Below are 102,042 nucleotides of genomic sequence, written 5' to 3' on the forward strand. Positions count from 1 at the left end.
TATTTGACGGGGTTGCCCCTCTTTCCTCTTTATAAGCGGCTGGTCCTGTCCAGAGGCAAGATTCAGCTATAGGATATTGTCCTTTAGCAGAGCATACTAGTTAAAGGGAAACAAAAAACACTACGGCATGCTTTCTTCACGATGTGCTTAACGAAGAAACATACAGTAGCATTACACATTATCCAGCCACTTGGTGTTAATTACATATTACAATTACTGCCGTCTCCCTATCATCTTGTCTTAAACTTTCAGAAAGCTACATAGCGAAACAAGGATATAACTTTTTGAACCAGCTCTACCAACAGCCTTTATATTAGGCTAACAAGAGAAAGAAAAACGTGCTTACTAGTGGTTTTACACAATAGGAGGCAGGAAAAGGAAAGGATAATAATAACAATTTTATTAGTTGGCTTATCATGTTTAATCACTCATTCATTGAAGTGTCTGTTACTTCAATTTCCTCTTTAATGATTTGTATACAACAATTACTACCTTCCTTCGATTTGTCCACTTTATTTTCCCTTTTATCCACTGTGGTCCTTGATTCAGTCTCACCATCCCCGAACAAAGCAACAAACTGTTTATGTTGTTCATGCATATGATCATTATAATCTGAAACGCTTGTAGAAGAAAACGAACAAAAATAACAATTGAACTTTTCGCTTCTGATACGTTTTACACGAGACTTCTTGGCACTTGCTGCATCTTTTGGAAGTATCCTTGGAAGAGGACGAAATGTATGAGAGTTCAACATGTTAAGAGGTGTCAATGTCCCTAGAGGTACCAACCCACCTGGACTGACGATCAAAATAGGTTGCTGCACATTATTTAGACCTGAAGAATTTGCGTTTGTACTGCTTGCCGAACTTGGAATTTCCCCTTGATTCACAACTGAGATTTGTGGGCTGGTGTTTGCTCCAGCGAAGATTTGTGGAATCTGTGGCTGATTTAGTACAACAGTAGAATTAATGGAGCCGTCCTTACTTGTATTGTCAATTACATTGCTACTAACACCTGTTGATTGCTGAATATTAATTTCCTGATTTATACTTTTAAAAAGCTCACTATCTTTGCTGATGGTTTTTACTGAGGTTATTCTTGGAGTAAATTCTGATGTGTCCATGTCTGGAGTTTGTTTTGAAGTATCCATCGTTGTCTTCGCTTGTAATTCCGAGACCTGAAAGAGAAGAGATATTTTACACCTATACCTAGGTACTTACACAGCCTTCTTTTAAACTACAAACAAGGAACAGAAGCCTTTTACCAGGGGTTTCAACAGTGTAGGTCGCATTAACAATTTCAAAACGATCGTGGGCCAATAAGCTATACTGCGAAATGTATTACTAATTTAAATCGAGGTTTCATGTTGAGTGTTCACTTTTTGAAAAGAGTCACGACAAAGAGCTCTGCAGTACACCTGTGACCCCTGGGCCATGCGTTGAAGACTCCTGCCTTATATACTTAAGAACAGAAAATAAATAAATAAAATAAGACCGGATCCAAGGTCTTATTATTGTTAAGTATTTAATTCAAATTAATAAACTTGTAATCAAACTATAAAGAAGATTTGCAGTACACTTAAATTCTTCTGTATATTTATTCTATATTTGTGCCTTTCTGTAATACAACTCTCTATACCAGTGTTTCTCAAAATATGGGTCGCGGACCATTTTTAGTGGGTCGCGAGTTTTCCTTTTAATTGTGAAAATTTTATTTTAACGTAGAATCATGTGTACTATTCAGAAAATGAAAATGGAAGCGTTTGTTAATGAGGTGACGAGTAAGTGGTTACTCAGAGCCCTGCCCTGTTTCAGTCAATAGAGATGCTGGGTTAGAATGGAGAGAGAGTGGGTGAGTCAAAATTTGTCACGGGATAGGGCACTGGTCGGGAGTAGTGTTAGCTTTATGTTACCTTTCTGTGGAAAAACTTTAACCCTCTTTGGGCATGCGTACAATTTCATATGATACAGTTACTGAGAAAGAAATTTATATTTCACTTGCTCGGTTGTCACAAATATTCTCGTGTTGACAGGGCCACTATATCCATAAATTTGCATTACAATTTAGTTTGAAAGTGAGATATTTACGATAGACAAAAGAAACCAACTAAATTTTGATTTATTACTTTGCAACATTCTGGTCGCTCGGGGTGTTCACAACATCCAAAATAAATGACATGTTAATTACTCATACGAACTGTCATGGAACGAACTGAAATTAGAGATACCATTTTAAAAAAAATTGCTTTGAAATATGCCAGCGTTATATAGAATGTCAATGTGTATTTGAATTAAAGTAGGTGCGCCACGAAATACTTTTTATTATTTAATGTGGGTCGCGGTAACAAGTTTGAGAATCACTGCTCTATACCAATCGTACTCCCCAATTACACTAATCTGGGTATACATAACAATCTGTATCTTCATAACCTATCTTTATAATCTATATCTTCATAATCTCTACCATTATAAGTTAGCTTCCATCATAATCTAACTTCCATTATATACTAACTTTATTTGCACATGCTATATCTGTTAACTACATAACGGTCTATGTCTTCTTTGTAAGCACTTTGTGCCCTGTTCCCATATCCTACTATTATAATAGACAACATGATTATTATATTTTTCATAATAGTTACATAAAATTTAGTTTGACTTACGGACCTCTGACTTAAGGTCCAAGGACTTCCAGGGGTCCACTGACCACAGTTTAAGAATCGCTGCACAAATCTATGAATTTGGGCAACCCTTTAAAAGTATTTCATAATGATCTAATTCTTAATTCGTTCTGAGCTAGCCGCGAATAATTTATTAATTATGTATTAGAATATCATTAATTGCTACATTATGACAGATATGTTAGCAGAGATCTATAATGCATGGAAGTTTCTTGATTTACAGCAAAAGAGCATCTAAAGATATTAGAATACTTATGACCATGAAAAATATCATCCATAGATTCAACACTATTCATAATGAATTTTAATAACAAATTATCTTATACTACTTTACGGAAAGTTTAAGATTTTGCCCTGTAGGAAAGAGTAAAAAGAAAATAAGGTGCAACGATATGTATCATTAACTTATCTAACCAGATGACTTTTTTTTTTTTTTTTTTAAGTAACTTAATTTTTCTTTACGTTGTGTTTTAGATTTCATTTATCGTGAAATAATGCGTTCATTTTTCGCATCTCTGGGATGTTCCTTCATTTTCCCATTTATATTTCTTTCTGTATTACAGTGAGATCTCTCAATTACAGACCGCTACGAGACATGATTATTTACCCGTTATGGAGAGGTTACCCAAATTGAGATTCTTCAAACTTCATGTGGTAATCGTATGCAAATATAGAGTACATACATTGATTATAATTGCGAATACAGAGTAACAGTGTTCGAATTACTGGGGAATGAGTGGGAAATACCCACCTGTAAAGAAACAAAAGGATCGCTGGAAGATACGTTTATATGGGCGTGTACTGCAAAATGCTTTATGTCATAATTTACGTCTCAAGTACAATCAACCTCTACAAAAGTTCCTCGATTCGTTTATTGACTGTTTATTAAAAGTGAAAGTAATCCAATAAAAAACATGCAACATTATTATTAAACATTGAAAATATAGATTGAACCAACCAACCATGACACACAAACTTCTTTCAATAAAATAGCTTTCTACAGTATAATTATGCGGACTTGTTTCTGATCGGACTTGGTTTATAATTGATGGATCAGTTGAAGACTTCAAACTGCAGAAAGTATTTTCTATGCTATGTACTTATGAACTGAGAATAATTCCTGTTTGTTATGAAGAGACTGCTAAAACGCTAGGGTAAAACAAAGACTGTCCGTGGCAATACAAAAAATATGACCGTATTATGGACGTATCCCTTAAGGGAGGTTTCGCTGAGTAAGAACGCAAACCTTATACACTCCATTGTTGCGTGAAAAATTATTTTATTAAACTGTTACGCAGTTTTTCAATATGACTGCCTGATTTATAACTACGTTAGTGTTCTATACAATGTAGTTTTTCCTGAATGATTTTAAGACGGTAATGTTATATAATACACAGTTCTTTAAAATGATTTTTAAGTTGACGATGAGTAAATTTCATTACACAGGTCAAAACTGTCCCTCGTGTTCTTCCAGGATACAATGACAATTGACAACACAAGTTATTGACACTGCAACATCAATAACAACTTAAGTTACTAAGGCTGAATCGTAATGAGAACGTACGTTACCCACATTGCAAATGAAATTAATTTATTCTGAAACACACCTTGCAGAAATGTAAACCAACGAACACAGCTGTAATCACTATAAAGCTTAAAATACTCTACTGAGCTCCCTAATGGCTAAGAGATTATTGTACGCGCCTATGGCGTGGGAGACCTTGGTTCGATTCCTGGCGGGAGCTCATGTGGTTCAGATCTCACTTTAAGTTGTAAGTCCATGTCTCATTTAGCTTCGCTACTGAAAGGGATGTTAAACTGAAAAGCAAACAAAAAAACAAATACTCTATTAACTTTTGAACAAAATATTAAATGTGCAACTGTAGGCCACAACATTATATATATATATATATATATATATATATATATATATATAAACAACACAACGACGTTCAAAAGCACTAAAATACAAACCTTGCTTTGTGGAATAGGAATAGACGTAGAATTTCTTGGGCCATTGCTGAAGAATTCGTCACCTGAAATTAAGAAATTTCATTGTTATCACAACGAATACCAAGGACGGGCAGTAATGCCTAACACACATGATGCCTGCTACGTTTTACAACATAATAGTATTAAGTGTGTGCTTATGTGCAACGACAAACCCAAGGGTATAAATCGGCCACCTAAAGGGGTAGAATAGGAATTATGGAGGGAGTTAACATCCTGTTTCCATGTACAATGTATTATAGTATACAGTTATCCCAGCTGGAGGGCAAAAGTTAATCTGGGGAGGGAAATTCCCTCTCGTCCCTCTGTACGCCATTAATCATGCTGATGTTTATGTGATCTTAATCCATTACCACTTAGTCCCCTTAATGTGTCAGTCTGTCACGTCCGTACATATGGACTCTGGTAATCCTGTCATAACCTTGGGAGTTCTATCGCCCTACCTAGACACCTTAAGATATGACTTCCTTTACATATTAAGGATATCTTCCACTTGCTCCCTTTCCTTTGTCCGCTATGAGGTCTCAGATGTAATTCCAGAATTTGCGATAGCTTGTAACTCAGAAAAGAAGTCAAATTCAATTATTTATTCCATACACATTTTTTTCCCATGTATGGACTCTCCTCACAAACATTGTAACATATATTCAATTACACCTTGTATATACAGAGTGTTTCAGAAGTAAAGAATTATACTGGGATAAGAATGTTCTTGTATCGGAGTCTTATTGTTTGTTAAAGTTTAGTGTAGACATGGACCTACATTAAGGTGGAATCCGCAGCGTTATAATGTGCTCTTCCCGCGGGAAACGAACCCGAGATCACGTGTACTAAAGGCACGCGCGTAAGCCACTAGACTAGAAAGAAGGGCTATGTCTGAATTTTAATGTGCAATATATTTTATTGGTGTTGTGTGCATTAAGTTAGTTATTAGTGTCGTGTACTGCACTGCAGTGTGACTGACAAATACTTTATGAGTGATATACTGATATTGTAAGAATAATTGCGATTTCCTTTCGGAACTCATTGGATCAGTGCGTAATTTTACTTAAATATGTAGTCTGTTTTGAGGATTAGAACAGAACGGAGAATAAGAGTGAAAAGTATCGTCTGTACGAAGATCAGCTGCACGTAACAATGAAAAGACACTGTTGATAGTCTAATAAATTTTAAAGTACTGGACCAATGCACGATCTTCAAAGATAGGGAAGATTAAGGAGCTAGAAAACAAACAACATATCGAGAATGCTTTCATGGACAGTCCAAAAAGAAAAAAAGAAAAAAGTCCATCGGAAAAGCGTCAAGAACTCGACACGTCAAGACCATCACTTTATAGGATATTGCATACTGTCTCAGAGGATGATTCAGATGGAAAAGTTCAATTTTGAGGTTTACTGGAAAATGTGAAGACGAAGATGGTACTTTTCCATACATATTTTGAACTGATGAGGAGACCTTCAAAGCAAACTGACATGCGTATTCACTGGGTACATTCTAATCCTGATGAGATTACTGACAAGAAATGAACACTCCTTGCGTTTATATGTCGGTTACAATTTGTGCAAGCGCTGGCTGGCTTTTATTATTTTTACTATTACTATTATTGCGAATTGAAATGTCCATTCTTCATAGAGAAGAATAGGCTTAAGTAAAATATATGAGAGTCAATTTCCCTTAGAATATGCATTTCAATGGAAGTGTCATGATAAAATCCATAATATATTCTACTTTTAACATAAACTTTGAAACACCCTATCTCCCTAAATAAAGCCCATTAATCAAAGTACCATTATAAACTTCCAGCTTGAGATGGATAATAACTATCACTAACCATGGTCATTTTGGACATTTTATTTTCAAGCCTTCGCACCCCCGTCCCGGTAAGGACTGAACTTTGACCTAAACAGCATAATGTCACTATTCATCTCAACGATCCGGAAAACTATAGACTTGGCACTAATATCGGGCATTTTCAATTATTTTTACATGTCACCCTTTTCCACCCAACCTCTAGGGGTGCTAGGATGTATTACTCCAGGCTTAAATGTCACCGGAACATATCAAGCGGCTTAGGGACTCCGAAAACTTTGGACTAGACACTAATATCGGTCGTTTTCGATTATTTCTATATGTTACTCCTTTTTAGCCCTTAAGGGGCGCCAGGGGGTGTCTTATCACACAGTATTTTTTTTTAAAACTGTAAGTTACATGTGTACCAAGTTTAGTTGAAATTAATCCGGGCGTCCCAATAATATGCTGGAATATATCATATTCATCCATCCACACATATTATACTATATATATATATATATATATATATATACAGATGGTGATCAGAAAAATGAAAACACCTGAACGAAATTGCAACTTACCATATTAATATGGTGTCGGACACCTTTCGCCTTCAGAACAGCCTTGATGCGACGTGGGATGGAGGCATAGAGGTCGTGAATGGTAGCAAGTGGAATTTTACACCATTCCTCGTGCAGGGCATCGGCCAGTTCTGTGAGAGAAGATGGAGGTGGAAATCATCGCCTGAGTCGTGTTTCCAAGACGGACCACAGATGTTCAATTATGTTGAGATCTGGGGATTGGGCGGGCCAGGGGAGGTGTTGAACTTCATCCCGATGTTCCTCAAACCACGCTGCAACAACGCCAGCTGTGTGAATGGGTGCATTATCATCCTGGAAGATGGCGTCATTGTCCGGGAACAACATCCGGACCATAGGATACAAGTGGTCTTCTAAAATTGCGACATAACCGTTGGCAGTGATTCGTCCGCTAAGTGTGACCACAGGACCTAATGAAAACCATGATATGGCGGCCCACAGCATCACCGAGCCGCCGCCATGTTTCACACTTGGGCGGAGACACTGCAGATCATAAGCTTCTTTGGGTGTTCTCCACACATACACACGGCCTGTGGTTGGGAATAGGGTGAAGGATGACTCATCCGACCATATCACACGTTTCCAGTCCTCAACGGTCCAAGTTGCATGGTCTCGGCATAATTTGCGGTGTGCGAAAGCGTTATGGTCCCTGATGAGCGGTTTGGCCCGTGCAACACGACCCCGTAAGTTCATGTCATGTAATTCGCGGCGGACTGTGATTGTCGAAACAGGGTGGGGGAGGTGCAGGGAGTTCCTCCGTCACTTGCTCCGCAGTGGCACGACGGTTCTGTGTGACAATGTGTAACTCACCTGCTCTCAGAGTAATGTTACTTTGTACATTTAATGTATATTCGTATTGTGAGGTTCGTGTACTGATGGAGAAACTCCCACAATGAAGAACGTCTGACTAGTAATACTCAAGCTGTGCATTAAACTCTATGAAAATGTCGACCAGATTATGCAGCATTAAGAAAACATATATATTTATATCATATTTTAATTAAGATCAATTCTGAAATCTTTCCACAGCTTTGACATATTATAAAGTATTCGTTATATATATTATAATCTTCTTTATATTTATACACGATTCTCATACTTTATCGTATTATTAAAATCCTCTACTTCTTCATCGAATTCAGTAAATGGCTGTTTTTAAGACTAGAATTAGATTCTCAATGTATATATGCGTATAGACATTATCAAAAGTACTAATTGATTATAAATCACTATGTTTCTGTAAAACTGCAAATCATTGATAGAATATGGACATAATTGCAACAGCTCGATCTAATTTTAACTATTTACTTTTATCTGGTTATTGTTTTTAGATCTAAGCAAAAATGTAATTTTACAGTTGGTTTTAGCACTAGACATTTTGATCCGAGGCTCTACACATTTACATGTTCATATTTCCAAACTAAATTACCAGTTAACAATCACAAAATTTCATCTACACTATATGTGATTTTCAGGCCATCTTTCTTTTTTTAATAGTTTGTTTACGAGTTTCGATGCGAAAAAGTTGAAGATTTAAATTAGATTTTAAATTTTTGAATCATCGGATACAGATCGGTATCTTTCAAAATACTTCCAAAATGTTATGTAATGCGACGGTACAGCTATATCATAGCGGCGCATTACAAATGCGCTTTAATACCCGGCGTGACCTGTCACTCATTATTTTCTTCCCCCCACTGTTCCGCTTCCCCGATGTGGTTTTCCTATGTGTTGTGTAGGCCGTCATCACCTTCGACACTGTCCCACGCGACACACCTAACACAGTAGCCACTACCGTCACACTCACTCCACATATCCGCGCACCAACAATTTGCCCTCTTTTAAAATCTGAGAGGTCTCCCATTTTACACTACCTCCGTCTGCTGCAGCCACTGGACACTGCTGTTCCACTGTGCCTGACGTAGTAAGGAGACCGACCTAACACACCACCACCAGCGGTCCGGTTCTGCGGGCACCACGACACTACTGCCAACCCATACATCTGACGTGTTGCCAACTACAGGTGTTTCCATTTTTCTGATCACCATCTGTATATATATATATATATATATATATATATATATATATATATATATATATATACATATATACATATACACAATATATACGATGCGTGTTTTTAAAGTAAGGTCCGTTTGAACATAAGTACACCCTTTACTCTATTTTTCGACATAGTTGCCAAGTTTGTTGAAACACTTATCATATTCAACCAATTTCAAAATACCCTCTTCATAAAAACTTGCCGCCTGCTCGATGACCAAGAGTTCACTGCCGTTTTCACATCGTCGTCATCATTGTAACGGTTGCCACTGAGGTGTTGTTTGAGGTGAAGGAACAGATAGTAATCGCTCGGCGCAAGAGCAGGACTGTAGGGTGGGTGGTCTAAAACTTCCCAGCCAAAACTGTCCAACAAATCGCGGGTCTGACCTGCAGTGTGAGGTTTTGCATTGGCATGGAGAAGGACAATGCCCTTTGTCAGCATGCCGCGTCGTTTGTTTTGAATCGCTCTGCGTAGCTTTCTCAGGGTTTGGCAGTATGCTTCTGCATTGATAGTGTTTCCTTGTTGCATGAAGTCGACCAACAAAACACCATGCCTATCCCAAAACATCGACGCCATGATTTTGCGCTGAGACAGAGTTTGTTTGGCCTTCACCTTTACAGGCGAGTGTGTGTGTCTCCATTCCATGCTCTGTTGGGGCGTGATAACTAGTTACGAACTTCATCACACACTCAAATCTTTGGTTTTTGTGGTTTTCTGTTAGAGCTTCGGGGACCAAAGGGAGCACAGTTTCCTAAACTTTAAGTGTTCAGAAACAATTTCGTTTGAGAGACCTGTTATTGTGAAGCGCCTGTTCTCACGAACCCTCGCTTCAACTGAAGCCACCAAATCGTCTGTAATCGAAGAAGGGCGACCGGAGCGGTCCTCATCATGGACGTTGTCACGGACATTTTTGAATTATCGTACCCACTTACGCACTTTGCTTGCACTCATAACAGTATCACCGTACACTTCGCAAATCTGTCGATGAATTTCTGCAGCAGACAGGTTTCTTCCTGACAAAAACAGTATCACTGAGCGAACCTCACACAACCGTACCGGTCAGTTATAGAGCTGAAACTGAGCACAGTTGTTCCCGATGCATGCCGGTACACGACGCACACGCTCGTTGCGGCATGCGCGCACGCCTCATATACATATATATATATATATATATATATATATATATATATATATATATATATATATATATATATAATATGTGTGTGGATGGATGAATATGATATATTCCAGCACATCATTGGGACGCCCGGATTATTTTCCCCGTAAAATAAACCTTCACTGAGGAATATACTGCGGTTATAAAATGTCATTTTTTAAGATATTATGATTCTATCTTGTCCAAAAGGCGGAACATATGTAATTATTTTGTATTGGTAAACCTATTCTTAATTTGCTCGCAGAGGTATCTTGTTGTAGATAAATGTATAAAGTTTTGTGAATTGAAATACTCATTTTTGATTCTAGAGTATATAACTCATTAATTGCTTACAAGCGGGCTGTGTTGAAAAAAGAAAAAAAGAAAAACTGTCCTACTTTTTCTATTGCTCACTCAACGAGTGGACACCACGATGCAAGAAATCTGCAGTCTAAGAAAAACACGGAAGTCCTCAACCGCATATTGGACCTCTCGCTCATCAGGAAATTCTTCAACGCCAAGAAGTGATCGAGATGCCGGGAGTGGTGGTAGGAATGTCAGGAGAATATAGTGGGTGAGGAAGGATTTCACACTGAAACTCAAGGAGAGTCTGCATCGTTGCTGGAGCAACAGTAATATGAATTCTTACGCAAAACGAGACTGCCATGCGTGTTGACCATTGCTGCATGACTGCGGGCAAACTGGAAGTGCATTTCATGGACTTCAATATTGTCATGATAAATAGTGATGGTTTCGCCTAGACGAAATGCCCCATTTGAACTCATAAATGAAAATAACAACAATTGTTTGTTTCTCCATGCTGAACGTTCACACGATAATCTTCAACAATATGCCACCATCTAACTGACTGGGCACTCCAGCCTGTTTTCTGCACATCTACGGAGTTTGTGATGTCGTACGCGTGATCACAATCCATCTATTAGTTGTGTTGCAGAGGATGGTTTCCCATCACAGGCAAAATCAGACATTCCAATCGTACTAACCCAATATATTCATACGATATTCTTCGTTTAACTTATAATACACATTCCTAAGATTAACAACTAAAAAATATTTCAGAGTGAAAATCTTTAGAGACGAACTTTCTTGAATTAATGTCTGGCAGGGGATGGCAACATCGTAGGCTTGGTATTAAGTTGCTCATATATTATCAAGAAATTAATAATGAGAATAAGAATTAAAAGCACGTAAAAAAAAAAAAAAAAAAAAAGTTAGTGGTTGTCAACCTTGCTGACTACACTTTCACAAAAATTTTGATATGAACTAAAAATATGATGTTAATGGTTGAACTAATTACCTGATGAGGAATTTGGCTCAACAGTTGAATTCAGATTGGATGTACTGGAGTCGGATTTTTTCCTTTTATCAAGATGTCCGAGTGATTTAATTTTTTTCACTACACAATTCACAATTGATTTCTTCAGCATACTCAACTCAACTTCCATTTGGTCTATCAGATTTATTAGTTTTGAACATCGTGTGCACAGTACCTCTGTCTCTGCAGTTATAATCAACACGTCTTCCAAGATTTTATCAAGTTTTTTATTTAAAGCGACTTTCGTAGTATCACTTAGAGCCAATACTGAAACTGCTGTGGCTTCATCAACGGCCTTGTTGCACACAAAACAATACTGTTGATCTTCATGTTCGCTGTCTGACATGTTCACATGCACTATTTCAGCAGCAATATTACTATCTTCATAGTCCTCGTCACTGGTGTAATCCCCAGATTCAATCTGTAGAAAAGAAATATACATATATAATGACAGAGATTCAAAAATAATTTTAAAAATACGGAACTTCTAATTTTATGTCCAAAGGGTAAAGGAAACGGATGACCAATGAAAGTGAATTGATTCTGAACTGGTGGAATGATAATGTAGAGGGAAAGAGAATCCCGAGGAAACACAAGGACAGGATGCTGTTCACCACAACCTCACGTGGCCGGGAATTGAATCAGGGACATCTCGCACCAGAGATGAGCGCTCTAGAATGTGAAGTTTAGAACAACTACCAGCAATCCAAATATTGTCGAATTCAGACTGACTGCTTTTTTCGGAACATTAGAATATGCTAACCAGCTTGACTGAATTTTTAATTTATTTATTATCGAGTTCAGTAGATTATCACTACTTTTACATATGAAATGAATACACAGACAACCACTAGAGTTTTTTTTTTTTTTTTTTTTTTTTTTTGATTATTATAACTTCTACATCAAATCAGGCTAGAACCATTTTAAAAAAACAATCTTAAACATTTTCGGAGAACTATGTGAACAGAAAACTTACCCTTACAAGTCAACTACTCCTTGTGGATTTTTTAACGATAGATCACTTAGCGATATTTGAGAGCTATTATGAAATATCAATAAAATCACATGTCTCGTATCTGAGGAAACTCTCAAAGAAAACCAATTCACCCCAAACAGTAAACTACACTTAGAGGATATTTCAATGAGAAGTGATTTACGCAACATTATAAAGCAGAGATGTTCACCCTCGCGAGGGTGGCCCTCTCGAGGGCATCCTCACCCTCAAGTTCCCTCGCCCACAGTGACGCGAGGGAGCGCGAGGGCGAGGACAAGCTTCGATAGCGAGGGTAAGGGTGCGCGAGGGCGAGGACAAGCTTCGATGGCGAGGGTGAGGGTGCGCGAGGGCGAGGACAAGCTTCGATGGCGAGGGTGAGGGTGCGCGAGGGCGAGGAAAAGCTTCGACGAAGAGGGCGAGGGTGCGCGAGGGCGAGGACAAGTTTCGGCAGCGAGGGTGAGGATGCGCGAGGGAGAGGACAAGTTTCGGCAGCGAGGGTGAGGATGGGCGAGAACAAGCTTCGATGGCGGGGGTGAGGGTGCGCGAGGGCGAGGAAAAGCTTCGACGAAGAGGGCGAGGGTGAACGAGGGTGAGGGCCAAGTGTTACTGCAGGAGCGAGGGACTCGGGATTTTCCCGTTTCCTCATTCCACCTATTCTTTCATCATCATTCACTTGCAATTCCATCAGTCTCCTTTAGCCATCGATGGCATAACCGTTGGATTTTAAACTAAAGATTTATTTTTTTTATTTTATTTTATTTTATTTATTTATTTTTTTTAAGATTGGTATCTTTGAAAGCGTTTTTAATATAGTGTAAGAATATGCAGCGCACAGTCTTGAAAAGGGAGACTATTTTGGGCGTCCAGTAGGCTTCTTTCTGTGATCTGTTACCGTTCATTATCAACGTTTTTATTATTATTTTTTTTTTTTCGCTAAATAGGATATTAAAATAGAATGATTTGGTTCTATATCGCAAGTTTTAAAGCTCTCTGACAACTGATATTTAGTCAGCAAAGCATAGGAAAACTTAGAAATAAAGAAGCAAAACAACCTGAAGTATTCGGCTATGGTTCATCTAATCATGGGCGTCGTAATGAGGGGCTTGGGTGGTCGCGTTCCTCCCAGATTTTCGTCACACGTATGTAAGCAAACTAAGAAAATAAAAGCATATATTCAGGGGTGTAGTCGAGAGTATACGAAGGTGTATTGCTCAATCTTAGTCATTTGCGCATACTTTCTGCTTCAAGCCGTGTAGTACTATATTCAAAACTAGCATATATAACCTATGAAATTTTTAAGACTACCGTATATTCTGTGAAAATTTTAAGACTATGGTGTACGCCGTGTGAAATTTTAGGACTTGAGCAGGAAGTTTTTGATAGTCTATTATTGCAACACAGCCCCTGCCCGCTGCAGCCCCTAGTTATTCGCCTCTACTTTCTAAACATTTTCTATATATTTTACATCCCTGGAGTTGGTGGCCTCGCATCGTGGAGGTTTAGGGGACATTATCTAAGCCTTTGGTCAAGTGACCTTACATTTGGACCTGTCAAGTGACCTTACATTTACATAGATTACTATTGAGATAAGTGGGTAAAACTGCATTCAAGTTTACACCTATAATTTCATGATTCTTAGTGTTCATCCCCCCGAAGGGGAACTTTCGAAGATGTCCTCAATTCTAACTATAGAGAAACGTTCTCACACAACAGAATAAACATAATTTCAAACCGTTCATGATCTATATTTAGAAAAAAAAAATAGCACTCTACTAACGTAATTTGCTGTTTTGGAAAATATAAGTTTTACTTATGAATATCTGGGAATCAGTCGATCTGTCTGTATTCTGACGTATTAGAGTTAATGTCCCTTTATAATTCATCACCGATGCCGATGCTAAATGGTACGTGAATCTATAGTTTATGGTAGGATCCGAACCACCATAATGCTCAAGGGAATCGAACCTGAGACTTGCTGCAAAGCACACATGCTTGCTAGACACTATACTAACTTCCTTTGTATATTTCAATATCATTAACTTTCAGTAATCACCGGTAATCGACCTATAACCAGAGTCGAAGTCTAAGAGGGAGTTATTGAAAATGTTTAATTATCCTAATTTTTATGTAAATATTTCACTTTAGAATATTAGCGTTTAAATACTCCTCTCCCCCATACAACCATTACACACGCTAATACTATGTAACAAGCAGTAACGACTACATATTATCAGGTAAAACATTTAATCAATCAACATATAACATATACAGCTTATAAAATTTTAATTAGTCAGCTGGATTACATCTTATGAAAAAAGTTGAATAATTTCCACCTTATATGTTAGTTGTTTTGCGTAACGTAAGCATGAAGGTAAGCTTAGATCTTTGTTCGAAATTCACATTGAAATGATGTTCGCAAAGAATCTTCAGTGGGCTGAATCTCTTTCGTTCCAGGTTGGCTACAAGACTGCGATAATCGTAGGACGTAAAAATGAAGATTTTATTCCCCAGTCAGAATTTTTAAACTATCCTATCTCTTCAAGTCAATAATTGTCTGTTTTGCATTATTACTTTTCAACCACAGAGCAAAATAATTCAGTCACTCTACTCCTGTTTTAATGATGTATGGCAGCGTGTAACAAATTGTTGCGAGGTCCTGGGCAAGAAAAGTTTGTGATCGCCCTTTCAGTTTTTAATTGCTAATTATAATAAAATTTCTGGAAATCAATTAATCTAAAGAAAATAAAGGTTTGTTCTCTTACTTTCCCGTTCCACCATTTCTTTCATCATCATTCACTTGCAATTTCATCCATCTCCTTTAGCAGTTACATAACTCTGGGGCGCTAAACTAAAGATTTCATCTTTTCTTTCATTACTACAATCTTCAAGTTTGCACGTATTAAAGTTTGCACGACATTATTAATTGTTGAATTGGTGGATTTATAAAAGTCAGTGCTAAATCATTTTAGGCTCGATAATCTTTCTAAGGCCCCTGGAGGCGCTAAGCTCTGAGGAACGGTGGCTCAGCGATAGAGAAATTACCTTTGTTCGAAGAGTTGCATGTTCGATTCCCGTCTAAGTAAGTTCGTGGTGGAGGACTTCGTGTTCGTGGGTTTCTTGGGGATTCTCCAGTTTCCTACCACATTCTCATTCAACTATTTCTTTCATCATTCACTTCTGTCTCCTTTAGCATTTAGCTTGCATAATCGTGGGATCTTAAACTAAAGATTTCATTTTTCATTTGCCTTTACGTATTTGTATACTAAACGCAATGTTAACTTGAGAGCCGCATCACAAGCGCATTAATACGTCGGCGCGCGAACCTTTTCACAGGGAAGCCTTTGTATATATATATATATATATATATATATATATATATATATATATATATATATATATGTGTGTGTGTGTGTGTGTGTGTGTGTGTGTGTGTGTGTGTGTGTGTGTGTGTGTGTGTGTGTGTGTGTGTGTGTGCGCGCGTTGGTGAACCCGCCAATCTTTGTAGGTCGATCGGCTACAGAGCAGCACTCTGAGCAATTTTTGCAAAGCGAGCATTTTTTAGTGGTTGCTCGAAAAGTTTTTTACTTTTAACGCGTGCAGGACCATTATAGGGGCCCCCCCGCGAGTTCTTTTGCCTCCGCTCGTTTATACGGATACAGCCGGTTTGTGTGTGTAAAGTGTGTGCTCAGACTGAAAAATTTCGTTTCTCGATCGGTGTGTATTCCGACGCAGTGCCATCTACGTGTGTATTCCAAGCAGGAACTAGAGCAATTCAAACTCCCAACGGCTGCTTTCACCATTGTTGCCAATCAAGTATTTGTTGAAACGTTAAAGAAAAATAGCAACTATAGCAAGGAATTTTTCATAGTAAGAACTCGGATATGAATATTACGTAAAAATAACCCTATGTCTAAAATGAGAGGGAGAGGGGAGCTGAGGAGAGCTGAGGAGAGGGAGAGGGGAGGGAGACGTGTGTATATAAAAATATATCTATATATATATATATAAAATTGAAAATCACTATGTTTATGACTTTAAATCTGCTGAACCGCTTGATCGATCTCGATCAAATTTGTAACATGGATGAGGTTCAAGGCCGGGCTGGTTTTAGGCTATTCACTTGGATGGTAAAAGTGAGGGGGGAGGGGGAATGGGTATAAAAATAAATAAAACTTAATAACTCCCGAACCACTCAACCGATCTTGATCAAATTTTCAACATAGATTAGGTTTAGGCCTGGGATTTTTTCTATAATTTTAAATTGACTGAGCAACGTATGGGAGGAGGGGGAGGTATATAAAAATCAATTTATATAAGACTGAAAGTGACTATTTTTGTAACTTAATAAATCTTGAACTATCCGACCGATCTCATTCAGAGTTTCAACATACATGAGATTCGGATCTGGAAATATTTTTGTAATTTCACTTTAACGGTAGATTCTAGGGAAGGGGGTGGGGAGGGGGACATGAATAAAAATTAATAAAACTAATAACTTTTGAACCACACAACCAATCTCGATCAAATTTTCAACATGTATGAGGGTCGGGCCTTGGGTGCTTTTTATCGTTTCACTATGACGAGCCAGTATAGAGGAGGGGGAGGGGGAGATATATGTAAAAAAAATAAAAATGACTGTCTTTGTGACTTCATCACTCTTGAATCACCCGACCAATCTCAATCAAATTTTCAACATGCGTAAGGTTCGGATGTGGAAACATTTTTGTAATTTCACTTTAACGGTAGATCCTAGGGAAGGGGGTTGGGAGGGGGACATGAATAAAAACTAATAACTTTTGAACCACCCAACCAATCTCGATCAAATTTTCAACATGTATGAGGGTCGAGCCTTGGGTGCTTTTTATCGTTTCACTATGACGAGCAAGTATAGAGGAGGGGAAGGGGGAGATATATGTAAAAAAAATGACTGTCTTTGTGACTTCATCACTCTTGAACCACCCGACCAATCTAAATGAAATTTTCAACATGCATAAGGTTCGGATGTGGAAACATTTTTGTAATTTCACTTTAACGGTAGATCCTAGGGTAGAGAGAAAGGAGGGGAACGTATGAATAAAAACTAATAAAACTAATAACTTTTGAACCACCCAACCAATCTCGATCAAATTTTCAACATGTATCAGGGTCAGACCTTGGGTGTTTTTTTATCGTTTCACTATGACGAGCCACCATAGGGGAGAGGGAGGGGGAGATATATGTAAAAAATAAAAATGACTGCCTTTGTGACTTTATCATTCTTGAACCATCCGACCGATCTCAATCAAATTTTCAACATACATGAGTTTTCGGGCAGGGATTAAGGATACTCACTTTGACGATGCAACGTAGGGGAGGAGGAAGGAGAAATTTAAAAATGATCAAACTGACCAATATTAGTGTTGAATCCATAGTTTTCGGGATCGATGAGAGAAACAGTGACACTTCTGATGCTGTAACAATCCAAGTTCAGCCCTGATAGTTGAGGAGGGGGAAGTTGCAACGTAGGGGAGGGGAATAAACATTAAAAATGATCGGAAATGGCCAATATTAGTGTCGAATCCATAGTTTTAGGATTTGCTGAGATTAACAGTGACAATTTTGACGCCGTGTGCCGCAGCACGGTTGAGGGGAGGAGGAGTTGTATATAATAATGATTGAAAATGACCAATATTAGTGTCTAATCCATAGTTTTCGGGATCATTATGATGAACAGAGACATTTCCGATCCGGTTTAAATCCAAAATCAGCTCCACAAGTTGAAGAAGGGGGAGAAAGAGATATATTAAAAATGGTCGAATATGTCCACTATCAGTAGAATTTATAGTTTTCTGGGTCGCTTAGATGAGCAGTGATACTTTCGATCCCGTTTAAATTGAGATTCAAACCTTCAACTTGGTTGAGGGGGAGTAAAACGTTTAAAAATGGTCGAAAATGACATATATTAGTGCTCAATCCACATTTTTGGGGTCGCTCAGATGGACAGTGATACTTCCGATGACATAGGCCGCAACAAGGGGGAGGGGGATATAATGATTCGAAATTAGTGTTGAATATAGTTTCTGGGATCGCCGAGATGAACCATGACACTTCGTATGGTGTTAATTCCAAATTCAGCCGCGCGTCTTCTGAGAGGGGGAGAGGGAAATAAAAAATAACTCATATTAGTGTCGAATCCATAGTTTCCTGGGTCACTGAGATGACCGGTAACACATCCAATGCCGTGCCGCACAACATGAAAGAAGAGAAGGGGGGTATATATATATATATATATATATATATATATATATATATATATATATATATATATATATATATAATGTTCAAAATTATCCGACACTAGTGTCTGATCAGTAGTTTTTAGGGTCGCTGAGATGAAGAATGACACTTCCGATCCCGTTTGAAACCAAACTCAGCCCCGTAGCTTGGGAGATAATGAAATGATTGAAAATGATTAATATTAGCGTCGAATACGTGGTATTCGGGATCGCCGAGGTGATCAATAATCTTTCCGATGCCGTTTAATTCGATGCCATTAAAAACGAAAACAGCATATTTCACGGGTACAGAACACATGAGACACGGAATTGTGCATTTAAATTTTCATTTCACCCAGCGAAGCGGGTATATACTAGTAAAACCTCATAACTTTGGAATCACCAAACCGATCTCATTCAAATTTTCAACATTGATGAAGTTCGGACCTGGGATGACTTTTATCATTTTAGTTTGACGGTCCAATGTAGGGAGGGGAAGAGGGTGTATCAGACCACCAGTCTTAGACATTTTTCTCAGCTTCTAGTGCACGTAGACGCTGGAAACAAAAAATGAATGACCAAATGGTACATGAAGAATCAAATGGTGATACTTCCATATCCAGTGGCGTAGCGGGAATACACCAAGGGGGTCAACACCAAAATTTTTAATGGAAAATGGTATCAATTTCGATTTTTTAGAAGTAATATTGAAAAAGAATTAACTTTTACGGGAAACACTTTTCGTTAAATTCTACGGTTTCGGATCTACGTCTATTATTTGTTGTATTGCTACTATCAGACAACCCGGTAAACTCATTTTTCTGTTCATAGTGCACGGAGACACTTCAAACAGAAAATGAATGACTAAATCGTATCTGAATAATAAAATGGTGATACTCCCATATCCAGTGGCGTAGCGGGAATGCATCAAAGGGATTAACTCCAAAATTTTTAATGGAAACTGGTATCAATTTCGACTTCTTTGAAAGTATTACTGATAAAGAAACAACTTTTACGGGAAACACTTTTCGTCATATTCTATGGTTTGGTATCTACTTATGTTATTTGTTGAATTGCCACTTCAGACCAATTGCCATCTCAGTCATTTTCCTCTGTTCGTAGTACACGCAGACACTTCAAACAACAAAAAACTGAATGACCAAATCGTACGTGAAGAATCAATGGTGATGCTTCTATATCAATTGGCGTAGCGGGGATACATCCACGGTGGTCAACTCCAAAATTTCAAATGGAAATTGGTATCAATTTCGATTTCTTTGGAAGTATTATTGAAATAGAAACAACTTTAACGGGAAACACTTATCGTTAAATTCTGCGGTTTGGGATCTACGTCTGTTATTTGAAGTTGAATTGCTACTATCAGTCCACCGGCACAGGCATTTTTCTCTGTTCGTAGTGCACGTAGACACTTCAAAAAAAGGATTCAAACTGGACCAGTAGTGTGCGTTGTGTATGCTGACATCTCCATTACTCTTGAAGGTTGCTACATCCGTCCACAGAATGTCCCGGTGGAAACATGGGTTTCCTGGCACTCATCCACTGACAAAACTAGACGGATATGTAAATCTTGTTCTCGGAGTTCCTGATTCAGATGAACATGGTCAAAATGGAGCACGTTGTTGAGCAGAATCCTCCAAACCGTCATGTTGCTTATCGCAGCATCCCTGGCGAATCGTGTTTTCGAGATTTGGGGAACCACATGGACTGCAGCAAGGATGCCGGGAGACCGTTTATCCTAAACACGGCGCCTGATCTGCTGACGTCTTTTGTGTTGACAAGGGACATGCCCAGTCCTCTGCACACCAACTGCAAGACGAAACGCTTTCCTCGACTGCCCAGCACGATTGAGAAACCGTTGATCATATAGCCGCGCAGCCTCGCGATAATTCTCCCGACTTCACTCAATACTATTAACATATCAAAAGCTACGATATTCGAAAACATCGTTTGAGTTCCCACAAGCACACGAAATAATAGGCAATAGGAGCCGAAATCAACAAACATTCAACACTTTATCTTTCAACTACAAACAACAAATATTCAACTGTTTTATATCAGATCTTTTTTTTCGTTTTCTTCTCTTCTTCTACTTTGTCAGATGGCACTTCATTAATGTATTTTTCGCTACTAATAACCATCATACAAAAATTTCTCCCTTTTCACTCCTTTTGCAGCTTCTTTCCCTCCTAACCCCCGTCTTCACCTGTATCTCATTCTTATGTGCAGGTGTAGCTTTGGCGCACGACACTTTGAACTATTTACATGTAAAATTCAATTCTTTGTATGGATAGGCATGTTTATAAGGAACAAATGGCGACAGAATGAAATACAAAGTAATACTCTGTATTATAGGTTTACAAGTGTAGTGTTCTAGTATAAAATGATCACAAGTGATTTACGCCGGATATAATAAGTGAGTGTATATAAAAGATGGCACTATTAGATGTTATTTTCCACTGGCAGCATATTTTTGCACAATGTAAAAAACCTGTATTTTATATGTTCAAGTGCAACGTTACTGGAAAAAAAATTACAAGTGCTATTGAAATTCGTACCGTTGACAAAACCCATTCCTTTTCATCTTGGCTTGCGCACATATCCCCGACTGCTGACAGACTTGTTCTTTTCGGACGCACTCCCGCGCTAGCGTACGGACCCACCAGCTTTATTCTTCCCTGACCTGAGTGGATAGCATTCGTGTTTTAATGGCCACCTAAGGCAGGTTGGTTTGAGTTTTTGCACTATAATATTTAATTATTCATCCCTGTATTTTATCTATGCCAAGTGAGACATTTTCATGTCGCCAAGGGAAACCTTTTAGGGGATAATAAGAAGGAAATTAGTAAAAGAATTATAAGTTTTAACAATTGTTTCTAGTGGTGCGCCAAAAGTAAATTTGTACGCATTCCTTTTCTCTCTGACTCTCTTTTTCACCTGTGTCTCAACGGTTTGCTTTAATTCTTCAGACTTCCATCCATCATCTTTTTGTATCATTTCTTTATACTTATCCTCTACATCTTTTTTCTTGACTAATCCCTTTATATCTTCGCCTTCTCTTTTATTTTTACACATTCTTATTATTTTACTATCTACATTTCTGTATTGTTTTCTTCTGTTTCTTTCTTTCGTAACTTTATTTTCTGTTCTCACCTGTTTACCATATTTGTTTTGGACTTCTATTATTTGTATTCTTTCCTTCTATTATTGTTGACCTTGTACGTATTCCCTGACTCATACTAAGGTATTCCATTTCTACTACCTGTTTGTCGGTGTGTCTACAGACCTGATTCCTCTGTTATCGATTTTCTGGTTCTAGATTCTCGTGTTTAACCTCTGAATTTCGTTTTACCAATTAAATTCGATTAATTACTAGTGAACATATTTTCTTCTCTGTATTGGCTACCTGAATGGAGCTTAACATAAAATCTCCACTGAACTAAAATTTCGTTCATCTTCTACATTCGTATTTGCTTCTGTCATCTAATTCTTCTGTAATTCAGTAAGGATGAAGATCTTGTCTTCCTTCTGAATATCTTCATCAGGCAACTCATTGATTCTTCTTATGTACCTATTTGTATACCTTTTGGATAATATTGTGCAAAATGATTATATTCGTTGCAATTTCTACATTGTGCGCTCCTAGCTGAACATTGATATTCAAAATGTTTCCACATATTAGTCAACCATATTGATAACATCCATATTTTCCTGTGATTGTTTCAGAACGAAACCTATTGATTTTATGTAGTTTGTCTTGGTAGATTTTTGTACCTTTCGTTGATCTGTTGCGGCATTCAGTTGTAGCGAAAAAAAATGCTTTTGTACACTGATTTAACAATGCACATCGCATAGATATAGCAAATCATGTAGCATTGCTGGAAAGGGAAGTAACCTTGTTTTGTGAATTTTATCCAAGAGTAGAAAAAATGAATCTAGCTGCTCTCACTCTATTATTGATCTTCATTTGGGCCTAATTATCTGTTCTATACAAGCAGCCTGTGTTAAATGGATACAAAATCTTTGAAAACATGGTCGTCCCTGCATCAGGAATCATAAAATTCGTAGTGGCGTAACAAGACGGAAGAGTGATGTAAGGGAGCACTGCCTCCTCCAATTTCAAGAGGGGAGTTGACTGGTGTCCAACTTTTTGTTTTGCACAAATGAGTACCTAACTCAAGAGTGCTAAGCATTTTCTGAAAGTAAACCTGGCAAGATAAACATGTATTAGTTTACATTTTTATGGGAAAGGAGGTAGCCCCAGACATTTTAACACATTGAAGTGCCTCTTGGTAAAAAGATATAAAATTCCCACGAAATAACCCTGAAATGTGGAATGTGAACTTTATTAACAAACTGAAGATATCGACATAAATGCCAAAATAATGAAATAAACAAATGACAACACAGATCGCTAAATTTAACATATTTGGAATATTGGCGAGCACTAACGAACACGTAAGATAATTGAAAAACATCATATTCTACACATAGAAGGAACAATAAGAAAACCTACCCACGAAGCTAACAATGGTAACGTGTGTAATGATATCTGTTGATTTAATTGAGGTGCCGTTTCATGTACCCAGCCATCGCAGAATTCACACTACACCCAGCCTTCATTGAACGTTTCACCACAAATTATGAATTCAGTGATGCTTTCCTGTTAATATTTTCTCGTAGTCCGTGTGGTGGTTCATTAGCTTCTTGTTACGTTACTTTGCCACTTCGTTTGCTGAAGTCACTTTTTCTTTCAATTTGCCTCATATGGTATCGAAATTACCCAGTTCTGGTGCGTGACGCTAAATGCCTCTTGCGATTTACCGGCAATAATTATAACTGTTCACTAATGGAGAGCACTTTACTAGTTGATGAACGATAAGATTCTGATTTCTCGGGCATATATGGAGAACATAGATTCCCTGCAGACGATAAACAAGAAGTACCCCCTTTTCCTCAACCCCTACCGAAGTTGAACATTGTGGGTGTTCACAGGTAGGTCTAGTGTATCACCTTACGACACGAATCAAGTTTCTGGACAGATAGTTGTGTCTGTAAATATCTGAGGGTTAAGTAAATATATTCCGGTGCACGCAAATCTATTGAGAGCAGTGTCCATGCGACCCACGTTTCAATATGCCTCTGAAACAAGTTTAAAGCCGTAAATTAGTTTGAAATATAAATAAATAATTGCTAGCTTATTCTCAGATCAGTGCTATGGTTGCAACGAAAGTAATGTTTTTGCCTCTACCGAAATCGATGGTGATAAGTAGCTTAAGATTAAAAGATAAAATCTTCTATCCCACAACGGCCTAGGGTGGTGATTTAAAGGATATCTTTCTTACTCATCGTAGTTTCAGGAGATAGTGTAGTTGTATCTCTTTGTTTATTGCAGCCTCTAGGGTAGGTAGTTAAAGAAATACTTCTTTCCTATTACGGCTTCAGAAGTTGGATTTGAGGAAATCTCCGAAACACAAAACGATCTCGGGAATAGTTTAAGAAGATTAGCGACAAGCACTGGAATTTATTCTTCTGTCCATTTGAGATCTTCTTTTATGGCTGTCCTCTGAAGGGGAAGTTCGTGAGGAGAGGGTTGACCATCTTCGATTTCCATCGGAACAACTTCGCGTCTTTCTTGTATCCTCTTTCCACCGTCTGTTGGTGATTATGTTTTCAACAGGAAACACGTGCTCGTTAATGAAGCATGCTTTATGGTAGTTGCCTACACCTGAGGCACGGAACCTTACAGCTCCAACACCAGGAACAGAATCCATAAGATCATTTGAAAAATACAAATATTGCTATGGAAACATTTGTTAAAAAAATTCTATTTTCATGGCAAAATCCTTATGTGCCAGTAAGTAGGAGCATAAGCCCGTAAAACTTTGCAAAATTCTCTTTTGGTGGAATCTTGAATGCTGTTTTTTGGTTTCTTGGAGAGATTTTAATAGAATTGCCTGATACTAAATATCCGAGAGCATTCAGCTCTGACTAAAATAAATTTGTCTTAAGTGAAGCACAAATATTTCTTAATTTTTAAAATAAAATTCCGATAGCTATTGTTGAAAACTGTAGCCTCTTAGCACGATGTTATCGACAACAAGATCTTATTCGTTAATCAACGTAAAATCATCCTAGTTGCAATTAAGAGAACTTGCGTGCTAGTTTTATGACCCATCACACATATGAGAGTTTTGTAAGATTTTCTTGTGTGATTGACCTCGAAGGTCATGTATCAGGGGCTTTTCGGATGGAGCAAGATTTGGTGGTAGCTCGAGGAGAGATCTAAGGTCGTTATGTGTTTTTGCCTTTCAAAGTGTTTAACACATATTCAGTTTGGCATGGCACCCATAGATATGTATGTTTTACGCTGCTGTAAATTCAAAAAAATTCTAAAGGCGTTCGTATTTAGTTTCTTGAAAATATTCTGTGGCGAGGTGAAGTTATTATCAACTGTGGTTCGTATAATTCTAGTATTAATGAGTTCTTGAATTTGTCTGCCTGATCTCGAACATGCATTGGAACATGGAGATTTGTTCTGGAACACTGCCGATTTAGGAATTCTTATTTTGTGATTGTAGCCCCTGTAATATCCAATGCCGTTCGGAGTGTATAAAATATTTTTATATTTGTATAATAACTCGTGAATGGCCTTTTTCTGCGACTCTTCTAAATTAGGATATCAAAAACACCAATTTAATTTTTTATCTATACTTCAAAGAATTGTCAACCTCCTCTTTTTCTGTACATTTATCCTTCTATAGAACTCGCTTCCATTGTTGCAAAATATTAGTCCTGACATGCCACAAGATCCACCATTGCCGTACTTTTCCTCCTGTAATTATTCAAGAGACTGAGCTAATATATTTATGTATACACAAGTACAGTGCGACAATAATATACGGAATTGAAGTTTTTGCAAAAGAGAAATGAAAACTGCACCGAAAGCAAATATGTCTATGAGTTTCTTCGTGGCTAAGCGGTTATTGCGCGCGCCTTGGAGTTGGAGACCCGGGTCCGATTCCCGGCAGGAGAACATGTGGTTCGGATTCCACGTTAAGCAGTAGGTTCCGTCTCATATATCCTCGCTGCTGAACTCTAAATCAACTCAAATGAAAGTAAATGTCTATCAAGTGCATAGCGCAAATGTCAGTGGTCGAGCAGTAACAGAGTTACACATTATTATTATTATCATTATTATTATTATCATTATTATTATCATTATTATTATTATTATTATTATTATTATTATTATTATTATTATTATTATTATTATTATTATTGAATAGAATGTTACAGTTAGGTTTTGTTCTCTGAAGTTGGGAAAGTCAACTACGAAATTTCATAGGTAGTTATATAATGCTTATATGAAGCATTGTGTAGCATTTGAGTTCCGCAATACCTGGTAAGGTCAGTGATTGTTTGAAGCATGCCGGTAAGACAGAAAACCGAGAGAAGAATGGTGCACACGTAGAAGGCACGGATAAAGTTCTGTTAGTCACTAATTTTGGATTCAAATCGTCCCGCTATTCTCTCATTAAATTAACAGTTGAATCCTTTGGGAGCAAATGTATGGATTTTATGGAGAGATCGAAGTAGAAAAAATTCTGTAAGAGTACTGTAAGTATGTCAAGACAAACGGATGAAAAAGTTATCAAAAAAGTGAAAGCACAGATTATTGCTATCCATTCGCATTAAAATTGACAACATTGCATATTAGTATAAGCTATGGTTTGTTTCATAGTTACTACGGCTAAAACAGTAAAATAGATAAATTGATTGGATTAGTCAAATATGTTATAATATTTCAGAGAAACAGAAATTTTAAGTGATACAAGATTACGACGTTCAATAGTATATTAGTCATAGTATATGAACTAATAGTATATTAGTTCAATAGTATAATAGTATATTTGTGTGTTGTTGCTAAGTGTTAACGCAAGTAACATGATAATGTCTTAACCTTTTAAAATCCTTTCCTTGACAATTTTAAACTTACTGCCTTTTATTGTTTTATATTTTATCTTGTTGTGCAGTATTCTTGTCGTTTAGTACTTCATTTTCCACGTTATAACAAAAATATTAAATTCGATGGTACGAATAATTGAGTTGAATTTGAATTTAACGTCCCTTTCAGCAGCAAGGCTATATGAGACTTGACCTACTCATTAACATTGAATCCAAATCACATGAGCTCCCGCCGGGAATTAAATCCGGGTCTCCCACCTGGTATGAAGAATGTATCTTGTTTCGTGTTTCTTTAGGCATATAATATTGTTCTCCCGCTGGTCTTGTAGCTAGCATGACCTTCTTTGGTCACATAGTCTCATGGTAGCATTAATAAAATATGAACTATTATTGTGGTTCTGATTCCACCTTCACCTATAAGTCTTCGTCTATTACAGCCTCGGTGCTGAAAAGAAACACTAACTTTCAGCGAACAAACAAACAAATATAACCCTACTTTAGTCTCGCCATTCCATTTCAAAATGAAATGAAATCTTACAGTTTAACGTCCCACGTTATGCCGTTAGGTTAAAGGAGGCGGTGATTAAGATAAGTGAATGACGATGGAAGAATTAGTGGAATGAGAATGTGGAAGGAAATGGGAGTACTCCGAGAAAACCCATGGAAACGATGTTGTCCACCACAAACTAACTTCTCCGGGGATTGAATCAATGTGCTATTTCATTTGAAATCAAATGAAATTTCTAGTTTTATATCCCTTGATTATACTTTATAGCTAATAACAGACGGGTGATTAATGAGAGTGAATGATTATGAAATAATTGGTGGAAAGGAAATGTGGAAAGAAACTGGAAGACCCAAGAAAGTCAACAGCATTAATCCATGTGTTTCATTTGCTACAAAGTTAACTAGTGTTTAAAGCAATTGCTCTGATCGCACTGCTCACGTTTACTCACTGAACTCACATTTTACACATTTTACACACATTATCTTTGTTTGTTTGTTAGTGTCTTCGTTTGTTACAGTTACTCGTTTTGCAAATACCCAGTTGGTTTGGGTGCTCATTTGTACGCATCCAGTCATGGACGAGATATTGCATTCTGATGCCTCTGGGAACGTAGCTCTATTGCCGACGCAACTTTTGGAAACGTATCAGGAAAGTAGCTTCAATACTAAAGTAGATATGAATGCATTCTCGGTTTTCCTATGGCCCAGCTCGCATACGCCTTTTGTAGGGTAGACAAACAGGGGTGTGTGTGTGTGTGTGTGTGTGTGTGTGTGTGTGTGTGTGTGTGTGTGTGTGTGTGTGCGTTGGTGAACCCGCCAATCTTTGTAGGTCGATCGGCTACAGAGCAGCACTCTGAGCAATTTTTGCAAAGCGAGCATTTTTTAGTGGTTGCTCGAAAAGTTTTTTACTTTTAACGCGTGCAGGACCATTATAGGGGTCCCCCCGCGAGTTCTTTTGACTCCGCTCGTTTATACGGATACAGCCGGTTTGTGTGTGTAAAGTGTGTGCTCAGACTGAAAAATTTCGTTTCTCGATCGGTGTGTATTCCGACGCAGTGCCATCTACGTGTGTATTCCAAGCAGGAACTAGAGCAATTCAAACTCCCAACGGCTGCGTTCACCATTGTTGCCAATCAAGTATTTGTTGAAACGTTAAAGAAAAATAGCAACTATAGCAAGGAATTTTTCACAGTAAGAACTCGGATATGAATATTACGTAAAAATAACCCTATGCCTAAAATGCTTTTTTTACTAGAGCTGAGGAGAGGGAGAGGGGGGGAGACGTGTGTATATAAAAATATATCTATATATATAAAATTGAAAATCACTATGTTTATGACTTTAAATCTGCTGAACCGCTTGATCGATCTCGATCAAATTTGTAACATGGATGAGGTTCAAGGCCGGGCTGGTTTTAGGCTATTCACTTGGATGGTAAAAGTGAGGGGGGAGGGGGAATGGGTATAAAAATAAATAAAACTTAATAACTCCCGAACCACTCAACCGATCTTGATCAAATTTTCAACATAGATGAGGTTTAGGCTTGGGATTGTTTCTATAATTTTAAATTGACTGAGCAACGTATGGGAGGAGAAGGAGGGGGAGGTATAAAAAAATCAATTTATATAAGACTGAAAGTGACTATTTTTGTAACTTAATAAATCTTGAACTATCCGACCGATCTCATTCAGAGTTTCAACATACATGAGATTAGGATCTGGAAATATTTTTGTAATTTCACTTTAACGGTAGATTCTAGGGAAGGGGGTGGGGAGGGGGACATGAATAAAAATTAATAAAACTAATAACTTTTGAACCACACAACCAATCTCGATCAAATTTTCAACATGTATGAAGGTCGGGCCTTGGGTGTTTTTTATCGTTTCACTATGACGAGCCAGTATAGAGGAGGGGGAGGGGGAGATATATGTAAAAAAAAATAAAAATGACTGTCTTTGTGACTTCATCACTCTTGAATCACCCGACCAATCTCAATCAAATTTTCAACATGCATAAGGTTCGGATGTGGAAACATTTTTGTAATTTCACTTTAACGGTAGATCCTAGGGAAGGGGGTTGGGAGGGGGACATGAATAAAAACTAATAACTTTTGAACCACCCAACCAATCTTGATCAAATTTTCAACATGTATGAGGGTCGGGCCTTGGGTGCTTTTTATCGTTTCACTATGACGAGCAAGTATAGAGGAGGGGAAGGGGGAGATATATGTAAAAAAAAATAAAAATGACTGTCTTTGTGACTTCATCACTCCTTAACCACCCGACCAATCTAAATCAAATTTTCAACATGCATAAGGTTCGGATGTGGAAACATTTTTGTAATTTCACTTTAACGGTAGATCCTAGGGAAGGGGGTTGGGAGGGGGACATGAATAAAAACTAATAACTTTTGAACCACCCAACCAATCTTGATCAAATTTTCAACATGTATGAGGGTCGGGCCTTGGGTGCTTTTTATCGTTTCACTATGACGAGCAAGTAAAGAGGAGGGGAAGGGGGAGATATATGTAAAAAAAAATAAAAATGACTGTCTTTGTGACTTCATCACTCCTTAACCACCCGACCAATCTAAATCAAATTTTCAACATGCATAAGGTTCGGATCTGGAAACATTTTTGTAATTTCACTTTAACGGTAGATCTTAGAGAAGAGGGAAAGGAGGGGAACGTATGAATAAAAACTAATAAAGCTAATAACTTTTGAACCACACATCCAATCTCGATCAAATTTTCAACATGTATCAGGGTCAGACCTTGGGTGTTTTTTATCGTTTCACTATGACGAGCCACCATAGGGAAGAGGGAGGGGGAGATATATGTAGGGAGGGGAAGAGGGTGTATCAGACCACCAGTCTTAGACATTTTTCTCAGCTTCTAGTGCACGTAGAGGCTGGACACAAAAAATGAATGACCAAATGGTATATGAAGAATCAAATGGTGATACTTCCATATCCAGTGGCGTAGCGGGAATACACCAAGGGGGTCAACACCAAAATTTTTAATGGAAAATGGTATCAATTTCGATTTTTTAGAAGTAACATTGAAAAAGAATTAACTTTTACGGGAAACACTTTTCGTTAAATTCTACGGTTTCGGATCTACGTCTATTATTTGTTGTATTGCTACTATCAGACTCATTTTTCTGTTCATAGTGCACGGAGACACTTCAAACAGAAAATGAATTACTAAATCGTATCTGAAGAATAAAATGGTGATACTCCCATATCCAGTGGCGTAGCGGGAATGCATCAAAGGGATTAACTCCAAAATTTTTAATGGAAACTGGTATCAATTTCGACTTCTTTGAAAGTATTACTGATAAAGAAACAACTTTTACGGGAAACACTTTTTGTCATATTCTACGGTTTGGTATCTACTTATGTTATTTGTTGAATTGCCACTTCAGACCAATTGCCATCTCAGTCATTTTCCTCTGTTCGTAGTACACGCAGACACTTCAAACAACAACAAAAAACTGAATGAACAAATCGTACGTGAAGAATCAATGGTGATGCTTCTATATCAATTGGCGTAGCGGGGATACATCCACGGTGGTCAACTCCAAAATTTCAAATGGAAATTGGTATCAATTTCGATTTCTTTGGAAGTATTATTGAAATAGAAACAACTTTAATGGAAAACACTTATCGTTAAATTCTGCGGTTTGGGATCTACGTCTGTTATTTGAAGTTGAATTGCTACTATCAGTCCACCGGCACAGGCATTTTTCTCTGTTCGTAGTGCACGTAGACACTTCAAAAAAAAGGATTCAAACTGGACCAGTAGTGTGCGTTGTGTATGCTGACATCTCCATTACTCTTGAAGGTAGCTACATCCGTCCACAGAATGTCCCGGTGGAAACATGGGTTTCCTGGCACTCGTCCACTGACAAAACTAGATATGTAAATCTTGTTCTCGGAGTTCCTGATTCAGATGAACATGGTCAAAATGGAGCACGTTGTTGAGCAGAATCCTCCAAACCGTCATGTTGCTTATCGCAGCATCCCTGGCGAATCGTGTTTTCGAGATTTGGGGAACCACATGGACTGCAGCAAGGATGCCGGGAGACCGTATATCCTAAACACGGCGCCTGATCTGCTGACGTCTTTTGTGTTGAGAAGGGACATGCCCAGTCCTCTGCACACCAAGTGCAAGACGAAACGCTTTCCTCGACTGCCCAGCACGATTGAGAAACCGTTGATCATATAGCCGCGCAGCCTCGCGATAATTCTCCCGACTTCACTCAATACTATTAACATATCAAAAGCTACGATATTCGAAAACATCGTTTGAGTTCCCTCAAGCACACGAAATAATAGGCAATAGGAGCCGAAATCAACAAACATTCAACACTTTATCTTTCAACTACAAACAACAAATATTCAATTGTTTTATATCAGAACTTTTTTTCCGTTTTCTTCTCTTCTTCTACTTTGTCAGATGGCACTTCATTAATGTATTTTTCGCTACTAATAACCATCATACAAAAATTTCTCCCTTTTCACTCCTTTTTGCAGCTTCTTTCCCTCTTAACCCCCGTCTTCACCTGTATCTCATTCTTATGTGCAGGTGTAGCTTTGGCGCACGACACTTTGAACTATTTACATGTAAAATTCAATTCTTTGTATGGATAGGCATGTTTATAAGGAACAAATGGCGACAGAATGAAATACAAAGTAATACTCTGTATTATAGGTTTACAAGTGTAGTGTTCTAGTATAAAATGATCACAAGTGATTTACGCCGGATATAATAAGTGAGTGTATATAAAAGATGGCACTATTAGATGTTATTTTCCACTGGCAGCATATTTTTGCACAATGTAAAAAACCTGTATTTTATATGTTCCAGTGCAACGTTACTGGAAAAAAATTACAAGTGCTATTGAAATTCGTACCATTGACAAAACCCATTCCTTTTCATCTTGGCTTGCGCACATATCCCCGACTGCTGACAGACTTGTTCCTTTCGGACGCACTCCCGCGCTAGCGTACGGACCCACCAGCTTTATTCTTCCCTGACCCGAGTGAATAGCATTCGTGTTTTAATGGCCACCTGAGGCAGGTTGGTTTGAGTTTTTGCACTATAATATTTAATTATTCATCCCTGTATTTTATCTATGCCAAGTGAGACATTTTCATGTCGCCAAGGGAAACCTTTTAGCGGATACTAAGAAGGAAATTAGTAAAAGAATTATAAGTTTTAACAATTGTTTCTAGTGGTGCGCCAAAAGTAAACTTGTACGCATTCCTTTTCTCTCTGACTCTCTTTTTCACCTGTGTCTCAAGGGTTTGCTTTAATTCTTCAGACTTCCATCCATCATCTTTTTGTATCATTTCTTTATACTTATCCTCTACATTTTTTTTCTTGACTAATCCCTTTATATCTTCGCCTTCTCTTTTATTTTTACACATTCTTATTATTTTACTATCTACATTTCTGTATTGTTTTCTTCTGTTTCTTTCTTTCGTAACTTTATTTTCTGTTCTCACCTGTTTACCATATTTGTTTTGGACTTCTATTATTTGTATTCTTTCCTTCTATTATTGTTGACCTTGTAGGTATTCCCTGACTCATACTAAGGTATTCCATTTCTACTACCTGTTTGTCGGTGTGTCGGTGTGTCTACAGACCTGATTCCTCTGTTATCGATTTTCTGGTTCAAGATTCTCGTGTTTAACCTCTGAATTTCGTTTTACCAATTAAATTCGATTAATTACTAGTGAACATATTTTCTTCTCTGTATTGGCTACCTGAATGGAGCTTAAGAGCCTGCCTTACTAAAAATAATACAAAATTTACCATTTTTCTTTTGCTTGTTTATTCATCAGTGAAAGGAAATAATGAAATGCAACTTACCACAATCATAGATAATGTTATTCTACAACAGAAAATATGAACCTGAAGAATGTTCAGTGTTGCAATCCATAGAAATTACAGTGTTGCCAGAAAAACAATTTCCCTAAAATCTAAGTTAAGGCAGCGAGTAGAGGAACAAACTCAACTCCATTTGGTTATATATCATATTGTTTTGGTTTCCTGTGAACTACTTTTTAAATAATAGTTGTCTTTAGTTTGTAATAAACAAAATAGTTTTAACATACAGTTATTAAAACTAAATAATAATGTTAATTAAAAAGTAGATCACAAGAAACCAAAACAATATGATATATAACCAAATGGAGTTGAGTTTGTTCCTCTACTCGCTGCCTTAACTTAGATTTTAGGGAAATTGTTTTTCTGGCAACACTGTAATTTCTATGGATTGCAACACTGAACATTCTTCAGATTCATATTTTCTGTTGTAGAATAGCATTATCAATGATTGTGGTGACTTGCATTTCATTATCTCCTTTCATTGATGAATAATCAAGCAAAAGAAAAATGGTAAATTTTGTATTATTTTTAGTAAGGCAGGCTCTTAACATAAAATCACCACTGAACTAAAATTTCGTTCATCTTCTACATTCGTATTTGCTTCTGTCATCTAATTCTTCTGTAATTCAGTAAGGATGAAGATCTTGTCTTCCTTCTGAATATCTTCATCAGGCAACTCATTGATTCTTCTTATGTACCTATTTGTATACCTTTTGGACAATAGTGTGCAAAATGATAATATTCGTTGCAATCCCTACATTGTGCGCTCCTAGCTGAACATTGATATCTAAAATGTTTTCCACATGCTAAACAACCATATTGATAACATCCATATTTTCCTGTGATTGTTTCAGAACGAAATCTATTGATTTTATATAGTTTGTCCTGGTAGATATTTGTATCTTTGGTTGGTCTTTTGCGACATTCACTTGTAGCGAGAAAAAATGCTTTTGTACACTGATTTAACAATGCACATCGCATAGATATACCATATCATGTAGCAATACTGCAAAGGGAAGTAACCATGTTTTGTGAATTTTATTCAAGAGTGGAAGAAGTGAATCTAGCTGCTCTCACTGTATTATTGATCTTCATTTGGGCCTAATTATCTGTTCTATACTAGCAACCTGTGCTGAATGGATACAAAATCATTGAAAACATGGTCGTCCCTGCATCAGGATTCATAAAACTCGTAGTGCCGTAACAAGGCGGAAGGGTGGTGTAAGGGAGCACTGCCTCCGCCAATTTCAGGAGGGGACTTGACTGGTGTCCAACTTTTTGTTTTGCACAAATTAGTACCTAACTCAAGAGTGCTAAGCATTTTCCGAAAGTAAACCTGGAAATATAAACATGTGAATATTAGTTCACATCTTTAGGGGAAAGGAGGTAGCCCCGGGTATTTTAAAACATTGAACTGCCTCTTGGTAAAAAGATGTAAAATTACCTCGAAATAAACCTGAAATATGGAATGTGAACTTTATTAACAAACTGAACATATTGACATAAATGCTAAAATAATGAAATAAACAAATGGCAATACAGATCGCTAAATTTCACATATTTGGAATATTTGCGAGCACTAACGAATACGTAGGATGTTTGAAAAACATGATATTTACACCTAGAAGGAACAACAAGAAATCCTACCCACGAAGCTAACAGTGGTAACATGTGTAATGGATATCCGTTGATTCAATTGAGGTGGTTTCATGAACCCAGTCATCGCAGGATTCACACTACACCCAGCCTTCATTGAACGTTTCACCACAAATTATACATTTAATGGGGCTTTGCTGTTAATATTTTCTGGTTGTCTGTGTGGTGGTTCATTAGCTTCTTGTTACTTTACTATTTCGTTTGCTGAAGTCACTTTTTCTTTCAATTTGCCTCTTATATGGTATCGAACTCTACCCAGGCCGAACGCTAAACGCCACTTGCGATTTTCTGTCAATGATTATAACTGTTCACTAATGGAGAGCTCTTTACTAGTTAATGGACGAGAAGATTCCGATTTCTCGGTCATATGTGGAGAACATGGATTCGCTGCAGACGAAAAACAAGAAGTATCCCCCTTTTTCCTCCACCCCTAATGAAGTTGAACATTGTGGGTCTTCACAGGTAGGTCTAGTGTATCATCTTGCAACACGAATCAAGTTTGCGAACAGATAGTCGGGTTTGTAAATATCTGATGGTTCAGGTAATATATTCCGGTGCACGCAAGCCTCTGGAACAAGTTTAAAGCCGTAAATTAGTTTGAAATAAATAATTGCTAGCTTATTTTCAGATCGGTGTTATGGTTATAACGACAGTAGCAACACCATGCGGCTTAGCTGTAATGCTTTTGCCTCTACCGAAGTCGATGGTGATAAGTAGCTTAAGATTAAAAGGTAAAATCTTCTATCCTACAGCGGCCTAGGGTGGTGATTTAAAAGATATCTTTCTTACCTATCGTAGTTTTAGAAGATAGTATAGTTGTATCTCTCTGTTTATACGTGCTCCGGTGCAGGTAGTTATAGAAATATTCCTTTGCCTATTACGGCTTCAGAAGTTGGATTTAGGGAAATCTCCTTAACACAAAACGATTTCAGGAATAGTTTAGGAAGGTTAGCGATCAGCACTGGAACTTCTTCTTCTCTCCACTTGAGGTCTTCTTTTATGGCTGTCCTCTGAAAGAAAGTTCGTGAGGAGAGGGTTGGCCATCTTCGATTCCCTTCGGAACCAACTTTGCGTCTTTCTGGTATCCTCCTTCCACCGTCTGTTGGTGATTATGTTTTGAATAGAAAACACGTGCTCGTTAATGAAGCATGCTTTATAGTATTTGCTTACACCTGAGGTACGGAACCTTACAGCCTCCACACCAGGAACATAATCCACAAGATTATTTGAAAAGAACAAATATTGTTGTGGAAACATTTGTTAAAAAGGTTCTATTTTCATGGCAAAATCCTTGATACGTGCCAGTAAGTAGGAACATAAACCCGTAAACCTTTGCAAAATTCACTTTTGGTGGAATCCTGAATTCTGTATTTTTGGCTTTCTTGCAAAGATTTTAATAGAATTGCCTGATACTAAATATCCGAAAGCATTCAGCTCTGAGTAAAATAAATTTGTCTTAGGTGAAGCACAAAACTTTTTTAATTTTTAAAATAAAATTCCGATAGCTATTGTTGAAGACTGTAACCTCCCAGCACCATGTCATCGGCAAAAGATCTTATTCGTTAATCAATGTAAAATCATCCTAGTTGCAATTAAGAGAGCTTGCGTGGTAGTTTAATGACCCATCACGCATATGAGAATTTTGTAAGATTTTCTTGTGTGACTGACCTTGAAGATCATGTATCAGCGGTTTTTCGGATGGAGCAAGATTTGGAGAACACTGCCGATTTAGGGATTCTTATTTTGTGATTATAGCCCCTATAATGTCCAATTCCGTCCAGAGTGTATAAAAACATTTTTATATTTGTATAATAACTTATGAATGGCCTGTTTCTGCGACTGGTCTAGATTACGATTAATATCAAAAACATAAATTTTGAAAAATTTTATCTATTCTTCAAAGAAATGACAACCTCCTCTTTTCCTGTACAATTTTTATTTTCTTCTATTTTGTACGCTTTCATTGCTGGAAAAGATTAATCCTGGCATGCCACAAGGTCCACCACTGACGTATTTTTCCTTAAAGTTACAGGATAATTATTTGGATTGGAAATTAAGTCATGTTGTTTACCTTGTCAAGGAAGTCGTAGAAAAACGATACAAAGAAAGATGAATAATCTTCAATCTGTCTTTTTTGCTATTACCGGAATAAATGCGTGGAAAAGTTTAACTAACGTAATGCGTTTGTCGATAAAAGAGCAAGCTTGTCTTTGTCTAAGTATATGAGTGGTGTGTTGTGATAAAATGTTTTCCTGGTTCTTTTCTGGTAATGTTGGCTTCTTATGATTTTTAAATAGAGATATAAGATTCTTTGTTAAATCGATTGTAAGATAAGCGTTTAAGCAAGTCTAAACTAAAAATAACTGGAATACATGATTTCTTCCTCATACGAAAGTGATGAATGTCGTTTCCTAACTTTGAATGATACCATTGCTACATATTTCAAGGTAATGATTTTATTTCATATCCCTTTAACCGCTGTTTTATGTGGTATTAATTGAACATCAGGAAGTAAATATTCGAAAGGCCAGATGAAAATGTGGGATCCGGTTTCCAATAGCACTGTTCCTCTGTGTAATTTAGTGACTATTTATAGGCTTTGTTCTGTCATTAGAATTGCTTGATCTTTGACTCCTGAACAACGCTTGGCCCTATTCGCTTTTTGGACGTTTAAAATAGGTAGAATCACAGTACCTACGCTTTCTGCATATTGCGAAGTCCAGTATTTGATCTTCTGTTGTGGATTTTGTTGGAGGTTTCGTGGTGTCTTCTGTTTTCCTCTATACTTCACCCCGTTCTAATAGTTTTTTGTTTCGTCACTTATTTCCTTAATTGCTCTTTCTATTTTGGTTATACGAACTGGTTTCTGCAACTATTAAATAGGGCTCTGCCATTTTATTGGTCAGGGAAGAAAAATAGTTTTAAACAGGAATTTTCTGCTGGTGTGGAGATTCTACGACGTTGAGGTTAGACTTCTGATCTTTCTCTAGTTGTGGTGGTGACATTGAAGTATGTAATGGCGGAGCAGGAGGATTATATTGAAAAAATAGGATTTTGTCTAGGTACTATAAATTTCACATTAATTTTATCCTGTAATGATGCAAGAGACTGAGGTAGTACATTTATGTATATACAAATACAGTGCGCCAATATATAACGAATTGAGTTATTTTGCAATAGAGAAATGAAATCTACACCGAAAGCAAATATGTCTATGAGCTTCTTCGTGGCTAAGCGGTTATCGTGCTCGCCTTTGGAGTGGGTGACCCGGGTTCGATTCTCGGCGGGAGCTCATGTTGTTCGGATTCGACGTTAATCAGTAGGTTCCGTTTCATATAGCTTCGCTGCTTAAAGGGATGTTAAACTCAAAATCAACTTAACTGAAAGTATATGTCTATCAAGTGGCTAGCGCAAATGTCAGTAGTTGAGCAGTAACAGACTTACACATTAATATTATTATTATTACTGTTACTATTATAATAATAATAATTATTAATGAATAGAATGTTGCAATTAGGTTTTGTTCCCTGAAGTTGGGAAGTCAACTACGAAATCTCATAGATAGTTATATAATGCTTATATGAATCATTTAGTAGCATTTGAGTTTCGCAATAGTTCGTAAGGGCAGTGAGTCTTTGAAGCAAGCCGGTAGGACAGAAAGCCGAGAGAACAATGGTGCACATGTAAAAGCCAGGGATCAAGTTTTGTTGGTCACTAATTTTGGATTCCAATGATCTCGCTATTTTCTCATTAAATTAACAGTTGAATCCCATGGGAGCAAATATATGGAATTCATGGAGAGATCGAAGTAAAAAAAATCTGTAAGAGTACTGTAAATATGTGAAGACAGACGGATAAAAAAAAAAGTTGTCAAAAAAAGTGAAGGCACAGATTATTGCTAATCATTCGCGTTAAAATTGAAAACACTGCTTATTAGCATAAGCCATTGTTTGTTTCATAGTTACTACGGATAAAATAGTAAAATAGATAAATTGATTCTATTAGACATATATATTATAATATTCCAGAGCAACAGAAACTTTAAGTGATACAAGATTACGACGTTCAATAGTATATTAGTCATAGTATATGAACTAATAGTATATTAGTTCAATAGTATAATAGTATATTTGTGTGTTGTTGCTAAGTGTTAGTGCAAGTAACATGATAATGTCTTAACATTTTAAAATCCCTCCCTTGTCAATTTTAAACTTACTGCCTGTTTCGTTTTAGTGTTTTATATTCTATCTTGTTTTCCAGTATTCTTGCCGCTTAGTACTTCATTTTCCACGTTATAACAAAAATATTAAATTCGATGGTAAGAATAGTTGAGTGAAGTTGATTTTTCGTTTAACGTCCCTATCGGCAGCGAGGCTATATGAGACGGGACCTACTGATTAAAATGGAATCCGAATCACATGAGCTCCCGCCGGGAACCCGGGTCTCCCACCTGGTATGAATAATGTATCTTGTTTCGGTGTTTCTTGTCGGCATACAATATTGTTCTCCCGCTGGCTTTGTAGCTGGCACGTGCCTCTTTGGTCACATTGTCTCATGGAAGCAATTATAAAATCTGAACTATTATAGTGGTTCGGGTTCCACCTTGAACTATAGGTCTCCGTCTCATACAGCCTCGGTGCAGAAAGAAACAATAACCTTCATCAAACACACAAACAGATGTAACCCTACTTTAGTCTCGCCATTCCATTTCAAAATGAAATAAAATCTTACAGTTTAACATCCCACGATTGTGACCGTTAGGTTAAGGGAGACGATGACTAAGGCAAGTGAATGATGATGGAAGAATTAGTGGAATGAGAATGTGGAAGGAAATGGGAGTACTCCGAGAAAACCCATGGAAACGATGTTGTCCACCACAAACTAACTTTTCCGGGGGATAGAATCGATGCGCTATTCCATTCGAAATGAAATGAAATTTCTAGTTTTACATCCCTTGGTTATACTCTATAGCTTATAATAGACGTGTGATTAATGAGAGTGAATGATCATGAAATAATTGGTGGAAGGGAAATGTGGAAGGAAATTGGAGGACCCAAGAAAGTCAACAGCATTAATCCATGTGTTTCATTTGTTACAAAGTTAACTAGTGTTTAAAGGAATTGCTCTAATTGCATTGCTCAAATTTACTCACTGAACTCGCATTTCACACATTTTACACACAATATCTTTGTTTGTTTGTTAGTGTCTTCATTTGTTACATTTACTCGTTTTGCAAATGCCCAGTTGGTTTGGGTGCTCACTTGTACGTAACCAGTCATGGTCGAGATACTGCATTCTGGTGCTTCTGGAAATGTAGCTTTATCGATGACGCAACTTTTGGGAGCGTATCATGAAAATAGCTCCATTAATAAAGCAGATATGAGTGCATACTCGGTTTTCCTATGGCCCAGCTCGCATACGCCTTTTGTAGGGTAGACAAACAGGGGTGTGTGTGTGTGTGTGTGTGTGTTTGTTTTTTGGTTTGGCTCTCAATCGCCAGGGTTTCAACTGGCGCTGTTCTGAGTTTCAGCTGATATGCGCGGAGCAATGATTTCTCGTCCTTTTCCTGCCGCTTACGAAAAATATGTTTCTTGGTTTATTTCTTTTAATAATTCATGAAGACACGACAATACTAATAAATGTATTGGAAATTCGCACGTCATGTATTTGCAATCCTCACAATTAAAACCCAAGAGCATGAAAACTATTTTGCTTATTCATTTCAATTGATTAAGGTAAGAAAGGATAAGAAATGAAGTTATTCTCATATATCTACCTGGAAAAGATCAATCATAAACAGAAACATACGAGCAGCCACCCTCCCACACAATAAATTAAAAATACGATTTTTTTTTTCTAAAAGCACAGCAACTCTACATTGACACTGAGTAAACCACAGCGAACCGGCAACAATCATATTAACAATTTCTTCAATAGTTGTGTCTGCATATTTTTCTCTTAGTCGAGCGTACAAATTGTTGGCAATTTACTTTGCTTGACTTTAAAGAGGTTTCCCTTCCTCGTGTTTGCGATAATACTGAGAAGACTATAATTCGGATTCATTCATAATTTCAATTTCGCGCTTAATACTGTCCATGGTTTCAGTTTCATTACACCCACGTACCCACACTAACGCACGCACGAAGACGACATTTGGCAGAGCAGTGTTACTCTCTGCACAAAAGTTACAGAAGTTACATGTGAGTCCCGTTCTTTGTTTTGTTTCATTTATCAGCAGGCATAGAAGTTCCTTACGGGGTAGCAACTCTAATTCATATATCATATAAAAATATTAAGCCATTTCCTATCCATTGTGGACGATTTCTAACATTGATCAATTAACTAATTTTACTGGTCCTCTGCTTTTGTTATAAGATTTTTCAAGTTTATAATCTTGCAACACTTGCAAGAGACTCGCATCTTAGCTGCCGGCTTTTCACTCCTTTCTTTCCTTCTCTCTTTCCGATTCTGAGTCGTGACGTCATTTTCACAACCCTTTACTAATAAATGTAGTATCATTTATTTTAAATATTGTTTCTGTATTGACATTTTTATATACTTGAACTCAATTAGCTCTTTGAATTGATCTCCTAAGTAATGTTTTACTTGTGTAACGGGAGGAACTATGTAATGTGCGCGGAGTCGCCTGAATTGAAGCTGCGTATCTCGGCTATCAGGATAAGGTCGTGGCAAGTATAGTGTAAGGAATCCTTGAGACAACGTTTGAAAGATATCATTTCATAATTGTGGGAATTACTGAAAATAAACTTTCCAACAATGATAGCTGCCAAAAATGAACCAAGACCAAAGTGATAAAGTGCACAAATTGGCCCCTAGGGTAGTTTCTTAAGACAAGGTTTCATATTTATGGCAATTATTGAAAAAAAAAATTAAAAATTTTAACATTGTTAAGGTAAGACAAATGTATCTCTATTAGTGGTGAACATTAACAATATTTGAGCATCGAAATTAACCTTCCAAGCACATTGACACATTTCAGTTTATATTCTAAAATACCAATTAACTTAGATTCACATTCAAATCAATGAAGTCATTCATGTTATAGGTTAGAGTGGGTATACATTTCCGAGTGATAATTCAACAATAATGTTCTGAAGTATTTTATTTGTTTGCTGACGGAGTTTCAAAATTAAGCTCTTTAGATCTTTCCCTTTGAATTTGTTCAAATTCCTCAGTTATGCTACATACATCAGGGATGGCCAACGTGTTGACTGTCAAATTCTGACAGACAGTCCGCGGCAGTCACTCTACCGCCACTCATCAAACCTTGATTTCACCCTCACCCTCATGAGAGCCGCCCTTGTGTGGCTGAATACTTATGCTTGCATCGTAGTTCAAGGAAAGGAACATTTTGAAGTAAAGGCATTGGATACTGTTGATAAATGATGTAAACGTCACTATCGACCGAGATCTCCATTGTAACAGTTGTTCCATTTTAGGTGTTCCACAGTAAGTTATACGATGATATGTTTAGTTTCCTTTCTTTAGGACGTATGTTAAGCAAGGGCGGATCCAGGACGGACTTCTGGTGAGGGTGGTGGGTTGTAATACTGCTACTTAGAGCTACTTTTAAGAGCTCCAAACTCTGGGATGCGTTTTATTTGTATATATAAAATAAAGAAGTTTCCTCTTCTGGGGGAAGCGATCGCCCCGATCCCCCCCTGGATCCGCCACTGACGATAAGGAAATAATTCAACAAATAGGTTGAATAATTGATGCTCTGATTCTCACGAAGGAGGCCCTCTCGAGGCCTCCTCACCCTCAATTACCCTCGCCCTCAATGATATGAGAGCGAGGGTGCGCGAGGGCGAGGAAAAATTTTGAGCACGAAGGCGAGGGCGAGCAAGGATAATGGACAACTCCTATCGCGAGGGCGAGGGTGCGCAAGGGCGAGGACAAGCTTCGATGGCGAGGGTGAGGGTGCGAGAGGGCGAGGTCAAGCTTCGATGGCGAGAGTGAGGGTGCGCGAGGGCGAGGACAAGCTTCGACGGCGAGGGCGAGGGTGCGCGAGGGCGAGGACAAGTTTTGGCCGCGAGGGCGAGGACAAGCTTCGACGGCGAAGGCGAGGACAAGTTTCGACAGCGAGGGTGAGGGCGCGCGAGGGCGATGAACAATTCCATTCGCGAGGGCGAGGGTGAACGAGGGAGAGGGTGAGTGAGGTCGAAGTAAAATGAACATCTATGTTATAAAGACCATTAATGAAATATTATCTACGAAATACGATGACAATAGCCTCCGTCTTTTTTTGAGAAAATACTCACACTACATTGTAAAATTCTTGAAGATGTTATGTATGAAATATAAAGAAATTTTCTTTTTAAAAATTACCTGATTTGCTTTTTCAGAAAATGGTTTTAAAAAAAAGCGTAAACTACCTCTTGTTGATGTTTTCATGACAAAAGAACTTACTTCATATTGTTGGATTATTAATGAAACATTAATAAAATTACCTAAACGCCTTTGAAAATGAAATGAAAGTTTTACGACCCATGGTTATTCCGGTTAGGCTAAAGGAGACGGTGATGATGAGAAATGAATGAAATGGTGGAATAAGAAAGTGGGAGGAAACGGGGGTCCAGAGAAAACCCACACACACGGTGTTTGTCCGCTTCAAGGTTCATTTGGCGCGAGCTGGAATCGAACCAAGGACCCCATGCACCAGAGATGAATGATCTACCACTGAGCCAGTGCGGCTCTCCGAACGTCTTTGAGAAAATCATCTGGAAAGAACTCACCTCAAGAGTATACTACCTCATCTAGATTTATCCTAGAGAAATTAGGGTTGTATATAGAAAAAATGAAATGAAATCTTTGAGTTTTACGTCCCACGATTATGCCAGTTAGGCTAAAGGAGACGGTGATTATGAAAAATGAATGAAATGGTGGAATGAAGAAAGTGGGAGGAAACGGGAGAACCCCGAGAAAACCCGCGCACACGGTGTTTGTCCACCACAAAGTTCACTTGGCGGGAGCAGGGTTTGAACCCGGGAGCCCCAGAGGTGAACGCTCTACCACTAAGCCACCGCGGCCCTAGGGTTGTATATAGAATATTGATATATGAAATATAAACGAAATCGTTGCGGTGATTTTCGAGGAAATTATCCTTTGTGATTTAACCCTCCAGTGAACTATCTTTACTTTGAAGGAAGAAACTTCGAATCCTTCCCCTTGGGGAACCTTAAGTTTAAAATTTAGTGCGGATACGTTGAACGGTACGCCTATAAGCAATGGTACACACATGGGGGCGAACGAACGAATTCAAAAATTTAAAAATAAGTTTTTAGCATCTAGGGACCATGTAAATCAGCTGAAATCTCTAATTTGATTTTCTTTTTTAAATCACCGTACTTTCTTATCGTCACTCGAATGTAAAACTTTTAACTTCATGATTAAATTCCTGATCTACATTTTAGTCACTATGGTCAACAAGCAGACAGAGCTCTCACTACTTCTGTGGAGTACATGGACTAACGTTCTATTTTAAGAATCCTTGAAGACCTGTCCTAGTATGAAAAATACTAATCAGAAATCATTTCATTACTTACCTCTTGAACATTAGCAATATTGTCAATTTCCAAAAGATCTTTGTTTTCTATTGTTTGCTTCGAGCTTCTTTCAGAAACACTGGAATATAAAAATGATGAGTATAATTAGGGATTTTGAAATAAGGTAGTAATAGACATTTTCAGATTATTATCTCCACTAAATTCCAATCATTCTTTGCTATTATTGTTAGTAGTAGTAGTACTATAACGCTCATATTTGTCATTTTGTTAAAATCAAGACCAAAGATAGTTACTGTATTTCTGAAATGAAATTTCTAGTTATATATCCCACGATTATACCCTCTCGACTAAAGGGAACGGATGAAAAATAAATGTAAATGGTTATAAAATACTGTAATTGGTGGAATAAAAATGTGGGAAGCTTGAGCAAACCCACGGACGCCTGGCAGAGGTGTGTATTCTACTATCTATCGTTCTTGCATGCCCCCCCCCCCCCCAACTTCATAAGAAAAAGCAAATTGACGCACAGCACGGTGCGGGAAAAAATGGCCCCACTTAATTTTCATGTCACGACCTACATTAAATAGTTCGGATTCTTTGCATTACCTGTGTTCGCTTTCTACTGTAACCACAGCGCGGCGGTGCTGATCATCCTCTACGAATAACCGAACCAAATACGGTGTTTCTTCGTCATTTCCTCCTCAATGTTCATTTTACATCAGTGTCTGTAAATCCCTTGCCAAAGATGTCACGATCGTAACTGCCCAAATTTTATATTACTTACGAAATAAATGTTGACTTCATCCAATATGACAATTGTCTTCTATTTTGATCCTGTCAAGTATATTTCGTAGAGTTTGTGGGAATTTGTCTTGCGTTCAGAAATATGGCGTGAAGGAGGCTGTGAATCAGTCTTATGTCCGACTGCACGCTAAGATGGCGACGAAGTTCGCGACTAACAGTGGACCGCACCAATTTAATTTTGAACCGTGTCATGTTGGGGTGGTAGATTCTCTGCCTTGTCAGTCGACGAATTTTACGGAGCATCTCATGCGACACTTTCGCTGATAACCTCGAATGAGCCTCTTTTGTTCGGAAATGTTTCTGCATGGGCCCCATGTTTGCCTAACCACAATATATACTATAGTTGTGGTCAATTCAACGGTAAAACATTAATTCACATTGTAAGAAAAATGTGCGAGGAAAAAAGTCATTATGTGTTCTTTCCAATAACGGTTGACTTTCGGCGGCATTTCAGTAGTACCAACATTACATTCCGGCACCACACTAGTAACGACGTTGGTTTCATGATTTTGACAATTACACATGTAACAGCAAGATTACTAAATCGGTCGGATAAAAACAATCGACCTCCTGCATTTGTTGAGAACGACCACCTATTCGATATTATCCATGGTTGCCAAACATACACGTGGCAAATCAATGTAATCTACGACCCAGACGAAGATGCAGTTATTACAGTGGTAAAAACACCATCTCTCCCACGAAACAAGTCGCGCCTCAATTGTGACGACCAAACTCTGGAAGATTTGACAACCAACCTTACACCAATGATTCCAACAACAGTAGGATCATAAAATGTACACTGATAATATATTCTTTGATCAGATTTAAGTGTGCGAGAGTCTCGCTACTTTGAAGATTATTGCATTGCCGTATGTTGTATCATTACAGTGTGCTATGTCAATTTCGAAAATTATTTGATTTTTTACCATACGATGATGAACCAATATCACCATTACGTTGGTTTTGGTTTGTTGGTTTAGCCCATTCAGCAGCGAGGATATATAAGATATGGACCAACAGCTTAAAGTCGGATACGTACAACATGAGTTCTGCACGGAATCGAACCCGGGTCTCCCGCGACGCGTACGCTGGATACGAGGGAACTCTATGATCAAGTTGAAATTATGTAAGTGAACTGTCAAAATTATAGCTTCTCTGGTATTCGCAACTGAGTACCCTATTGGAAACTGGATATCATACCCAGTAACTATTACAATAATAATACATTGATTTTGACTTTATTCGCAAAAATATCTCTAAATAAGAAGAAAGAAATAAGGTGTTCTTTATAGGCCTGGACAATGCTCACTGCTATTTTCGTTATTCTATAACCAAATCCTAAGCGCGTTAACCACAACGGGAAAGTGTAAAAATATATTTTCTTCAAATTCAGCTAAAGAGTATTGATCAGAACATGCCAAATGAGTTCCTTCATATGAAACAATGTTGGATTTTGAATTTAAATTACTTTCATTCCGAACTTTGACTTTATATTTTGTGAATATCCAATTCCAGAACACTGCGTTTTCTGCATGATACATCTTTCTAACGCCGATGTTATAAAATTGTACTGTAAAATTTAGGATATATATATATATATATATATATATATATATATATATATATATATTAGATAGATAGATAGATAGATACAGTGCGTCCCACTAGCTTTCGAACCCGAAAAAAACTTTATAATTTCCGAACAAATATACATAGGAAAATGAAATTCACAATACACGTACCTTTTTTCAGGCTGAATAAATGACCGTCACAGTAGGTGCTGAAAGTGTCCTCCCTGGACGTCAAGACATGTTTGTACACGGCGTTCCATATTGTGAAAAGTCCGATGTAGAGTCTCCGGTGTGATCTCATGAATCGCATTCTCAATGTTGTTTCGCAACTCTTGCAGTGACTGTGGGTTGTTTCTGTACACACAGCCTTTAAGAAAACCTCATAAGAAGAAATCAAGGTGGTGTCAAATCCGCGACGCAGTTCTTGTTCGTCCAGATGATTCACAAATTCACTGAAGATGTGTAAGTAAACTTGTGTGTTTACTGTATCTTCAAAGAAGATGGGTCCAATGATACGCTGTCGGGAAATTGCACACCAAACTCCCACCTTCAAGGGATGAAGTGGAATCTCATGGTACACATGCGGATTTTCGGCGGCCCACACCCGAGTATTCTGCGAGTTCACATAACCGGAGAGATGGAACCAAGCTTCATCTGTGAACCAAGTATAGTCTAGGATTCCTGGATTGTCATGCAACAAAGCTTGCAACCAACGACAATATATCACGCGCTTTTCCCAATCTGTAGTCTTCAACTCCTGGACGACTGAACGCGATATTGAAACAGCTTGGCTCTTTTGGCGGCTTTTTGCACAGTTGACTTTGACATCCCTACTTCTTGTGATAATCGACGCAGGCTCTTCTTAGGGAACTGCAAAAGACGTTGCCACACATTCTGTACTGTCTCCTCGGACATCCGTGGACGCGCGCCTCCATGTCCCGTAAGCAACATTCCTGTTGTTTCGAACTTGTTCACCAAATGATATATTGATGAGTTCGATGGTTCTTTACGGCATCCAAATTCACGGCAAAATTCACGTTGAACGGTCTGATACGATCCCGATATCCAATATTTTTTAACAATGAACACACGTTCCTGTACGGTGTACAGAACCATCCTCGCGATGCAGCGACTCGAGTCACACTAACGCACCCGCACCACGCCATGCAGCACTTCCCCTGGCGCCACCTATCGTCTTTGTTGCGCTTCTGTTCAACCCTTTCTCGTGTTTAGCATGAAACAAGGTACATGTATTATGAATTTCATTTTCTTATGTACATTTGTTCGGAAATTATAACGTTTTTTTTTTTGGGTTCGAAAGCTAGTGTGACGCACTGTATATATATATATATATATATATATATATATATATATATATATATATATATATATATATATATATATATATATATATATATAGAGAGAGAGAGAGAGAGAGAGAGAGAGAGAGAGAGAGAGAGAGACGAATTCGAAGTAACAGCACGCGTGAACACGTCGAAGAAGTTATTGTGGATAGCACGAAAGTGATATATGTTGACTTGCAAGGTGGACGGCTGTTCTGTATAATGTGGCCACATGGTACAGTTATAGCCAAGTAATCAGGTATGAAAAAAGTCTCCGTGCAAAAAGAAAGAAGTCAATGCTGTTGAATCGCAACAAAACTGGTCTCACTGTCGCTCGGCTCTCCAATCAAAGACTGGGGCTTAACCCCGATGTAGTGCATTTCTTGGTGCAACGTGAGAACCTACAGTCGCAAAGGGTAATAGAAGGCCAGTATAACGTTCCATCGTGACAACAAATCGCATAATTGTGCACGATTTACATCTGATAAAGGAACCATAAGGCTCGAGTTTATATGCTCTGTTTCTCATATATTGTGAAGAGGAAGACGAACAGTCAAAAGCTATACGAAAGCAATCTTCCAGTGTGTGTATGCGTTTTCGGCGCGGGAGACCCAGGTTCAATTCCTGGCGGGAGTTCACGAGGATCAATTTGATTTTATGAGACGTGGACCTACAGCTTAATGTAGAATCCGAACCAAATGAGCTCCTGCTGGGATTCGAACCGAGTATCCCATGCCAAAGTCGCGTACGCTAACCGCTTAGACACACGGGAGATCCTCATGCGGTTCGGATCCTACGAAGGCTGTAGATCCATGTTTCAGTCTCGCTGCTGAAAGACACTCTAAATTCTAATTCATTTTGCAGGAACAGGTGGAAGTTTGTTGTGACTCTAGAGGAGGCATGGGTGTATCTGTTAGAATGTAATAGAAAGGGAGCTATCTTCTACAAGGTTTGAAAAAACTCGTTTAAAAAAAAGCCCAATCCACCTGGGATTTTTCGCGTTTAATTGGGTTTTTTCGAAATATTTCAATGTCTTTGGGTTAAAGTGTTAAAATGTGATTTATATTTCAAGACTGTCATTGTCATAAATTGCAACCATTTTCTATTCACTGCTGTTTTGAAAAATGACCGCTATCTTGAAATTTTACATTGGATCGCCGAGAAAATCTAAACGGCAAATTTAGAATGTCGCGTGCTTCTGCCTTCAAAATTTCAACTTAGAAGTCGAAAATTACACTTTGTAGCGTGGATACCCGCTATTTTGAAAAAAAAAAAAAAAAAAAATGGCCACCATTTTGAAATTTTACGTTGGAATCCCGCCAAAATCTATATAGTGTCTCACAAAGTGCAAGATGAAAATTTAATCTTAAGGGACTTCACTACAACGAAATTGAACTTCAGCTAATTTTAGAGTTTTTTTCTGTAATATCTTCAAAACAAATAAAAATATTCGAAAAGTAGAAACGTAGTGAACTAGACAATACGATTTTGCATGTGATACCTTTACCACAATTCACCTATCTGCTTTTGGTATGTCGCTATTTACAGAACCCACAAAAACTGCTAAATCTATCTACAGTTGCAAATCGAAAGCAGGTAGGTAAGTTGTGATAACGGTATCACATGCTAAATAATATTGTCTAGTTTACTACGTTTTTGCTTTTCGAATATTTTTATTTGTTTTGAAGATATTACAGAAAAACTCTTAAAATTAGCGGTAGTTTAATTTCGCTGTAGTGAAGACCCTTAAAAGACCGAAAGTTGTAACCTGTAATGTGTGTGTGTACAAGCAGACAAACCAAATGTAGATCGAGTCATCCCAAGAGCCTCAGTGACGTTCGACAAATATGAATACCAAATATATTAATGTAAAACAAAGATATAAAATAAATGTTTCAAAATGTCTTATATGAAATAAATATATTCCAGAGTAAAATAAATGGTTTTATTGTGTAAGTTCACTTCCGATATATTGTGCGTTCAATTACGGAAATTTCCCGAGCACTTGTTGCAAGACGGTTCTTCCCCGAAAATGAATTTAAAACAATTAACAAAGATATAATTAATATTTTATAAAGTAAATCTTTGAAAATGTCTTAAATAAAATTAAATATCTTCCAGCATAAAATAAATCGTTTTATTGAAGTATTCACTTCTGATACTTTGTGAGGTTCAATTGCAGGTTTTTCCAGAAAATGAGCCTTTATTTACTGTACATCGAAACTTCCACTAATACGGAAGTTTGAATTCAGCACCTGAAATAGTAAGCGATATGTAGTCTCCGGAACTCCGAGCATTAAGCTCCTTAAATTTCACAAGAAATTATACGCTACTGCTGGTGTTGATTATACAGAATGATTTGAAGAGTAGCAATAAATGACTGAATTAAAGTGTTCTTGTTGGAAAACCAAATTTTACTGAAGAATACTTTTGTAACCATCAAAGGTAAGAAATAATACTAATAGTTTTACTAATATTTTACATATTTACTAGTAGTATCGGTACCTATGGCCTTAAACCTGTCAAAAGTGTGAGGGATAACGTCCTTCAACGTCGCCGAGTAGGCGAGTACACTATTCACGGAAAGTATTTTCTAAAATATAAAATTCCATATTTCACTTCAAATAGGATATAAGCATAATCCATACATTAATTTGTTCTATAATTATCTCAAGCTAAGTTATTTTATTCATTAAGTGCATTCAGAACTTTATAAAGGTCTTATACTGAATTAATGATACGGGATGAATTAATTGAATATCCAAAACAGCATATCTCAACGTTAAAGTAACAATGGAAATTGAAAATGAAGGGAAGATACCTTTTCTGGATATATTGAGTATGAGGAAAACTTGGGAAAATTAGGTCATAGCGTATATAGAAAACCCATTCATATTCATCTCTACTTAAGAGCTGACTCCTATCATCATCCACCCCAGAAGAATGCAATAATATATATATATGTTATTACACAGAGCAAAGACAATATCAGATAAAGATCACGTACAAGAAGAAATAAGTCATCTACAACATGTATTTCTACAAAATGGTTACAACAAAAGAGATATCAGCAAGGCAAGAACAAAAAGCTAAAAATGTAACAAGGTCCAGAATCAGGATTTCAGATGAAGAGATACCTATGTTAGCATTCATATCTTTCATCGTTCATAATATCTTTAATGAAATAAGTCGTTTATTAAATAAATATTAAATAAGAACAACTCATATCCCACCGTTAAAGATCAGACCAGGGTAGAAAAAATCATGATTTTTTAAAAAAATAATTTTTGTTAATTTTTTTATTTAAATAGATTTTTTGATTTAAATCAAATTCTTCTCGTATAATACAAGGCGCGAACTAGAGAAAAAAAAAAAAACATCAGGAATTACGGTAGTATTAAATGTTAATTTAATGAAAGTGTTGGTGTTGAATTTTGAATTAATCCCCAATCGTTAACCTATTTCAATCCTAAACAATGTTTGTTAAGCATTAGGGAAAAAGTACAGCAATGTTTATCAACATGACACTTTTTTTCCCAAAAGTTACTGATATTTGGCAGGGGTATAGTTTTAAAAAATCGGAACTAGCCTGCGACACGAAATACATAAACTTCGCCTAAAGTTATAAAATCTAAAAGTTTTTTTTTTAAATTTCGGAGAGGGGATCAAAACCCTCTACATACAACACTATTATCTGGAAATAAAAAAAAATCAAGTGATTTAAATCAGACTGATTTAAATCAATCCACTCTGGATCAGACAAATACTACGTTCCGTGAAAGATTAAAAACTATTAAACTCACGATACTCGTATTTATTCAATCCCTTGTGAATGTTGCCTAACATATATCAGACAAACGGGATGTACAATTAAGACTAAATACGAGAAGTAAGAAATATAAAAGATATATATGGTTAAACCAATCAGAAAAGTCAACAGCATATGTCCCAGAAGAAAAATCATAAAATCTTGTTAGCAAATACGTCAGTTATTAGCAAAATCGCGAATGGATATAAAAGGTTGTTAAGAGAAGCAATGGAAATAAAACTAAAGGCTAACACTATGAATAGAGAAGGCTTAAAATTAAATTAAATTTGGAACATTTTATCACAACAGTGTTAATAGTAACAACAATAATCAAAAGTGAAAAAAATATAAATTTAAAATAAAACAAAGTTTTTACAATATTTGATTCTTACAAATCGAAAAATAAAATTAATTATATATATATATATATATATATATATACTTTTGTTGATAGAGGCAGTCAGATCTCTCTATATGTTAATTCTAATACAATAAAACACGGATACAATATCTAAAGTCTTATTCGTTGAAGCTTACGACTTTTTTTCTGGAATATTCTTAAAATTTCTTTATCACATCATGATAGATACCAGCGACGTCAGAAGTCTCAAATTTCGGAAATAGCGGCTTTGGCGTGGGGGACCCGGGTTCGGTTCCCAGCGGGACCTCATGTGATTCGGATTCTACCATCAAGCTATAGGTCCACGTCTCGTATAGCCTCATGCTGAAAGGGACGCTAAACTGAAAATCGAATCAAATTCTGGGAACAGCAAAAAATTATACAAATCTAAGTCCAGTGAATAAGCAGGAATGATATATATATATAGAAACTTCTAATGAATGTAACATGGATCTGGTCACGAGTTCGTTGGAATATGTTAAAACAGGATTACTCATATGATTTCAACTGAATCATCTCAAGGGTTACATTACATTGTAGCTCAAAATAATAAATCGGCATACTTCCTACACTTACCTATTATCACCTGTCTCTACATCTAGGCGTTTATTCTTCGCAACGGGCTCCACACCTTCATCACTAGAAGAGAATTTTCTTTTCGCAAAAGTTCGGAATATAGTTGGCACAGCAGTATTGTAAAGTCTCTTCTTTTGCGCGGGATTAGTAAACATCGACGTTTCGAAGTGAGCTGTACACATGTAGTATTTGTCATATCGATCACTGGGAGCTACCTTTAATAGGTCTTCCCGTCCTGCATTAATCAGCCACTTATCGGATCTATAAAATAAGAAAACTCTCAAATAGATTTATACCTAACACTTGCAGAATTCTTCACTGAGACATAGTTAATGGTTTTATCGAACTACTAATTTTTTATTTTATTTTATTTTATCAAATGCAAGAAATATACGTTGGTTTTCTGAAGTATAAGTATCTACATAGATTATGCTTACAAATATCATTATCAATAAATCTGGTTACTATTACCACGAACAAAATCCTAGTCTGTTGACATATCTGCAGAGTTAAATTGTGGAAGCAGTCTCCAAATGTCTTCTCGCATACATTCGGAGATCTTTATCCTCCAGGTCTTTATCAAAATATTACCTTCCTGTTATATAGAGAGATGGTTACCACAAAATAATGTTCAACAAGTGAAAGAACATACAAAGGGTATACAAATAATTATTTCTAGATATAGTAAAATCATTCTTAAAGAAGGGAAAGAATATTTGGGGAAAGTATTGATAAGAGGGTTCAAACATAACGAAAGTGATTTCTTTTCAGAAGCCACACTGACAACAACTTTATTTCATAAAGAAATCGACTATAACATTTACATCTTTGAAATAAGCATTTTATATAAGTTTTCCGCAGTTGTCTGTTACTTTGCTCACAACACAAAATAACTGTACTTTGATCTGTAAACGTACTCTTTGTATTTACTGCGTCTCATATTTAATAAACATTAACCGTATTGTTCCGGTATTCCCTGACACATTCCTCAGCAGATCTCGCCAACTCACGTGCAACGCATGTCACTTCTTAGAATTTTATCTTGCACTATATCCTGTGCACGGGTTAAGTTTTGATCTCGTGAAAAACAAATATAGTAGATTTTGTGTTAGTTTGTAGAAATATTAGTCACTTCTAAAAGGCACGTTGTGAAGATGCTACTATAGTCTTAAATCTATGAACAAACATTAATTGTACGCTAACTTTGATGACTTCAAACTTCTTTAAATAATAAATGCAGTAAATAAGATTACGTTTACAGATTATTATAAACATGCGTGAATTCATACTAAATAATTCCATTTTACTATGATGCTTCGTGTCTCTATATACCGAGGTCATAATAGTGGAATCCAGACTAACATTTTCTAAACTGAGAAATATATTTCCAATAGTTCAAACCTGTGAATATGCATACTAGCAGCAAGCAAGCTACCTATTAGGCTATACGGACGCCCTACTACATTTTTGTACGACTCCAAATGTTCATTTCATCAGACAGAGACTTTAAACTCAGGTCAAATGAAAATAGTACCTTGGTTAAATTACATTAACTTATTGAACATTTACTCACGCTTATTTCACACTTTCACTCACTTTAAGGGAAGAAAAAAGAAAAAACGAACGAATTTTACTGTGTTCACGAAGTAAAATAGAAATCTAATTTACGGTTGTGTACTTTACTCTAAAGGTCCGTGATAAAATGCAAATGAAAGAAAGAAAAACCGGTGAAATAAGGTGGACAGAAAAGAAAAATGACGAAGAAAACCCTGAATACAACGTTCTCCATAACAAACTGACATTACTTAGAATCAAGACAGAAACCTTTCGTATTGACCACTGTGACACCCCCATTCAGTGCTTAGGGCGATCATATGATAAATTATCACCATACCCCTCAAATATATAGAACTTGTTTCCAAAGCGTGAGAAACTTTGTACAGCAACAACATTTAATATCAAACTACCTAAAGTTTCCTTTCGGTAATAACATTAATATACCACATATAGAATCCCTTGGATTTTAGCTTACGAAATACATTATCGGGAGTTCAAATTCACTGGTGTCCTGAATTTTCCTTCCCTCTCCGTTTCAATACGAAATTACTCCTAAATAAATACTCCGAATAGATGTGGTTAAATAGCTATCTCACATATGGAAACATTAGCTTTTTCCTTACGCAAAAGTGTTAAGCCACCTCGAAATGAATTTTCCATGACTGTCCTAAATCATTTCCTCAAACCTGAAAACAATATGCCTGATTTCAGGGTGACGATTTTTCACAGTGGCCGGAAGACAACCTTACTGACAAGTCCCAACGAGCACTAAATAGACTGTCACTCAGAATAGCCACGCGACTGCTGTACAAGTGACGAAGGAACTAAAATACCTCCCACAGCCTATATTGACAGTCAGAGTCTGCCGGGAGTTACATGACATCTACATATGTGGTCGAGTTGCATGAATGGAACCGTTGATAAGGGACCATAACGCTTTAGGAAGGCGAAACTGGTTCCGCGAACATACACCATGGACCGCTGATGACTTGAAACTACATGGCCCAATGAGTTGTTGATTACCTTATTTGACACAAGGGTCTGTATTTCTGTGTGCGGATGCCCAAATAATTCGCAGTTTCTTTGTCCACTGTGAAATATGGCAGAAGTTCCATGATTCTGTTGGCCGAAGTATCCTAATGTTTATCGGCCCCGTCACCACCTGTGATTACGTCACCATTTTAGGGAACAATGTGCATCCTTTGTCAAGATGCTGTTTCAATATTCCAGGTTGATAATGACCCATTAACACAGCTGTAGCTCTTATGGCGTGGTTTGAGGAACATCGGAATGAAATTGAAGACCCATCCAATCTCCGGACCTGAATATAATTGTCCAGTTTAGAGACACGGATCCGGCGCAAATTTCTGCCTCAATGCTCTCTCACGGAACTGAGTGAAGCGCTGCACGCGAAACCGTGTAATATTCTACCTGCTATCATTTACTACCTCTGTGACTCCATTTTACGTTGCATCAGAGCTGTTCTGAAGGTGAACGTTTGTCCAATACCATATTAATCTGGTAAATTGCACTTTTTTCAAGTGTTTCTATTTTCTTGATAACCATCTGTGCATTTGCTAACCATGCACAGTACGTCCTTACAATGAACTTAGGTTAATCAGTACTTCACTACTCACGGAAGCTTTTCCATAAAATCGCATCTCTCAATGTACGTATTATAATCATGTATCTTACATTCAAAATATCTGATGTTGCATTTAAGTTTGTTTGTCTTTTGTTTTTTGTTCTTTCTGTTGTATGTTTAAAAATTGGAACGGAATACGGAAATGAGAACGAAAGGGAATATTACTGGGAAAAATCATAACTAATCTTTTTCGTGTCCCAAAAACTTATTGTTAACAGAGAAGTCAAAAATGTATGCCGTGGACCGCGGTGGCTCAGTAATAAAGTTCACATCTGGTGCGTGGGGTTCCTGATCGTCCCAGTTGAACATTCTCAGGTATTTATATCGTTTTGTTTTATTTTTATTGTATGTTACTGTATTCTTTAAGGTATAGTATACATTTGCATTACTAATAACAATCGTTAATCGTAAGTATTATCATCAAATGGTTAATGGATACTGCCATGAATGTAAGGTAATACACACATATATATTTTAAATGTGTACCATTACAATTTTATGTTTTGAACTTCTGATTTTCTTTTTATTTATTTATTTATTTTAATTTTATTAAAAACTTTGTCTCTCTTCATTAATTTTAGCACACTTAAACACTAATATCCTTCTTTTTTGGCTAAAGGAACACACTGCATAAATACATCCGATTGATTCCGTTTAAAACAAAACCTTTCATACCGCATATGAAACGTACCTTGGTTGATCCTTCGGAATTCTAACAAAACTACCATCGAATATCTTCTTGTTATTCCCACAGTGCTTAGCAATGCAGTAGCGGTTTGTTCTGGAAATAAAATTTTACATCAGACAAAGTGAACTAATCCACAGAGACTGATTAGTATATGCCACGACCATACCCTATTGAACGAAAATAACTTGTCAAAATAACACGGTGGTACACAAAATGTGGCAACATTTACTTATATGGCCGGGGCTCGAAAAATTAGGTCAACATGTTTCGGTCTTAAATAATAGTTACTGGCAGAAAAAGTACAAGCCTGCCTCGGCCTACAGGCTTTCCCTCAAAGATAACAGCAACTGAACGTAATGTAAGTAAAGTTTTACAAAGCAATAATGCGTGTTTTATGTCCATATACATAACTTGTAGTTTGGGTACTGAAATGCTATAAGCCCATTGTCCTAGATGGATAAAAATCTTTTAATAGGCCGTAATTAACATTAAATTTATTAAGGCTGTTTAAATCCATTGATAACCTCAAATTGTTCCAATCCACTTATGTATACAAAAATCAAAACTATTGACAAATAAAAAACGATAATACTTATGTTAAAGAAGATGGACTCCAGATTCGTATCCGCAGTCCCCATGGTGACTTGGCGCCCGGAATTTTTCGAGCCCTGGTTATCGCATTATAATGGTTATTTTGCAAACATTATCATGTAACAATAAAACGGATAAACTTTCAATTATTTCGCTAAACACTTTATCAGTTGAGGAATGAAAGAAAACAAGCATTTGCATTTATTTTTTTCTATCACAATTTTCGCATTTATTTTTTAAATGTAACACTTTTTTTTTTTTTTTTTTTAATATGGAACTTGCAAAGTATATTCTTGGTAGTAAGGTGTATATCTAATACAAAAATGAGGATATATCTTGATTAGGCGCACATTCTAACTAATATATTCACTGAAATATAGAAATTAATGCAAAAAATTAAACACTTCCTCTAACGTTATCCTTAGTTAAAAACTCGGCGGTGGACAACTCGAGAATGGCAACCATATTGAACGTAACGAGCTGACAGCAAAAGACATAAGGTTAACTTGTAAATTGTTTACCAATGATACAATGTCAACTTCCTCATCCTCACTGTTGGAGAACTTCAATAACCTTACTTTTAAATTCACGGCAAGCAACCAACAGATCATGAACATTTTCACCACAAAACACAGTCAAGGAGTTAAACAATAGTTTAGTTTTGTTGATGTATACATCTTTATGAAGTAAAACAGTTTCTGGATCAAATAACTCGCAGAGCTTTTTCGTAAATGCAACTTTAAAAAAAAAAAAGTTAAATGATATTGGAAATGAGCTTTTTACTTATTATTAGCAATAATTAACAAGAATTCCACTCTTTCGTTTTCACCCGCATTTATCGCAAGTGATGCCGAATTTCGCAAAAAATCGCGATAATATAAATGTGATTTTTGGCTCTGAAACGAAAAGTTTGAGGTTTTCTGAAACACATACGCAATTTTTTAACGTTTCGCACACATCGCATTAACGAAAAAGTTTCGTCTCTATCAATATGGTATTCACTTAGTTCACTGGTACTTGTTTGTTCTTCAGTTCGTCTTTTGCTTTCTCCCTAATTTTCCACGCTCTATCTTAAGCGTTTAGCAGACTTTACAGAATAAGCAGAGAACTACCTTTGTCAAATTCAATGGAACGGCCATATTTGAACTTACATCTGTTTCACAGTGATGTTCGTGAATTGAAATGTTTGTAAACTGGAATTTATTTCCCAGTGAAATTAATATCATCATCATCATAGGTATTCTGCCCTTACTGGCAGGTCACTTGCCGCAGCTGAGAAGCTTCCATGCTTCACGGTCCTCCGCTAACCTCTTCGTCTTCACGTATGATCTTTCTGTTTTTATATCATCCATTAATTGTAGTCTCCTTCACCTCCTCCCCGCCATCACACCCTCTAGGACGTCCCTCAAGATACAATTTCTTCTTAGGCAATGTCCCAACCAGTTTCTGTTCCTCTTTTCAGTAATATCTAGAAGTGTTATTTTCTCCCCACCATTTCTAACACACACTCATTCGTTTTCCGCAAGACCTAACTAATTCTTTCCATGCTTCTCCACACCTACATTTCGAATGCTTCCAGTCGTTTTTCATCACTTTTACGTAATGTCCACGTTTCCGCCCCATACAGTACACCACTCCACGAAGCATTTTATGAGTCTTTTCTCAACTCTCTATTCAAGGTCCCACAAAACAGACTTTGTTTTTCCTCCTAAAGGCTTCTTTCGCCATTCCTATCCTTGTTTTTATTTCACATTCGCACTTCATGTCATTACTAAGAATACTACCCAGATATCGAAAACTATTCACTTATTCTATTTGCTCCCCTCCCACTTTTACATTTGACACAGACCTCTACGTTCCAATTACCATGGTTTTTGCCTTTCTAACATTTATTTTCATCCTATATCCTTTCAAGCCCATCCTCAGGTTTACTAACATTTTATTGATTTCCTTTTCAGATTCTGCAACAAGCGCCATATCGTCTGCAAATCTTATGCATCTAATCATTCTACCTCCTACCGAAATGCCGTCATCATCATGTAAACTCTTTTTCACTATATCTTCTAGATAGACATTAAATAGTGTTGGCGAGAGGCAGCATACTTGTCGAACTCCCCTTCTAATTGCACTCTCTTCCGTCAGTTCTTCCCCTATCCTAACACTTACTTGTTGGTTCATGTATAACTTTCTTATGAGTCTTCGATCTTTCCATTCCAACCCTATCTTCTTTAGAACTCCCAACAACAATTCCCAATTCACGCGGTCAAAAGCGTTTTCTAGATCGATAAATACAACATACACCTCTTTCCCTTTTTCTATAAATCTTTCACCAATCGCCCTTAATAATCCAATAGCATCTCTTGTGCTCTTACCTCTTCTGAACCCGAACTGCTCCTCCTGAACTTCTTCATTTGTTCTTCCATATAACCTTCTGTTCAGTATTCAGAGCAAAATTTTAGCTGCATGAGATATGAGACTAATAGTTCTATAATCCTCACATTTCTTTGGGTTCGATTTCTTAGCCATCGGTATCATGTTCGTCTTCAGAAGTCTTTTGGCCACTCCCCTGTCTCATTTATTTCATTGCATAGTCGGAACAATTCTTTCTTTCCCTTGTCAACCATTTTTTTAATGAATTCGATTGGTATACTATCTAACCTGGTTGCCTTTCCATTCCTAATCTCGGACATAGCCTTTTCAAACTCATCCCGAAGAATACTAAATCCTTTATCATCCACGCCTACTTCATTTTCTAAATCAACATTTAGGCTACACGGTCTCTCCCTACTCTCATATAAGTCTTCCACGTATTCTTTCCATCTTTCTATGACCTCATTTCTGTCGCTGACTACCTTCCCATTTTTATTTTCTACTGTCATCGTAATAAACCCTTGTTTCCTCCGAAATTCCACAGATTTCACCTCCTTATACATTTTCTCATATTTCCCAACTCTTCCTAATTCTTCTATGTCCTCGCATTTTCTTTTGTAAAACTCTTCCCTCGCTCTGTCTGTTTCTCTCCGTAACTCATTATTCAACTTTCTGTACATCTTTCTGCCTTCTTCTGTATCAACCTGTTTCCACGTCTTCCTTTTCCTCATTTTCTGCAACATTTGCTCTATAACCCATGGTTTCTTAGACGTTTTGTGTTCATGGTAACCTACTGCTTCTTCTGCAGCATGCTGTAAGCAAAGTATGTTTTCCCACTGTGCGTTACTATCCGTGCCTATTCTTTTCTGGTTTGAATATTTTTCTTCGAATTTTTCAACGAAAAGTTTTGTTTTTCCTCGGTTTTCAACTTTTCAGTATTCAACACTTTGTTACCTACTTTTCTTCTGTCTACATTTTTCAGTTGAATATCTACTTCCGCCAGCACAAGATTATGATCAGAGAAAATATCAGCCCCAGGAAGGGTCTTCGCGTTTTTTAAGCTATTCCGGTACCTGTCCTGAATAGTCTATTTGATATCTTCCACCGTCTATTGGTGATTTCCATGTATATCTTCTCTTGTGCCGATTGAACCACGTGTTCCCAATTACTAGTGAATTCTGTCTACAGAAATTCACTAGTCCCTCTCCCCTTTTATTTCTTTCGCCTAAATCATATTTCCTTACGATACTACCTTCCTGCTTTTCTGCCATAATTGCATTGAAATCTCCCATTAGAATTACGCATGTTCCCCTCTTCTCCGTATCTATAATTTCTTCTATTTTCTCATAATTTTCGTCTACTTCTTCAGTTGCATGCGAAGTCGTCGGTGCATATGTCTGTATCACCACTAGATCCTTCGTTTTCCCTTTAAGTCTTAACATCATAACTCTATCATCAATAAATTGTACTTACACTATCTTCTTCTTTAAATACAATTAATGTAAATACAAGTAATCTGTTTTAGGCACAGAAACATACTAAAATATTTTTTGAATATTTCAAAATGTTTTTCTGTGATGATGTATATAGGAATGAAAATAACATTGCCCTTTTAAAAAAGACAAATATATCCTACTACATTAAACAAAACAGTACGAGGGCTTAAAAAAAAAAGTGCAAACAGAACAAAAAGTAGTTTTTGATCACAGAACTCTGACAGATAATGTTTACGGCCAATGCGCAAAAGCATTATTACTACTGGATGCATATGCTTGTGCGCACACGTGTGATCATAATCTAACCTAATGTAACGCAACCTTACCTCACCAAACGTAGTACATTTTGGTAAATTTTTTTTCGATTTTCATGTGATGCAGCAATACAGGACATATACCAGCATATATTTGGGTTTAGGGGGCCAGAATTTTGGCAATACTCGAGAAGACGGCTTTACCAAATTTTGACACATTTTTTACATTTTCAGGTTAGGTTAGAGCTTTGTGTTTCTTTTAGCAGAGCATGGACTAAATGAGGAGCACCATTACTACTCGCAGATTGACTTCAGGAGGGCTCATTATAAATACAGCGTGGAGGTATGGCATAAAAACTACAGCATATAAAACACGAACCAACTTGCGCTAGGTGTCACTAAAAGCCGAATACTATCTAAACGAGTCAGAGTAGGAGCGCAGCAGGGAAAATCCGAGCCGTAGCGAGGAGGTGGGTCCGTAGGGAACAGGTTCGTCAGCGACGGAAGTATACGCTCGAACCCATGTATGTATTGTGTTTTATAATAATAAAAGAAAATTGTCTCTTTGTGTGTTGATATAAATAAAAAGATAATTATTTTTGAGTTACACATGGGAGTAAACTATGGAACTATATTAAATAAAAACTACATTCAATAAGCACGGAGTAAGTTGCACGGTGGTTTAGTATGAAGAATAAACTCACTGAGAAAAGTCAGGACAAACACTTCGATCAGCAGCTACCACATAATAATCGTCATTCTGCTCCATTAGATTCTCTTTGTAAAGTTCAAGCGACTGGGTTGGACTGTTGCCATTGCTAAACAGCTCATCATTTGGATCTCTATGACTTAAAGCTGTTGCTGCATTGATCATATGGTTGTGGCTTCCACATATTTTGACAACAGTGGGATGGTCTGGCATATATTTATCAGTGGATCTGAAAAATATAGATAAAATATGTTAGTCAGAGCAGGTTAGTTAACTTACCGGTACTACAAATGCAGGTGATAATAATATCTAAATGCTGATATGGCACAGAGAAATATACAGTTACGCACTCATTTAATACGCATGTGGTTCCTCACCTCTATTAAATGTTCTGAAGTCACGGTATTAAAAAAATAAATAAAATAAATAAACAAAAGAAAGTTATATGTTCATTAAATCGATAATTTAAATTTAAAAGAAGTAAATACAATGTTAAACTAACGACACATTACGCGTAATGATTAACAACTTTAATATGATTAATAAATAAGTAAATCATCAAATTTAAGACTTCCCTAAAGTTAGAACCTCATTTAAAATCAATGTTGTGCTTGTCGCTCCATTGTCTACCTAATTCTGTAACTAATGTCTGATACTCAAGTAACATGCGAAACATTGATTTCTAAAGCATGGAAGACCATACAACAGTAACTAGGTACGTAGCCACAGCGTCGTCCTGATACCAGGGGTAATTAGAGACATGTGTCTCGATCCCCCTAAAGTAATATTCTAAAAATGAATTGGGTACTAAGAGATCTAACATTTTTACTCTGCACAGGCATAAATATTAAGCAATTCGAAATAAAATAGAATGATCATATCGAAATTAAGAGCAATGTATGCCTATATAACTTACCTATTCCGTTGAGCTACAGCTTTAACAGTAACTTTCATCTCCACGGGGCAACCTGTGTGCTTCGAATGAGGTTTGGAACCAGGCTTTGGATATGTATTATGATGACATCTGTAAACAGCCTATAAAACAAAATGAATGTACTTTATTTCAGATGATTTAAAGGTAAGGTTATTTTTTTTTTTTTACGTAGAAACTATCATCTATCTATGTTTTCACCCCTTGTACTCTTCATGCGGACCAGCGATCTAGAACCGTCCCATTTCTTTGTTACATTAATTACCTACGACGAACTCTACATACGCTCCTGCCAATAGTACATCATCAGTTCCTTTTCCTTTCTATTTACTGAGCTATTAGGATTTTGAGTGCATCTTTCTATCCTTACATATACATTTGGTGTTTGTTCAGAATAGGACACCAGGATGTCTTAAAGCTTTTGAACAAAATAATAATAATAATAAAATCCTCTATTCATGTTGACTACGTTAGTGGTGGGAAATCCCGGAAAGTTTACTTTTTTTAAAAAAAATAAATAAATGTTATGTTACATTCACAGTTTGTACAATTCTGAAACTGCTTTCAAAAACCTATGAACTACTGTTTCGCTTGTTGTGGTCCCAATACCCATCCGCGCATTCACATAGTACCTACAACTTCTCGCTATTTAACCGACATAATTACATTCAACACCAACTTTCCAGCAAAAATACGAAGGAAAGGCGGTAACTGTTTAGTATTGGGGGGACCAAAACTGAAAAAAAAAAAAAAAAAAAAAAGGCCGGGGGAGATTATAGGAGAAATGAGTTGATAGTGGTGTTCAAGTAGTTAAGAAAGTATTGTACACAATTTTTTGAAGGCACTAGGGGACCAGTAAAAACCATAAAGTGGAAGTGATTTATATGAGAAAAGAAAGTGAATTGCTGGTAACGAAGACAAAAAACAACGTGTAATACGGGGCTCTAATCCGCTAACACTTGCTCGGCAATACTGTCTGAATTACATGTTGGTCCTAATTTAACGTATGAAATTATAAAATGACCTAATCGGAATAGTATATATATATATATATATATATATATATATATATATATATATATATATATATATATAAATGAAAAAACTGGCCTCCCAAAGCTAAACAATAGCCGAAAAACTCACTCATTTCTTCCTGTAATTTTGTCGATTTTTGTTGTTTTCTGGCTGCCCTACTCTAGACAAAACGCATATATTTTCCCCCATAAATTTTAATTTTATGACTGGCATCTACAAAACTGAACCTTACGTTTTTCTTTTTTTTATTATTATTATTATTATGGGGTGGAAAGATCTTTTGTACAGTATGCAACAAAAAACCTGCAACTTTAGCATGTAAGTTTATTGTAAAACTACACCTAACAGCCAAGGGAATCAACATAACGTCTAAGTGGCACGAATCACGCCAGGAGAAACCTCGGCGTCCTCCCCTGCACACTTATTTTGGAGCAAAAGACTTCATCGTTTCACGATAAACTTAAATGCTCATGTTGCAGGTTTTTTGCTACGGACGGTACCAAGGGTAACAGTTGAGAAGAGAGTTTCCTGTAATTTAGAGTGACACAAAGGATAAGTCTTTACTTTGGCCATTTCATTCATTTTTTCGATTCAGTGATTTGATCTTTCGGTTTCGGTTTTGAGAAGTTACCTGTTCCGCTAACTTGATTGCTGGTATCAGGTCATGTGGTATGTGACGTTTAATGCTCTTTTGTTTGAAGTGGGAATTATGGATATAATGTGACATAATCTTGCGTCATTCTCCGCAGTCTCACGTGGTTTGTTGTGCGGGTGGTTCGTTTGTATTACTGTGATCTTCGCGTAATGTCAAAGTCAAAGGTTCTGTTCGATAAAGAAGTGGTGCTAGGTGGTTTGTTATATGGGTTGTTCGTTTGTATTACTGTGGTTTTTGTGTCATGACAAATGCCAAGAGGTTCCTTTTGATGAAGACGTCATAGGAAATGTAAATTGTGAAAAGGAGCAGGTGTTGAGCACAGTTCGACATAAGCGGTTAAAAGTGTACTTTGCATGTTACAACCGATAGTGTTCATGTTACTTGAAGTAGTTGTCTGTGCGAACTGGCAGCTTTAGTAGTAGATCTAGGTTGGAAGTACGTGAGTTTGATGTTGCAGTTTGGAAATTACGGAATAGGAAATTTTCTTCCGGTTACAGCATTGTTTATGAGACATGCTATGGAATCGTACACGTAGCATTTAAATATCGGATATTTACTTTTTATTATTTTGTCCACAGTTGTAAAATATTTCTTTTTGCATCCGTTTCCTGTTGTTTCATTTCAAGTATATAGTTCTCTGAAATTTCCACTGTACGTTAATTGTCTTCTTCTTCTTCTTCTTTTTTTTTATCTAACGGGGTTAGGAGGGCGCGCTCCGTTCGTGTGCATAATTTATTTTCCCTTTCTAAGAGGGAGGCTGCGGGGGCTTGTGCTCCCCCTCATGTACTTTCTTTTTTTTCATTATGAAAGTGTCGTGGTTCTTGCTGTGGTTTAATCTATTATTTGATATGTAATATATTTCAAGTTTTGTGACATTTAGAACTGATATGATAGGAAGTTTACTTAGTTCCATATGTAAAAATACTTGAAATATGAAATGTAAATAACAATAAAATTATTACAGTCAGAACTACCATGATTTCTAACCGATTCGTAAGGAACTGGTTCCTGGTGATATTAACGAAGGTTCTTATATGGGAGCGGTTCTTTATGAATCGGCCAAATTCGGCCCTTCAAGTAAAACCAAGTTTATCCACCATTTGACGGAGACTTACCCTTGAACGTTGTTGGTGCAACAGATACTTTAATCGAGCTTGGTTATGACCCTCGTTCAATAGCTGAACTTCGCTGGTGTACACGGCCATCATTGAGCGATTTAATTGAATAAAATGGCCAAAATAAAGACTTACCGACACAAATTAACAATATACTAAATGCAAGAGCGTATCTGCGTATTTATTAATTTCCCAGCCTTGATGATAGTTTACTCGTGTGTCCTTGTACTCAGAAGTCCCTATCCTAAACTATTAACGTATGGAGTTCAAATTTTCGACATCAGAAATTATTACGTGTAGGCCTAGCTACTAATAACGCAATGAATTAAAATCTAGGAAAGCTATTCAATGAATTTGAGGCGAAGACAAACGCGAAACATACATAAAATAATTGTCATGTTTTTACCTCAGTGTTCAAGACATAATAATTTATTTACGTCTGGGTGAAGACTACGTACTTTTACCATCAATCATGAAGACTGGAAGGAAAATGAAATCATTAAGTTTTACGTCTCACGTTTATGCCGGCTAGGCTAAAGGAGACGGTGAGATAAGTAATGAATGAAATTGTGGAAAGAAGAAAGTGGAAGGAAACGTGAGAACCCAGAAAAAACCCACGCACATGATATTTGTCCACCACAAAGTTCACTTGGCGCGAGCTGGGATCGAACCAGGGACCACAAGCACGAGGTTAACGCTCTACCACTGATCCACCGCGGCCGCGTGAAGACTGGAAGGGTAATCTACAGTATTACTACGGCAATTCTACAAAGTATATCCATACATTAGGTTAACTGGTGTATCGCGGGACCAGTTTTAGGGAATTTACCGGGTCAATTGGAGAATTTATTTAAGTTTGTGAGGAAGAATGAGTGAATGTCAGGTATGGAGTCATTTGTGCCGTATCGCCGGACCACTTTGAAAACGGAAAAAAAGCACAAGCAAAAGCGTATTGATTCGGTTATATTTTGTTGGATTACATTAAGTTACGCTAGATTACGTTACATTAGACGTGCAGTATTACTTTAATACGGATCTATAGTATAAGTATTAGTAGTAGTAGAAGCAGGAGTAAGAGTAGTAATAGTAGTAGTAGGAACGGGTTAGAAGCCCGGCAGGGGTTGGATGGGTTCTGTTTTCGACATGAAATGGACAATTAAAGACTTGCCAATTTTTTTCCGTACATTTTACAATTTCTGGATTCATATAGTAAAACAAGTATACCTCTCCGCGAAATAGTCCATCAGCCTCTACATACAGTGCCGCTAACATCAAAAACAATCAACAAATACAACAACTTTCTTCAAACTTTTACTATTCCCCTTACCTCCCTTGTATTCATTCTTCCTTACAAACTTAAATTCTCCAACTGACCCGGTAAATTTCCTAAAATTGGTCCGGCGATACGGCACTTAACCCAGTAAGGGGAATAGTAAAATTTAAGAAAGTGGTTGTTTTTGACGTTGTAAGCAGCACTGTATGTGGAGGCGGACGGACTATTTCACGGAGAGATACACTTGTTTTATTATACGGGTCCATAGACTTCACAGAAAAAATTGGGCAAGTCTTTAATTTCCCCATTTCATGCCGAGAACAGAACCCAACGAATCCCTGCGGGGCTTCTAACCCGTTTCTACTCTACTTATATTATGGATCCATATAGTAAAACTACACAATTAATAATGTAATTAACGTAATGTAATGTAATCCAACCAAATACAACCGAATGTAGGACGTATGTTTAGCACAAGGGGTCCAGAAGCACGTAAAAAACACAAAATTTACAGGAGAAATGAATGATGGAAGTACTTAGACGTAACATACCGGTAACATAAACAAATCTAATCGAACCTAACATAAACTAACCTAATATTAGTAGAAATAAGCGAAATCCTTTCATTTTTTGGAAAATTATGAGGGACCCCTACACTAATATAACATAAACTAACCTAACCTACCCTAAACTAAGCGAATGCGAACAGAAATTACCAAAATTGTAACATTTTTTAGAGAAAAGGGGTTCACTCGAGCAGACGGCTCTACCAAAATCAAAATTTATAGGTAAAATACGATGTCAAACACTTTTCATAAAAGAAGTATAGTGTGAATATGAGTAATTTCTGTTATTAAATATCATATTGAAATGCATTTTGAATGGGAGTGAACGTATTCTAAGCGCAACTATTTACTGAAGCGAAAGGCGGAAGAATACAAGAATGCGAAAAAGGTGGAAATAAACAGCAGGAATGTTCTGTACGTGTTAGCAATAGACATTTGCGATGGATATAATGCAAACATAAGATTTTATTACAAAGAATTGTGTGAGAGAGCGTCATATAAAGTTTTTGCAGTGTCATGGTATGTTGAAACGTAAAATCAACTATGCAAGGTTTGAAAAAGAAGTAAAAATACAAAACAGACGAATTTCTCCTCGCAGCGTACCCGGAAAACCAGTGAAGTCATTTTGAAAGTAAGAGTTATTACGATTATTTAAGTGTTTTTGAAGGTAAAAATTATTGCGGATATTTTATGTATTTTCCCACTATCCTTGTTTATGCGTATGCCCCCGTCGCTGACGCGCCTGCTCCCTACAGACGCATCCCTTCGCTCCGCTCGGGCCCTCCTGCTGCACTCCTGCACTGACTCTGTTAGATAGCATTCGTGGTTTTAGCAAGTTCGTTTGTGCATTACCTCCTCATTTAGTGCATGCTCTGCAAGAAGAAATTGGAAAATGCAACAAATGTGTGAAAATTTGGTAGAGCCGTCTGCTGGAGAAATGCCGAGAAAAGACCTGGAGCCCTTCTGCTAAACATAGGCCTTTAAATTAAACTACTCACGTTTTGAGAATCTAGTTACAAGTTTTGCAAAAAAACAAACCAAATAAAGAACTTACCTTATACAACACATATTTTCCCTCCGCTGATAGTCCTCTTCTTACTCGAAATGTAAGTGAATTTTCTTCTTCATATGATTTCAGCCACGACAAAAAATCTTCCTTATTCTTACAATTTAAACGTAAAATCATTTGATCGTGTTCATTTGAAACTATTATCTTTTCGAAACTATTCATCCTTTTTCACATAACACATTCAGACTTAGACATTAATAACTTAATTTGTGAGTGTACAACGGGGCCATGGGGGCCATAGAGATGGGCAGAATCGAGTCCAAGAATCGATTTTTAATGTACTCGATTCTCTGTGCTTGGTTTCTCTGCAGTCGATTCTGTATTCGGTTTAATTATTCTCATTCAGTGGCCTGCGTGGATGATCCTACGTTCATGACTTCAAGTACGCGCTTTCGGGATTAGATTCTGGATCGGTTCTGTATTCCGTTTTATTATGCTCAATCAGTGGCTCACCTCCCTGGCGGCATTTTCGCCGATCCCAAGAGTCATCTATTGGACGATATATTATTGATCTTGAGACTTTGTACTCTGTTCCGTTTATGATCGAGCAAAGCTTTTGGTATTAGTGAATATGAATAATATTCCGTATTTTAAATGCTGATTAATCTTAAGCATGCTTAAGAAAATCACTAAAAAAATGTAGTGTTTTCGAAGAATATTCAAAGCTAAGTTAAACAAATTTAGACTCAAGTAATATGTTATGTAAGCGCACATAGGAGAGGTAGTAGTGAGGTAGAAATAACACATAATGTAAGGGTAACGCCATATAAGGAGTTGAGTTGATTTTAGTTTAGCGTCCCTTTCAGCAGCGAGGCTATATGAGACGTGGACCTACTGATTAACATGGAATCCGAACTACATGAGCTCCCGCCGGGAATTGAACCCGGGTCTCCCACGCCAAAGGCGCGTAATCTAACCACTTAGTCACGATGGAGCTCTAAGCCATCGTGAGAGTACTGCACACACTAGAAGTTTCTTCCATGAGGAGATTAGGAATCCGGCTGCCACTTGATAAAATGACTAAAAATCCGCATTTCTTGTTAGTCTGCAAATGTACTCAGAACTTTATTTATTTAATTGACATCTATCCACTAGTTACGTACAGATATACAATGTATATCTAAAAGTTCAACGAAAATAAGTAAAACTATTATTCCAATACTTGCTGTTTACTTTTACGACAATATTAATTCTTTGTTCCACTGGAAAGTGTGGAAGTCGGAGTGACTAGAGGCAGAAGAGAAACAGAGGGGCAGGAAACTGAAGACACAGGGATGGACGCTATTCGCAAACATTCTATAGATAAAAGGAGATATGAATATGTATGGGAAGGCGTTGTACCTTTGAAACAATGTACCTGTGAACACCTGTGCTTTTCTCGGATTCAGAGCTATCTTTGTGTAGTGATTACAATTCGTTTGAAAGAGTAAATGGAAAAGGACACTACAAACGCGATTGGCTGTTGTTCAGTGAGTGTTGTGCCGAGTAATGTTCCTTTTAATTTTTTTTACCCCCAAACGAAGATTTTTTTGTAGTTGCCTTTTGAGTTTTGTGCTCTTCGGTTCTATCGCAACTTGTAGTATTTATTTGTCCAAACTTGGGGTAGAATCCAGTGGCAGCGATTGGATGTTAGAAGTGGGGGGAAAGACATAATCTGAATATTTGTATATCAATTTTAGTTTCCCTGGTTGTTTCTAACACTTTGTTAGACAGAAGGTTGTATAACTAATAGGATGCTATCTTTTTCAGTTAAAATACCGTATATCGTATTTCATATTTTATTAAGTGCATTGACAAGAGCAACGGAAGTAGGTACTAGGCCTTTGTATTCTTAAAGAACGAAGTCGTTGTAAGAAGAGGTTTGATTTCTTGCTCATGAACATCTTAAAATTATGTCTGGAAAATTGTGTGATCAGATTATTTAATAGCAAAGGAGATGTTCCAAAAGTGGCCAATTTCCCCGTTTGCGTTGCACGCATACAATTTGGGGTGGGAAGAGGTCGTGGATTAATACCTTTACATAATGGCCATAGCTCAGCGGGAACCTGGCCAACAAAAATAGGTCAACAATACATTGGAAATGCCCATAAGGTGCGCATATTTCTTCTATATTGCCCAAAAGAGGGGGCGCGCTTCGTTGAGGTTTTATGAAAGTGATACTAGACATTAAGCTCTACAAGCACTGAGAATTTCATCGCACTCGAGCCTGTGGAAAAACGACCCCTGACTTTGACAAGATTTATTTCCCTGTTCCGCAGGCTCGAGTGCGACGAAATTCACAGTGCTTGTAGAGCTTGATGTCTAGTATTACTCCCATAAAACCTCAACGGAACACTCTCTCTCTTTTGGGCGATATACGAAAAATATGTCAAAATCATGCGCACTTTATGGGCATTTCCATTGTATTTTTGACCCATTTGAACTATAGCCACTATTATTTATATGTAAAGATTTTATTCCACGACCGCTTCCCACACCAAATTGTATGCGCGCGACGCAAACGGGAGAATTGGACACTTTTGAAACAGCTCCTTCGCAAAATAAATACATAGAAAGGATAATATTAATCACAATAATGAATCATGAGGCTTGTTTTGCAACAGTTATATTGAAACTGGGGATTAATGAAAATTTATATTTTTAATTCCACACATGGTATTAAATTTATGTTATTACTCTTAGAAAATGAAAGACAGTAAATACTAGAAGCATATGCTACGACATTTAAAGAAATATTTGCTTTTGTAGCTTCCTGGAAATGTTCGTTGCCTTTAGGTGCAGTATTTTTGAACACATCAAAACACAATATTTAGAATCACTCCACACTCCAGTTATACAAAATAATCCTAAAACCTAGAATTATGTTGAATTCACTAAATTTAATTTTATATACACTCGTACACCCCCTAAACACACCACTTCTCTCGTATATTAATTACACTGCAAAACAATGGAAAATGTAGTTGTTTCTTATTACTCTTTTTTAATCAATATTCCTTACTATTAGAAAGAAGTAAAGACATTTTAGGAACTGTCAATTTTGTGCAATTAAAGAAGAACTTCTGAAAGACTTCTTTGCGAAATGTTCTCTCAATTAGTTTCAAAGCGGCTGACTAACATATCGAGCCCTTGTAAGAAGTGAAAAATTCTGGAATTGTGCTCCAATAGATTATATTTCGGTTATTTTCCATGGCAATTAAACTGCAATTCCTGTAGTTTTCTTAACTCTACGGGAGGACAACCAACACGCACTCACAGAATGACAAATATTATATAGTAAAATTTTTCTATGAAACAGTAATACATACAAAAACTTTACATTTCCAAATGAAATTATATACATTAATGGGTTACTTAAAAAAATGCAGGGGCAACTGCCCCCTTTGCCCCCCTAATCGCCGCCCATGGTAGAATCATTGGTGAATACAATAATATTCTTAGTTTTAACTTGTCTGCAATATTTAAGCTAGTGGAGAACTTTTCTCGTAATGATAACTCTCTTGTACCCATGAACATTAATGCATCGTGTACCTTTGAAAGATAAATAATACTGTTTAAAGGTACACGATGTAAGTAGTTAAAACAATTTGTAACGTACCCTTTTATGGTACCTCACATTGCGTTGTTGTTTTCTGTTGTGGTGTTTGGGTGGCCCCCGTTTGGTATAGTAGTAGGCCCCCCCGTATGGCTTAATGACTCATAGGTCAAAGGTCAATGACCTTGGCCCGGGGTCAATGACCTAGGGGTACCTAGGACCACCCCCTCTAAATTTTGGCAGGGGTACCATGGCCCACCCCCTAAATTTTGGCAGGGGTACATAGGACCACCCCGCTTAAATTTTGGAAATTGCCAAATCTAAAAATTTGGTATGGTAGCCTAGGACCATAGTATGTACCTCTATTAGTATTGGGTGTCTATGTCGTTCCCTTTCATGGGTAAAAAATTGCCAAAAAATTCAAATTTCGGGGGTTTTTGACCTAATTTATCCTCTTGGATGAGGTGTTATTACCCTATATGGTTATATGGGCGTATACAGGGGTCTATTACCTATCATAAGACATGGGTATATTAATGCACCCCTTGAAAAATTTGGGAGGGGTACCTTGGCCCACCCCTTAAATTTTGGAAATTGTCCAATTTAAACATTTGGTATTATAGTATAGGACCCTAATATGTATTATGATAAATTTGGATGGTCCACCTCGTTCCCTTTTAGGGGTACCAAATTGCCAAAATATAAACGTAAGCAATACGTAGTACCACGTGTTTGGTTTTGACCTAATTTATCCCCTTTGATGAGGTGTTATTATCCTATATAGTTATATGGTCATGTATAGGGGTCCATTACCTATCATAAGACATGGGTATATTAATGCACCCCTTGAAAAATTTGGGAGGGGTACCTTGGCCCACCCCTTCAATTTTGGAAATTGCCAAATCTAAAAATTTGGTATGGTAGCCTAGGACCATAGTATGTACCTCTATCAGTATTGGGTGTCTATGTCGTTCCCTTTCATGGGTAAAAAATTGCCAAAAATTTAAATTTCGGGGTTTTTTGACCTAATTTATCCCCTTTTGATGAGGTATTATTACCCTATATAGTTATATGGACGTATACAGGGGTCCATTACTTTTCATAACATATGGGTATATTAATGCACCCCTTGAAAAATTTGGGAGGGGTACCTTGGCCCACCCCTTAAATTTTGGAAATTGACCAATTTAAACATTGGGTATTATAGTACAGGACACTAATATGTATCATGATAAATTTGGGCGGTCCACCTCGTTTCCTTCCAGGGGCACAAAATTGCCAAAATATAAACGTAAGCAATACGTTATACCACGTGTTTGGTCTTTTGGCCCAATTTATCCTCTTGGATGAGGTTCTATTACCTTATATGGTTATATGGTTATGTATAGGGGTCCATTACCTATCATAAGACATAGGTACATTTGTGCACTCCTTTAAAAATTTGGGAGGGGTACTTTGGCCCACCCCTTAAATTTTGGAAATTGCTCATTTTATATATTTGGTATTATAGTACTGGACCCTAACATGTATTATGATAAATTTGGGTAGTTCACCTTGTTCCCTTTTAGTACAGGACCTCATTATGTATCATGATAAATTTGGATGGTCCATCTCGTTCCCTTTCATGGGTACGAAATTGCCAAATTTAGGTACAACCACGTGTTTGTTTTTTGATTTAATTTATTCCCTTGGATGAGGTCCTATTACCTTATATGGTTATATGGTCATGTATAGGGGTCCATTTCCTATCATAAGACATAGGTACATTTTTGCACGCCTTTAAATTTTTGGGAGAGGTACCTTCGCCCACCCCTTTAATTTTGGAAATTGTTCAATTTAAACACTTGGTATTACAGTATAGGACCCTAATATGGATCACTATAAATTTGGGTGGTCCACATCGTTCCCTTTTTAGGGGTACAAAATTGCCAAATTTTAGTACAACCACGTGTTTGGTCTTTTGGCCCAATGTATCCTCTTGGATGATGTCCTATTACCTTATATGGTTATATTGTAATGTATAGGTGTTCATTTCCTATCATAAGACATAGGTACATTGGTGCATCCCTTTCAATTTTAGGAGAGGTACGTACCTTGGCCCGCCCCTTAAATTTTGGAATTTTTTTGATTTAAGCATTCGGTATTATAGTACAGGACCTTAATATGTATCATGATAAATTTGGATGGTCCACATCGTCCACTTTCATGGGTACGAAATTGCCAAAATATAAACGTAAGCAATACGTTGTACCACGTGTTTGACATTTTGACCCAATTTATCTCTTGGATGAGGTCCTATTACCTTATATGTTTATATGGTTATGTATAGGGGTCTATTCCCTATCATAAGACATAGGTACATTTGTGCACCCCTTTAAAATTTGTTAGGGGTACCTTGGCCCATCCCTTAAATTTTAGAAATTGCTCATTTTATATATATTTGGTATTATAGTACTGGACCCTAACATGTATTATGATAAATTTGGGTGGTTTACCTCGTTTCTCTTTCATGGGTACATGTTATACGGGTATGTACAGAGGTTTATTACCTTTATATGTTTATGTTCCCTTTTAAATTTGGGGACTTATCAAATAACAAAATTCGGTAAACCTTTTTCTAGGACCCAATGTATCCTCTTGGATGAGGTCCTATTACCTTATATGGTTATATTGTAATGTATAGGTAGATGTTGGTGTTCCTCTTATGGCCAAATATTCAAAATTTAAAGGTTATTGACCGGCTTTATTATTGAATAAGTACAGGATTTATTACTTTTTCATAACACACAGGTGTATTTGTGTACCAATCTTAAATTTTGGGAGGGGTACATTTCTTATTGTCATATCAATAATTGGTAATGGTTCTTAAAATTGGATAGTATCTCATTCATTGGGTAAATCATTGTGATCACGTGATCAGGACATTGGAACATTGAAACTTTGTAGGATAATTTGAGAATTGCGTCATTGGTTTTGATTATTCCCGCCAAATATAAACGTAAGCAAGACGTTGTACCACGTGATTGTCCTTGATGAGGTAGTGTACAGGGATTCATTTCCTTTGTTGTGGTACTTCTTAAGTTTGAGTACACACACACTTCTAGAAAACAGTTGGTTCTACTCAGGTAAACAATTGACGGACATTATTGACATTATTGAACATATAATGATATGATTAACTCTAAGACTTAGGTATATCAAGAGAAGTATTCTTTAAATTTGGGAATGGTGATAAACAGAATTTTAACATAAGGTGCGAAATTTGAAACAATACATTGAACTTTAGTCACAGCTCATAGTCTAAGATCTTTGGCGGTGATTGATTTGAAATCTGATAGCTAACCTTATTGAATTTTATGACTCATAGACGAAAGGCAATACATGCTACAACACTGGCAAAGTTATTATTAATGCAATTTGATTGGTTGATCACTATCTGTCGTGCAATCTGATTGGCTGATCACTATCTTTCGTGCAATCTGATTGGTTGATGATTTTCAAATCTTTGCTGTATTCAGTTTTAAGTTTTGTTTAACATTTAAAAATCTTGGTTTCGTTCAACATTTTGCACTCACTGATAAATATGATCAAAACCGTTTATTTGTTAATCGAATAGTTAAAAACCGGATAAAGTTTGACGGTTAACCGTGAAACGTAAAATTTTTTTTTGCTTGAAATTTTTTGTTTGAAAATTTTTTCGTTTCAAAATTTTGTTTGAGATTTTTTCGTTTGAAATTTTTGTTTGAAATTTTTTTCGTTTGAAAATTTTTGTTCGAAAATTTTGTTTAAAATTTTTTGTTTAAAATTTTTCGTTTCCAAATTTTTTGTTTGAAATTTTTTGTTTCAAAATTTTGTTTGAAATTTTTTTCGTTTCAAAATTTTGTTTGAAAATTTTTGTTCTCGAAATTTTTGTTTTCAAAGTTTGAGTTGACATTTTTAAAAGTTTGTGCACTTATTAGTAAAGAACCGGAACTGTTTAGAGCAAAAACCTTTGACAACATTGTGGTGCAATAGTACACGTCAGAACCTGGGTTTGTACTTGAAATGAAAAAACACAATTCATTGAAATGGATCATTTTATTACACTCCACATACATCCATACCAGATAGTGGTTCTGGATATTGTCGATACAATGTATTTTGAACTTCTTGCACTAGTTTGTCTTTAGCATATAATTTTAATTCCAGTTGAAGTCTTTTAAGGTCTAGTGCAATATCAATTGGTGGAAACTCAATGTCCATTTGATCACAAATAAACTGTTTATCAATACAGTTATGCACCCACGAACGATGTTGACAACCATCACAATATCTAGATACATGTTGTACAATATGCATAACACATTTTTCAAAATAGTACTTTTTCAGGAATATACTTGTTTTGTTACACACTTCCACTGCATGTTTCACACACTGAAATACGCTGATGAATTTGTTCCATTCCGTTTGTGTTAGATACACCATATTGCGAGGGACATGAAATGTACTCTTTTTACGTAACAGCACCATCTTCTCTTCGAGGACTGTACGCAGCACCACTTCATGATTTGAGCCTAATGATTTGACTATGGTCACATTTAGCTCATCATGAAAATAATCGTTCATTTGGTCGATTCGTGAACATAATATTTGCCATTCTTCACAGGTCAGTTGTACACCAAATTGTTCTGCTTTGCCCAATCGAATCACTGGTTCAAATGTTTTAGAACTGATACCAATCATCACATGTTTTGTTTATTGGATAATAGCTTGCGAAGATGAACTCTTTATCGTTAGAAGTACACATCTTTCCTCCTGAAAAGCACTTGCTCAAATGATTTCGTGGGATGACACTGTATTGGTTGATTTATAGTTATTGCTGACGTCATTGGTAAGGAATGTGCTGATTCATGGTTTCATCACAGTTGCTGACGTCATGCTGACCAACCAAATTCATACAACTATGTCTGACGTTTGAATTCATGATTTCATCACAATGGCTGACGAATCCGGCTGTGTACTAAATTCAAGTTGATGACTTCGACCCAAGAATCCTTTGTAACATAAAGATACAGATCCAGTATTTAAGAAACGCAGCAGTTCTTCTTGTTTTGATGCTTCCATGGGTAAATATCTTGCTGGTAAAATTATATTCTTATCATTTTCAAGCTTCACTACGATTCTTAATCCAAACTTTGTAGGGATCATTTGGCTAGCTAAGATTCTATAAGGTACATTCTGTTGTAAATTAGTAATCTTGGTAAATGATTTCATCACATCACGTGTGTTTAGAAACTGCAGACAAGTAGCCATGATGACGTTATCATGAATACTAACGCGAACGATACTTATATATGATGCAAAACTGATGACGTTGCATGATCATGTTCTGACGTGCACCACAACGTTGCCAGATGTTTTTGTTCTAAACAGTTCCGGCTAGTGCATACCTGTATTGATAAACAGTTTATTTGTGATCAAATGGACATTGAGTTTCCACCAATTGATATTGCACTAGACCTTAAAAGACTTCAACTGGAATTAAAATTATATGCTAAAGACAAACTAGTGCAAGAAGTTCAAAATACATTGTATCGACAATATCCAGAACCACTATCTGGTATGGATGTATGTGGAGTGTAATAAAATGATCCATTTCAATGAATTGTGTTTTTTCATTTCAAGTACAAACCCAGGTTCTGACGTGTACTATTGCACCACAATGTTGTCAAAGGTTTTTGCTCTAAACAGTTCCGGTTCTTTACTAATAAGTGCACAAACTTTTAAAAATGTCAACTCAAACTTTGAAAACAAAAATTTCGAGAACAAAAATTTTCAAACAAAATTTTGAAACGAAAAAAATTTCAAACAAAATTTTGAAACAAAAAATTTCAAACAAAAAATTTGGAAACGAAAAATTTTAAACAAAAAATTTTAAACAAAATTTTCGAACAAAAATTTTCAAACGAAAAAAATTTCAAACAAAAATTTCAAACGAAAAAATCTCAAACAAAATTTTGAAACGAAAAAATTTTCAAACAAAAAATTTCAAGCAAAAAAAAATTTTACGTTTCACGGTTAACCGTCAAACTTTATCCGGTTTTTAACTATTCGATTAACAAATAAACGGTTTTGATCATATTTATCAGTGAGTGCAAAATGTTGAACGAAACCAAGATTTTTAAATGTTAAACAAAACTTAAAACTGAATACAGCAAAGATTTGAAAATCATCAACCAATCAGATTGCACGAAAGATAGTGATCAGCCAATCAGATTGCACGACAGATAGTGATCAACCAATCAAATTGCATTAATAATAACTTTGCCAGTGTTGTAGCATGTATTGCCTTTCGTCTATGAGTCATAAAATTCAATAAGGTTAGCTATCAGATTTCAAATCAATCACCGCCAAAGATCTTAGACTATGAGCTGTGACTAAAGTTCAATGTATTGTTTCAAATTTCGCACCTTATGTTAAAATTCTGTTTATCACCATTCCCAAATTTAGAGAATACTTCTCTTGATATACCTAAGTCTTAGAGTTAATCATATCATTATATGTTCAATAATGTCAATAATGTCCGTCAATTGTTTACCTGAGTAGAACCAACTGTTTTCTAGAAGTGTGTGTGTACTCAAACTTAAGAAGTACCACAACAAAGGAAATGAATCCCTGTACACTACCTCATCAAGGACAATCACGTGGTACAACGTCTTGCTTACGTTTATATTTGGCGGGAATAATCAAAACCAATGACGCAATTCTCAAATTATCCTACAAAGTTTCAATGTTCCAATGTCCTGATCACGTGATCACAATGATTTACCCAATGAATGAGATACTATCCAATTTTAAGAACCATTACCAATTATTGATATGACAATAAGAAATGTACCCCTCCCAAAATTTAAGATTGGTACACAAATACACCTGTGTGTTATGAAAAAGTAATAAATCCTGTACTTATTCAATAATAAAGCCGGTCAATAACCTTTAAATTTTGAATATTTGGCCATAAGAGGAACACCAACATCTACCTATACATTACAATATAACCATATAAGGTAATAGGACCTCATCCAAGAGGATACATTGGGTCCTAGAAAAAGGTTTACCGAATTTTGTTATTTGATAAGTCCCCAAATTTAAAAGGGAACATAAACATATAAAGGTAATAAACCTCTGTACATACCCGTATAACATGTACCCATGAAAGAGAAACGAGGTAAACCACCCAAATTTATCATAATACATGTTAGGGTCCAGTACTATAATACCAAATATATATAAAATGAGCAATTTCTAAAATTTAAGGGATGGGCCAAGGTACCCCTAACAAATTTTAAAGGGGTGCACAAATGTACCTATGTCTTATGATAGGGAATAGACCCCTATACATAACCATATAAACATATAAGGTAATAGGACCTCATCCAAGAGATAAATTGGGTCAAAATGTCAAACACGTGGTACAACGTATTGCTTACGTTTATATTTTGGCAATTTCGTACCCATGAAAGTGGACGATGTGGACCATCCAAATTTATCATGATACATATTAAGGTCCTGTACTATAATACCGAATGCTTAAATCAAAAAAATTCCAAAATTTAAGGGGCGGGCCAAGGTACGTACCTCTCCTAAAATTGAAAGGGATGCACCAATGTACCTATGTCTTATGATAGGAAATGAACACCTATACATTACAATATAACCATATAAGGTAATAGGACATCATCCAAGAGGATACATTGGGCCAAAAGACCAAACACGTGGTTGTACTAAAATTTGGCAATTTTGTACCCCTAAAAAGGGAACGATGTGGACCACCCAAATTTATAGTGATCCATATTAGGGTCCTATACTGTAATACCAAGTGTTTAAATTGAACAATTTCCAAAATTAAAGGGGTGGGCGAAGGTACCTCTCCCAAAAATTTAAAGGCGTGCAAAAATGTACCTATGTCTTATGATAGGAAATGGACCCCTATACATGACCATATAACCATATAAGGTAATAGGACCTCATCCAAGGGAATAAATTAAATCAAAAAACAAACACGTGGTTGTACCTAAATTTGGCAATTTCGTACCCATGAAAGGGAACGAGATGGACCATCCAAATTTATCATGATACATAATGAGGTCCTGTACTAAAAGGGAACAAGGTGAACTACCCAAATTTATCATAATACATGTTAGGGTCCAGTACTATAATACCAAATATATAAAATGAGCAATTTCCAAAATTTAAGGGGTGGGCCAAAGTACCCCTCCCAAATTTTTAAAGGAGTGCACAAATGTACCTATGTCTTATGATAGGTAATGGACCCCTATACATAACCATATAACCATATAAGGTAATAGAACCTCATCCAAGAGGATAAATTGGGCCAAAAGACCAAACACGTGGTATAACGTATTGCTTACGTTTATATTTTGGCAATTTTGTGCCCCTGGAAGGAAACGAGGTGGACCGCCCAAATTTATCATGATACATATTAGGGTCCTGTACTATAATACCCAATGTTTAAATTGGTCAATTTCCAAAATTTAAGGGGTGGGCCAAGGTACCCCTCCCAAATTTTTCAAGGGGTGCATTAATATACCCATATGTTATGAAAAGTAATGGACCCCTGTATACGTCCATATAACTATATAGGGTAATAATACCTCATCAAAGGGGATAAATTAGGTCAAAAAACCCCGAAATTTAAATTTTTGGCAATTTTTTACCCATGAAAGGGAACGACATAGACACCCAATACTGATAGAGGTACATACTATGGTCCTAGGCTACCACACCAAATTTTTAGATTTGGCAATTTCCAAAATTGAAGGGGTGGGCCAAGGTACTCTTCCCAAATTTTTCAAGGGGTGCATTAATATACCCATGTCTTATGATAGATAATGGACCCCTATACATGACCATATAACTATATAGGATAATAACACCTCATCAAAGGGGATAAATTAGGTCAAAACCAAACACGTGGTACTACGTATTGCTTACGTTTATATTTTGGCAATTTGGTACCCCTAAAAGGGAACGAGGTGGACCATCCAAATTTATCATAATACATATTAGGGTCCTATACTATAATACCAAATGTTTAAATTGGACAATTTCCAAAATTTAAGGGGTGGGCCAAGGTACCCCTCCCAAATTTTTCAAGGGGTACATTAATATACCCATGTCTTATGAAAGGGAATGGACCCCTGTATACACCCATATAACCATATAGGGTAATAACACCTCATCCAAGAGGATAAATTAGGTCAAAAACCCCCGAAATTTGAATTTTTGGCAATTTTTTACCCATGAAAGGGAACGACATAGACACCCAATACTGATAGAGGTACATACTGTGGTCCTAGGCTACCATACCAAATTTTTAGATTTGGCAATTTCCAAAATTTAAGGGGGGTGGTCCTATGTACCCCTGCCAAAATTTAAGGGGTGGGCCATGGTACCCCTGCCAAAATTTAGAGGGGGTGGTCCTAGGTACCCCTAGGTCATTGACCCCGGGCCAGGTCATTGACCTTTCACCCTGGTCATGAAAGAGAGTGAGGATGAGTCATTCGGCCATACGGGGACCCCTACTACTGGTATAGTCTTGCCATTAGTTCAAATACACGTTTTATTTGTTTTTACGTGTTAGCTATTAACGTTAGTTATTGAAATGTTTCCTTTCTATTAATACAAGTCACCGCAGGGTTATTCTATAACCGTGCACTATATCCACATATAACTAATATTAATCACAAATAATTTCTAACATCACATTGAACTCTTTTAAATTTTCTACGTAAAAAAACGTACGATGAATGAGTTAACATGGTAATATTAAAAATTTTTATTATCTAAATTTACTTACGACGTTAATTATAAACATTCTGCAGCAAACGAGTGATAATTTGGATTTCCACTGTCAAATGCTGGTGCATTCTGGGTAAAGCAGCTAATATGGCGCTGACCGGAGTTTTGGTAAAGAAAAGGTGGGGGTTGGTCATTGGATCATCTACACTTGATGGAACGGAGAAACTAGGTGATATACATAAATACTTTATTTTTAGCTTGAGTAATCATTTGTGTAGTTAAATATATCATATATATTAATACTTCATTGAGCTTTAAAATTTTAGGAAATTAATTATGATAATGTTATTTATTATAACATGAAAAATATTGTGTAGCCTGGGTTATGTAATTGCCAGGTATTGCATGACGCTTTCATCATGGATGATCGTCTAATATAGGCAACGCCGTCAGAGTCTCAGTAGGAAATTCAAATTTTATTAAGCAGAAATTTTCTTGATCAGGCCAACCTTGATAAAATTTTGTTTCTTGGAACACCTTAAATATTTGAGATTAATAATAGAGACTCTGACATCTAAATTAAGTATTAATACCGTTGGCAAAACGCGTTGCCGTGTCTAACCACCTACGAATGCTGCAAGGAATATGTAGCAGGTGGTTTAAGAGTTGTGTGTGGAACTTGCATTGTTCCGGGGTACGCAATTCCATTTGTCGATGTAAGTGCGAGGTCCGGAGGAGTGGGGAGAACGCAAACAACGTGTCATAAGGTAAAAACTTTCCTTATTTATTTATCCTGAACCATGAACCATTCAGACTGATGACAACAAGGGTACCATTTGTGCTATAAGACCTGAAACATTTGGAAATTAACGACTGTTTATGAAATGTTATCAGTACGTCACAATAGTATGACAAACATGTGCAAATAAAATCTCGTGTTGTGTCACGCATCTCATAGGATTATCGTAATACTTCCACTAATACTATTATTAAATTTTTAGTATGCATTTGGTAAAATCATAAACTTAGCTTCCGGTACAGATTTCTAACGTGATGCCCGTATATAGTTCAAAGGTTAGGTTAGTTATGCTCAGCTTGTCGTTCTTTTATTTTCCTTGAATATATTGATCCATAAAGAAAAATATCATGTTCGCAGTATAATCAGGAAAGTGCTAAATATTGTAGATGTATTTTTTTCATATTCATTTGTATATATGTATCATAATCATTCATATTGATAGTCAAGGTAGTGTTTGTTATGTTATAGAAAAATGTGACCCAATGTCATAGAAAAAAATTTAGGATATGCTACAAACATATGTTATGAAACGATTCCTAAGGAGGAATAATAATAATAATAATAATAATAATAATAATAATAATAATAATAATAATAATAATAATAATAATAATAATAATGTAGTATATAGAAGTGGAGATGACACAAGTGGGCACATATGCAATATGCAATACATGACAGAAGTGCACGGAACATAATTCTTCATCATTTTTTTTATTATTATTTATTCCTGACACTTTTCTGAGTCTTGAATAAAAATAAACGGATCAATGAATAGCTAGAATTAATAGGATTGTTCCATTGGAGCATAATACTCTATGTTAACCTGCCAGAGAAGCTACTAATAGTGTATCACTTATATGTTTAATTTTCTTTATTTCTTTCTTCTTTGTACCGGCAAGCTATGAATATGTAAATCACGTACAATTGTAATAATGTTGATTGGAAGTTATGTATTGTCTGAATGTGAAAACTAAAGCAGTGCAAAGAATCAAGCTTATTCTGAAACAATAGTTCAAAATTTATAACCATTTTCTTAAGCTGTAATTCCATTTTTTTTTGACAATAAATGATAACTTGAACTGCAATGTACGATTCCATTTCAGTAATTCATATTAAATACCTAGATTATAGGATAATAGTAACATAAAGTGCAAGTTGATGTCGAACATGTGCTATATGGCACAGCTACTAAGGTCTCATTGACGGTCTACCACTTGACAAGAATCTGCTATTGCTTTCAAAATTCCGTTGCACGAGTGAATTAGAAATCATTATTGTAATTTTCTTATTTTTTTATTTTCTTTATGGCTCTGAAATAAGGTCGTTACAAAATTGACAATCCAATCCAAGATTTTGCTTGGTATGTATTTACTTAAATTTATGACGTGATTTTGAACGTTTCAAATTGATATATTTTATATAGGTTAGGTTAGGTTATGAAGTTATTAATTATAATTTTAAGTAGTTTCTAAATATTTGCTTATTGTATAACGTATAAGGTTATGTTAAAAGTTGTATATGCTCAACTTTATTGTTCACAAGTTTCTGTTAGAACTTCCCTTCAATTTTTAATTAAATTAATAACATTTCAATTCTGGGGAACTTTTTATAGCTAAACCTTTTATTGTAATTTATAATTATTAATATTTGTGGCTTCTTTTTATATTATTGCCGCAGAAACGTAGTAATTATTACTTTGTTTAAAGGTACGAGAGGGTCTGTTCAATGGTACACGACCATAATGTACCTGTGATCAAAACGGATTTGTTCTTATTATATCCTGTAAAAGCTGATGGCAAAGAGGTGGCACTTCAAATATACGACAAAAATTGGGGGAAAATGCTGAATGTTAGGAAAAAAAGTCACAAGATGTAGTTGTATAGTGCAGTGGTGTCAAGATCGCGTTCGCAGAAAAGAGAGAGTTATAAGGAATGGTAGTTGTGCGAAATGCTACAAAATAGAAACAGAATTATATGTGATAACTGTGATAGGTGGTATCATTTTGATAAATGTTGTGAAGTTAGAGCGGATAATATTCCAAAAAATGACTGGCATTGTGAAGAATGCTTACAAACGATAATGGCGTCTACTCAAAGGTGTGAAAATAAAAGAAAATCGAACTGTGAATGTGATAATAGGGATCTGGTAGTGAACTATTGGATGAAAGTATGTCTTTGAAAGAAGTTATTAATATTTTGAAAGGTGATATTGTGAAAATCAAGCAAGAATATACTTCTGTGGAAGAAAAACAAGTTAGGCATAGTATGAGTAACGGGAAAACGAATGTGGATATAAATATTGGTAATAATATTGTAGTAGAGACCGAGTGGCAAAAAATAAAACCGCGTAGGTCTAGGCATATAGGAATTTCAAACAATGAGCCTTACATTAGTGTTCTTACATCGAATAGACATTCCGTACTAACCGAAATAGATGTAGACGAAGAAACTCAGTGCCGGTAGTGCAAGGCGATACAGTGATCAATTTAAAGTGCAAGGATAATAGGACAGATGTAAGCAATAATAAAATCAAGATCCATGCAGATAGTTATGGTTGTGGAATTTCTACAATATTAAGAGATATGAGCCATGATAAGAAGTTTGATACAGAAGCATCGGTGAAACCAGGGGCGAAATTCGATAAAATTGTGACAGAGGTAAGGAATAATTGTGCTAAACTAACGGATAAAGACTTTGCAGTACTCATGGGAGGTGCGAATAACGTTGCTAGTAACGAGACAGAAGCCGCCGCCGCTACACTACGGAAAACGTTAGCAGGACTAACGCACACGAACGTGATCGTTATGGGTATTCCACATAGAAATGATCTTGTAGATTGGTCAATTGTTAATACAGAAGTGGAAAAAGCAAATATTGTGTACAGTAAGATATGTAAACGTTTTAAGAATATAACGGTGGTAAATATCAATAAGGCTGACAGAATGCTTCACACTAGACACGGTCAGCATTTTAATATATTAATGGTAAAAGGAAGTGGTGTGAGCTTATAGATAAAGTTATTGAAAACAGGTACTTGAATATGAATCATAAAATTATCACGCTGTGTAATGAACAGGGAAACGTGAATTAAAGGCCAAGCTGATTCAAGATGAAGTTTGGCCGGTTTCGTATAAGCTAAATAACACTAATATTAGGAATCATACAATGGAACAATATACTAATTCAGAAAGGAAGTCTATTAACAATAATAATACTATGTCTACAGTGGCGTGCCGTGACTTTTCTCACAGGGGACTAGGTTCGAAGAGAATGTGTCCTGTAGAGTGGAGGTCCTGAGTAGTATTGTTGATACCAAATAACACAGTTTATATGTTTCTGTAAACGCTTCTTCTACCACCTCTTTCTTACAAGAAATGGATAATTTCAGTCACAGTTTTATTTGAAAAATCTAAGAGTCTGTAAACCTATATTAATTCACTCCGCAAATTATTAAAATTTAAAAAAAAATCCTCCCGTAAATTGATTTAAGGGTCAAAAACAAGCAATCAGGAAATCGAGATTTCAAGCACTGAAAATTCTTTAAATCTAACAGCTCAAGAAATTGTAACTCACTGAGATCTTGAAATCACAGTACCAATAATGTCATTGAAGAGACGCACATATTTAATTTCTGAATCTGTTGAGTCATCTAGGGGGGCCCGGACCCCTCTTGCCCCCCCGTGGATACGGGCCTGGGGCCCCTCCCTAGAAAATTTTCTTCAGGTATCCCTGCAAGTCCATTTAGTGTCGTACTTGAAAGTAACTGAATTACTTCAATATAATTTCCCTAATTGACAGAATCTTCTTGTTTGTTATGACTTCTAAATGATAACTCTTGTTTAGCCATAAAACAAGAGGAACAAATCACTCGGTTCATTAGTTCTAGGTTTGAATCAACTTCTGCATTGCTTGCTCAATTGAAAATCAATTCTGGTTTCCCGAAAGTTTTCAATTTAGTTATTGTGGACAGGTGTTAATAACATTTTTCTTAGCGCAACTTGGGTTTGTGAAAATTGTTCATGTCACAAAAGCCATCATTATTCCACATGTCTTTTTCTATGTGGAACAGAATACAAGGCCAGAAATACAGTTTGTTTCTTGTCTTACATGCAGTTAACTATTTTGAGGAAGCAAAATAATCCGTTTTGATATTATGAATATAATCTTTCATTTTTGTCTAAATGGAAATGCTTGGAGTTGTTCTACCACTGGTTATTATTTGTTGCATTTCTTGAAAATTAAGGAATCCAATGGTCCAGAATACAAGACTGAAACGGCCGATCCCCACCCCTACTGTCCCCTATACCAATTGAAGTAATATCACTGCTTGCGCCATCGCTTTGCTGCAAGGGACTAGATTTCTCAGACGAGTCCCCTTCCATACTTTATTCTTCGAGTCATTTGCAAAATATATTGATAATCTTAAAAGTTCACACTTCACTAGATTTCTTAAAGTGTCAAGATTAATATTGTAAATTTAATAGCGTTAATACTATTAACTGTAAAAAGCAAACGAGCATTAAATTCGCTTACGACAGAACGCCCATGCTTAGAGCTTAGACAACATAATATGAGGACTAGCTGGCTGGACCCTGTTCCCTTCCCCGAGAAAAGCCGATTAAAACCCGAGCGTTTCCGATCTCCACTTCGCTGTCGCACCCAGCATACGGGCGCTGACTATAATTGTGTCAGAACAATTGAAATAGTGTTATTTTACGAAAATAGAGAAATACAAACAATGTTTTCGTTTTCTTCGGTATATATTTATCACAAAATACTTTACTTAAAATGCCAGGGGACTAGCCTAGTCCCCTAGTCCCCTTGACGGCACGCCGCTGTATGTCTATGACTGACTTGAGTGAATATCATATGAATTTTGACCTAAAAATAGGTTTTCTTAATGTACAAGGTTTAAATAACAAACAGCTGGCTGTAAACGTTTATGCTAAAGATAATATGTTTGACGTTCTTGGTGTAAGTGAACATTGGTGTCATGAAAATGAAATACCATATATTATGATGGATGATTATTATGTAGCCAATAGTTATAGTAGAGAAAAACATAAACGCGGAGGTGTAGCAATTTATGTAAAAAAAAAAAAGTCATATATGATGAAATGTAGTATAGTAGACTTAAACTATTTATGTAATGAGCTACATTTTGAGGTTATAGGTATCTGCATTGACGAGCTTAAGTTAGTTATAGTATCTGTTTATAGGTCACCTGACGGAAACCCCGTTATTTTCCTAGAAAATCTTTAAATTTTTAAGTAGACCTAGGTGGAAGCATTTTAGTGTTGTTGTTGGGGGTGATGTAAACTCCCACTTTGATGCAAGGCAGGTCAAATGCAGTGTATCCAAATTATGTAAGTAACTTACTCAGAGAGTACAACTTCTACTATACGAATGACAAACTAACTAGAGGATTAGCCTGTCTTGACAATATTTTTACAAATATAACAAAAGATCGTATATCTAGTGATGTAACAGCCTTTCCATTAGGAGAACATGACTCTGCCTGGATTAAAGTAGGTTCCGTTATTGCTAGGAAATGTGTAATTGAGGAGAGTAAAATAATAATTACAAGACCAATATCCGACGAAAGAATTTTACATTTTAGAAATTCATTGAATAGTGTAAATTGGTTGAATGTGTTGACTGGACGTACATCTATGAAATCAGCTAATAATACGTTTGAGCGTTTCATGCAGGTTTTTTTGAATGTGTTTAATACATCTATTCCTCAAAGGAAAGTTAAAGTTAAAACTAACAAAAGAATGTAAAAAAAAATAAATAGTAATACAAATTGGTATACTACCCAACTTACAACCATGAAATGTACAGTTATGTCATTATTTGCATTATACAGATGGGATAAAAGTGAAAACAACAAAGAAAAGTATTTGAAAGCAAAAAAGGATTATAAATTAGCGTTAAATCAAACAAAAAAATATATAATGTAGCAAAAATTGAAAAAAATGAAATGAAATTTTTGAGTTTTACGTCCCACGGTTATGCCGGGTAGGCTAAAGGAGACGGTGATTATGAGAAATGAATGAAACGGTGGAATGAAGAAAGTGGGAGGAAACGGGAGAACCCGAGAAAACCCACCCATACGGTGTTTGTCTACCACAAAGTTCACTTGGCGGGGGCTGAGATCGAACCCAAGACCCCAAGCACCAGAGGTGAACGCTCTACCACTGAGCCACCGCGGCCCAGCAAAAATTGAGGCAGCGCCCAATAAATGTAAAGAGGCTTGGGAAATCATTAATGAGGTAGCTAAAGTAGGTAATAGGGATAGTATACCTATTTCCCCAGATGAACTTTAACACATTCTTTATTAAATCGGTTGAGAAAATACGCAAAAATACAAATGTAGGGGTCTCCGACATAACTGAACCGCATGCTAATAAATGGGTACAGAATAATTTAGTTTTCACCGGGGTAACAACCGCAGTGGTTTTAGATATTGTTAAAAGAATGAAGTACTTGGATAGTGTTGATATTTATAATTTATCAACTCTGATTCAAAATGTAATTAATTGCATTGTAAGTCCACTTACATATTGCGTAAATAGATTTATAAATGAAGGTAATTTCCTGACGTACTAAAGCTGTCTAGGGTTGTTTCAATTTATAAAAAGGGAGACAAACACTGTACAGCTAGCCATCGCCCTGTTTCGCTGGTCCCTATCTTTTCGAAAATTATCGAATACATTATAAAAATACAGTTATGTGATCATTTGGAACAATTTAATATAATTAGTGATTCACAGTTTGGATTTAGGGCCGGAAAGTCTACGGTTGATGCTATAGATTCATTAGTAAGTAAGGCTTTACAAGTTTTTGAGTCCATGGGTTTTGCAAGGGCTACATTCTGTGACCTGAGTAAGGCTTTCGACTGCGTTGACCATAATCTATTATTACATAAACTGGCGTATTATGGTGTAGGAAATACTGGTCTAAATTTATTCAGGACTTACCTTAAGGATCGTAGACAAGTGGTATGTATGGGAAAGGAAAAGTCACAAGTTGCACAGGTTGTATATGGTGTACCGCAAGGCTCAGTACTTGGGCCTTTGCTTTTTACTATAATGGTTAATGATTTACCAAGTCGTGTAATTGGTAAATCACGAGTAGTATAAGTGAAAAAAGAACTTCAGGCATTTTTGGACATTGATTTTTGTAATTGCAATAATAACAATAGGACTTACTACTACTTGGCTTTCGAGATACACAGACTGTAAGTTTTTAGAGGAGCTAAATACTGGAAACAATACATTTCTGAATCACTATACTATATAAATTATTATATAAAAATGGATGTAACTATGTGTTCTTGATCATAGTCAAATTGCAAAGTCAAATGAAATGACTTTTGGTATATAGTTAGGTCTTAATCCAAATTGGGATGTTATAATTTTCATTATAATAATATCTTAAGGGGGTATTGGGGATCCGAATTTTTGAGAAGAAAAAATTGAATATCTCGCAAGCCGTTAAACTTACGGAGCTGACATTCAGTATATTAACTCTTTATTCAAAATGAACACAACGTCTCATAGCATTTTTAAATTTTTTCTTTATGAGGGGGCGGCACTTTCTATATATGCAAAATTGGTAGTGGGTTAGTTTATAAAAATAATCGAAAACGATCGATGTTAGTTGAAAAACAAATTCACAAACAAATTGAGAAACAGAAACCATGCGCTTTCTACTATAATAATTGCTGAAGCTTATGTTTATTATATGGAGCGCTTAGGGCAAAGGACAATCAAGCACTAAAGTTGTGAGAAAAATAGACAAAATTTGTAATGTACGCTTAATTACACGGAAATTTTTAAGTTTGAACTGTACGTTGGTCTACTTACCTTGATTTGGGACTTTCAAATTTCATGCGTTTTTCCACTGAAAAGTATCGATAATTCAACAAGGAAATAATTATACCATGATAATTTAATTAAAATTCATGGAAATTTGGCCCATGACAAACACTACCATTTTATACCGTAAAGGTCAGATACACCGTTATTGTAACAGACCGGTGCTTGACCGAGTGACCGAAAAATTCAAACTCCGGTTACTTAAATTTCACAACCTGGTTTTATTATTAAAAGCATAAACTATTTAGTCAGTAGAGAAGAGGCTGTGTATCATGTCAGAATTGATAACGATGTGTTTTGGTAGGTGGTGGGTCGATGGGTGGTGGGTCAAGTTTTCATTGACGCACGCCATCACTGCCTCAGTTCAGTACTCGCGGTCCCGTGTTCAATTCCCGATGGGAGATTCTTTGAAATTGTATGTTCTCGATGTATCTGTGTTTGTATCCCTGTCGTTCAAGGTTACTGGAAATAACTGTAAAGCGACTATTACTAAGTTACGGAGATACTTTGAGTGAATCAGGAAAGAAAGTGGTCTGAGGCACAATATGTATATTTTAGTTTTTCAATTTAAATTTGAAGTCTCTCGACTATAGTATTATATCGTGATAGAAATCAGTCTGTTTCGTCGTTATCGTAAACTTGTGCAAGTTGCTTCGTAAACGAGTGTTTTTTGACTCTTACTTACCTAAGCAGTCTTAGCGTAGTGGCGTGAGCATTCGTTTCGTAATTCAGGGGTCCCGGGTTCGATTCACACTGTGGTAAGTTGTTTTTATCAACTACAATATCCATACTTCTGATGTGTAATAAAATGAAAAATACCCAATTTCTAAGTTAGAATGGAGACGGCATTCTTCACAGGGGAACAGTGTTGGGAAGTAACGTAACGCAAGTAACGCGTTACTTTTGAAGTAACGTTTCCTAGTAACGCGTTACATTTTTTCCAAAATAACTGTAACGGTAACGCGTTACACATTTTTAAGTAACGTACCTAGTTTGCGTTACTTTTTTCGCGTTACATTTCGGATGAGTAACTACAATATATGTATATTTTTTTTCGGAAACAAATGTTTCTTTCTTGTAAGTGAATTTCTCAGAATGAAACAATCGAGCATGAACTACGTATGTCAGTGACCAACAGTCACAGACACACAGAGAAACAGATAAGTTCGTAGTGCCACTTGCTGTTTTTTGAAGATGAGGACAACCTTAGGGAAATCACGTGTATTGATTGCAAGCACCCGGAAGATTTCGTCGTAGATTTTGACAGCTCCAAATCAATACATTCAGTGAGTGAACTAGGAGTGCAATGATACCGGTAGTCTATTTTACTTTGATTGGTGTTGTTTTTATAAAGATGGAGAACGAAAATATTTTACGGTTCGAACATTTTACTCAGCTCTTAAGAATACATTTTTCTTAAGAGCTGAGGATGATGGTGGACAGAATTTAAAAGTAAAGTGTCTGAAGTGCCCCGGCGGAAAATATTTATCAACAACTAGGGTGCCATAATTAACGATTTACAGTAAGAGGTCAATATGAATAAACTGTGTTCTGATGAGCAGGCCTACTTTATTACTAAAAAATAGTTTGCTGATGGTATGTAATATTTGAGTTCTTTCAGATCAGTTTGCTTATCCTAGAGTCCCGTTGATTATAGAGTAGTGTAATGTTTCTCTCTATTCTGTATTTTTAATTTTACATAACAACATTGTTATTATTATATAATTAGTTTAGCAGAATAATAATAAGCAACCATTTTTTTCTAACGCTAAGGGATGAGCACGAGTCAAGCTAAAACTCGACTCGACAAGAATTCAAGTCGAGTTTCGAGTCAAGTCAAGGGTAATATCCTCGAGTGGAGTTCCGAGCCGATTCAGTTTTTCGCGTCGAGTTTCGAGTCCATTCGAGTTTGATAAATGGGTCGTTCGTTTTAAGTCGTCTTGAAATCATGGCCTGATTACACTGGAAAACGATAGCCATGAGAAATGTAAGCTAAACAGTAATATGGAATACTTTTAGTGTTGCTCACGATAGGGGACACTGCTTGCATCTCGTCTCGTCTGGATAGCGAGACCACAAGAGATTTTTTATAACAAGCTCAGCTCGGCTCGGCTCAACTGAGAAGATGACTCGAGCCGGCTCACTTGGGGTGAACCATCGGCTCGAGCTGTTGGCTCGACTCACTTCTCGGTTCGGGTTGATAGTGGATGAGCTGTGAGCCGAGCTGCTCGAGTCATGGACAATTCTAACCCCAGGCCGAGCAGTTTTGAAGATATTTGGCCAGTGCCCTATAACTTTTAACAGTATTTGGCTCGAGCCCGAATACTCGAAACCCTCAATCCAAATTCAAAAGGTCGTGAACAATGTCCTTGACTCCTAGACTTTACGGCTTCCGAGGTTGGCAATCAACTAGTTTTTTAGTATTCAAATACAAACCGCCTATCTTTCTTTTTATATACAATGTTATTATTATTATCATTATTATTATTATTATTATTAATAATAATAATAATAATAATAATAATAATAATAATAATAATAATAATAGCGATAGTAATAGTAGTACGGAAAATTGAAGCCATACTTTTTTCACATTTTTAAAGTTTCGGGCCTAAAAGTAACGCGTTACTTTCGAAGTAAAGTAACAGTTACTTTTTGGAGGCAAGTAACGCGTTACATTTTAAGAGAAAATAAAGTAACTTGTAACGCGTTACATTTTTACAAGTAACTTACCCAACACTGCAGGGGAAATACTAGCAAAATGACGTCACATGTCTGCCTACAACCTAGATTCGTATTGTGTGAAAACGTAACGCGTTTAGCAAACAATTCATGAATAGAACTCTTAATGGTTATGCTTAGGGCCTAGTATGAGTCATAAATGTGTCTGAAACGATATTGTTTCGGAACAATTCCGAACGTCTTGCACTATTACTCTTACTGCTAGAAATAATAATATTTTCGTTCGCCAATTTCAACACGTTCCATATATCCGTTTAACCAAAATTTGTAAATAGGAACTATTCTTTTTATATTGGTATGTATATTTTGTTCAAATATCAATATAACGCATGCATAATCCAAAGTCCTTTATCCAAAGAAAGCGTGTTACTATGTATCATGGTGAAGACAACTCCTACTTAATTTCTATTTAGGCATCCGAAGTTTCGATATTAATATTGTACAGGAGCTGACACCTTTCTCCCCTATCGTTTCCTTTCAGACACCGTCCCTCGACCGTCTCCTTTAGCCTAACCGGCATAAACATGGGACGTAAAGCTCGAAGATTTCATTTACTAATCCCTCGAAAGTATCTCTTATCCTTTCTTTTTCTTTTCCTATCAACGTCAGTATGCTTATTTACATTGCAATAGGACGTAATATTGAGATCTTAAATTTTCAGTAATAATAATAATAATGGTACTAAAATTTTTAAAGTTGCCTTAAAATTAGGCAAAACTTACAGATAAGTCGAGATTTCCGGAGGGTATATGGACCTCCAGGACACACCTCTGCAACTAACAAATTTTAAACCAAAGCGTTACACTAAAGTATTCTACTGTTCCCTTTTGAGGAAGATAACTGTAATAAAAATAACTTCCCTAACGGCATAAGATGTGCTAGGCACTTGACATTTAGGTGTCTCAGCTACTTTTTAGGTAACCGACACTTGGTACATATGGTATTCACGTGCTAAGTATGTACTTCGGCAACCTAAAGTTTTAGGTGCTTGTTACACGTAATTGATATTTGCGACTATGTACTCCCATGCGCAAAAAATATTGCGCGTATACTGTAACTCACAATTTTTCGCAATTATTCCATTTTCCATATGTTTATTGGTAAAATTCAGTTATTAGTACGTGGAGATAATAGAAAGCAATCCATCTAAGGAGATATTTCCAAAAAATATAATAAAATAATAAAAATATAAGCAAAAAACAAAATTATCTTCGGTTTTGTGTATACTGGCAATAATGTTTTCGAAGGAATTTTTGGAGTAGCACAGCACGATTGCAGAGGGAATAACAAGATTAGTAGGAGAACAGCTGAATCAAGGAACTAGAAATTGGAGCAAAATATTGCATTTATTGGCTTAAATCTAGGGTGTAAATTGTCTGCCAAATATAAATTAGCTTCTGTAAGCAAGATGTTATACGGAAAATATAAACAAAGAGAAAAACTGTTGTCTTAAGTTTGGAAGTGACATGCTCTATAGCCATGAGCATTTATTTCTTAAGAAAAAGATAGGCAACAAAAGAATATCTGTGTGGGCAAGTGGGTAGAGTGACGGACTAGTAATTCTTATACTGTTTTGACACCAGATCGAATCCCATCCGGTCCTCTTCAATTTTTTTCTTTACAAAACATTGTAGAAAGTGTATAATTTTTATGTTAATAAGAAACGAAATAATATAATAATGAAATAACTTTTTGTTTTTCTGATGACGTATTTATTCAGAATTAGCTTACTGTTATTACTAATAGCGATTGTCTTTAGTTTATGGTATGGTATGCTTAACCGTTCCCTCTCCGTTTTTACACAGCTTCAACTCACTGCGAGTGTCTGTGAGTCAGGAACAGGAAAAAACAAAACAAGAGCAACCTGCAGCTTTACACACAGCGTGAGGAACACAGTCACAGCGATAGCTCGTTGTCATGAAGAAAAAAAACTGTTCTAGTGTTTCTGTGTGTGTGTTTCTTTTTAAAGTATTGACTCTCTCTCTCTCTTCTTTTGTTTCATACCCACAAGTGCAACAAATGCAAGTCTGTGTGAAAAAAAATCAAGAGTGCTTTCTTTAAACAAAACAAATTTTACAGCTCTCTTTGTGAGGAACGCGAATGCTTCCAAAAGATGCCATGAATATTAACTATAATCGTACCGAATTATACAGTAGCGTGAAAAACTGATAATAAAATGATGTAACATGCATAAGCTTTTTTTTTAGAGTAACCACACATTAAACATAAATTAAATTTTTGGGATTACAAATTATCACATTACGTGTCGGTATAGGCCTATTCGTTTTCACATTCGAGCGACGAAAAAAGAAAGTGTGGTGATAGTTATAAAAACCGAATACCAGATTTCAATAAATTCAAGTTAGGCTCCTACATAGCGAAAAAAATGATTTTTCGATGTCTGTCCATCTATTTGTCTCTCGGTTCGTCACGCTTTTACACGCACTCAAATAGAGGCCATACTGTTCAACGTATCTGCACCGAATTCTAGACATAACGTTTTAGTAACATAATATCTTTCGAATTTTATGTCCTTCGACACCTAAAAGCAAGGGTAATTTACTGAAGTTCAATTTTCTCAAATAAAAAAAAAGCTGTGACGATTTTATTTACTTTTGATAAATATATATTTTATTAACAAATCTCCACCACATATGAATAATTTTTCTGAAAACATATATATGGTGTAATTTACTGTATGGTATGCGTTCTTTTTGCACAATTTTCTCAACCACATTTCATAAATAAACGTATATTAATTACCTAACAATATGTCAACTCGTTGGAAGGAGTAGCTTAATCTTAGGGTGAGCTTTCCCCCGATGGTTTTCCCATTAACGCCTCAGGCAATTTTGTTCATATTTCGTAAAGAAATATTTCATTAATAAACTAACATAGAGCATAAATAGTTTATTCCGATAACATACAGAAGAAGTGGTTTTCTCAAGGGTTGATTTTTTTTGGACAATTGTCTAAGTTATTACTGAAATTTCTATTTTTACTGAAATTTGTTCTAATTTCAGTAAAAATATTTTCTGTAATAGTCTTACAATATGGTATAACTCGCTTGTTCCGAAAAGAAAAATCCAAAAGAGATAGTTTACTTTGACAGTGAAATTTTTCCCGACGATTTGCTTAAAAATTACTCGATATACTGTCAAAATTACAGATAGAAGAGTTTACCTTTGGGGGTAAGCTTTTGCCGATGACCTTCCTAAAACAACTCAGGAGATGTTTGTTGTTCATATTTTATAAATACGTATTACATAAATAACCTAGCTATATGGTATAATTCCCTCATCCGGAAAATCTAGAAATAGTATATTACTTTTGACAGTAAGTTTTACCCTGCGATTTTCTCAAGAACGACTCAGGCGATTGTGTTCGTATTTCATAAATAAATGTTTTATGAAAACACTAACAATATAGCATAGCTCGTTTATACTGAAAAGATCCACAAGGGATAATTTATTCTTGGGGGTGACTTTTTGCACAATTTTCTCAGAAATTACTCAGACGCTTTTGCTTATAGTTCACATACAATTATATCCTTTATAATTCTAATATATGGATCAAGTTATTTCTAACGGAAATATGACCAATGGGTACTTTACTTTTGGGCCTGAAGTTTCTTCTAGCAAAGTTTTCGAAAACATTATTTTATTCGCAATTTCCCAAAGAAATGTATCAATAACAGTTGCAGCCTAACATAAGTCAGTGTAAAATATTCGAGCGAGAAAGTACAGTGCGTTTACTCCGTACCCTTTCTTAAATATATTTTTAAATGTTACACCTAATCACAATTTTCCGAACAAAATCGAAACTTCTTTTTAAATGTGCCTTGTTGTGGTCAAATGGTTCAAGTGCATTGGTTCTGGATTAGATTTCCAGTGAGAGCTAGTGTATCTTCATCCAAGAGATGTGACACGTCGGTGCAAAGAAGAAAGTGTTTAAATAAGCCTAACCAAGCTAATCAACAAAAGAAATAATACAATGTTACGAAATTATCGTAGAAACGTTGTTAATATTAGGTAGGTTCGACTGGAATGTCCAAACAATTGTCAATTCCAAAGGTCTTTGTTTTCGTCCGGCGGGAGCTCATGTGGTTCGGATTTCACATTAATCAGTAGGTCCACGTCTCATATAGCCTCGCTGCTAAAAGGGACGATAAACTCAAAATCACATCACACATCTTTGTTTCCGCCTTTGTTTTAGCTCATAAATGTCTCTGTTCATAAGATCCTTAGTGGTTAGCGTACGCGCCTTTGGCGTGGAAGACCCGGCTTCGATTCCCGGCGAGACCTCACGTGGTTCGGAGTCCACGTTAATCAGTAGGCCGTCTCATATAGCTTCGTTGCTGAACGAGACGTTAAACTCAAACTCAATGTCTTTATTCATAAATGTCTTTGTGTATGGTTTTTCATATACGTGGCATGGACATTAAATTTTAATTTCTACGCCATATGTATCTAATTACATACAGACCTATAGAACGAACACAACAAACTTGGAATATCTACATTGTTTGCGTATGGAAAATAATCACGTTCTACTGTACAGGACAGCCGTGTGTATGGAATTCCATACACATGGCAATCAAGGTATTAAGAAATGTATAATAATAAGAATTATTATTATTATTATTATTATTATTATTATTATTATTATTATTATTATTAATAATAATAATAATAATAATAATAATAATAATAATAATAATAATAAACAGAAAACGATACGATCACTTACATAATTTATAAATATAAGTTAACATTTAATAAGCATATAACTGCAATGGAATTAAGTTGTTTTTCTCTCTCCCTGAACGCTACAGCCCTTATTGTTCTAACGCGTAGAAGAGAACTTGTGGCACCCACGATTTGGGGCGGTGTGTGGTCACAACTTGGTATCCCTTTGTTTAGTCCTAGCTTTCTAGACGGATGCAGTTATTACCGGTAGAATATACAAGCAAATTGACTTTTGTATTACTATTAAAGTAAATAATTACACTCATTCCTTCAATGTGATACTTGTGGTTGCTTAACCGTATACAGACAGCTGATCCATGGAAAAATCGTTAATAATAATAATAATAATAATAATAATAATAATAATAATAATAATAATAATAATAATAATAATAATAATAATAATAATAATAATAATAATAATAAATAACAGGAACTCGACAAATATTCTTGCAAATAATAGGAAAAAGTTTGCGTCACACTGTTCACTTTGCTGGACACACCAGTGTGGCGCGTTATACCGATTGTGGCACACTGGAATATAGGTTTTTTTTTTCAACTATTCCAACTGCTTCAATTGAAATGGATCTATAATAATAAGAGAATGAATTTAGTCTTCTTACCCTTCAATTTAGAAATAAGGTTCGCGAGAATTTCATAAAAGAATAATATACTCAGAATTGTATATAGTAGTTTGTTTTATTCGAAATTACATACTTCCTGCAACTGTTTTTTGATTGAAATGATTTGAAAAGAAATTTTTAAGTTTTATGTCCCACGATTATGCCGGATAGCCTAAAGGAGACAGTGATGATAAGAAATGAATGAAATGGTGGAATGAAAAAAGTGGGATAAAACGGGAGAACCTCGAGAAAACCCACACACACAGTGTTTGTCCAGCACAAGGTTCACTTGGCGCGAGCATAGATCGAACCAAGGACTCCATACACCAAAGGTGAACGCTCTACCACTGAAACACCGTAGTCTCTGAAATTACTTATGGAACTACCGAGAACTATGCTGTAATATTTGAATGTGCTTCAAGTTTACAATAATTAGCTTAGTTAAATTCATTATTAACAATTAAATAATTGCATTCATTATTAACAGGTAAATGCTGCTGATGCAAAGACTTAAATCTAGCGATACCGCGAGCGTAAGTATTAAACAGAGGGATTTTAAAGGGCCCCCTGAGCTGGGGGCCCTGGGCTCCATTGGCTCCGCCCTTAATCCGCTAATGCCTATAGATTATAAATTAAAGGGGACGGGCCGGGTCCGTTCTAAAAATTCCGGCCCGTGCAGACCTCTAGCTCCTGTGTATATGCTATCTGAAGATACAGTACATTTTCGCTTATCCGACATAAAACAGGCAGGCAGAACGCCGGATAATATGGATGTGTTAAGGAAAGACCTATAAAAAGTCAAACTATGATATAATTTTACACATTACGCATCTAATTATCATCTTTGCAAGAAACAAATATAATGCATTGACTCAGTGACGTATCCAGCGTGAGGTCCTGGAAGCTGTCCCTTACCAAACCTCAAGCACTTTTTAATAAACCTACTTTTTCCCTTTTGAGTTTTTTTTTTTTATTTATGTCAGATTACTTTGTCAGTGTCCAAACTGTGGACAATGCGTTGTTGTTATAATTCTAACAAGTAACACTTCCCAAGTGTAACACTCCAATTTTGATAAAATTTGGCAGGTAGATACTATACATAAAATAAACAAATAAGTGCTTTTTTATTTTTTTTTTTTGCTGAAAAACGGTTTTAGGGGGCAAAAGCCCTCACCCAAAATTTGAAAGTTGACACTCGAAAGGCAAAAACAAGTGGACCAAAGTGAACGAAATTGTGAACAGATATTGCGGACATAAAATTAGAGAATACGTGTTTTGTATTTTCCTGGAAAAAACCGGTTAGGTGGGGCACAGATCCCTCCAAACCTTTGATCATGAAATATCAAAAGTGCTAATAACAGTATGTCAGAAGTGCCTAAATTTACATGAAGAATTGGAACAAAACTTTGTGTTAGGACAATAAGCAAAAAATAAACAAATTCGGCTTTTTTATTTCCTTGCGAAAAAACTGTTTTAGAGGACAAAAGGTCCCCCGCATGAATTTTGAAATTTGACGCAAGAAAGGCAAGAAAAAATGTACCGAACTGAATGAAATTGTTCACAAATGTTGTAGAGGTAAGATGAGGAAATACGTGCTTCGTATTTTCCTGAAAAGAGAAAAACATCTTTTGAGTGGACCGAGGCGTTGAGTGTCGGAAGGATTGGACCGAAGCGAATGAAATTGTCTGTAGATATTGGATATGAAAAATAAAGCCTCTCGTGTTTCACAAGTGTCTCCATCAGATTTCTTCAAATTTGGCAGATCAACATCAAGCACAAACAGTATGGCGTATTTTGTAGTATTTCACGAGGCAACTTTAACCCTTACAATGTTTTTCCGCATAAACAAAAACACGTGCCGATTAATTTCCTGTTTGCTGTTGATGTGCCAAAATTGATAGGGACATCTTTAAAACACGAAAGTCCTTATTTTACATACAGTCTATACAATATCTACACACAATTTCATTTGCTTCGGTCCACTCCTTCCTGCACTTTTACGGTAATATTAACTTTTTTTTGGAGGGGCTCTAGGCCCCAACACTGTTTTTTCATACAATTTAAAATGCATTTCATTTATTGTTTTGCAAATTGTCCCTATACGAAGTTTCGTTGCAATTCTCCATACTCTTTAGGAACTTCTGACGTATACATACTTATTTGCACTTTTGATATTTCCTAATCAACAGCTTAGAAGGTCCGTGCCCCACTCAATCGCTTTTTTTCAGGAAAATACGAAACACAATTACCTCAATTTACGTCTAGAATATCTGTGCACGATTTCAAAATTTTGGGTGGGGAATTCTGCCCCCTAAAACCAATTTTTCGCAGAAAATAAACCCGTATTCTTTTTTTCTTTTCTTTTTCTTTTTTTTCTTTCTTTCTTTTCTTTTTTTTGCGTATTGTCCCTACACAATGTTCCAATTCTTCATGTCCTTTAAGCACTTCTGACATACTGTTATTAGCACTTTTGATATTTCACGATCAAAGTTTTGGAGGGGTCTGTGTCCCACCGAAACGTTTTTTTTTTTCAGGAAAATACGGAACCCATATTCCCTAATTTTTCGTCTACAATATCTGTGCACAATTTCATTCATTTCGGTTCACTTCTTCTTGCCTTTCGGGCGCCAACTTTCATCATTTTGGATGGGGGATTTTGTCCCCTAAAACAGGCATTCGTTTAGTTTTTGCGTATTGTCCATACACAAAGTGTCATCGGAATTCTTCGTCCTTTACACACATCAGACATATTGTTACTAGCACTTTTGATATTTCATGATCAAAGGTTTGGAGGGGTCTGCGTCCCACCTAACCGCTTTTTCCAGGAAAATACAAAACACGTATTCCTTCATTTTATGTCTGCCATATCTGTGCACAATTTCGTACACTTTGGTCCACTTGTTTTTGTCTTTCGGGCGTCAACTTTCAAAATTTTGGGTGAGTGCTTTTGCCCCGTAAAACAGTTTTTCCGCAGAAAATAAAAAAACATGTATTCG

At 36.4% G+C, this 102,042-nt stretch overlaps 1 protein-coding gene across 1 annotated transcript; it reads right to left on the reverse strand.

Moving 5' to 3' along the window:
* Window positions 1-397: 397 nt before the first annotated feature.
* Window positions 398-69,304, reverse strand: LOC145673104 (uncharacterized). Its single transcript, XM_081742471.1, has 9 exons — window positions 68,899-69,304; window positions 63,186-63,304; window positions 62,265-62,498; window positions 56,853-56,942; window positions 52,960-53,220; window positions 44,494-44,572; window positions 11,617-12,055; window positions 4,655-4,716; window positions 398-1,177 (listed from the first exon to the last, which is right to left on the reverse strand). The coding sequence occupies exons 1-9, from the start codon at window positions 69,073-69,075 to the stop codon at window positions 425-427; spliced, it is 2,214 nt and encodes a 737-aa protein (XP_081598597.1). The 5' UTR covers window positions 69,076-69,304; the 3' UTR covers window positions 398-424.
* Window positions 69,305-102,042: the final 32,738 nt, after the last annotated feature.

Source organism: Thermobia domestica, chromosome 16 (assembly GCF_964235325.1).
Source record: "Thermobia domestica chromosome 16, izTheDome1.hap1.1, whole genome shotgun sequence".
Taxonomy (NCBI): Eukaryota; Metazoa; Arthropoda; class Insecta; order Zygentoma; family Lepismatidae; genus Thermobia; species Thermobia domestica.

What these genes read in the sequence shown, in the direction of transcription:
- LOC145673104 (XM_081742471.1), bottom strand. Translation starts at nt 69,075, where the DNA reads ATGAATAGTTTCGAAAAGATAATAGTTTCAAATGAACACGATCAAATG. An exon ending in GTTTGTCCTGACTTTTCTCA is followed by an intron (nt 56,943 to 62,264) that starts GTGAGTTTATTC and finishes TTTTATTTCCAG; the next exon opens with AACAAACCGCTACTGCATTG. An exon ending in TTCCTATTCCACAAAGCAAG is followed by an intron (nt 1,178 to 4,654) that starts GTTTGTATTTTA and finishes CTTCTCTTTCAG; the next exon opens with GTCTCGGAATTACAAGCGAA.